Source organism: Sceloporus undulatus, chromosome 5 (assembly GCF_019175285.1).
Source record: "Sceloporus undulatus isolate JIND9_A2432 ecotype Alabama chromosome 5, SceUnd_v1.1, whole genome shotgun sequence".
In the NCBI taxonomy this organism is placed as follows: Eukaryota; Metazoa; Chordata; class Lepidosauria; order Squamata; family Phrynosomatidae; genus Sceloporus; species Sceloporus undulatus.
The window spans coordinates 150,628,078-150,755,993 of NC_056526.1; the positions used below are offsets into that span (position 1 = coordinate 150,628,078).

General features: G+C 39.9%; 4 protein-coding genes across 6 annotated transcripts in view; 2 read left to right on the plus strand and 2 right to left on the minus strand.

Annotated features, from left to right (window-relative positions):
• Positions 1–21,367: 21,367 nt before the first annotated feature.
• SETD7 (SET domain containing 7, histone lysine methyltransferase) lies at positions 21,368–56,465 on the plus strand. 2 transcript variants are annotated; one of them, XM_042468774.1, is made up of 8 exons: positions 21,368–21,596; positions 28,472–28,601; positions 29,983–30,184; positions 31,816–32,005; positions 35,598–35,679; positions 37,921–38,038; positions 43,225–43,382; positions 45,256–56,465. In XM_042468774.1, the coding sequence occupies exons 1-8, from the start codon at positions 21,557–21,559 to the stop codon at positions 45,434–45,436; spliced, it is 1,101 nt and encodes a 366-aa protein (XP_042324708.1). In that variant the 5' UTR covers positions 21,368–21,556; the 3' UTR covers positions 45,437–56,465. The 2 variants fall into 2 exon arrangements, 1 of the variants encoding a protein (XP_042324708.1); XR_006104104.1 differs by lacking the exons at positions 35,598–35,679; positions 45,256–56,465 and having other exon boundaries at positions 21,374–21,596; positions 43,225–43,361.
• A 726-nt stretch (positions 56,466–57,191) lies between these two features.
• LOC121930382 lies at positions 57,192–71,702 on the plus strand. Its single transcript, XM_042466612.1, has 7 exons — positions 57,192–57,309; positions 62,138–62,389; positions 63,523–63,582; positions 65,164–65,298; positions 68,949–69,095; positions 70,792–70,852; positions 71,492–71,702. Exons 2-7 carry the CDS (start codon positions 62,225–62,227, stop codon positions 71,593–71,595), a joined length of 672 nt encoding a protein of 223 aa, XP_042322546.1. The 5' UTR covers positions 57,192–57,309; positions 62,138–62,224; the 3' UTR covers positions 71,596–71,702.
• Positions 71,703–76,120: 4,418 nt separating this feature from the next.
• On the minus strand, positions 76,121–84,351 carry RAB33B (RAB33B, member RAS oncogene family). The gene is made up of 2 exons (XM_042469749.1): positions 83,952–84,351; positions 76,121–80,723 (listed from the first exon to the last, which is right to left on the minus strand). The coding sequence occupies exons 1-2, from the start codon at positions 84,195–84,197 to the stop codon at positions 80,283–80,285; spliced, it is 687 nt and encodes a 228-aa protein (XP_042325683.1). The 5' UTR covers positions 84,198–84,351; the 3' UTR covers positions 76,121–80,282.
• Positions 84,352–90,762: 6,411 nt separating this feature from the next.
• Positions 90,763–127,916, minus strand: part of NAA15 (N-alpha-acetyltransferase 15, NatA auxiliary subunit) — a 51,286-nt gene continuing 14,132 nt past the window's right edge. For both annotated transcript variants that reach the window (XM_042468650.1, XM_042468648.1), the window contains 19 exons: positions 124,241–124,325; positions 122,822–122,926; positions 121,884–122,041; positions 117,091–117,225; positions 115,455–115,608; positions 112,923–113,042; positions 111,652–111,747; positions 109,095–109,201; positions 108,538–108,610; positions 107,673–107,842; positions 105,999–106,151; positions 105,428–105,556; positions 104,151–104,364; positions 103,191–103,384; positions 100,774–100,882; positions 98,873–98,971; positions 96,977–97,120; positions 92,467–92,564; positions 90,763–92,179 (listed from right to left, as the gene is read on the minus strand). In XM_042468650.1, the coding sequence (XP_042324584.1) occupies positions 91,979–92,179; positions 92,467–92,564; positions 96,977–97,120; positions 98,873–98,971; positions 100,774–100,882; positions 103,191–103,384; positions 104,151–104,364; positions 105,428–105,556; positions 105,999–106,151; positions 107,673–107,842; positions 108,538–108,610; positions 109,095–109,201; positions 111,652–111,747; positions 112,923–113,042; positions 115,455–115,608; positions 117,091–117,225; positions 121,884–122,041; positions 122,822–122,926; positions 124,241–124,325 (2,544 nt within the window). In that variant the 3' untranslated portion in view covers positions 90,763–91,978. The remainder of the gene's footprint in view (positions 92,180–92,466; positions 92,565–96,976; positions 97,121–98,872; positions 98,972–100,773; positions 100,883–103,190; positions 103,385–104,150; positions 104,365–105,427; positions 105,557–105,998; positions 106,152–107,672; positions 107,843–108,537; positions 108,611–109,094; positions 109,202–111,651; positions 111,748–112,922; positions 113,043–115,454; positions 115,609–117,090; positions 117,226–121,883; positions 122,042–122,821; positions 122,927–124,240; positions 124,326–127,916) is intronic.

A 127,916-nucleotide genomic window follows, 5' to 3' on the forward strand; every position in this document is an offset into this window, starting at 1 on the left:
TCATTACTGTGAACCTTCAAGTCATTTCTGATGTTGGGTGATCCTAAGGCAAACCTATCTCAGGGTTTTCTGTGCAAAATTTATTTAGAGGGTTTTGCCCTTGCCTTCCTCTGAGGCTAAGAAAATGTAACTTGCCCAAGGTGACCCAGCAGGTTTCCATGGCTGAGCAGGGATTCAAAGCCTGGTATCTCGGTGTATACTAGTCCAACACACATACTAGTACTGTATGTCACATAGTTCTAGACTGTTTTTGAAGACATGTTCTTTCAAGTGGTAATGAATTCTGTCTATCATGGCACACGTCTTCATCTCTGTATCTTGCATTTAGCATACTTTGCTTTGGTTTGCATGAAAATAAACACCGGTTTAATTTACAATTCTGGTTGCTGATCTTTGAGGAAAAACCCAATGTAGGAAAGAAAGAGAGTCAATTGTAAGAAAATAGGCTTAATTGTAAGGAATGTGCATTCCCCTTAACAACTACTTTGACTCACTAGTTCTTATTAAACTATTAAACAAGTATTAAACTATTATATAAAGTGTAATTATTGCTGTATGGTGAGAACCAAGTTGTGTTATGCTGTCATAGTACTTTAAACCAGGTGTCAACAATGAACAACAAGCTAAGCCAGCCATAGTTTTGATACTCAGCAGATCTGGCTGTACTAAGTACCTCAAGTGATAGATGCAGGGGACAAGCAACTTTCTGGTTGTTATCTATGAGCTGATCTGCTGTTAACCTCTGACACAGAACAGAGCTGTGTATGCCACACAACACCCAACTCCCTCCCAAGCTAATCTGCTACCTCTACCTCAGGTGTGGTAGAGCAGTGTTACTGAAAGTGGTGGTTAGTGGACTGGGTCCACAAAGCCATCAGCCATGGAAAGTCTCCAGTTAAGAAAAGAAACAATTGTAGCCAACGGGCGCAAATATGATATTGGTCCTTGGAATATTGAAGGTCATGGGAGAATTTGCTGGTTCCTCACATCAGATGGCTTAAGGAGGACTGTGTTAGAAAATACTATCACAAGGGTAAAGTGACTCTAAAGCATTGCAAACCATATCAACCCCATTCCCCACCCATTGCATCCCCATGGGCCATAATCGTCCCTTTTCATGAAAGTTGGAAGTTACTGAAAATACATTTATTGTATTTCAAGGAGGATGCATGGGGGATACGGAAAAGTTTCTTTAGGCCAGAATCATGTACCATGGTGACTTGTTCTTTGGTGAATTGTTAATTTGGGACTAGAGGAGTCTGGCACTACCTAAATGGACTTGTAACAGTACCTCTGTCTAAGATGTAAAAGACAACTACCTGGCCCAAAGCAGAAAGAAATCTTGCAAAGGTGGGATGATTTTCAAATGCGTTTCTGCCAAACAGAAATAATGCAAAAATAAAGCGAGCGGAACTTCCCAAAAGTAAAAAGGTGTTGTTTTTGTCCACTTTCCATTCACTTTATTTCCACATTATTTCTGTTTGGGAGAAACATCATCTGAAAAACCTGGTTTTTTCTACTTTTAAATCCTGTTTCTGAGCTGGATTTGCCTAGTGTGATAAGATCCTTAGATTTCAGCATGGGTTCCTTACAGTCACACAGTTCCAAAGGTTTCCCTGTGAATATTATTCCTAGAGATCCAAATACTACAATAAAACAGGTAACATCTTCTTAGGGCATTAATATTTAATTAATGAAGACTTACCATGTTCATATCATGAGAGAACAAGACCCACTGGAAAAGACAATAAGGCAGTAGGTAAAGAGGTGAGACTACAATAAGATGGGCTGAGTCAGTCAAGGAAATCATGGTTCTGAGTTTGCAAGATGTGGGCAGGGCAGTGAATGACCACAGCTCTTATAGAGAGGGGTGTGTGTGTGTGTGTGTGTGTGTGTGTGTGTGTGTTTCTGTATGCTTTCAAATTGCCTGTCTCCTTACAACAACTCCATGAATTTCACAGGGCTGATGGAACCTGTAGTTCAAGCCTCTCCAATCCTGTAGAAGTCTAGGGTTTCCTCCTCACATACATACACACTCAGATTTCTCAGTGAATAAGCAAAGACACAACCATTCCAATTCTTAAGCAACTCTTTCTCATTAAGAAACATCACTATTTACTGAACTCCATAATGTCCCAAAAGGTATTTTGCATTACACAGAGCTGTACAGCATATTAGAAACTTCTTTTTAGAATATACCCTTCCAGAGGGAGTAGCTTTTGATAAGGACATTCCAAATATTGGCTGTTAATCAGCTCCATTGTGTGTACATTTATCCTGAAGGACATCCAAGAAGAACAGCACACAAGGAGAAGGGAAATGGAGAGAAAAGAACTAATGAAACAGTTCTTGAATAAAGTTCTGAACTGAAACTATGTGTGATGTCTTATCTTTGTAGTAGAAGCAATAGAAGAAGGATGAAAAGTAGAGGTCTAATTACAATGGGCAGCCAATGCTTTGTTAAGAAAATGGCTATGTCTAATAAGTTTGGAGCACCAATTCTCCTTTCATGTTTGGGATATGGGAGAGAGGTAGTGAATGCAAAGAAGGAAGAAAGAGAAAAGAGAACAAAATCTTGTGCAAGCTTAAAGGAACCTTGTGTTGTTTGTGTGCCATCAATTTTCCTGTTGACTTATGGTGATCCCATGAATTTTCATAGGATTTTCTTAGGCAAGGAATACTCAGGGGTAGTTTTCCCAGTTCCTTCCTCTGAAATATAGCCTCTGGTATTCATTGATAGTCTCCCATCCAAGTACTAACCAGGGCTGACCCTCCTTAGCTTCCAAAATCAGACAGGATCTGATTCCTTTATGATATTTAGATTTGTTAACTGGGGTCTGACTGTTCAACTCATATCATATCAGACACATCAAGAACTATTTTAAGGCAGTTGCCACTAGATGGAGCTCTTATACACTTTTCAAAAGTTTAAAAGATGACTGTAGAACTGGGTGCTGCTAACTTAAGGAAACTAACAGCATCCCACTCTTCCTACAATTACTCAAAATATAGAGCCAGAAGTATGTGGTCCTCCAGACAGTTTTTTTTAATTATATATATATATATATATATATATATATATCTCCTAAGAGAAGGTTCCAGTTGGAATTTAATTTTCAAAATGTCTCCAGTCAATTTATGAATTTGAGTCTGAATCTTTTTAGTTTTTTCACAAGTCTAGCACATATGGGGAAAAAATCATTCTTTCTTCAGACATTTCCTAAACAGATTCAAGGGTGCATTTTAGAAGTCAAACAGATAGGCAGCTTGGAGTGGTCTCTGGCTACTACAGCACCAGCCAAACCTTGAGTGGTTCAGGTCTGCAGCAACCAGATGTTGTGGTCCCAAGGCTGGCTGCTGCCATGGTCCAGAATGGACCATTGGCAAAAATCAGGTATTCCCCACTCCTTTTGCGACTGGGTTTGGGCTGCATTAGCCAACCTCAGTGCAGTTTCCAGCCAATCTGGGGGCATGCATCATCTGTATGCCATGCCACTGGATCAGTCCAAAGGTGGTGCTTTTTTGCCTGTCTGTTTTGGGCCTCAGAAATCTTTTCTGGAATTAAATACCATCATTTTATAAAAGTCTTCCTTAAGTTTATAACTCAAAGTAAATTTCAATCCTTTTTTCCATATCTTCCCCATTGATCTAAATGAATATTATGACCTGTGGTTTGCCCCCATTTAATCATACATTCTTTTACCAGTTCCTCCTCCATTTCCAGGCAGTTTGGACTACAACTCTTACAATCCCTTACCATTGGCCAGTGGTGTCCCCACATCTGGTATCACCCTGTGTGTGGGCAGGGCTTCTTGGGTTAGGACTTTTGGGGGGTGAGACTTCCAGGGGCAGGGCTTCTGGGGTGGCATGCACTCCCTCCCCTCATGCTGCCCTATTTTTTTCCTGATGCTGAAAAGGACAAGACAGCATGGGGATGGGGAGTGTGTGTGGTGACAGACTGGAGTATGAGATGGCACAGGGATGGGAGGTGGTGCTCTGGGATGGGGAGTAACCATAGGGACAGAGAGCGGTGCACAGGGAAAGCACGGAAATGGGGAGCATGTGCAAGAATGGTGAATGCATGCAGGACAGAGAGCAGCACAGGGGAACATCGAAGGTGGGAGGGCCTGACTGGGTGTCACCCCTCTTCTGGGGTGTTACTCTGTGGCAAGAAGGCAGAATAGGGCAAGCCAATCAAAGGCTAGAGAAGATAAATACTGTAGTCAGTTAGTGACAGTTGGAAGTCAGATAGGGTTTTAGTTAAGTCCACAGAGGGACAGTTGTAGTGAGGGTTCCAGTGTGAGACAGGGATGGTTATGGGTAGGTCCAAAAGTGAGGGACTCCCTACCAATACACATCCAGAACTCTGAGAGAGAGAAAGTTGCTGGAGTGGGATTCTCTGTGGAATTTAGTTAGCCTGGTTGGCTAGGATAGAGATAACCAGAGTGACAGGTTTATTAATTAGGTTCCAGGAAAGTAAGCCAAAAGAAGGATGATATGATGGTCCTTGGTAACAGTAACTCTTATTCTCTGAGGACACTGTCATTGTAACAAAATCGAAACTAAGAAAGTAAAACTCCCAAGTGAAACAAGTAACACAAATACATGAAGTAACAAATGTCTTATGTACACATAGCTAATTACCTATCCTTTGAAACATCTGCTAAATAGTTTTGGTGTTATTTTAGTGAAAGCTTGTCTGCAATTTGAATTTATATATCCACACTACTAATGTAAAGCATTTTAAAACAAAGTCTAGAGAGATTTTTAAAAGGGTATCTAAGAAATTGGTGTCAGCAAGGGAATAGGAAAAACTCCTTTGGGCTGCCACAATAGAAACAGTAAAAGTATTCTTGTCAATTTGTTGGCAGCGGTGGGATGATTGCTGCCACAACAGTTGGGTGAGTGAGACTCATTGTGACACAACCCTCTTCTGGGATGTCACCTGGTGCAGATTGCACCACTATGCATGCGCGTGCGCGCACACACACACACACACACACCAATGATGACTCTGCCATTGGCAAAACTGGGTGGAAGCTGCTGGCCACCACTTTCAAAATAGCTTCTGCATTAGATTTCAATTCCCCCCAGAATATTTCAACTCCATACACGCACCAACTCAAGAACATCTTGGCTCCTATTCCTAATATTATATCTCCCATTTTCAGAGACAATCGTTTGTTATATTCTGTCAAGTTGACTTTGGCTTATGGTGGCCCTGTCAATGAGAAACTTCCAAAATCCCTGGTCACTAACTGCCTGATGGTACAGTGGCTACATGCCAATACTGAAGCCACAACATTGTGAGTTCAATCCCAGGGCTCCAAGGTTGATTCAGTTTTCCATCCTCTAGTAGGTCAATAGGATGAATACCTAGCTTGTTGGGGGCAATTGGCTTACAGTAAATAACAACTGCTTAGAGAGTGCTGAGGTGTACTATGGGGCAGTATAGAAATGTAAATGATATTGCTATTGCTCAGTTCTTGCAAACCTAGGGCTGAGACATCCTTAACTGAATCAATGCACCTGCAATTCTGTAGGTTTCTTATTGCTGAAGCTAGTGCAAGATGGTGTAAAGTTAATGGACACTCCCACCTGAACAATGAACAACTTCTCATCTTCTTCTCTTAGTTCAGTTCTGGTTACTTTTGTCTGGACCCCTTCCTCTTTTAGGTCTTTTGCTAATATGATGCTGCCATTAGCAAAGAAAAGAAAGGCTACGTTGAAGAGTTTTAATGGCTCTGTGAGTTCCAGTAAGCCACAGGGTTACATTCTGGACTTCCTGAAAAAATGAATGAGAGTTCTAAGAATTATTATCATTTAGAATAGCTCCTTCTTTACATTTTGGGTATGAGTGGCAAAGTCATAAAGCCTGCAGTAAAATCAGTGGCCATTAAACTGATTCCCTTTTCTTCATTTCAACAGAGAAGTGATTGTCCAGCCTCTGCTTTAAAAAAAAAACACTGGTGCAGGAAAATCTAAAGCAGTCTGTTCCACTGTTCAACAACTTACACAACAAGGAAGTTTTAATCAAAATCTCCTTCCTTCAAATTTGAACCCATCTCTTCAGGTCCTGCTCTCTGAAGCAATAAAAAACAAAAGTGCTCCATCATTGACATGACAGCCTTTCCAGTATTTATAGACATTTTTACTATTACTTCTTAATAAATCTTTCTACTGCTTCTTAAGTCTTTCATCCTCAGCTCTTACCCAGCTCTTTCAGACTTTCCAAATAGGACTTAGTCTCAATTACTTGGTAATTAAAACCCTTTTACTTTATGAAAGGGGAGAGCTAGCATTGTGTAATGCAGGGGTAGGCAACCTGCGGCCCGGCGAGGCCTTGGGACTGGCCCCAGCCCAGTCCTGCCGCTGATTGCCGCCGGGGCCTTTGGGGAGCAATTGTCTATAGAAGCCTCAGAAACATGCATTTATATTAACATTTTTTAAAAAATCAGCAATTTTTTTCACGTGTCCTCCATTTTTTTTAAAAAAAGTGTCTTCCAGTTGAAAATTTTGTCCTACATTTGTCCTGGTTTATTTATATATTTAATTTTTAAAAAATTATTTACTTATTTATTTTTTTGCTTCGGCCCCCCAGTTGTCTGAGGGACAGCAACCCGGCCCCCAGCTCAAAAAGATTGCCTACCCCTGGTGTAATGGTTTGAGCATTGGACTACAACTCTGGAAAACAGGGTTCCAATCCTCTCTTAGCCATGGAAACCCACTGGGTGACCGTGGACAAGTCACACTCTCTCAACTTCAGAGGAAAGGAAAGGCAAACCCCCTCTGAACAAACCTTGCCAAGGAAACCCCATCATAGGATCACCTTAGGTTTGTCATAAGCCAGAAATGAATTGAAGGCATAAACAACAACAAACTTCACAAAAGACCTATTTCCAGTAGAGATGAAACCAGTTTCCTTCTTGGCATGTGAGTATAGTAACTGACATAGTAAGTTGAACACCTACTGTTTCTTCACTGCTGGTCACCTTACTAGTTTTCTTTAATCTGACATGCACCTGTAGGTTCTGGGAATGCCAGAGTACATAGGCCTAAGGAAAGCCTAAACACAGAAGAGACCAGATCCCATCTGATCTTGAAATCTAAGCAGGGTCGGGCTTGGTTAGTATTTGGATGGGAGACTGGCAATGAATGCCAGGTTAGTATCTGAATGGGGGTATGCCAAGGAATACCAAATTACCTCTGAGTATTTCTTGACTAATAAAAACTTATGACATTCACAAGGTTATTGTAAATCAGCATGTGGCTTGAAGGCACACAACTGCACACAAATGCTAAGGAAGGGGAGAAACCCTCTTCAAATATTGCCAGCCAATGTCAGCTAACTCCCATTACAGAAGGAAGAAACTCAAAATGAGCAGCAGTCTGTTGGTGTGATGGGAATGTTTGAGGCTTATTCGCTTTCCAACCAGTAATGAGAGTTAATCTCTTAGAAATGACTCTCTCTCCATAAACAGCCATTACAGTCAGTCATAGTCTTTCCAAGAATGCTTGATCAGTGACTCAGTAAAGAGTCTCAGCCATGCTCATCAGGTTGCCAGATGTCCCTGACAGAGCTGCACAAATTCTGGACTTGGATTTCCAAAATGGATTTCCATTTATTCCAAGTGAGAGGTTATTGATAGAAAGAGAGAGAATTAGTTTGGCTAGTGATGAACAGAGACTGTGGAAAAAGAAGGAAAGAATTAGCAATGATCCACAGCTGCTGAAAGAAGAGCTTAATTAGCAGTAAAAGGAAGGAATTTCAATCTGCTTTTCTCTGCACTTCCTATTTATATTTGGAATGAAAGCCACAGTGAATTGAGACTTCATGCCTGGACTTCAAAATTAATGGGTTTAACTTTGTTTTTTGTTTTTTAAAAAAGCTTCTGATGAGCTAAGGAAATGTCAACATTTTTAATGAAAAGAAATAACAGCATGTTCAGGCTGTGAGAATATGAACACTAAGAACCCCCATGATTAGAATGCTGGACTGGGGCTTGGGAGATTTGGCTTCAAGCCATCACTGAGCCATATAGGCCAGTGGGTGAACTTGGGACTGTCGTTCTGTCTTCACCTGGCCTTCCCCACAGGGCTGTTGTGGGGTGAAAATAGTGATGGGAGAGAGCTGCTTACCTCACCTTGACCAAGTGGACCATTGCTAGGTCTTTTAAAATTGCTATGCCCTTCTGTTAATCAAACTTATCCTCTTCCAGACCACAAGGAGATATGGGTATATCCACAGTACATAACCATCTTGATACCACTTTAATTGTCACTGCTCCATGCTTCAGAGTCCCTGGGATTTGTCATCTGGGACCCTTTTTCATTACACAATTACAGCAATATGATTCCACTTCAATTGCCATTGTGACAACCTATCGAATCTTGGGACCTGTCATTTAAGGTGGAGCATTTAAAATTCTCAGCCGGTAAGCTCTGTCTCACTATAATCCCCAGGATTCCAAAGGAAGTTGCCATGAGATTTCAAGTAGAATCATAGTGCTATAATTCTTTAGTGTGAAAGGACATTGGTGAGGTGTTTGGAATTCTCTGCTATAGAGCTCTAGTCCACTGCTCTGAAGTACAGCACAAGAGTTTCCTAGCAGAGAATTCCAAACACCTCACCAAACTACAAATCTCAGGATTCCATAGGACAGACCCAGTAATTTAAAGTGATATCAAAGTGCTAGAATTGTGCACTGTGCATATACCCTAGCAGTGGTACTGATGAAGTCCCAGTATTATCACAGCTTACTACCTACTGTGCTGTTACCCACAGTACACAATGCATTTCTCATTATCTTTTTTCAGGCCTACTTGTTAAATAGGTGGCTTCCTGGCCTCCTAACTAATCAGGGGGCCGCTGGGTGGGACTTCCAGCCACAAGGGGGGTTGCGGCCCAACAAAGGTTGGGAACCGCTGCCCTATACGCTATCTTTCATGTTCCTTTTGTTTCTCATTCATCTCAGAGCCAGCCCTGCTTTCAGGCAAAGTGAGGCTGCCATCTCAGGAAGGAGAAGTAGATGTTGGAGAACAGAGCTGTATGTATGTTCCACATGAACTGCCCTTTAGCTTCCCTGCTATACTTATGCCATGGAGGATCCTTTTCTGTCACCAGCCTTGTGGAAGAATTAAACTCCCAATCCAACCAGCTACTCTATGTAGGAACAGAGGGATCATGTCCTTTGTCTTGGACTGCCTTGATTCACTGAAGCTGGAAGCTGCCATTGCTCCCTTCAGAGTGCTACAGTTAGAGGTTTACTTGTGTATCCTTGCCACCTGATGTGCCTCCACTACCTTTTCTCTAAAGATATGAAGACCTGAGTGGGAAGAGGGACAGAGAAATGGAAGATGGGCCTCTGGTGCTTTTTTCACGCCATTACAATACCCCCCCCCCCCATTAATATCCACAGCAGCAAGTTAGTGACAAAAAGCTTGTCTATAAAAAGGTCTTACCTTTGGTGCAAAAAGAGCCAGTTTATCATCTCTCAGAAGGAGTTTCACAGCCTGAGAGCAGCACTAAGAAGATCTTTCTCAAGTCTTCACAGAACATATCTGTTAAGATGGTGGGATGAAGAGAAAGTGTTTGATGTAAGATCACAAAACTTGGTCAGGCTCATGTGGGTGAGATGGTGTCTTTCAGGCTGTCTCCACCAAATCAATAGATTCTTCATCTTTCCCACTCATTTCTACTATATACTGGAAGCCTTTTGTATTCTGTACACTACTTATCCCCAAAACAGCAAGTCATTTGGGCCTTGGGCCTTTGCTTTGATTCAGGAAATGCAAGCTTTCTCAGTATTTATTTCATTTCATCTTAGCTCTATATGGGAGCAAATAACGAGCCCATTCACACTACAAAATAATCCAGTGTGGAAATTGGGTTATTTGTGTGGCATTTATAGTTAACCCAACTGCACTCGGTGCAGTTTTCGGGGGAAACATGAAAAAACCCACTTAACCTGGTGCATTTTGCACCAGCTCCCTTACCACATCTTTTTTGACGCCACAACGATCCAGATCTTCAGAGGTGAGAATGAGCTATTTCACTTGGAAGCTTGGTAGGTCATACAAGTTGGGTCTCCCTTATCTGAAATGGTTGGGACCAGAAGTTCTTTGGATTTTTTTTTCAGATTTTGGAATATTTGCATATACATATCGACATATCTTGGAGATGGGACCCAAGTCATTTAGGTTTCCTATAGACCTTATACACATAGCCTGAAAGTAATTTTATACATAATATTTTTTAATATTTTTGTGCAGGAAACAAAGTTTGTGTACACTGAACCATCAGAAAGCAAAGGTGTCACTATCACAGCCACCCATGTGGACAATTTTGGAGTATTTTGGAATTCTGTCTAAAGGACATGCTGTCTCTGTCTTGAGGTTAAAAAGGCTCTCTCAGAATAGACTCTTTTTAACAGCACATGATGTGAGGTGGGCTTAGTGGAATGAAGAGAGTATGTTTGGAAAGCCAGGGTTATTCAGAAACTGGAAAGGTCTGCCATGCTAGCTGGTAGATTTTGGAAGAAGTATTTTAAAAAAAAAAAACTCTTCCTAGCTTTGCCTCTGCCCACACTAATACTGTTATGACAGATGCCAGCTATATTTCAAGGCACACCCAGTCTCTCATCTTACTTGTTTATATCCATCTGCCTACCTCTTAAAGTTGCAGAGAGAGATCTGCAGCTGAAATGGAAGCCTCATGGTAAAATGAAATGTCATAACTGACATGAGGTATAATGACAGGATTGTGCACAGTCCATAATCAAAGAAACCACCCTTCCAAAGCCCAGCAGCTCACTCAGCAGAAATGTCTGCTTCTTGCCAAAGACATAGGTGACAACTCTTCTGTAAGTGCTCCTTAACAATTTTGTCCAAGCAGAATGGGAATGGAGGGCACGTGTTTTCTTTTGCTTCTTAAAGTAATTTGTCACTGTCAACATCATAGCAGATCTGTGTGTCCGTGCATTTTAATAGAAAGTCTTCTGCTGAATCTTGGCTTTCTTCCTTTGCCACTACTCAAACTACTGACCTATCCAGCTATTGGCATAAAGGGCTGGTTTGTAATCTACTTGAGCTTCAGTGAAAAAAGAAGAATGCTTCAGCTGAACTTTGCCAAATCTAAACTTAACTTTGGATCAAAGTTGGAACTGAGAAGTTGTATTTGACAGGCTTTAAGCCAAGTTTTCAGGGCAAGGTTGTAAACTAGTTCTGAAGCATTCAAAGCATACTGGGGTGAGTGATAGCACTGACCATGGAGATTAGGGATTCTGGGAAGTATAACATGAAAAAGTAACTTTTCCAGACTCTAGTATTGGTACAGTCATCCAGCTTCTCTGAGTGACAAGGATTCGCAGAAGCGCACCTTGTAGAAGGAAGGGAAGAAGAGAGCTATCATGCAAGGTATTTAGCTGGTCCCCACAGCTGGTGTCACACAAGTCGTACAGTTCTTACATGGTGACAGAGGTGGACATCAGGGAAAGCCCTCGCTCTTGGTGATTGCAGTGAGCACTGTGGATCACTTCACACTGAGTAGGTTAAGGAGTAAAAACCTGAAATTTGGTCACAATGGTGGCATTTCCCGAGAGGAACCTCCACATATTCTGGCATAAGGGTTGGTAAACCCTACGTTTGGTGGCAGCTGCAGATTGTCTGAAAGAACCCCAATGGCTCTTTGTCTTTTTACATACTCAAGATTGTTGATAACCAACACCATGTCAATAGTCAAAGCAGCTGCAATTCAGCTGCACCACAGTACTATGTTGCCGTGAATACCTCCCTGTGGATTGATTTGGTTCCCAGTGCTTTAAAGAAAACAGCATTTGTCTCAAAGTTAGATCCTGTTTTTTCAGGGAGTTGTCTAATTTCCAATCTCATGGAAGGCTGGTGGCAGTGGTGGATGCCTCTGATTATCTGGATCTATTCCAGTCTGTTTTCAGGCCTGGCTATGGAATAGAAGCAGCTTTAGCCACTGAGGGACATGGCTTAGACTGCAGAGCAGATTTGGTCATTCTCCAGGATCACTCAGCAACTTTTTATAGCATCAACCACGGTTTTCTTCATGGTTTCTTAAGCCTAGGAGGTGCAGTGTTACAGTTCTTCCAGAATAATGGTGTCAGAAAATGGCAATGAGGTACTTCTGTTTCATTCATAAAAATTGGCTTACCATTGTGCTACAAATCTCCATCTTTTCCCTTATTAACAGGAAACCAGTGGGGCAGGACATGCAATTATTTAGTCTGAAGTATCATCAATATGCTACTCGTATTCTGCTTTTCATTTCATTTCTAGTTGCTTGTCCTAGGAAGGCTGTAGTAGATATTTTGAAGATTTATGGAGCTAGTTTTCAGAGGAATGGAACATGATGCAAGTTAATTTGAAAAAGAGAGCAATTCTATGACTGAAATACCCAAAACTATTCCAAATGATAAGGAGCTTATTGGACTCAGGCTCAGAGATGCCAAGAGTAGATCCCTCATTTGCCTTTTATGACAAATTTGCTAGGCACTTTAAAGAGAAAGTTGCCCATATTAGCTCAGAAATTGATACCAGAACTGCTACAAAGTCTGTCGAAGTATCCAATACTCCATCGTCTCAATTTTCCTAAAATCTGCTTCAGTTGGTAAAGTCTGACAATGTGCACAGGACACTTGAATGAATCCATCCCACCACATGTAAGATTGACATTTTTTCATGTGTTAAGATTTAGTAGAAAAGGCATGATCAGGTGAATTCATAGAGCAATAAATGCCCCAATTTTGGAGGGAAGGGGGTGCCTGCTATTTTGATCTCTGGGCTCAGAGGTATATGAGAACTACCACAAATATTCTTTTTTTGACAATATGCTTCAGCATATGGTGGCTGGACAATGTCAGAGGATGAAATGATTTGGTCCCATTTAATCTGATTCCAGACTGATGGCCTTGATTGCTGTCCAAGTGAAAGATGAGAAGTGCTTTCCTGTTGCTCTTCCTGGATCTCTCAGTGGATTTTGATACAATTGATCATAATATCCTAGTGGGCCAACTCTGAAGGATGGGATAAGGATATACTGTGTTACAGTTACACTCCTATCTGCAAGCCTGGTTCCAGAGAATGGGTGATTTATCACCATGGACACCGAGTTGTAAAATGTTATTATTCAATGCTGTTTTGTATCTATATAAAGTAGCTAGGTGAAGTCATTTGGGATTTGGGAATGGGCTGTCATCAGTATGTTGACAACACTCTCCTTCTCCTTGCATTAGGGTTGGGTGAGGTGCTGGACCAGTCCCTAGATACTGTAATGGGCTGTATGACAGTCAGTAAACCCAGTAAGAGAGGGCTGTTTGGACTGGTGGCTGGAACTGGATTGGTGACCTGACCTAAATGGGGTTTCACTCTCTGTGAAGGAGCAGGTCCATAGCTTGGGAGTACTATTGGATTAATTTCTGTCAGTGCACACACACACACACACACACACACCTACCTGGTAGACCCTGTGGCTCTGAATACCTGGGGACAGTTTTGACTGCTTCATAAACTACATCCTTTACTGGACAGGAAAAACCTGGACACAGTAGTCCATGCCCAGGTAGCTTCCCAGTTACACTATTACATTGCACTAGGCCCTTGAAAACAACTTGAATCATTAGACTGCAGTTAGGAAAACCATGTCACTGTAAAAATAATTGCATTGACTGGCAATATAATTCTGGTATAAATTCAAGGTGCAGTGAAAAGAAAGTATTTTAAATTAGTCTGTTTAGACATCGTTTTAACTGTTTAATTTGATTGTTTTGCACACTACCCTAATATCCTTAGTCAAAGGGTGTGATATGCATTTAAATTACTACTACTTTGGTTCAGGTTTTGCAACTAACCTGAGATGTGGTTGGACACTCATTGAAGGCCCAAGTAGATGGAGGTTCAGGTAGCAGCCATATTCAGGGGTACACGTTTCCCAGCTTAGACTGATTGTGTCCCTATCTTTCCTCAGTTTCATGCACTCATAAACACCATGCTAGACTACTGCAATATATGTTGTGTGGAGCTGCCTTTAAAAATGGTTGAAAACTGTGAGAATTATTATTTCCAAGTTTTAGGAGGAGCTTAGCAATGAGATCAGGTGATTCCAATAATCTACCTGTTGCATGAGTTACCTGTCCCCTTCCAAACTCAATTTAAAGTTCCGCTTCTAACCATTAAGCCTAAAACAGTTTGGAGGCAAGTTATTTCATCTATATCACACTGTTTACAACTAGAAAAATCAGTTGCAATCTTATATAAATCCTCTTCCTCAAGAACTAGCAGATTCATGAGCACAAGAGAGTGCCTTTTTGGCAGTAACACCCACATGTATGAAACTTATTGCCAGCTGGGGTGCAGCAGCATATTCTCCAACATCTCACAGATGAAAACTGGGACTATGTGGCCAAGCAGCCTCATTGTGTGGTCAAGATGCCAAGAGTTATTAATAAGGGAAAACACACAAACTAGGAGAGACTGCAGCAGTTGTTTTTGTCTGAGTCTATTGGGAAGGACAAGATTCCACATCACCCTCTCCCCTTACTGAGTGAATTGCATGCAAACAATCTTTGCACTTTTAAGTCACTTTGCACTAACTGAAGCAAGCTGCACTAATTGAAGCAAGTTAAAGAGGAAAGTGGAAGGATAAGACAGAAGGACAAGAGTTAAACTGGGACATTTTAAAAACAGCTGAAAATATGGGATGGCAGTGGATTAAACAGGATTGTCTCTGCAAAATAGGGACAGTTGGAGGTATGCAGCATGCCTTGTCCTTTCCTCACTTTCCTTTCTTACTCAATTGGGAAGGGAACAGGCTTTCTGGGAGAGTTTCTTTCCTATGAGCTCCAGGACAGGATTCTGTGTGAATCCAATGTCACATAAAAGTGTTTCTAAACAATTTTTATGTGACCAGAAGTACTCCCTAAGTAAAGGTAGGCAATGAATTTATCTCCTCTCATGAACTAAAGAGTCCTCTCTATACTGTGGTTGACAGTAACTGAACTTTATAGAGGCAGAGAGAAAACTAGGAATCTTAAACTCTTCTTCAGCTGCATTGTTCAGTTTTATTTTTGATGGGAACTTGGACTACCAGGAAAAGGAACAGTGAAGGGAAAGTGAAGCAATATTTGTAACTGGCACAGCACAGAGTTTTTCCATAAACCATGTGTCATATCTTCTTGGCTGTTGTAAAATGTACAATTGAAAACAGCTGGACTATGAAACTTAGTTTAAAAATTTAAAATAAAGATTGCTCATTTATGGGGGGGATTTAACAAACATATTTTGTTCTGTGTTGTTTTTAAGCTAGACATGTTTGTTTTGTTTGTTTCATTATTACAGAACCTTTCCTCGAATAGGATCCAGCACTGGGAGAGCACTTCAGTGGAAGAAGTGAAGAAAAAAAATGAGTGTGAGTTCAAAGGTTTTTAAGACTCATTCAGATAGCATCAAAGAATGGTTAACCCATGACCTCTTTGCCTGACCTCCTTTGCAGTGTTATCATAGTTAAAAATGTTACTTTAAAATCTTTGAAAGAAGAACAGGGTGCAAAAAAATACATTATACCTTTACTTTCCCTATTTGATTTCTCATAAAGAAAATGACTTTACATGTGTGGTGCTGCTCATTCATTAGGGAGGCTTATTCTTTTCTCTCTACGGTGTTCCCTGCTGTGCAAAGAAAAGCAAAGGCAAAGAAACTAGAAAGTTAAGATTTCAGAACTCCTTGGTGGTTTTTGCTGACCTTTTAAATGTTTCATCTCCTCTTCCCTTTGCTAGGATTTTTGTCACACTTAATAATAATACATTGTAACACATGACTTCAATAAGATTAAATGTGTCCATGGAGTGATCTGATCCAACATCAGTTTTTATATTGTTGCATTAGAAGTTTTCCAACATTTTCCAGCATCATTAAAATGCTCTGCTAGAATTACTGCCACTGAAATAAAGTGTGGAAGTGTTTGGCATTAACCTTTTAAGACTACAAATTACCTATTTACCCACTGAAGTCATGTGAGATTTACATCTGAATAGGCCCACAATCATAGAGCCAAGTAGTCCCAAAGAGTCACCTAGTCCAGTGATGGTGAACCTTTTAGAGGCCGAGTGCCCAAACTGTAACCCAAATCCCACTTATTTATTGCAAAGTGCCATGTCCCTCTTGTTTCTAGTAACAAACTCTGTGCTGGGGCAACGGCACATGTGCCCACAGAGAGGGATCTGAGTGCCACCTCTGGCATGCATGCCATAGGTTCACCATCACTGACGTAGTCCAACTCCTTGCCTCTGCAGAAATCCATTGCTAAAATACAACAGACAGGAAGTCATCCAACCAAGTCATCTAATGCATGTGAGTTTAAAACCCTTCAATTAAGGAGAGCCCCAACTTTTCAATGGAGTATATCTCAATGTCCAAGAGCTCCTACAATCAGGAATTTTTTCTTAGTGTTGAGTAATCTCCTTTCTTATAACTGAAATCAATTGGTTTGAGTCCCGCTGTCTACAGCTGGAGTCTATTTTCCATGTATCAGTTTCTCCAATAGTTAATGATGGCTATCATACCACCTCTCAAGCTTCTCTTCTTCAGGCTAAACATACTCAGCTCTCTCAATGGTTCCTCATGGAATTTGGCTTTCAGACCTTTTACCACCTTGGTGGCCCATCCTCTGGGCATAAAATATTCTTCTTAATACATTAATTATGCTCTGGGTGTCCTATGGTGATATGTACCCTCTCTATATTTGTTGTTAACCATCATCCAATAGACTTGGATTTATGGCAACCCTATGAAAGAGAGACTTCCAAGTTACCCTATTATCAACAGGACTGCTCAGGTGTTGCGGATTCTCTATAGCAACATGTACTTGCCACAACAGATTGTTGTGGCATGTGGGAAGTTGGGATGAACCAAGAAAATATTTGACCTTTATTTCCCAGCTATAAGTTTTGGATTTTACTATGAACCAAAGGGCACCATCTCATAGAATCATAAAGGAGAGGTGTGCAGGTCATTTAGTCTAAGCCTTGCTTGACAGAGAAAATACAGAATGTCTCCAACTAATAGCTGCCCAGCTCCTGCCTCCAGTGAGAGAGCTCAACAGCTTTCTAGGCAACTGATTCCATTACTGAATTTCTCTTACTATTATGTTCCTCCAAATTTTCAACAAAAACCTACCCACTTGTATCTGAAGCTCACTAGATCTAAACCTGTCCAGCAGAGAACAAGACTTTGACATCTTCTTCATACCAGCCCTTCACACTATTCAAAAGTTCAGTCATGTCTCTGTTCAGTCTTCTCTCTATAGTCTAAACATATCCAGACAAAGAAAATATATGACAGCACTCATCAAGTCTTATTATGTATTACCGCATATACTCATGTACAAGTCGACCTCATATATAAGTCGAGGGAAGGTTTTAGGATCAAAATCTTGGATTTTGATATGCCCCATGGATAAGTTGAGGGCAGAATTTAGATTTTAAGGTTGGCTTCAAAGTGGAAGTGGAGGGGGGGAAAGAGAAGCTTGGTTTTCAGAGAAAATGCAAGGAGGAGGAGGAGGAGGAGGAGAAGGAGCAAAGGTTTGGAGATCAGCTTGCAAGCAGTCTGAAATACAAAGAAGTGGCAAAGTTTGGAGATCAGCTTGCAAACGGAGGGAAAATGGGAAATGCAAAGAGGAGAAAAAAAAGTTTGGAGATAGGATTTAGAAGGGAATCACTACATGCACACTCACACTAGTGCCTCGCAGCTCTTTCAGCAAGCGCTGCCGAGGCATGGAGAGTGGGACATCAGGGCTACTTTTAAAAGGAGCTTTATGAGTATTATTACTGTTTGTTGTTGTTGTTGTTGTTAACTGTCCTCCAGTCAATCTCAAGCCATGGTAACCTTATTGACCCTTGTATAAATTCTACCCCAGATTTTAGGGTCAATATTTGGGCATAAATTTCTCAACTTATAGTTGAGTATATACGGTACTCATTGTGAGTATAATTATTTAGTTTGTTAATCTTCCCATAGATTAAATGGGAAGAAGAAATTCCTAGCATAAGCTTTCATAGGAGTTTATCACATGGGAGGGAAGCGCCCAAATCCCATGGATAAACAGGGTTTAAACTTGGGAATATCCCACAAGAGCGGGATTGTTTTCAAATGATGTCGCACAACTTGAACATTATCGTGACATTAACCCATGCAGAAAGCTGCAAAAATCACACCGCTTTTTAACTTCGGGAAAATCCCAAAGTTAAAAAGTGGCATGATTTTGCAGCTTTCTGCATGGGTTAATGTCGCGTTAATGTCAAAATCACCCAACATGTCTAAAAACAAATCCACTCTTGTGGGATATTCCCAGGATTTAAACCCCATTTTTACACAGGATTTGGTCACTTTGCCTCCTGTGTGATAAACTCCTTAGTCTTATCTACAACATTTTGGACCTATTGAAGTTTCTGACCAGTTTCTAAAGGCAGCTCCACATGGTTGTTGTTTGTTGTTGTGTGCCTTCAAGTTGTTTCCAACTTATGGCAATCCTAAGGTGAACCAATCATGGTGTTTTCTTGGCAAGGTTTGTTTAGAGGAGGAGGTTTGCCATTGCAAAATGTGTGACATGCCTCAGATCACCCAGTGGGTTTCATGGCCAAGCTGGGAACTGAATCCTGGTCTGCAGAGTCCTAGTCCAACACTCAAATCACTGTGCCAAGCTGGCTCTCTACTGCAGAAATAATGCAGTTTGACAGCACTTTAACTGCCCTAGCTCCATCCTATAGAAACCTGGGATTTGTAGAATCATAGAATCATAGAGAATTATAGAGTTGGAAGAGACCACGGAGTTTATCAAACGGCACAGGAGGCTCTCAATTTCGAAAGAGAAGATAGTGAGGTCAATTCAAAAATGCACGCAGTTATAATGTACTTGCTATTGCTATATTATTTCAGGTTAAAAAAAACAGTGGGTTTTTTTAATCTGCCAAAAGTTGTCCATAGAATTGAGCTGAAGGACCTACAAATGCTTATAGAAGTATTCTCTAGGAATAGCTACACTTGTTCCTCCACATTTGCTGCTTTGACTTTTGTGGTTTTGATTATTCATGGGTTTTATTAATATGTTTGCTCTAGGAATATCTAGGGCCTTCAGTACAACTCTCTGGTCAACTTTAACCAAAAGTCGCACTGAAGGACCTAGAGATTCCTAGAGAGAACACTCCACTAGGCATTTATAGCTCCTACGGTGCAATTCTATGATTAATATCTGGCAGATGTTGACCATAGAGTTGCCCTGGAGGACCTAGAGATCCCTAGAGAGGTGTTCTCTCAGATAAAAACATAGTGTTTTTGTTATTTGCAGTTTTTCCTTGTTCACAGAGGTACTGTGCCCCTGACCCCAGTGAATGTGGAGGGACAAGTGGAGGGCCTCCAGCATGATTTCTGCCCATAGAGTTGAACTGGAGGGCCCAGAGATTCCTAGAGGGAACATATTAATCAAGTCCCTGAATAATCAAATCCACACAAGTCAAAGCTGCAAATGTGGAGGGCATTTGTAGGTCCTCCAGCACAGTTCTATGGACAACTTTTAGCAGATGTTGATCCTATAAGAGTTGCATTGGTGGACCTACAAATACCTAAAGACCTAGATATTCTGAAGGACCTAGATATTCCTAGAAATGCTTCTTAGGCATTTGGAAGTCCCCCGGAGCAATTCTATGGACAACTTCTAGCAAATGTTGATCCTATAAGGGTTGCATTAGCGTAGCTGCAAATGCCTAGAGAAGTGTTATCTCAGGTAAAAAATAAAAAAATAGTGGTTTTTGGTGGGCTTTTTGGGCTCTGTGGCCATGTTTTAGAAGAGTTTATTCCTGATGTTTTGCCAGCATCTGTGGCTGGCATCTTCAGAGAATGCTGGCATGGAAGAGAGTGGGGTATACATGTACTGTGTGAGCCTGGGTTGGGAGCAGTGATTTCCATGTTAATCTGTGTATTGTTCTGTGGTTGAATGGCAAGGCCTCAGCAAAAAGGATATGCAAAAAGGATTAGTGTCTGTTTAATTAGTGATAGTTGTCTGCTGGGAAATCCCCCTCACCCTGGGTGGTTTCCCCTTTGCATTTTGCTGGGTCTTGATTTTGCTGTTTTTCAGGACTGGTAGCCAAACTTTGCTAACTTTAAGGGTTTCTTCTTTCCTGTTGAAGTTGTCCAAGTGCTTGTGGATTTCAATGGCTTCCCTGTGCATCCTGACCTAATAGCTGATAGTTCCCCTCCCCATCTACCCAGGATCACACAGTATATAGATATACACTCATCCCTCCTTATTTGAGGCTTTGATATTTGCAGCTTTGATTATTCACAGATTTGATGAATATGTTCTCTCTAGGAATATCTAGGTCCTCCAGCACAACTCTATGGTCAACTTTAACTACTGTAAAAGTTGCATTGAAAGACCTAGAGATTCCTAGAGAGGATACTCTACTTGGCCTATGTAGCTCCTCCAGTGCAGTTCTATGGTCAGTGTCTGTGCGATGTTGACACAGAGTTGTGCTGGAGGACCTAGAGATTCCTAAAGAGGTGTCCTCTCAGGTAAAAAACATGGTGTTTTGGTTATTTGCACTTTTTTTATATTCACAGGGGTCTTGTGCCCCTAACTCTAGTGAATATGGAGGGACAAGTATACATACACACTCCACTCACTTTCAGGCCAGCATTCTCTGAAGATGCCAGCCACAGATGCTGGTGAAATGTCAGGAAGAAAGTCTCCCAGAACATGGCTGCAGAGCCAGGAAAACCCACAAAAAGCAATGGATGCCAGCCATGAAAGCCTTCGACTTCACATTAAAAAACAGTGAAATTTTAATGTATTTATTTGTGTTTTTCTTTTCATTTTGGGGTGTGTGTGTGTGTGTGTCTTGTGCCCCTAACCCCTGGGAGGGGTTGCCCAAGAAAACGGGGAGCAGCTAAGCCCTTGGTGGACCTCCAGGCGTTTCTGTCTCTTTCATGTCAGGCATCCCTGAGGGGACATGCTAAAATACATGACAGTACTTGCCCATAGAGAACCATTGGAGAACACTTGCCTGTGGGGAAATATTGGGCAAGCAGTCAATGTTTCCCTATGGGCAAGTCTTCCCCAATGCTTCTTTCTGGGCAAGTTTTCCTGAATGCTTCCCTATGGGCCAGTACTATCCTGTATTTGATAGCCCCCCCCCCCCCCCTCCCTCCCTGCGCCGGGCTGGAAGGGCGCCCACCTTCCTCCTGACTAAAGCCGGGTGGAGAGTGGCGTTTGGGCCGGGCTCTGGCTTTACGGGGGGCTGCGCAAGGCGGGGGCTGTCAGTCAGGAGCGCAGCCCCAGCCCAGGGCTGATGATGTCAGTGGATCAGCTGCTCGGCTGGAACAAAGCGCCGAGGAGGAGCGCAGGAGAGAGCCAGGGAGGAGAGGGGAAAGGGTCTCCTGCCAGCTCCCTCCTCTCTGGGCTCCTGGAGGCTGCCCTCCCGAAGGGGAGAAGACCCTGGGAAGCCCTGGGAGACAGGGGCCGACCCCAGCCCCAGCCCCAGCCATGGACAGCGACGAGGAGACCCTGGAGGAGACTGTCGAGGGTAACGGCGTGGCTGGGGCCCGGGAGAGGGAGAGGGGAGGGGGCCCGGCTGGGGCTCTCGGGGCTGTCTCTGAATGGGTCCTCTCTCTGGAGCTTTGCCTGCACCCACACTGGAGCAAGAACCCGGTTTGGCACCGCTTTAACTGCCTCACTGGCTCAAGGCTATGGGATTCTGGGAGTTGGAGTTTGTTGTGGGGCCCAGAGCCTTGACTCAAAGCGGGTCCAAACCGGGTTACTCCTCCAGTGTGGATGCACTCCTGGTGCCTTTGGGGTACAAACGTGGTTCATGCTGGCTCCCCCTTCAACTGTTTTCTCTCCCAGACAAAACCCTCCCGCCCTCAGGCTCCTGTCTCCAGGGAAGCCTTCTGTGGGGCCTTATTATTTTAGGGGGGTTGCTTTGGGCTTCTTCTGCTTCTTCTTCTTCTGCACCTGATTGGTTCCCCTTCGGGAGCTGGGGAGCCAATGAGAGGCAGAAGGAGCCCAAGGCAAGCCCGCCTTCCCCCCCAATAAGGCCCAATAAAGAGGATGGAGTTGCCTCATCTCCCTGGCAAGCGCTGTTTGGCCCTTCTTCTTCTTGGCTCCCTGCCTTCCCTTGAGGCCAGGGCTTCTCCTCTGTGCTGCTTCTCTTGGGCTAAAGTGGCGCCCAGCAACACCCTCCTCTGGCTCTTCTAGGCCTGTCCCTAATGCCCTGCCCCTAGAATTGGAAGAGCTCTCCAGGGTTATCCAGTCCAACAAGGGCGCTTTGCCTTGGCAAGACTTCTTCCCCGCTTTGCCACTGAGGCTGAGAGCTTGTAACTCCACTGGGTTTCCATGGGCCAGCAGGGAATTGAACCCTGGTCTGCAGAGGGTAGTCATACCACATGCTGGCTCTCTGCTGTAGAAATATGCAGAGGGAGCTGTGTTATCCCTTTAACAAATACAAACAAAAATCCATCAATGATATCTGTATTGGCCAACCAAAATATTGGCATAATAAACTTGTTGCAAGCTTTCAAAACTCCATGGGCTTCTTCATCAGGCAAGGTGTTACAAACCAAATAGGAGGCAGGGAAATACAACTGGAGATGTTAAGATGCCTGAATGTTGTTTCAGTCCTTAGTAAAGATGTTATTTTGCAGGCAGGACCCTCCTCCTTCTGGCCGTGTGGCAATAGGGAGGTTTTCAAAGTCCAGGAAATTTAAAGTGTAGAAATAGTGCAGTTTGATGACACTTTAACTCCCCTGGGACCATCCTATGGAAACCTGAGGTTTGTAGAATCCTAGAGTTGGGAGAGACCTCAAAGGCCATCCAGTCCAGCCTCCTGCCATGCAGGAAGACAGAGTCAAAGCATCCCTGACAGATGGCCATCCAGGCTCTGTTTAAAAACCTCCAAAGAAGGAGACGCCACCATACTCCAAGGGAGTGTGTTCCACTGTGGGATGGCTCTTACTGTAAGGAAGTTCTTCCTAATGTTGAGGTGGAATCTCTTTTCTTGTAGTTTGAATTGGTCCAGGTCCTATTCTTTTGGAAGTGCACAAAACAAATTTGCTCCATCTTCAGTATCACATCCCTTCAGATAGTTAAACAGGGCTGTGATATCACCTCTTAGCCTTCTCTTCTACAGGCTAAATGTACCCAGCTCCCTAGGCGCTCCTCATAGGTTTCCATTTTGGTCACCCTCCTCTGGACACTGCATGTTAAACTTGTATGCAGAAAATGTCTTACAAAGAGCAAAGTTAGACTCAGAAGGAGGAGGAATGGAGCCAGGAAGAAGGATGATCTCAGATATGCAGATGAGACCATATTACTAGTGGAAAACATTGCCAACTTGAAACAATGACTAGGGAAGGTCAAAGAAAAAATGTAAAGGCAGGCTTACTGCTGAATATAAAGAAAACAATAATAAAGACCATGAAAGAGCTACATAAATTCAACCTAGGCAATGAAGAAATTGAAATAGTTGTCTTGCTTTATGCTAATAGTTTCAGAATTAGTTTCAGAAATAGTTAAAGAGTTCCCATGCCTTGGATCAAACATTGAGCAGAATGGAAACAGGAAATCAGAAGAAGACTAGGAATGGGAAGGGAAGCTATGAAGGAACTATACAAGATCATAAAGAATAAAGATGTACAGCTGAACACTAAAGTTAGAATCATCCAAGCCATTGTATTTCATATCACCATGTACGGGTGTCAGAGCTGGACAGTGAAGAAACAGACAAGAAGAAAATAAACTCACGTGAGATGTGGTGCTGGAGAAGAGTACTGAGGTTATCATGGAGAGACAAACAAACAATCCAATGGCTCCCTTGAGCCAATTAAGCCAAAAATCTCTCTGGAAGCTGTGATGATCAAATTGAGGCTATCATACTTTGGCCATATCATGAGAAGGCAAGACTCATTAGAAAAGACAATAATGCTAGGAATGGTGGAGGGTCGTACAAAGAAAGGAAGACTGCATGCTAGGTGGTTAGACTCAATCAAAGAAGTCATGAGTATGAAGTTACAGAAACCAAGCAGAGCAGTGGAGGACAAGAGGTCTTGGAGATGTCTCATCTACAGAGTAAACTCAAAATAGTTGGCTCAGTTAAATCACTGGGACTTCTAAATGCACACAGACACTCAGGGGCTGGTGAGGATTTTTAACAGGTTCTTAAAATTATTCTGAATGCTTACTTGCTCTCTTTCTCTGTCACTCTTCTTCTAAAGACCAGAAGATTCACACTGTCAAAAATATTTTCAACAACCTGAAAGCTGGAAGAAACTTAATGAAATCTATGGTTTTTGTGATCTTATCTTTGCTTGATTTATTGATCGGGAGTATTATGAAATGTGGAAAGAGGCATGACTAAAGTTGCAAGCTTTAGTATCCTGACTTCTTAATTTCCTGCCCCTTTTTGTCTGTGTTGATATTACTCCAAAAACATCTGACTGCAGCATCAATGCATATTTCTAATGGAAAATATTAAAATATGTCATACTCTGAAGCTGTTGGGAAAGGTAGTAACTTGTCTGAGCCTTTCCAGACAGAGAAATAGTTTCCAACTTGGAAAATATTTCCTTGAAAGGTGAAAAGAATACCATGTCATGTACATCCTTGAGTTTTGAGCCTGAAGCATCAGGCAGTTTAGTGGGGCATGGCAGATAGCTGCAATATATGATATACTGGTATGACTTGATATACTGGTATGACTATGTTTCATCTAGGTTTGTGTGGATGAGTTTGTTATGTTGCAAGTCTGACATTGTTTCACTTGGAAATATAAGTGTCAACAGCTGAACCTTTCCCCTTTGGCCTAGTATTAAGTATGCCTTTCTTCTAATTTAATTCATAAGGTGATTGTACTTAAAGTCTAGCTTGTCTGTGTAAATGCCATTGATTTGGCTAAGCGCAACTGCATTGTGAAGCATCTTAGATTTGTTTTTTCTTAAAAGCACGGAAAACATCAACACAAGATAAAATTTAAAATCAGTTATGTTTTTCAGCATAAAACAGGGCAAGGGTATATGAATAATAATACACTTTAGAGTCAGTTGAGTGTATCTATTCAGAGCTCACCAAAGCAGTCTCAGCCTTTAGTGAGTGGGCAAGATGGAATTTGGCAAGGGAAAGAAGGGCAAGATATTTATTCTCGATCTTTTTCACACTGCACAATTGTAGCACATTTTAACTGTCATGATTACATCTTACAGAATCTTTGCATTTGTAGCTTAGTGACGGACTACAGCTTTCTGGCTGAGAATTCTAAGTACCTCATGAAGCTGCTAAACACAGGATTCCATAGGATGAAGCCATTGCAATCAAAGGGCTATCAAAGGGCTATAATTGTGTCTTATGGAAAAGACCTAAGGCTAGAAAGATGGATATATATTAATAGGACTGGAAGCTAAATCTTGAGTTCTGCCTATCCATACTAGTCACATCACTCTGGTTTGCGAGATATGTTTATGAAAAGAAAGGGAAGACTTGGAGAAAAGTGTAAAATTTTAACACAGCATTGCCTATAAATGGTACCTGTCTTCACAGCATGTAACAGTTTAGGAATATATTGAGGAAATGCCTTCTCAGGCTTTCTAAATAAAATATGCCAGCTAAAAAGCAACAATCACCTCATGCCCCTTAATAGTGTTGTGGGTGCCAGGTGAACACTAAGTGAAAAAGATTTAGCAGTATGAAATTAAAATGTTTCAAACAGAGATTTCAAAGTAGAAATCTGGAATTATTTTGTTAACTAATCTAAAAACTTGATTAGGATTGCCTGTCTCTATCCAGGTGAAGTGAGATTTGTGACAGCCTGTTTGGTCCTGTTCAGTATGGAATCTTTCCCCATGACACATATACACAAACATTTTATGGCCCAACACTTCATTCTTAGAATTGCACTTTACAAGCAGGAAGGGGGGCTTCTCTAAGCGTGTGTATGTTCTGTTAGCTTTATAGTTGCTAATGCCTCAATGCATCTTGGACTACTTTGGCACAGACAATTTAGTGATGCAGATATAACTTTGGTGCAGGTATAACACTGTGGCAGTATCTGATCTTGGTTTTGCACTTTCACCTTAATTAAGAAGATCCATGTGAGGTTCTGGTTATACTTTCTCTGGCACCAAATGTGAAGACTTCCATCAATCTCATTTACTGCTATCAAATATGTGGGCTTTCCTTTATCCACACTTCTGCCACCAATGTAAGGACTTCCTCCTGTCCCACCAGTGTGTCTACCAACTGTGTGGACCTCCTAGATACCTTCATGGTACCTGTGTGAAATATTATTCATCTACTATCCCCATCAGACAGCACCTCTCTTTATTTGTTACTGCCACCAGAGACACCATGGAGTTTATCACACAGGAGGAATTTCTCTTAATTTCGAATGAAAAGAAAGTGGGCCAGATTTCCAGGAAGATCCAGAGCCCTCCTTTCCCATGCCATGATGGCTATCTGCATAGGCATCCTGCTGAGCTGAGGTCAAAACAAGGTGCCCAACTACAGGGGTACCCCGGGTTACGAAATTAATTCGTTCCGCCGCCGCTTTCGTAACCCGGAATACTTCGTAAGCCGAAAAACCCATAGGCGCTAATGGGGAAAAGCCGCGATTTCGTGTGAAATAGCGCCGAAAAGCACCAAAAAATTTTTCGTAACCCGAAATAACCTTCGTAACCCGGAACAGTTTTTTTGAATGGATTTTTTTCGTAACCCGGAAATTTCGTAAGGCGGCGCATTCGTATCCCGGGGTACCAGTGTATGTGACCATCCCTGGGCGCCTGGTTCTGACCTCAGAAGCAAGCAACCCAAGCCAGCAGCAGACACACCAGATGGCTCAGTGGGATACTCATGCAGACAGCCACCATGGCACAGGAATAGAGGACAGGAAATAGGAGGAGATCTGGGCAGCTACAAGGCCAGGATAGTCTGGGCTACCCTTGGAGTATCCTAGCCAGTGCAGAAAAGGCCTAAGCCACTGTTAAAATATGAACTTCCAGGTTCTAGGCTGAGTCCACAAGTACACTCAAACTGAAATCCTGGGTCTTCAGAAGGAGTGTAACATAGGTGTAACAGACCACAACACAAGCTGATACAGGTTGATTCCTGCTCCCTAATCTGCAGGTCAACTGACCAGGAGCACCTTGTCTGGATGAAGCCTGAATTTGTTTGTCTTCATCCCATCCTTTGCAGTTTACAAATACTGTTTTACAGCCAAAAATAGCTTCTTTGGATTGAGGTAGAAAGGAGAGATAGAGCTGAGTATTATCAACATACTGATGGCACTATATCTCAAATTTTCTAGACAGCCTTTCCCAGTGGTTTCATGTAGAAGTTGAGGGAACAACATCTACATGAAACTTCATGAAGTAATAGCATGAGGGAACAAAGCAGAGCCCTAAAGGCGTTAAACAGGAGCCCCCTATCCCCACTTTCTGTGTCTGATCTTTCAACGAGGTACAGAGCTATTATACCACACTGTCTCCAGGTCCAATCCCAGCAAGGCACCCAGGAGGATAGCATAGATTATAATGTTGAAAAATTGTTGTAAACACCAGAAGAGCCAACAGGGACACACTCTCCCTGTCTATTTCCTGGTGACAGTCAACCAAAGCCATTTCTGTCCTACAACTGGGCCTGAAGCCAGATTGAAATGGATCTAGATAATTTTACTCAGGGGCCTCTGGATGTGTGAGGACACCATATATGTTCTAGAAATGAAATGTTGGAGACTGGCTGGTAACTACCCAATACAGTGGCATTTAAAGAGGCCTTTTTTTTAACAGTGATCTTATAACTACCTCCTTTAGGCAACTGAAAACTTTGCCTTCCTCGATAGAGTCATTGACTCATCCAGGGGAATGCTGGAATCTGTAGTCCAGCAACATGTGGAGCACTGCATTATTCCCACTCAGATCTTAAATGGTAGATATTCATAAGACTTTTCGCTGCATGGAGATGTACCTAGCATGTTTAATAAGCATTATCTGCTCCTATTTGGAAAAAAGATACAAAATAGAAACTGAATTAAACTTGATAGAATCTGCTCTCCTTTTTTACTAAAAGAAGCTCTCTGTGCAGAATACCAGTTGTTTCCCCCCCCCCCCCAGCTATCACACATGAAGACTTCCACTCTCCATTCAGAATAGGGTTTCAGGCTAAGGGAGGGGAGAAAGAGGCTAGCTGTAATGTGGTCAAATGCACATTATCTGGAAGCAAGTTTAAAAAAAAAAACCAACACCCAGCAACAGCACAAAATCGTGAAGAATGGGAATCCTTACCTTATTATTGCCCATAGGGCAATAATGCACTGTAAGAGAATCTGAATCAGATCTTTCTGCCCATGATGGGCAGACAGATCCTTTTCTCATCTACTCCATAGATCTCACTGGTCTTTTAAAAATTATTTTTAAGGAACACTTGATGATGATGGGATGCCACATGGATTCTGTACAGTCACATATTCATCCACAGACAGATATGAAGGAAACTTTGTCCATGGAGAAAAGAATGGTCGTGGAAAATTCTTCTTCTTTGATGGAAGGTAGACATGTGTGTGGCTTCTTTCTTTTAATTTTTTGTTTGTTTATATGACACCTTGAGTACTTTTATAACTTTATTTTACTAAGGTATTTGCAACTCACTCAAGAGTGGAAATGTAGAGTTATAACCCACCTTCAGATCAATGCAACAATTATCACTCTAATCTTTTTGCAGCAATTACCTGTTATACAGAGATTATCTTGGTATTACATTATTTTGAGTTTTTGACCATCTCATTTCTTTACTTCTTCATGCTTTTTTGAAATAAAATTAAATGTCAATCTTTTAACAAAATGAAATGGTTGATAAACGATAGTTCTCCTCCCACTTTTCTAGAAAATTAGTTGCTGGGGCACATGAACAGCAGGCTGCAATATGTTCCAATATCCAGTGGTCTGTTTTATTGTCCTCACTTACAAGTAAAGCAGACCAGTGACCACTGGAATATATGAAGAGCCATGGTGGATTAGACCAAGGGTCTGTCTGGTCCAGCATTCTGTTTGTACAGTGGCTAACCAGTTGACTATGGGACGTCCATGAGTAAAAGGGAATGCAATTGCACCCTGCTTTTCCTGGGCCCTAGCAGTTCACTGTCTTAGTGCTGATTTTCTCATGTAAAGCAGTTTTTAAAAATAAAATCTCTTGAAGGCAAAAGACTAATTGTGCTAAAAGTGATAGCTATAATCAGCAATTTGTTCCATAAGCACATCCTCCACACCCTCCTAATCTTTCCAGTAGCTGCCCTGTCCTTTCAACAGAAAAGAAGGTAGCAATCATATGCCATGAGCATCCCCATCTCTACATCTCAGCATATCTGGTGGTTTCAAATGGGGCTCAAAAGACTTTATACTAAAATCTATTTAAAGTTGGCTATGTATAAATAATTTATTATTTGTATCCATCATTGCTACCTGTAGGGCATTCAGAATGGTTTCATAATATAAGAAGCACAAACACGCGTGTGCGCACACATACACACTAAATCAAAATGCAAAGTACATTTTTAAAACATTACTGTTAATAAAGAAAAATCACTAAAATAGGTGATCCATAATATATTTTAAAGCCAGCATCAGTAAAACCTGAGCCATTAAATGCTTGTCAAAAAAGAACATTTTCAATCTGCAATGAAATGAAGACAGCAGGATTCAGAAAAATTTCCATGAAGCAATGGTGCTACCAAGAAGGAACTGTGTCCATGATCAGTCACTTCTTGGTAGCAAAGATAACAAGGCCACTGAATCAGAAATATCTGCATGACAAGGAAACAGTCTTTATGTCAATTATGCCCTAAACCATTTAAATAAGCATTGAACAAAATCCATTAAAAATGGATCAAGTAATAATGTTCTTTGTGAAATATCTTTTTCCCCCTTTACCAGCACTCTTGAAGGCTATTATGTTGATGATGGTCTGCAAGGCCAGGGTATATACACTTATGAAGATGGGGTGGCTCTCCATGGCACATATGTAGATGGCGAACTAAATGGGCCAGCCCAGGAGTATGATGCTGATGGACGGTTGATATTCAAAGGACAATACAAGGATAATATTCGGCATGGAATTTGTTGGATATACTATCCAGTAAGTCTAGTTAATTATTAGCTCAAATATTATATGAGGAAGTGGCAGCATCAGAGAAGGCTGAATGATGATATGGCAGATAGAAAGAGAAAACTTGTGGCATTACAAAGAGAGGCAGCCACAACAACTGTCCTATGTACTGTGTACTGTGTAATGGCCATGTACAAAGGCTTTTGAGAGCATGCAATTATATCCCTTGGCAACCTTTTGACTTTAAAGGGCCTAGATGCTTTTCTGCCTCTGATGCTGTGGTAAGTTATTATTTGGATGCAGGTTACAGAGCACAGATAGAGTATTTTGACCTTGTGTTAGGTGGTGCTGTGTAGATATTGATACCATAGCATGGAGCTATTACTTTTCTAGACTATGACTTCCAGAATTCTCCAGCCAGCATGGAGAACTGAGAGATTTTAGGACTTGTAGTAAAAAAAAAAACCTTTTCCTAATTCTGCTTAAAGTATAAAGTATGTGTGAGTGTAAACTATGATGTGTATTTTTGCAGCCATGTTTATTTTTAGATGTAACTAACATGACAGAATATTCCTTTTTTTTAAACAGGCCTTTCATTCTCCAAAAAATACTTCTGATATATTTATTAAGCATAATTCTTTACTGTCTTTAATTTAGAACCATTATAGCCAAGTTGCTTCTTGTTTTCAGAAATGAATAGCTCTATTCAGGCCACTTAAGCTAGGGACACTCTGCCTAAATAAATACTGAATGGGTTCTATAGTGTCCATGTACATGTTTCAGAACATTCTGTTACAACGGACTGATGTCTCAGCCCCGAAGCAACAAAAACAAGTGTGCTGTTAAACTTCTACATTTTTCTTATATCTTCTGAAAAGTGCAATGTTAAAAGACTGACTATAAATACTTTCCATGGTGTGTTGCACTAATCTCTGGATATTCCTTAGGAACCCCTTTCTAAGCAACCAGAACTAGGAATGTAAAGAATCTTGTCATTCTTGTGACATTAGCAGGTTTTGTCATTAATGCTACTGTTACCTAGTCACTGAAATTATTATCAAAAATACACATGATTATTGTAATCTCCATAATAAACCAATAATGCATCTGAGAAATTGGCTTGGAAACAAACATAGATAGGTTTTATTTTGGATGCACAAACCAAGCACAAAATCCCTAAAGCTCCCATGCAAATTGATATCTATAGTGGTGGTGGTTGTGGTGTAGAGCAGCAGAAGTCAGTGTTAATTCATGTATCTGGTTTTCTGTATTTGGCATAAATATGTTTGGAAGTTTTTTCTCTTTCAGTACAAAAAGTATCGATCTATCCAGGGTTTTATATTAGTAGAAGTGAAGTGTATGAGAAGTGCTAAGGGGGAACAGATGGAGCAGGAAATGGAGAGTAAGAAAATAAAAGTGCAATTGGTACCTATAAAATTGATTCCCCCCATGTTAGCTTTTGCAACAAAAAACAACAGTCCTGTTGCACCTTAAAGATTAGCACATTTGTTGTAGCAAGAACCATTCTTCGGTTGCATGAAATGTAACCTATAAGTATATGAACAGTATTGATACTGTATAGATTGCATATTGTTTAGAACTTTTCCTCTAAAACACATTAAAAATTTCATAATTGTATCAATTTTATGCTTTGCTTTCAGGATGGGGGACACCTGGTTGGAGATGTTAATGAAGAAGGAGAGATGACTGGAGATAAAATAGCTTATGTATACCCTGATGGGAAGACAGCCTATTATGGACAATTTGTAGATGGTGAAATGTTAGAAGCAAAGTTGGCAACCCTTGTATCCATAGAAGAAGGAAAGCCAAAATTTGAAGTACTACCAGGCAGTAAGTTTTCCTCTTGACACACAGTACTGCTGCTTATGTCACGTGTGTATACCCTTCTTGAAGATAACACCAAATAAAAAATGATTTGCTGTTTCTTTGTTTCACTTCTTATGCCTAAAAAAGAAATTTGCAGAATAAAATTTCTTTTAAAAATAACACCATGAAAAACATGATGTCAGTATTGATGTTCATGAGGTGTGGAACATACTATAAAACCAATATAACACCTAGCAAATCAAGCTTGCTCCATCCTCTAGTGTCGCTTCATTTTATGTTTTTACCTGGAATGTGGAAAACAAAGAATGCAAATTTCCTGCATTGTGCAAACTGCGCACACTTCGGATGAGAACCTGTTGAGTGTAAACATAGCGTAACATTTCACCAGCTGTGGGCTTTTGGAGGGAAATGAGCCTGCCAAGTCAGTGGGGAAAGTGGGGTGGAACTGTACCCATACATTAGGGACATAATGGTTCATGTGGGACATAATTTGAATGGTTCAATCATCCATGGTGCACTTGCATGTAGAGATCTGGGAGACCTCCTCATGCCAGTTGGTAAAAGTACATCTATTTTTGGCAAGTGTAGAACCTCCATAGGATTCTGGCTCTTTGTGTCAGTTAAGATTCATTTTATTTACTAATTTTCTTGAAAATATTCATGGGGATGGACCATGATTCTTTCCTAGTTTGTTTGCATAGAGTACATATGTCATCTTTCAGGATAAAGCCCTTCCACTTGCTGACTTAGGGTGGGTAAAGAGCAGCTAGTAGGATATATGTGGTCTTGGGACCCCTCACTTTGGCCCCTGAATTTCCCTAAAGATCCCAATGCTTTTCATGCTGCTTTTTTTGGGGGGGGGTTATTTTATGCCCCCAGATTGAACAAATCAACCCAAAACTGGCCTCAAATATGTCAGCTTACTTCCCATACTGCTAGAGTCCTCCAGCTATTGTTGGTGTTATGTGCCGTCAAGTCATTTGTGGCTTATGGTTTTCTTGGGGGGATTAGTTCAGAGCGGAGCTGCCTTTGTCTTCCTCTGAGTTGCCCAGGAGTTAAAGTCCAATTTTCAAACCACTACTCCATACTGGCTCTGTCTGCCCCCCCCCCCCCCCCCCCCCCCCCCCCCCGAAAAGAAAAGAAAAGAAAAGAAAATTGGCCAAAATGGTGGCCAGAAGTGAAGTGAGGGAATTTCTGGCACTTCAAAATGCAATGATGTGGCTGGTTTGGGTAGTGTGGAGGGGATGTGGTTCCTCCGGCTCCACAGTTGCCCACTTTGACTGTTGATTTAGTTGAGAAAAGAATGATGTAAATGTACATGAAGGAGCCTTGGTGCGCAGTGGTTAAATGCCTGTACTGCAGCCACTCACTCAAAACCATAAAATTGCAAGTTCCATACCAGCGAAAGGGCTCAAGCTCGACTCAGGCTTGCATCCTTCCGAGGTCACTAAAATGAGTACCCAGATTGTTGGAGGCAAATTAGCTTACAGTTATAAACTGCTTAGACACTGCTTAGGCGGTATGAAGTGGTATATAAATGAAGCTTGTTACATGTACCATTCACAAGTGCTATGGGCTACATGTGTTTTGAACGTGGATATAAATATCCAAGAACAAAATGTAAACACAGCTGTAAGAGCCATCTTAGTCTGGGCTGATATCTCAAGTAATTGCTCCAACATTTCCTGTTTCAGCTTTGCTAATTTTAGAAATTTTATTATGGACAAAATACAAAATAAGTACAGACAGCAGAATCTACCTTGCATGTATATATCAAGACCATATATCACTATGTTTCAACGACTTCAACTTCTGGTCATCCTTCCAAACCTGGCCTACATTTTTATGTTCCTTTAACTCTGTTTTTAAAAATTGTGTAACTGTTACACAAAAAAAATTGTGTAGCACACAAGTGTGTATTTTCTTGAATATTTTCCCTTATTGCAACATTATACAGCTATAGGAATTGGGTCTACTGTTGCATAAGGGAAGGAGAACAGGGAGGAGAACAAACTTCTAAGGAAGGAGAAAGCCCCTTGGGCTGCTTGCTTCACCATTGCTTCTATTAATGCCTTTACTGCCAGAATCACTATAATTATGCCTTACAGCAAGTATGTTGCATGTCTTCACTCAAGAGAAAAGAACACTTGCCACTCCTAATTTCTAGATATAATTGTAGACAAAGTTCATTAAAGTCAGACTATGCAAATACAGTGGACCCTTGTATAACAAAATCCGTGTATACTCAAGTCCCATTAAATATAATAACATAGCAAAATGGTGTCCCTTATAAAAAATGGGAAATAAAGGTTTGATATCTGAAATTTATTCTTTTTTTAACATTTTCAAACCGTGTATGCTTGAATCCATGTCTAAAAAATCCGTGTATAAGAAGGGCCAACTGTAATCCCTTCATCTTTCAATCAGCATCCTTTTTCTCTGCTGCTAAGAATTTATTTCATGGAAAATCCTACTATGTGGACTAACTGGTCACTCCCTGTTGCTGTTTTTTAAAAAGGCTTCTCTTGGGCTCAAAAAGATCCAACAACACCCCCAAAACATGGTATATTACTCCTCCCCCCCCCCCCACTCTCTTAAGGGCATCTGGGAGCCCAACATTTATTTGTCTTTGTTTTGCAGGGGATATCCTTCAAAGTTTATTGGCAGGGTAGCCTCCTAACCTCCAAAATGCCCATCCCAGCTTAAACATATGACAAAATAAAAAGGGTGAGGGATATTTAAATTGTGTTTTTAAAAAACCTTTAGAGGTATGATACAACCAGTGGCATCACTAGGGGGGGCACAGAGGGAGCACCATGTGATATCCAAAAAGAGAGGTAACACCCAGTCAGGCCCTCCTCCCACTGCACCCCTCCCAGCTTGCCGAGGTGGCAGAGGGCTCCTCACAAGGATATTCCATTTGTAATTTTAACATTTATTGAAAAAAATAAGTAACTTGTTGTTTTAAAAAGAATATACAGACAAATATATAATAGCAATAACTCTCTCTGTTCGACCCCATTACATCATTTAAGAAATTCCTGTTTAAAGACAGAAATTCCTCCCCTTTCCCAGGCTTCTTTTTAAATAATGTAGTTTGGATTTCTGTGGGTAGGAGCATATGGCTTTTCTTTACTGCACTACTAGGGAAAGACTTGTGAAATGGTTCATAGCAACTGAGGGACTTGCACTTTACATGTTTGCAAAAAACCTTCTTGTCTGGCTTCACTGGCGTTTCAGATTTTGTAAATGTTGTTCAAAGCAAGGCTCTAATTGCATGTATACAGTACTTCTGTACAAAAGCTATTAAAATAAGTTGGGAAGCATTATTTTTAACTTATATGTATATGAATATATCTTTGTAATGAAAAATATGCTTGGAATTACATACAGTAGAGAAGAAAAATAAGAGTGAAATAATTATGTGTAAGCATTATTATATGCTTCTAACACAGGCTGAAATAAGAAAATTCTTTTCTGTCTTGTTTTGGATAGCTAAATTTCCTTACGGATGTGTACTGAATGTAAAACAGTAATAAAAGAGAAATTTGCCTTTTAATATTGTCCATTAATTCCTGTACTGGTTTATTTTTAGGCCCAGTATACAGTTTTGATAAATCTACTTCATCCTGCATTTCTACAAATGCACTTCTTCCTGATCCTTATGAATCAGAGAGGTAGAATATTTTTATGTATATAATTTCAGCCATATGCATAAAGATTTGCAAAGAAACTATTTGGTGCTTGTGCTTCACATTTTAGGATGCCATTCAGCAACACTTTATTCCTTGGAATGGCAATAAGGACCACATAAGAGATAAATTGCTGGATAAGTTACCTTTTTAATTTGATAATTGTCTTGCATATTCAGTTGAAATGTTTTTCTTAAAACACCTGGATTAGCATGAAAAATCTGTAACTATGAGAGACAGCTGTCTGGGAGTTAATTGTCCTTTTAACAGTGTTTTTAAAGGAACTTGCAAGTAGAAGAATGAAAAATCATGGCACAACTGAAATTAAGGGGTAGTAGTGTTCCCAGGTCAGGACTACTCTAGGCCCTGAAATTTCAGGGCCAAAATCTGAGACCTAGGAAATGGGCTCTACTGAGGTTTCAGGAGGTATCCCATAGCATTGCCATTAAACATGGCATTTTAAGCATCAACTACTGTTGCAGTATGTTATTCAAATAATTTAAAAACACATCTAACAAGTGGGAAAAATTTATATACACGATTTTTAAGGAAGCACTCTTTCCCTAAGATATTTCTCTTTTCCCTTGTGGACTGGAGAAAAAGGTCCAGGTCCAGGCCCTGAGACCTGTCAAGCCCAATGGGATGCAGGATAGCTACAAAGAAGTAGTTTTTCTTCCTCCCCCTCAAAACTAACCCTCTTCTTTGGTTGGATAGAGGACTTCAACATGTGGAGTCAAGACGGGGGGAAATACTTAAGGGAGCCCAGCCTCATGTAGAATAGGAGTGGAGAACTTCTTTCAGCCCAAGGTCTGCATTTAGTTTGAGAGAAGAATTTGTGGGAGGTGGTAAGCTGCACATTCCATTGGCAATTGGGACTAATGGCAAAAAGGTGGAACCAAAATTGCAGTAGAATTTATCTTAAATCTCTTACTAGCTAAGCCTTTGGAGGGGCATTTCATTCTTTAAGAATCGGGAAAACATACAAAAACTGGGAAGCTACTGCAAGCTACTGCATGGGAAAGGTGGCAGGGTCACTTAGATAAATCCAAAGGTTTTGTGCCACGGGTGTCCTTATCCCATCCAGAAAGTACAAGTAAAAGGGATCACGTGAAAGGCTTTCTCACTACATCACACTGATCCTGTCATGTCCTGTCAGTGAAGTGGAATTGCATTAACAAGATGTTCCGATAATACCAAATGATGGGAAATGAGGGGGAAATTCCACTTCATTCATGGGACAATTCCACTTCATTCATGGGATCAGTGTGCTGTAGAAAGCCTTTCACGTAGTCACTTTCACTCACACTCTCTGGACGGGATGCTGTCCAGATAAGCACGATTTAGTGTGAAAGCACTTGCCGCAATCGCACAAGAAGCACGGGATAGGGACAGGACAATGACGTCCCATCTCCATGTAATAAAGTCCTAAGCCTGTGTCTTACCCTTGTGGTAAGATAAAGTATTGACATCCTACTATTCCTTTATTGAGATGCAGAAGCTTTGTCACATTTGATATCTGTACTCACATATATTCCTATGGTCCAGTTCTGTTTCCCATTCTATTTTCTGTGGTCCATTTGTCTAATGAGCTGAATAAAAAAACTATAAATCCTGAGTCCTATGCTAGGAGTAAGGCATGATATAAATACAATAAATAAATGTTTTTATAACAGAATTCTATATTCTATAACAGTATACTAATACTATGCTGATACACTTAGATATCATGCTGATACATTAATATTTAGCTATATCCTAATTTTTAGAGCTTCTTCTTCTGAATAAAGTTGTTGACATCTATATTTATTCTTATCCTGTATTTAACATCCCATATTTTTCTGCTGCTGTTTTGGTTAATGACCAACCTAAAATATTAGTTATTGAATTGAAGAATCTTGCTTACTAACCTCTATATTCACATAATTTCCCTACTGAGTTTTAGACAGTGCTAACATTGATTTGATTATTTGTTTAAACAGGAGTTTGGAGTCCCAGTGCCTTTGATCATATCCTGGTGATGATGCTTGATGCTTGGGCTTCCATCTGGATAGTAAAATGTTCCTTTTCTATTAAACACTATCCCAAAATCAATATTTTTCAAACAGGATTTTGCTTGTGGATTCTCAGATGTACACAAATTGATATAACCTGTTTTAGAAATATCAGAGTGCATAGAAAGAGTAGCAGTTATAACACTGTTATTTATTTATTGTTCTCTTTTATTAGGGTATATGTTGATGTATCGCTCATTTCCAGTGCTGGAGAAGGGTTATTTTCTAAAATAGCAGCTGAAGCTGGCACAGTTATGTCCTTTTATAATGGTGTACGAATTACACACCAAGAGGTAACTATAACACTTCCTTATAGAAATGTTCCTGTTGTTTATTATTTCCACTATACTAGCATTAAGTTCACATTTTCTATTGTTTTACAAGGATTGGGTATAACTGGTGTAGCTATTTAGGAAACTCGCTAATATAAGGAACATACTGTATAAAGATGTCTAAATAACCACACACAGCTCTGGAATGAACAGGTCTTTTGTTTGCTGAATCACATATGGGGAGAAGATAGATCTTGATCTGCATTTGATCAGAAAGGATTTTTCACTCCTGAATATTTAATAAAATCATTCCCTGACACCTAAATTAAACTTCTGAAATGAGGAGAATCTGAATTTCTGGTCGTAGAAGTCATAAAAATAAGAGCAATTTTTTGTATAAGTCCTTATTGGGTCTCTCTAAGGTTTCTAGTAGTAAAATAAGAGGCTCAACAGACCACCCCTTTGGAGCAGCCTGCAGCCTTTCCTTGCCAGATCAGGGCCAGGGCAACTACATGCTGCAGCCCTGATCTGGCCATTCCACAGCACAAAAAGAAGTTGCAAAAACAGCTCCTTGTTGCACCATGGAAAGGGCACCTCTGCTGCTGTGGCAGCACTTTCCAGCACTGCTTTTGGCATGCATCATCTGGACGCAGCACCAAAGGAGCACCATGCACCAACTGCCATGAGGCTGGGCACACGGCGTGATGCTAGTGTAAGGACAGCATCAGGCTGTGCGTCATGCGGATGCCATGTCCCCACTCTTCCCCCAGGCCGGCATTTAATGCCAGTCTGTCAAGGCCCTTAGTAGCTTACAAAATCCTCAAGAGGTAAGAACACTCAATTTCACACAGAATTAGATTTGCCACAGATATGCTTCCAGCTAAATATCATATTCATTTTCAGAACTGTTTTGTTAAGTTTTTTTCCTTCTCATCCAGTGATAGTGAACTACTTTAGCAAATCTGCTACAAATGTGCTATGAAATTGACTTTCTGTTGTGTATATGTAATGAAGAAAGGGGAACACACACTTCCAAATGGACACTCTATGTGCTACCAGTGAAAAGACGTTCTGCAATTATTCGTTCCTTTCCTTCTTAACATTTTTGTGGAAAGAAAAAGGATGGAAAAATTGGTTGGAAAATATTGGAGGTTTAAGAAGAGGATTTCCTTACAATCCTTCATAAAATTACAACAAAAGCCTGGTATGGAAATACCATAGGGATGGGTGGATTAGGGGAGATTTTCCATTGTTAAAATTATTGAAGTGGCATAGCCTCTTCTCTGGGATCTGACTTTATTAATTTATTTAAATTATATTCCGCCTTCCTCCCAGTGAAGGGCCCAAGAACTTATTGTTACCCACACTTGCCAGATGGTTGAGTGTCACTCATAAACTCATAGAATCATAGAATCAGAGAGTTGGAAGAGACCACAAGGGCCATCCAGTCCAAACCCCTGTCATGCAGGAACTCTCAAAGCATCCTCGACAGATAGCCATCCAGCCTCTGTTTAAAGACTTCCAAGGAAGGAGACTCCACCACTCTCTGAGGGAGTGTGTTCCACTGTCAAACAGCTTACTGTCAGGAAGTTCCTCCTAATGTTGAGGTGGAATCCCTTTTCCTGCAGCTTGCATCCATTGTTCTGGGTCCTGTTTGTTCCCTCCTCAATATGACATCCCTCCAAATATTTAAACAGGGCTATCATATCACCTCTTAACCTTTTCTTCTCCAGGCTAAATATACCCAGCTCCCTAAGTCATTCCTCATGGCTTCCAGACCCTTCACCATTTTAGTTGCTCTCCTTTGGCCATGCTCCAGTTTCTCCACATCCTTTTTAAATTGTGGTGCCCAGAACTGGACACAATATTCCAGGTGAGGCCTGACCAAAGCAGAATACAGTGGCACTATTACTTCTCTTGATCTAAACACTATACTTCTATTGATGCAGCCTAAAATTGCATTAGCCTTTTTAGCTGCCGCATCACACTGTTGACTCATGTTCAAGTTGTGGTCTACTTGGACTCCCAGATCCCTTTCACACGTAGTCTCGTTCAGCCAGGTGTCCCCCATCCTATATCTGTGCATTTCATTTTTCCACCCTAAGTGTAGTACCGTACATTTCTCCATGTTGAATTTCATTTTGTTAGCTTTGGCTCAGCTTTCTAGTCTATTCAGGTCATTTTGAATTTTGATCCTGTCCTCTGGGGTATTAGCTATTCCTCCTAATTTGGTGTCATCTGCAAATTTGATAAGTATGCCCCCAATTCTGTCATCCAGGTCATTGATAAAGATGTTGAATAGCACTGGGCCCAGGACAAACCCCTGTGGGACCCCACTGGTCACTTCTCTCCAGGATGAAAAGGAGCCATTGTTGAGCACCCTTTGGGTTCAGACGGTCAACCAGTTACAAATCCATGTAACAGCTACCTTGTCTAGCCCACATTTCCCTATCTTGTTTGCAAGAATGTCATGGGAAACCCTGTCAAAAGCCTTACTGAAATCAAGATATACTATATCCACAGCATTCCCTTCAACTACCAAGCTGGTAATTTTATCAAAGAAAGAGATTAGATTTGTCTGGCATTACTTGTTTCTCTGAAACCAATGTCGACTTTTTGTGATTATGGAATTGCCTTCTAAATGTTCACAGACTCTCTCTTTAATGATCTGCTCTAGAATCTTTCCTGGTATTGATGTCAGACTAACTGGACGATAATTGTTGGGATCCTCCTTTTTTCCCTTTTTGAAGATGGGGACAACGTTTGCCCTCCTCCAGTCTGCTGGGACTTCTGTTCTCCAGGAGTTTTCAAAGATTATTGTCAATGGCTCCGATATTACATTTGCCAGTTCTTTTAATACTATTGGATGTAGTTCATCTGGTCCTGGAGACTTAGGCCTGTTACAAACGGACACCCTAGCACGGACTCAGTCTGTACTAGGGTTAGAAAGGGGCATCTCTTCCAGACGCCCCTAACCCTAGTACGGACTGAGTCTGTATGAAATGGCGGCGGCCGTTCCACACAGCCGCCGCCATCTTGACGTAGCGGATGCACTGCATCCGCACATCGCACCCCGGAAATGATGCCGCGAGTGTGCGCTTCGGCACTTGCGGCGTCTCTTCTCGGGTACAGGAAGGAGCGTGATTTTCGCGCTCCTTCTTTGCAGAGTCCGGGAACCACGCCGTTTGGCTGCTGCGGTTCCCGGACACTGCAACCGGCGGCAGCAGCAGGCCGCCGCTTTTCGGCGGTGTGTAACCCACCTTATATTCATTTAGATTAACAAGGCATTCCTGTACTATCTCTTTGCTTATTCTGTGCTGAAAATCCCGTTCTGTCCTCTGCTCCATTATCCTCAGGTTGAGTACCCTTTTCCTTTTCTGAGAACACAGAGGCAAAGAAGGTGTTGAGTAATTCTGCCTTTTCTCAGTCTTCTGTTAGCATTTTGCCATCTTCTCCACACAGTGGCCCTACCATTTCCTTTTTCTTTCTTTTGCTGCAGACATATCCAAAAAAGCCCTTTTTATTGTTCTTAACCTCTCTAGCAAGCCTGAGTTCATTCTGCACTTTAGCTTTTCTGACTTTACCCCTACTCGTGCTCACTATTTGTTTGAATTCCTCTTTGGTGATTTGCCCATTTTTCCATTTCTTATACATGTTCTGTTTAAAACGTAGCTCAGTTGAAAGTTCCTTAGTCATCCATCCTGGTTTCTTGAGACATCTCCCATTTTTCTTTCTCACTGGAACTGTTTGAAATTGTGCCTTCAGTATCTCCCTTTTGAGAAATTCCCACCCATCCTGAACTCCCTTCTCTTTTAGTATTCCTGACCATGGGATCACCTCCAGTATTTCTCTAAGTTTACTAAAATCCGCTCTCCTAAAGTCTAGAATGCGTGTCTGACTGTGCCTGGCTTCTCCTTTCCACTATATAACATACTCCAGGAGAACATGGTCACTTCCACCTAATGATTCCACCACTTGCACCCCATTAACCAAGTCATCCTTGTTGGTTAGGATCAGATCTAAAATAGCTGACCCCCACGTTGCCTCTTCCACCTTTTGTACAATGAATTTTCTCCGAGGTAAGTGAGGAATTTGCTAGACCTTGAGGATTTGGCTGAGTTTGAATACCAGCAAATATCAGGATAGTTGTAGTCCCCTATCACTACTACATCTTTCCTTTCTGAGTGTGTAGTCATCTGTTCTAGAAAGGCGTAATCAAATTCCTCTGTCTCACTGGGGGGTCTTTAGTAGACTCCCACCATAACATCCTTGTTTACCCTCCCCTTTAATTTTTATCCAGATGCTCTCCACCTTGCTGCCAGTATTGATGTCTTGGATCTCTTCACTGGTATAAATATCTCTGACACATAGTGCTATTCCTCCTCCTTTCCTGTTTGGCCTGTTTCTCTTAAAAAGGTTATACCCCTCTATTTCCACATTCCAATCATGAGACTCATCTCACCAGGTTTCAGTTATGCCTATTATATCATATTTGCTTTGTTGTACTAGGAGTTCGAGTTCATCTTGCTTATTTCCCATGCTTTGTGCATTAGTGTAGAGCCATTGCAGACCATGGGACCTCTTTACTTGCTGCCTGTGCAAGTTTTTTTGCCTCCCACTGTTGGGTACTTACACTATTTGTTTTGTTTTCTCTATGTCAGTTTGACTATTTTCTCCATCCCTTTTGTCTTCCATAATATTGTCTCCCTCCCCCACGGAACTCAGTTTAAAGCCCTCCTGATCAAATTCTTGAGACTGTTGGCAAAAACATTTCTTCCAACTGGTGTGAGATGCAACCCGTCCGTTGTCAGACCCCCCCCCCCATGGAACCGCAGCCTATGATCAAAGAATCCAAATTATTCTCAGCGGCACCATCTGCGGAGCCAGTTGTTTACATCTGCTATTTTCCTCTCCCTTCCTGGACTATGCCCTTCATCTGGCAGAAAAGACGAGATGACAACTTGTGCATCCATTTCTTTCAAGAGCCTCGTAATGATGTTCTGAAGGCTGTGTCTTGCAGTATCATTGGTTCCCACATGGACCAAAAGGAAGGGGTATTGGTCAGTAGGCTTGACCAGTCTTGTCAGCCTGTCTGTCATTGCTTTATAATATCTTTCAGAATATGTAATATAAGAAATACATGTAACATTTTATATTTGACAGAAATACAAAGCTAATGCTGCAGTACCTTTTATTTTGAATGTCAGGTGGACAGCAGGGATTGGGCGTTGAATGGAAACACAATATCCCTTGATGATGAAACAGTCATAGATGTACCAGAGCCCTACAACCATGTATCCAAATACTGTGCCTCCTTGGGGCACAAAGCAAACCACTCTTTCACACCAAACTGTGTTTATGACTCGTAAGTATTGAGCTTTTATTTGATACCAGGTGCCACATTTGAAATGTCAGAATTGTGCCCAGCAATGCACAGGTTTAATCTAGTGTACAGCTGAAAACAAGGAAAGCATTTTTGGAGGAAGACATTGTCTTTGGAAAGATAACTCATGCTTTTTTCTTTCTTTCTTTCTTTCTTTCTTTTTTTTTTGAAACCCAATGTTTTTGCTGTGTTGTGCAATCTAAGAGAAGGACTTCTTTTGCAGAAGATGCTAAAATGAACTTATATGTAAAAAAAATTAACCGTGGCCCAAAACAAATGGGCCAAAAGCACCACCTTCAGGCCAGTCTGGGGGCATGATGTTCACATGGTGCGTGCACCCAGACTGAGCTGGAGCTGTGCTGTGGCTGCCTAAAGCGGCCCAAACTCAGCCACTAAAGCAGCATGAAGAAAATGCCCCTTGCAGGCAGTCCGTTGTGGCAAGTAAGTGCTTTGAGGCCTTCTTTTTGTGTCCCGGAAAAGGCGCCATAGGTGTGCTCACACGCCATGATGATGCTCCTTGTGCACAGCACCATTTAGTCACACACAATGCATCATGGTGTACACCGTGTAGACAGGTGCGCACCAAGATGTCGCCTGGGCAGTGCAGTGAGGCCCTCACTGTGCCTAAAGGCTAGCACAAAGTGCCCGTCTGTAAAGCCCCATAAAGAGCTTTTTACAATTTAGACTTTTGGGAACACTGTTGAATAATAGTACTGGTAAAAGATATGTAGGGAGGGGGAAGGTATGAAGAGACTTACGAATAGTGTGCAAAATGGCATGAGTTATCCACTTCAGTAATGTAACACTTACAATGCAAGAGTTATTTCTTAGGAACACTTAAGAAGTAATTGCCTCCAAGGCTAGTCACTTTGCACATCCTCTGCAGTTCTATTGTTAAAAAGCTGTTTATATCAAGCAAATATTTTACTCTTTATAAATTATCTGCTGTTCTATAAACCTCATGAACATTGTGGAACTGTGCTTCTATAGCATGTTATTCTGAATTTCTATACTCAGGTGTCAAGTGGAGAAAGTCATATATATATATATATATATATATATGAAAAGAAGGCAAGATGATTCTACTCTACCCCAAAAAGTTAATTGTTGTTAGCTGAAATCCAACGAATTGCAGAACTTGTGTGTCTGTATAGAGAGTCTAAAACTTGTACTTCTTAAACAGCAATTTCCCACTGAAATTTCTATGGGGGAAAAATGCTTCCACTTGTGAAACAAATTAGACTTTCAAGATCAGGTTATGATTTGTCAACGGGATCATCATTTTTAAAAGAATAAAACCTCCCACTGGACATGTCTAAAGTTCTAGCTCTTTCAGTCTTATCTCATGTATACATATTTAAAAAGCATTGGAGTAAATGGAACATTTTCATGACACCATAAATTTCTTTTAAGCTGTTCTGGATTCAAACTCTTTTAGTCACATGCCTTGCTAGTACATGCTGACATGGTTGCCCCTTTGCAATTTAATACTTTGATTTAGAACATCCACTATGTCTGGAAGAATCAGATTCAACTTGGATAAGGTTGCAGTGGCCCTAAAGAGAAATGTGAGCCTTGGTTAGAATTTGAAAAATTACTTTTTTGCAGTACAAGTTTTAGAATCTCCCAATCACCATTCTGGTTGGGGATGGTGAGAACTGTATTACAAAAAAAGTAACCTTTCCAAGCTCTTGGGTTGGAAAAACAAAGTTAACAGTTAGTATTCTATTTTTTTACTGGATCAAGATGTTTCTGAAGACATACATAGGGAAAATGTATAACTTTTATGAGAACAGTTAAATAATTTGGGCCCCTGCCCTTTGATAATAATACTGTATGCCTCCTTATTTTCTAGAATTATTCATCCTCGATTTGGCCTGATTAAGTGCATTCGCACAATTAGAGCTGTGGAGAAAGATGAAGAATTAACAGTGGCGTATGGATATGATCATAATTCCACTGGACAAAATGGGCCGGAAGCACCTGAGTGGTACTTAGTAGAACTGAAAGTTTTCCAGGCATCCCAGAAAAAGTGAAATGCAAAACAGCTTCCATGTTCAGAATACTGGATCTATGCACTACCCTTGTTAACTGGAATCAGGACCGCCAGGGATTGTTCTGGAACCCTTCACTCTGTGTCAGAGAGAGGTGGCTTGTTTTTTTAGCATACTAACAGTTTGAACTGTTACCCTAGAACAATTTTTAAAACATTAGCCTGTGTTGTGAAATAACTATTTAATACGCTATAGAAAAGTGTAATTTTCTTTGGCAACCATTCTGTATCACTTGCAAACTTGTTGAAATCTAGAAGGGTATAAAAAGGCTGGGGATTTTGCCTACACCCACAGTCTAGTTGTAACTGTGCAACTGTATTTTGTATACTTGCCATTTTGTGATGGTAATAGAATTGTGATGTTTTTAATATTCTAGAAAAGTAGCATCATTTTTGCTCTTAAAACTTTTGAGATGAATGTTTTAGAGCAGTTTCTGTTGTGGTGCACAGGAGGCGGGCCTTTGCAACTCCGCCCTATCTCTAACACTGTCATTTTCTTAAGAAAACATACACCGCACAAAAGGTTTAAGCAACAATGTTACATGTAGGTTTTTATGGCTCAGTGGATAAATTAATTTTAGAAATGTGCCTAAGGAAATGGTAGCCGGTGGAACTTTAATTATGATAATCACACTCAAATAACTTCTTCTTGTGTGGTAGGTGTGTGTATGTGTGTGTATGTGTGTGTGTGTTGGTGTGTTTGTTTTTTGTTTTTAATTAAAAACTTAAAAGCAAGAGAGAGGGTAAATATAATCAGTGTAGATACAAGCATGTAAGATTACAACAAGAGATTTCTTGCTTGCTAAATGTTCCTTCTATGATTCTGTGATCCTTCTCCTTTCTTGCCTTGAAGTGGCAGGTTGATGGGATCTGAGAGAGAGGAATGCTAAACAGGGCTAGATTTGATGGACTTCAACAGATTACTAACCAGAGAAATTGCACATTGGAGCCCTGTTTATTTTATGTTATATAATATAAAATGTTAATTTAAGAGGGATTTAAAAGGTTAAAGGTTTAAAAAAAACTTGAATGTAAAGCTAATTACATTTATGTATGTGTCAAATACTTTATTCTTAACTAGCTTTTATTTGTTATCAGCAAAACCATATGGGAAGTAAGATTTCAAAGATCTGCAGGTCAGTTATAATGTTGGCATTTAAAAATATATATTTCTAAATATTTGCAATAGATTAACAAATCATGCGCTTGCTACTGCTGATACTATCTGGAATGTGTTCACTTGATCACCTGCCATGAGGGGGAAATGGCTTTTAGACTGTAATGCTGTACACAGTTATCTTACAAATAAGGCCATTGAGCTCAAGGGGAGTGATTTCTGAGGACATGTGCGTAATTGTATTGTCAGTTCTCCTGCAAAGGGGGAAAATACTGTTACATATGTTCTTTACCAAAAGCGGGGTGGGTAAAGTGAGGAGCAAAGTACAGAATTAAATACAAAAGAACATAAGATAAAAACAAAGGCTTTTCAGAGAGTATTGAAAAGGCATATAGGTTGACAAATTGAATTCTTTTGTCCCTATAATAGATTTCCAGAGAAACATGTTTGCAATTTACAATTTTATTAAAGTTTACTAATTTATTTATTTTTGTTACATTTGATACTTGTGCTTGCTTTCTTTTCCTCTCACTTTATGTCATTCACTATTCCTTAACTAACATTTTAGTACATAATAAATTTAGAACTTAAAAATAAATGCAAAAGGATTAGGCGTTCAACATAGAAATTGCATAGGGATCAGTGAAAAAGAGGAAATAGTGATGGCAAGCGATGTCTTCCCTACCAATGAAATGGAGAAGCTGCTCTGAGTTTGGTCCAAACATTGAAATTAACTATTTGGAGTGCTGAACCTTATCCAAAAATAGGATCAGCACTTTTGATAACTCTTTTAAGGTATGGTCTAGATCCCAGAGTGGATTTCTTACACTACTGACATAGAAACCACCAGCCAGTATTCGAAGGCAGTGGTTTCAAACTGGAAAGTAAATCACTGTGACTCACTTGCAGAGGAAACTTTATTTTTTTATCACCTTTAATTCAAATGAATTTAAATACAGGGTCTTCCCAGTTGTGATGTTTAGACTCACAAAATGAATTAGCTTTAGAAAAATGTTTTTAAATGTCTGTCTAATATTTCACAGCAAAAAGACTGTGAGCGAAAGTTTTGTCAGTTTTCCAGCTTTTCCCTTAAAACTCAGCCTCAGAGGATGGCAATGGCAAATCCCCTCTGAAGAGATTTGCCAAGAAAATCCCATGATAGGATCACCTTAGGGTTGCCATAAGTTAGAAATGACTTAAAAGCACACAACAACAACTTCAGCCATTTGTTTCATTAGCTAAGCTGGGCCTTCAGAAGCTGACCTGACCCTCACTCATTGAAGGCTGAAATTCTAATGCTGCTTTTACAAACTAGTACAAAACCAAGATGGAAAGTGGATTGATGATTTTTAAATACAAGCACTAAAAAAATAGCTATTTCTGTTTGTTTATGAAAATATTTGCAGATGAGTATTACTAATTTTAAAAGCCCACTTTCTGGATTTTAGTTCAGTGAGATTATTCAGTAGCCAGGGAAGAGAGATTCCTTCAGTGATCATGATGTTCCATTAGACATAAAACTTCATATTCTGTGTTTGTAGTCCTAAACCCACTTATTGGTGAGCAAGTCTTATTTAATTCTTTAGGACTTATTTCTGAATAAACCTGTATAGGACTATATATAGTATTACAGGTGCAGTCTGTGCATATTGAGACCCCTGTTAAGATACAGAAATACTAGCCTAATTGTAAAGTCGAAGGCTTTCATGGCTGGCATCCATAGTTTTTTGTGGGTTTTTTGGGCTATGTGGCCATGTTCTAGCAGAGTTTCTTTCTGACGTTTCACCAGCCTCTGTGGCTGGCATCTTCAGAGATGCCCCTCCCCTCATAGTAGAATATGTAATATGTATCATGTTTTCCGCATGAAAATCCAACCCCTGTACCTTCACATTACTATAGTACACTTTGTAGTCTATCCTAACCATTGGGATGTGCCCTGAGCTAGACATTTCTCTATTTTTTTAAAAAAAAACTTTTAAATATCTAGTGTCACATACTATTCTTTTTCAAATTTCTTCTGTTGCTTTCTAGAGACTGACAGTTCTCTGTTGAGTCTGTTAATATGTAATTGTTAAAAAGTACAGTATGTTCACAAGGTATGTGGCCTTTGCTGGAATATGGGCAAGATGATCTGTTTTACCGCTTACATTTTATGTTCTGATAGGGACACTTCTAGATTGCAGATCTCTTGTGAATCCATCAGACAAATGTTCATCAGTATATTTTAAAAAAAAAAACTTCCAGGAAAAGAAAATGCTGAAGTTGCCTTTCCAACCTGTCTCATAGCCTGTTTTCAGAAGTAGAAAGTGCTTAGACTACCTACCGGTAAATCTGCTTTGCAGAAAGTTGAATCAACATTGTTCTGTGTACATTTTTCTCTTTTTGCTTTATAGCTGCTTTCTGGATATTTGACAATTGCAGTGGAGTTTCCTTTCCACTACCACCAGCTTTAATATCTTCTATAATGCAATACTAATCAAGTAGTACCATATCATATTCTTGTTCTTTGGTATGTGCAGTTTAACCTTGGTTTCAGCAAAATGATGGGTTTCCTGCAAAACAGCAAAACCTGCATAATTATACTGTGTGTTAGTGATATTCTTTTGAAGCAGGGGAAAACAAGAGTGGCTTAATGGGGACAGATGTTGGTTCTTATGAATGTTTGCCGTCTATATTGCAGGGCAGAGCAGAGCATTCTCTAGTATTTTCATGTAACTTTGATGCTGACATCCTGTATTGGGAAACATGGTACTTCCCTAAATAGGACATACAAGACTAATCAATTAAAAGTTGATAGTTGCTTTGATTTTCCAATAAGAATTGCTTTGCCAGATCAGATCAAGATCCATCTTATTTGGCATTGTACTCTCCATTAGTGGGCAGCTAGGGATCTCTGACAAGTCATTTGGGAATGATGGCCATTCTCAAGATCTCTTTGACTTCTAAATATGGAGGTTCTGTCCAACTGAGATTTTGACTTCCATAAAGAAGCATTTACTTTTAGGATCAGTTATAGCCAATGTCAATGCATGGCCAATGCCTGTTGGTATTTAAAAACACACAAGTTGTAATTAAGTATGGTAGGAACTCTGTGTGTGCAATGGCCCATTTCAGAAAGAAGCTCCTTCTTACTTTCATCCAGATTTATTTATGAAGCAGCTTGTGAGATGGAAAACTGGATGGCATTGTCTATTTGAAATCCCAAGAAGATGATTCTTGTACATATGCTCTGTTTGACTTTCAGTAAGCTTTTATTTGCAAAATTGGGGGCAGTGACTTTTTCTCTTCAGTGAATGTACAATTTCCAGTAACAATTAGTTATGTAAGTGGCAGGTGCTATAAAATCCTTACCTGAGAAGAAATAAGTCTGTAGAAGCAAAACTGGCAAAAGTCAGCCAACATGAAAAATACAATAATGGAAACTTAAAGGGGTATAATATACAGTACAATCACCCTCCCCTCTCACTCTATTCTGCAGACATTTCCCCCTGTAAATAAACAGTATCTTGGTAAGCTCTTTTAAAGGCCACTACAGATCTTTTTCTTTTTCAAGCAAGTTCTACCTCCATGTTCTGGGAAGCTGAGCTCAGAATTAGTAGAGTCTTTAATAATTTCTAAATCATTTTAGTTTGTAATGTTGTAGCACTGTATGCACACAGTACTTTTTAAAATAATTTCTGCACAAGACCAGAGTAGACATAGTTAGGGTTTGGCAGTGAGTCTAAATAGTATAAAGTAGATGAGAAAATAATAAAATGCACTTGTTTTTAAGCACAAAGTATCCCCCCCCAATATAGTGATGGCTCTTTATCTCTGCTTAAGTTCAGCTGCTGTAAGCTCTTTCCTTGGTTTACATGGAGAAAGTACTAAGGTGGTTTCATCTCTTTCCTTAACATTTTGTGTTAATGACTGTAAAACTGAAGCAGTCTGTGTTCTCTTTTTCTGCCCAGGGATTCTGTGACTCTCGTTTGTGTGTGTGTGTGTGTGTGTGTGTGTGTGTGTGTATTATTTTGTACTATTTAGATTCACTGCCAAAACCTAACTATATCTACTCCATATAAACCAATATATATATAAAAATGCCTTCCAGTTTATGTAAAAGATTGATCTTAGAAGGTTCCTGCCATCCCACTAATGGAATTGTATATGTTTTTAAGGCCCTTGGGGTACAGTATGTTTAGCTGTACCCAGACAAACCCTCAGGTAGCAGGTGCTCCCAATCTGCCTTTAAGGCTGTTGTCATTTGTCTGAAAAATGTTACTAGTATCTAAGATAATGGCATGACCTTTACTTCTAAATATCCATGGGGAGTACAGTCGCCCCTCCTAACTTGTGGATCTGGGATCCGCGCCCTCGAATATCTGCAAAAGGCCGACCTCTGCTATTTCCAATGGCACACACACCTGGCATGCACCCAGGGGCACGCCCCATTCAACCCTATGAAGCTTGAATATGCACAAGCCTCCATTTTCACTCCATGAAAATGGAGGACCAACTGTACTAACATAGCAACTTTTCTTGTGCTAAACTTAGGGGCTGTACAAACAGCTCTGAAGGGGCGTTCTCTAGCCACCCATTTTTCAGCTGGATCGGGGCTGCAGCAACCTCATGCCGCAGCCCCGATCTGGCCTTCTGAGGGTACAATAGCCACAGTGGCACAACTATATGATGCCCCTTTGGTTCTGCGTCATCTGACCACAGAACTGGAGGCGCATCATAGCACTGCACGCCATCTGGAGCAGCGCATGGCATCAAGGTGCCCTGGGGGCGGTGTTGGGTGTGCATCATTAGGACACTGCATCCCGACTCTGCCTCCAGGCCGGCCTTTCAGACCAGTCTGTACAGGGCCTTAATCTAGGACAGAAATAAGCACACAGGCCATATTTGATAGACACATTTTCTATCACATTCCCAAGCATTTACCATGTGATGACTGTATGAAAATATGATCTTTCTGGATATATGGGTGAAGAGTAGATGTGTGGAAAGGCCCTGGCAAGCCAAACTTAATCAATGGTTCATTGATTGTTGCCTGTCAGTATCTGGTGCAGTTACTACTTGGTGAAGGGTTAATGTTCCCTAGTTGTTTCATCATTGTCTGAATTATGGGACTGAATTATTTTTGCAAACATTTTTTCCACAAAACTAAAATATTTGCAAAGCATCTGTAACAGAGCATTGCAGACTGATGGCCAATGTCATCAAAGTAGGTTTGATTGTGTAATAATATTCTAATATAATTTAATCTGTCGGAGGTAAATTAGTTCTAATGTCATAGTTGCAACAGAGCTGCTGTTTAGGCATGCTAAGTTATTATCTCATGGGTAGGTCAGTTGCTAGATGCTTGCATTGGTCAGAGGTTTTAAATGTAATCATTTCTTATTGTCATTTCTCTCTGCAGCAAGATGGTCTTGTGCTTCCTAACAATTTTTTTCTACTGAAAATTTACCAGACTGGGGTGGGTTGGGGACACACAGGACTACAGTACTGCATATTTAAATACAATTAAATATGCAAGCCATAAGATTATGGACAAGAGGCAGGGTTTATTTTACAAGACTTTTGAGTGCGTATGCATGTGTATAAGAGTTGTATGGAAAATATTTTTATGAAAGACTGTATATATAAAATATTACTTAGCCTATAATTGCATCTGTAAATGTTTTTATTAAGAAAAATATGGAAGTCCAACCAGAAAGAAAATCTCTTAAAGTACAGAAATTAATAAGTAATATAGTTGGAGAGAGTGTTTTATATAACTTCTGGATTTTTAATGCCATCTTTGACATTTCAAAACTTTGCTTCCTGCTGTTTCATATTCAGTGAAAACAGTAGGCCATATGTTAAAAGTAGTGTTAATTGATAGTTAAAAATAAGAAAACTGTTATTTAAAATGTTCACTTTTTCAGGATTGTAGATAGTTTTGCAGTCTACATCAGATATGGAGCCAGTTTGGAAATGCATGAATTCTAATAAGGCAGACTTATAAAAAGAAGTAGAAGACGCCGTTTGCTTTGATTCAAAGCTTAGATACCTTAATATAATATATGAGAGTACATATAGCACTTTGATTTTGGGGTCACTGAATCTATTTGTAGCATTAAATTTAATTTTTAAATGTTTTATTAGTCAATAACATGCTGTTGACATCATGCTCATCTGAAGAGAGAAATGCATGTGATGTGAAATTATTTTAAACAAGTTAATTAACTCCTTCTGGTAATGGTAGTAAGAAATAAGTTAAAATTACAGGTAGCTTTAGGGGTAAAGAATGATGTTTTATTATACTTGATAATGAAATTACCTCTAATCAGTAAAACATGATTGAAAAATCTAATATGATTTCTATATAGTAGAAAGATATGGTGAGAGATATGATGAGAATTGGTATAGGCAGGAATTTATATCAAACCTTCAACCATTTTCAACCTGTTTTTGTATTATTTAAAAACAACACTGCAATAACATATATTTATAGATCATTGAGTGTTGCCTAGGAAGCGTCATCTGATTTTCATTTGTTCTCCTGGAATGTACCTGGTTGATGAAGGTCATATAATCTGGAGTTTCTAGATGTTTACTCCAAATTTGATGTGGGCTTTCTGTGGGAGATATGGATGTGCAATTACAAGAATCCTGATACAACTTGTTATTCCCAGCTAAATCATCTCTATATGATTCCCCTGGAGTACTGGCTGTATTTATTTTATATTGTTCAGTTTTGAATGTCAGTTCTTTGTGACTGCTTTATGGATGTTTGGTATAAACACATGTGAATTTGGATTTTTTAAAGGTTTGTCTGGAAGTAAGGGCCAGAACAGATGGCCCTTTAAAGCTGCTGTCCAGGCATCTTGGGAGGGCAGCATTTATACGCTCCCACACTGCCTGGAAGTCAGGCAGCCACCCAGAAGTGGGCGGCTTCAAGACACTGTTGTGGCATGGCATTTACGTGCAACATGCCGCCAGAGCATCTTGAAGTCAGCTTCAGGCTGTGGCAGGGCCAGGAAAGGCACCTCTTTCCTGACCAAAAAGGAATTGATCTTTTCCATTAATTTTTGGGCCACATACAAGACAGATTGGGGCTGCGACATGTGTTTGCCGCAGCCCCAATCCATCTTCAGTGGGAGTGGCTTCAAGCCACCCCTTCTTGCTGGTCTGTTCCGGCTTATTTTATGACAAGGACTTAATTCTGGGAGGACTTCCATATGATTGTACTGTTAATGGCATCGGTCCCTCCAGAATCTCAGTGTCATGTTTATAGTGTCATGCTTATAGGACAATTTGAATCTTTTATTGGAATTTTAGAAACAGATTACCTACATATGACAATTGTGCAGCCTATGTTAAAGTCCAAATCATAACAATTTGTGCTCACTTACAAATATTGCAAATGAGGTAACCTGTACTAAAAATCATTATTTAAGCTAGTCATATCTCAGAATTAAAAAATATTGAAGTTTTGCTTTTGACAAAAATGGTACAAAAATACATACAACCTTAAGTTGGCATGAAGAAGTAATCACAGAGGATAAAATAATTTTACTACAGATGTTAAGCTCTACCTCATGAGTATGTTATCATTTTAAAAATTAATAAAAATGGAAGTGTTCACTGTGCAGTTGAACAATAAACAAGCAAACTTTAATGCAAATGAGCAAAGCAATGCTATAATCATTACACAGGCCTTTTCAGACTGTGAAGTTCTAAAGAACTTGCAATATTTTAAAGAAGAGGAGCTATTTCAGTCACTTGGTATCTTTATTGCACTGCCTTACACATGTTCATGTAGTAACTTGCTGTGGTGATTGTGTCACACAGACCTGCCTGCTAAAAGTAACTTGGACATGAAGAAGCAGATATGAGAAGAACAATAATTCTTTATCTGAGGACCGTGAATAGATTTCAAAAATACTGCAGAAGATAGAGGGCACATTGATGTAGTTTTATCAATTAGCTATTTTCTAGTATCAGTAAATAAAAAAATAGAATGACTAAAACTATTTAAAGAGATAAAAGGGTTTGGCAACATGCTATGCACTCACAAGACATGATGAAGTATTTCTGCGTTCACTGTAAAGAATATTCTCATGCAAAAGACTATTGATTAAGCTGCAGCTATGTTTACATCACTGTCAGACATATAAAGTTCAGATTGAAGTGACACCTTATTTAACCTGCAGAAGTTTTGGTTTGCATTTCTCAAGTGACCTGGACAATATGGATGAGGCATGGTAATTTAAGCACAGAAACTCTGACTTCAATTTCTGTCACCCAGAAAGTTGTTTTAATACAATATTTGCCATGTGCTGCTTCTCAGAAGGCCATGTTGATGGTTGTGGTGGTGGTGGGGAGATAACTGTGGTCTATATATCCACTCTGCTACTTAATGGTGGCTTGCTCTGTCACAGGGATTGTAATAGTTAGAAATAAGACCAGTCTCTCAAGGTTCATTGAAGTATGTTTGCAAGAGAATACAGCAAAAACCTGTAGAAGCAACAAACCAAGATTGCATTGGGTAACCTGCGAGTTGCAAATAAGACTGTTGAATGTGATCTGTCTATCCTTTTCTGTCTTGTAAAACATTAGACTTTGCTAAGGATTAAATGTTTGGAAGCATAATTCTATTGATCTGAACTCTTCAGTGTAAATAGTAAGCTCTGTACTTTATTTATGAACTGTGGTATACTAACTGAGAAAGTTATGTATCTCAATGCCTTTGCTTATATATTTTATTGCAACTTTAAATGCTTTCTTTATTCATATATTTTTGTTTCCATTTTTCCCTTGTAAATTGAAACTAACTGTATGCAATTTGGGTATAGAAACAGTTGTTTTGTTGCAGTGTGGTATATATAAATCAATTTGTATTATTTGTCTGGGTTGGATCCAGAATTTGAATTCTGCTTTTCTTGTAGAAGGTTCTACCACCCAATTGGGGAGATCTCCCCAAAATTTCCTGCACTCACCCTCACAACTGGCTCCATTCAATTGGGTCCCCAGGCCATCTATCAGTTGCTCTAATGTTACGGTCTGGCAGAATTGCTGTGAGAAAGAGAGGCAGGGAAGGGTGGTTGCACCAGTCCATTTTAACACAACTACATCTGAATCCAACCCAATAGGTTTTTAAGTCTGCAAATAAATTCCTTAAACAATAACTGCGGAAATTACTGATTTCAGAAATTCCTGTAACAGCATATGAAAAATTATCTATGAAATATGAAAGGGCTCCCATTTCTTCATAGCGGCCACAATGAAATCTGTGCATTTTCCAAAGTGGTTCCATGTCTGTAACTGAAAGTTTAAAGAATACTGACAATCCTGAAAATAATCTTACTACAATTTGCAGTTTGCTTTATAAATAACTGCATGTAAAATTCCATCTAGAAGTCTCTACTTAAGTATGTATTCTATCAACTATTTCTCTCTCTCTCTCTCTCTTTTCTATTCTCTATGAAATTTTATTTTGGAAGATAGCTCTAGCTGACTTTAAGCTTTTTGCAAAAAGGAATTTTTCAGTGTGTATGGGATTTGCCCAATGAATAAATCTAGTTATTTCTTGGCCTTGTGGGGTGACACTTTTACCCCTCGGATAAGACTGCATTTCATTGTAGTTACAGGCAATTCCACAATAACAAGTACTTGATTACTAAAAAATATTATTTTATGAGAACAATGAGCCTTATTGACATCCATAGCTTTTACTTATAACTTCTAAAACTATGGAAAACTATAAAGAAAAGTTTACATGAACGACAGTTGCACTTTTTGTTTACGAATGAGGGTTGCTTTTTTAATATCTAGTGAATGCATGTATGAGGAAGGGGAGAAAATATTTCTGGGGCAAAATGTTCTTGCTTTAAATTACATTATGAAAATAAAAATTACATGAATGACACTGTTTGTCTCTGAATGTTGTTTCATTTTTTAAAGCTGCTGCTGATATTAAATGTCTCCCCCTACTACTCTGGATCTCTCTGAAACCAAACACCTATTTCTGCCCTTGGCTGTCCAGGGTAACCTCCGCATTCTTCTCCAGCACCACAGCTCAAATGCATTACACTTGTCCTTCCATATTCATTAGGGCTAGGGGCACAAGATCCCTGTGAATACCATGTTTTTACCTGAGAGGTACCAGCTCTAGGAATCTCTAGGTCCTCCACTGCAACTCTGTGGTCAACATCCGACAGACACAGACCATAGAACTGCGCTGGAGAAGCTACAAAGGCCTAGTGGAGTATTCTCTCTAGGAATCTCTAGGTTTTTCAGTGCAGGTTGACCATAAAGTTGCGCTGGAGGACCTAGATATTCCCAGAGGGAACATATTCATCAAATCCATGAATAATCAAAGTTGCAAATATGGAGGGATGAATGTACAGTAATACTCTTCCTATCCGCTTTCTTAACTGTACATTTGCATCTCCTTTTTGTGTGTGTGGATGAGGATGTCTATTGATGGTTTCCAACCTGTTTGGCCCTAACTTACCTGTCTCCAAAGCCGGAAGAGAAAGCTCGGCTGGGGCTTGTTGTGAGCCTGCCCTCTTGCTTGCCTGGCACAGACTGGGTTAAGTAAGCCCGGCGAGAAGGGTGCCACCTTGGAGGGATGGGCCACACACTTGGGCGAGGCATGCCCCGGGGGAGGGAGGCAGGGATGGGGCTTCAGAGGCAGAGCCACCCCCGGGTGACTCAGACCCATCCCTGCCTGAGGGCACCTGGCTCAGAAGGTACAACACCTGGCACAGGTGAGTCAGTCAGGGAAGAGGGAGTGCCCCCCAAGCCCCTGGGCTCCCTTTGGGGTGGCTGCTCCCTTCCCTCCATCTACCCCCATGGACCCTTCTCCCCAAAGAGAGGGAGAAGAAGGGAGGCACCTGGTCCAGTACATTGCTCCTGCCCTAGTGGTCAGAGTCCAAGCTGAAGGGTGAGAGCGGATGTGGCTGCACCCCTGAGGCTCATTTGCTCCCCACATCCACACTGGAGGGATAACCCGGTTTGGCCCCGCTTTAACTCTTTTTCTGGCTCAAGGCTATGGAATTCTGGGAGTTGGAGTTTGTTGTGGGGCCCAGTTTCTCCCCCACCTCCATCCCTCGCTTTGTCCCTCACCTGCAGAGCTTCCTCTTCCCTCGGCGTTTTCCCCTCCCTCTCTGCATCCCATAAACCTGGGGCTGCTCACTTAGGTAAACACACCCAGAACAAAGGTTCCTCAGGCACAACTATTGCTGCTCTATAAGGATCCTTTTGTTGTTGTGTGCCCTCTAGGCATCATATGAGGACCCTAAGCCGGCAAACCTGCCATGGGGTTTTCTTTTTGGCAACTTTCTTCAGAGGGGCTTGGCCCTTGCCGCTCTCTCAGGCTGAGAGATTGTGACTTATGGCAACCCTAAGAAGATCCTATGACGGGGTACCTTGGTATGTTTCTTTACAGGGGTTTTGCTTGTAGTTTCCCTTGGGATTTAGAGAGTGTGACTTACGGTGACTCTAAGGAGATCCTATCACAGGGTTTTCTTGGTATGTTTCTTTAGAGAGGTTTTGCTTTTGGTTTTCTTTGAGGCTGAGAGAGTGTCACCCAAGGTCACCCAGTGGGTTTCCATGGCCAAGCCAGGATTCAAACTCTGGGCTCCAGTGCTCAATCCACTAAACCACACTGTTTCATAATCACATTTATATCCTGCCTTTTGACTTAAGGCAGCCCAGAGGACTCTCTTCCTTTCCAACTACATCCTGACAACACTGCTGTGAGGGAAGCTGAGAAAGTGTAACTCACACAGGGTCACCCAGTGAGTCTCATGATTCAGTGGGGAATAAAACCTCGGTCTTCCAAACCCTTGTCCAACCCTTTGACCACTAGACCACACTTAAAAAGCCTAATGCCTGGAGATGCATGCTAGGAAAACAGAAAAAAAGCAGGCTAAAGGGTTATCAAGGCTGCATCCATAAAATAGAATCCGGTTTGACCCCTCTTGAACTGCCATGACTCGATGCTATGGAATTCTGGGAACTGATCTGGTTCCACAACAAACTACAGTTCCCAGAACTCCATAGCATTGAACCATGGCAGTTAAAATGGGATCAAATTGGATTATCTCTGTCCAGCAGATGCTGCCCTAGTCCAACCTTCTGTTAACAGCATAGTCAATCCTAGGTAAAGCCCACCAGCAAGATATTTGTGAAATTCCCTCTGTTTTGTGCTCCCCATATGGCATACTGCCTCTGTTGCTGAAGGATAGCCATCCTGACTGACAGCAATGGATGGTCCCTTCCTCCAGTCCTCCTTTAAAATCATCCAGACTGGCAGCCATAGCTATATCCTGAGGCACTGAATTCCACAATTTAACTATGTGCAAGAGCCAGTGTGGCTTAGTGGTTTGAGCTTTGGACTAATGACCCTGGAGACCAGGGTCTGAGCCAGTGTTCAGCCATAAAACCTACTGGGTGACCTTGGGCAAGTCACACTCTCTCACCCTCAGGGGAACACAATGGCAAATGTCCTCTGAACAAATCTTGCCAAGAAAACCCCAGGATAGGTTGACCTTATGGTCACCATAAGACAGAAACAACTTGGAAGCACACAATAACAAAGTTCTTCCATTTGTTTGCTCCTCCTCCTGAGCCTTTCACCATTTAACATCACCGGCTGCTGCTGGATTCTAATACTGTGTGTCAGAGAGGAATTTTCTCCTTATCTACTTTCTTCCCACTCTGCGTACCTCTATCATATCTCCCATTCCTCACTTTTTTTAAAAAAGGCAAACAACCCAAAACATTATATTTCTGTTGCAGGGTAATCACTCCAGATCTTTTAGCACTCTGTTGCCCTTTTTGACATCTTTTCCCCCCTCAGTTATGCAATATCATTTTAAGTGTAGTAACCAGAGCATTGAAGATGTGAGAATTCCATGTATTTGTATATGAGCAGTGAAGGAGTGGCACTAGTTTCATTTTCAGTTCTGTTTCTCATTATTGCCTGACATAGAATTCCCCTTTCCTTTTTTTGGCTTCATTATTCACTTTCCAGTGCCAGTTTCATCCCTGGTATAGTGGGGCACAACTAATTTATTAATGCACCCTCTACTAACTGGTTACACCCAAGATGTGTTGGACTATAAATCTCACCATCACCGGGCCAAGTGGAGTGAGAAGAGTTTTAGTCTAACATATCTCAAGGGCACCCATTTAGGAACAGCTGCCTTATAATTGACCTTGCTTATTGCTCCTGCTTGCCTAAATGCTGAGAAGTCCCAAAGGCAATCAGCAGCGATTCCCATACTTTTGTCTCACAGGTATTTTGGACTCCAACTCCCAGAAGCCCTAGCCAGTTTGGCTAACATTCAGGAATTCTGGAGGCTGAAATCCAAAACAGCTGGAGGATCAAAGTTTGGGAACCACTGTACTAGAGGGAGAACCATGAGAACCGGTGTGGTGTAGTGGTTTGAGTACTGGACTACGATTCTGGAGATTTGGATTCAATTCCCTGCTCAAGCATATAAAACCTCTGGGGTCCCAGTCTCACAGCCTCAGAGGATAGCAATGGCAAAGCCCCTCTGAAGAAACCTTCCAAGAAAACCCTATGATAGGTTTGCCTTAGTGTCGTCATAAGTCAAAAATGACTTGGAGGCACACAACAAACAACAAAGAAACAAGCAGAAGGAGCCCTATGAAAACTAAAAGAATATTGCTTTTATTATAGTATGTGAGTTAGTAGATTATAGCCCTCTACAGCAGACACATGTCTACTCAGAACTTGAACCTACTAACTTCAATAAGTTTACCTTCAAAGGTGTACAGATCAATAGATCAATTGTGCCCTATTAGCCATATTATACAGTTTTTTCATAATTATTATCTAACAGCTTAATTCTCTCTTAAACATGAATATTGGGTTGGATTCAAACTAAACTAATCACACTTCAGTCCTGTTGAAAGAAGTGTGAAAAAGTAGTCATGGCTAATGTTAAGTGATACCCATTGCAATGGGACTTAAAAGTAACAGTCTAGATGTAGACAAATTGTATACTGATGTTGAATAATTTGGAAGGAGATGCTACTCTGAAACCCATCTGTATAACAAAATTATAACTGATATAACTGATTTTTATACTGATTAATTATTTGGGGAACATTTGCTCCTATTGTGATCAGAGGCCTAGTTGCAGACTAAAGGTGCAGTTCTTGATCATTTGCAACATGGTTGCATGGAGGTCCAATATATCTTTACTGAAGAGTCCAGCAAAGCAATAAAATTTAATTACTGGGGAAATTAGTTTTACCTCTTCTGCAAATTCACAGAAATTTTACTGAACACATTGAGAATTGTACAAGGTCACAATGCAAGTAATCCATAACTTTTCATATTGATTTCAATGCGACCTAAATGCAATTAACTTCATCACATTTAACCCATTGTAAAGGTTGTGTGTGACAGTGCATATATCACAGGTACTAATTGGACATCACCTATGACATTTTAAGAGGCACAGTTGTCTCAGTAACTCAGCCATGTTGTCTAAATTATGTCACTCAGAGATGGGCAAATTGTGACTATCCAGATACTGTCAGGCTACAATTCCCATGAGACCTAGCCAGCATAACCAGTAGTAAGGGATAATGGGAATTGCATTCCAACAACAACTGGAAGAGTACAGTTACATACCCTTGATGAAGAGTCTGAACACTACCTTACTGTACTATTATGGAATGCTCATGCAACCTTTCACTTCAGAAATGCAGAAAATACAAAGCATGACATTTTGGTTCGAATTGTACTCTAATCCCCAACAGATCCGCCATCCACACTTGATTATATGGGTTTAGTTGGAATTAACTAATAGGATTCACACTCCCCCGTCAACACTATTTTATAATGAGCTTTTTTCCCTCTACCCTCCAGTAACACATATCTTTCCTGACTGAGGTCCAATTTGCACTGCAGAAATAATGCAGTTTCATAAAACTTTAACTGCTGTGGCTTAATGCTATGGAATTCTGGGATTTGTAGTTTTGCAATATATTTCGTTTTCCCTGTCTGAGATGCCACAACAAACTACAAATACCAGAATTCCATAGCATTGAGCCATGACAGTTAAAACAGTAACTGCATTATTACTGCAGTACAGATTAGACCTGAGACAAACCCAAAGCAATAAGAAATGTGCATTAATCCCCAATTGTAATTTCTCCTAATCTCATACAGTGCAATAAATAATAAATACTAGTGTTAAAGGAGAAATCTGATTCACTGAATTTTTGTTTCCTTATGTTTTGTTTGCAAATAGTCATACACATTTTTACTTGATTTTGCATCGTACACCCTTGAGTGTGTTCTTAAATTGAAAGCTCCAAATTTTCTTTATCCAAAGCAAAACAAAACATCCAGCCAACTTGCTGTTGATATTTTCCTACCACATTCTGTTAAAATGGATAGTCAGGTTCTCCATATATGCAATAAATCTTATCTTTAACACTACAAGACTATATCAGGTCCTCCTTTTAATAGAATGGCATGTGAACCATTTGTCAGATGATGCTTGTTGAAGTGCTAATGAGATGTGTGAACTTTTTGCATCTTCTATTCAGAATATATGACAAGGGCTGCCTTTTCTTGAACAATTCTTGCACTTCATCCCAAACTGGACAAACTATTTAAAGTGAGCATTTACCGAAATGGATCGCTACAGATATTTCATCTTCAACCAGAAAAGTATGGTTATTTTGGGACTCTTCCAAATAGCTTGTGCCACAATTTGCATCGTCAGTGGAATAATAGATGGTGCAAACAGAAAGGAATCAGCACTGAGTAAATCTAGGATACCTATCTGGGCTGGAGTGGTAAGCTATTTTACCTACCCCCTCTTTTTTCTTTATATTAGATACAGTTAGAAAATTATGTATAATGCATTTTCCTCTTGCTCCCTGTTCCAGAGAACTTACTACTACTTACTTCACAAGGAGGCGTATGTGTTGTAAAAAGGTATACAGCTGGAAGAACTTTTGGGTCTTGATATAGTGCATGGTGCACTCAGCCACAATCCTAAGGGGGAAAATTCAAATGTTAAAAATGTTATTGGTTTGGAGTACAGTCCCCAGAATCCTTGGGGTTGTGGGATTCTGGAAGTTGTAGATGAAAAAAGTATCTCTTTGAAGCTTTGGTTGTAACACCTTCACTTTTGGGATGAACTAACTTCATTGAGTTTGCAATGAGCAGTGGTCCCTAAACTGACAATATTCATATCATTATGTGCCAATTTATTTTCCACAAATAAAAAATAAAAATGAATTTATGTAGTTGACCAAGAATCTCGATCCCAGAATTTGTAGCTAATAGAGCCAATGTGGTATAATAATTTGGGTGCTGGACTAGTACTCTGGAGACCAGAGTTCAAATCCCTGCTCAGCCATGGAAACCACTGAGTGACTTTGGGCAAGCCACGTTTTCTCAGACTCAGAGAAAGGCAAAGCCAAACCTATGAACAAATCTTGTCAGCAGAATCCCATGATATGTCAGAAATGCACTTGAAAGCACACAACAATGTGAATATTATTCCCTCTCCCAATTTCAAAATGCCTTTCCTTGAAATCATCCCAGAACACCAAAAAAAGTATGAGTAAACCATGTGTACATATGGTGGAACAAAACCTTGCTCTGTATTTGCACTTTATAGACCTGCTGTCTCTTATTCTAGAACTGGTTGCCTAGAGTGGAAACTACGTAAAAAAATGTAGCTTCTATGCAGCCTTTCAATAGCAGAGCACTGAAATGTCACACAAACACTATTACAACAAATGGAGATTGCACATCTTAGTGTCCAGAGTCATAGCATAGTATAAGATATCTTGGAGTACCTTGATCTGTTTTGACCATTGTGAAACCAAACAACTTTACACCTTTTTCTGTGCAAAGATTAATCATAGTATATCTTTACATGCAAGGTTTTTAAATGAATCTATTTTCTATTCTGCAGTTCATGAGTGTTCCTGGAATTATGGCTTTGTTTTCTTCTCAGAAAAAGAATCCAGTTCTGGTGCGTTCCTATTTAATTTTCTCTGTTTGTTTAAAGTAGGATTTCATATTCAACTTTTGACAAGATTTGGGAAAACTCTCGTGGTCTGGGGGTAGAGTTTTGGCTGCTAGTACTTGATGTGGGCTTCACTAACCCTTGAAAATAAAAACTCCTACTCCATCTAAACCTAAATCTAGATTTATGGTATTGTAAAATCTATAATTTAATGTTACTAGCATATCAGATCAAGTATATAATGAACAAAGAGACAGTGATACTTTTGAAGCTACTTAGGATGAGATCTTGCATCAGAAGGTATAGCTAAAATGGCAGAGCTCTGTCACCATGGCTATGCCTCTTGACACAACTCCCCAAAACCTACCCTATAAGCTAGGCAGCCCCACCAATGGAGGGATCTCCAAGGTGCTGTTGGAGCAGGATAGAGAGTGAAGTCTCTACTCCCTCCCTTCAGGGTTCTGTCACAACTGCTTATCACAAAGTGTTTTGTTTCTGGGAGAAGTCTGGATGCTTTCACTACCCTACTTCCTAGCACCTTGGAAATCCCTCTGTTGACATGGCAACCTGGCTTCTGTGATAGCTTTGGGGGAGCTTTGGTCATTGCAATAGTACAATGATCATAAAAGTGAATTCCAAAATTTACCATGTTGTAAATATTGTAAGTCAGTTTTGTGAGCCAGCATGGCATAGTGCTTAGAGCACTGGACTAAAACTCTAGAGAACAGTTTGAGTTCCTGCTTGGGCCACGGAAACCCACTAGGTGATCTTGGGTGAGTCACACACTCTCAATCCCAGAAAACCCACTGGTAGGGTCACTTTAAGATCACCCTAAATCGGAAATAGCTTGAAGATACTGAACACAAACAGTCAGTCTCATAACATCTTAAATACTAAACAGGATGCCAACCTTAGTTTATTAACTTTATAAATCATGCAAAGGATGGTAGAATTACTCCATTGACATGTCACAGGAACTTCTGGAGAGGATTCATTAAAGGAAACTCAGCAATCATTTTTTGATCAAATTTTCTTGCAATGAAATTTGTTTTGTATCCCGAGAAGATCTTCAAATGTTGTAACTTGTTTTCAGGTAATGATGTAGAATTGTGTTTAGCATTTTTTTACATTTTTAATTTGTAATATTTAAACTTAATTATTTTTTTAATTCAAAAGAAAATGAAACTGGGAGTGCCCAGAAGTCCGTTGCTGGTTTTGTAAAATCCCTGTGCGGAAGTTGGGGGTCATAATAAGGCACCAAGTAACTTGTACTGGAGAACTGCCACTCCTTGAAGTTTCCAGGAGTATCAGTTATCTCTTTTCTTCACCCAAAATATTTTGGCGAGAGCATCAGGACTGTGTTTGTGTACAGGAGGTCATAATCACATCGAGACACTGCATTATGAAGACAAATCTTGCTCAGGATGGTTCCTTTCTTTTGAAAACAGTGTGTGTGTGTGTGTGTGTGTGTGTGTGTGTAGGGCATAAAATATGTCTGTTTATTTTCACTCTTCATTTTGATGTACAAACTGATATATTATTTCCTGTTTCAAGTTTGTGTTCTCTATCCCCTTGTCTTTTGTACAGGTGTATGCAATGATAATTGCTTCTGTGTTTTCCTGTCTCACAACTCTAATTGTAATTATCTATGCCGCCATAACATTAGAATATGGTGAAAAATATAAGAGCTTTGATAGTGTACCCACCAATCATCCAGTTTTAGTAAGTATCAAATATGCTCAGAAATATGCCTTATTACCTTCCTACACTTTTTGAAAACATAGCACACTGTTTAGAACAAGCCATTATAGTGTTATAATGTGGATGCTCTATTTTTATTTCTATTCTGCCAGTTTCAGGACCTGGGTGGAGAATAAAATGGTGTTAATATGAAAGTGAGTGTACACTGGTTTTTAAAAGTGCAGTTTAAGTTTAATATGTGCCTGAGTTAAAAGATAGTGAAAGTGTAAAATACTTGGTGTGAAATTTTGGAAGCTGACTAAAAGGTAAATGAAAGGTAATGTGAAAATTAAAAAAGACCAAGAACATCTGGGAGATACGACCACACTGTGAAAGTACACAGATTTAACAAATCAGGAAACCTAGGCTGACAGCCAGAATTTGTGAGCCTAATATTTTGCCTCTTTTAGGTGCACTATGATTACTGGCTAAGATAGAACAGTTGGCCCTCCTTATCCACCGATTTTTTTCCCACAGATTCAAGCATCCATGGTTTGACAGTATTAAAAAAAAGTGTAAATTCCAAATAGCAAACCTTGATTTTCCATTTGATATAAGAGACACCATTTTGCTATGCCATTGTATTTAATGGGACTTGAGCATCCACGGATCTTGTTTTCCATGGGGGATCCTGGAACCAAACTCCAGTGGATAACAAGGGCCCACTTTATAAGCAAAACCTTATATGAGAGAAAAAACAGCAAAATGGGGGCCAATATCTGAGTGCACCAAAGAAGGTGGCAGCATGCAAAAGGCTGAATGGAAAACCCGGAATGGGGGAGAACGCTGTATTTATGCCAGTCCGAATAGGGAGAACATTAACTTTCTATTACAAGTAGCTATGTTGAGTTAATGAAATACATTGAGAATGCCTGCATGTGATGTGAAATTTCCTCAACAGATAAATACAGCTTTTGATACTGTCTAAGATGTTGTTCCCTTACTAATGCTGTGTACTATGAGTACTATGTCCTTTGTAAATTTGAGAGAAGTTTCTTATAAGTGATAATACTGCATACCTTGCATTTGATATCTATCTAAGCAAGATGATAAGAGCTATAAGGCTAGACTATCCATGTCTATATGATACGACAATCTTCCACCAAAAGTATATACTATACGAAGTACCTAGACTAAGTAATGTATAATGTAAGTGATATGGTTGTTGTTGTTGTTGTTGTTGTGTACCTTCAAGTCATTCCCAACTTAAGGGAAGGTGGCCTTATCCTTGGGTTTTCTTGGAAAGTTTTGTTCAAAAGAGGTTTGCTTTGGATTTTCTCTGAGGCTGAGAAGGTGTGACTTGCCCAAGGCTACTTAGTAGGTTTTCATGACCAAGTGGGGAAACCTTGGTCACCAGAGTCATAATCCAATGCTCAAACCACTACACTATACTGGCTCTGATATTAATGATATGTAATAATACTGTATTTGGTATCTACAATGGACCCTTGATATCCGCTGTGATTTGGTTCCAGGATCCTATGGATCCCAAAATCCATGGATGCTGAAGTCCCATTATATACAATGTAGTAGTAAAATGTATCCCTTATATGAAATGGCAAAATCATGGTTTGCTATTTGGATTTTTTTAAAATAACATTTTCAAACTGTGGATGGTTGAATCTATGGATGTAGAATCTGTGGATATGGAGGGTTGACTGTATATCTGTAGCAAAGCCAGTGCAGTATGAGCTTGTGGTAGAAACAAGAAAAAAATTCGGGATGCTCTTGTAAGGTAAAAAAAAAAGATAAAAGAAAATCTTACACTTATTGTATCAGGAAATTCATTTTGGGATAGGAAAGATTACATTTTAAAAATTACCTAAATGACAACAGAAGAGCCTTTGAGGCTGGCTCTCATATGTGGTTGTTGGCTAGCATCCATCCTGAGGTGGGAGCCTCATGGACACTCCCAGATGAAGGAAGGAGACACAGAAATATCTTAAATAAATAAATGGTACCCACTTTCCTAATATAGGTCAGCTAAGCAATATACAACAAAATAAAAAGTGTTGCATTCCACTATATCTAGTTTTTTTGTCAGTATTTCCTTTTTCTTCATGAACCAGAAACTCTCATTTTCATTGTCATGATTTTAAAATGTAATTAAGATCAAGTTTTAATATGAAAATCTATCATATTAAAATATGATATCATTGTGAACGTTGTTAACTCAGGATAGAAACCAAATGAGCAATTTTAAATGAAAGAAGTCTGACTAATTAAGATTTGCATTCAAATTAGAGACACAAGAAGATGGTGGGGAAGGAGCCTAAGTAGCACCATCATACTTTTTCATAGTTGAGACGTGAAATATTGGCATAACTGTGTTGTCATTGTATTGTTTTTTAGTGCAGTCATTTTACAAGTTCTTCTAACTTGTAACTAAGGGTGGCATCTCTCCTCTTGATGCCTGCTTGGCGTCGGTAATGGGCTGGATGAGGGAGAACAAACTCAGTGTGAATCCAGGGAAAACGGAAGTACTGGTGATAGGTCCCTTGGTTCCGGGTGGTGAGATCTGTCAGCCTGTCCTGAATGGGGTCACGCTCCCCTTGAAGGACTTGGTGCGCAGCTTGGGAGTACTCCTTGATTCGTCGCTCCAGTTAACATCCCAGGTGGATGCGACGGTCAGGACTGCTTGCTATCAGCTTTGGCTGATACGCCAGCTGTGCCCCTACCTGGACCGACGGGACCTTGAAACTGTAGTACATGCTTTAGTAACCTCTCGGTTGGATTTCTGCAATGCGCTCTACATGGGGCAACCCTCGTACCAAACCCGGAAGCTACAACTGGTGCAGAATATGCCAGCCAGACTGGTCACTGGTAGTTCCAGGACGGACCACATAACACCTATTTTAAAAGATCTCCACTGGCTACCTGTTCGCTTCCGAGCTCAATACAAGGTGTTGGTTTTGACCTATAAAGCCGTAAATGGCTTGGGTCCAGGGTACTTGGAGGACCATCTCTCCCCATATAATCCACCCCGCACACTCAGAACATCTGGGACAAATCTGTTGGAGGTCCCTAAATCCCATCTGGCGAGGACCTCACAGAGGGCTTTTACTATTGTCGCCCCCTCATCGTGGAATAAGCTTCCTGTAGAGCTCCGTTCCTCTGCATCATTAGTTTCTTTTAAGAAACAATTAAAAACACATCTATTCCAGCTGGCTTTTTCACTCTAGTTAATAGTGTTTCTTCTCTGCCCCTTGTTTCTTTGTTTTCTTTGACCCCAGACTAGTGCAAATATTGTTTTTCTTCTTGCCCCTGGTGAATGTGATTTGTATAGATTCCCGTTCATACCCCTTGTAATGATGTTTTTAAATTTTTATATTGTGATGTTTTTAACTGTATTTTATTATTCTTCATCTTGTAAGTCGCCTTCATCATGCCTTTGGAAAGGCGGGGTAAAAATAAAAATTATTATTATTATTATTATTATTATATAGTTCATTTACAGACAAGGAGTAGGCAAGCACATCATAATCTGAAAAGTGGTTTGCTCATTCTTTAATTCTAATTTTTAAAACTTTGCAACAGTAAAGACTTTTGCTCTTCAAAATAACAACTTGAATTAATTTCATTTTGATTATACACACTCACTAGTTGGCTTTGCTTTGTTTTATACATTACAGTTATTTGTGCTTGATAAACTTGTGGAAGGAGCCAACATCACACTCCTGATTGCATCTATTGCTAGTGCCTTTATTGTGCTAATTATTGCCTATGTTAGTAGCCGAAGTCTGCCATGTTGTTCCTGCTATGACAGCATAACTGGATTTGTAAGTAGAATCATCATCATAAGTAAGCAGTGTACAGTATTCAATTAGCTTGTACTGTGAAGAGAAGGCATTTGGAGTAGGGCCTCAGCAGATTTTAGGGCATACATGAGCGGATATGATTTAATAGTTTCTTTTTATTAAATTGTATGAACGTATTGAACTGTAAATTCAACCTAGACAATGAAGCAATAGAAATAGTAAAAGAGTTCTCATACCTGGGATCAAACATTGATAGGAATGGAGACTGAAACCAGGAAATCAAAAGAAGATTAAGAATGGAGAGAGTGGCTATGAAAGAACTAGAAAAGATCCTAAATGCAAAGATATACAACTGAGTGCAAAAGTTAGAATCATAGAAGCCACTGTATTCCCTATTACCATTTATGGATGTGAGAGCAGGACAGTTAAGAAAGACGATAGGAAGAAAATCAATTCATTCAAGATGTGGTGCTGGAGAAGAGTGCTGAGGATTCCATGGACAGCCAAAAAGACAAGCAAATGGGTCCTAGAGCGGATCAAGCCATAAATCTCCCTGGAAGTCAAGATGACAAAACTGAGGCTGTCTTACTTCGCATACATTATGAGAAGGCATAACTCATGAGAAAAAACAATAATAGGAAAGGTGGAGGGAAGTAGAAACAGAAGAAGGGCACATGCTAGAAAGTTGGACGCTATTGAAGTCATAGATATAATTTTGCAGGAACTAAGCAGAGCAGTGGACGACAGGGAATCTTGGAGACGTCTCATCCACAGGGTCACCATGGGTTGAGATTGACTTGAGGGTTACGTAACAACAAAAATTGAACTGTACAGGCTTTTATTTTATTTTTTTATTGTATGTAGTGATTTTTTAGCTAAAGAAACAGTGAAATTACACATAAATATTAGAGCTAGAATTCTACATGGGCTACTTAGCCACATTTTCACAACTAAGGCCTACCTACCCAAACCATCAACCACACTTGGAGAAGGAAGGACATTCTGTGGGCAATGAGGCACAAATAAGTGATGATTCCAACCGCCTCGTTCCTGAGTGAGGCTGCAAGCTTCCTACATCTGAATGTCTAAGCCTAGCTCACTGGTAGAACGGGATGGAAACATAATCTATCTCCTGCCTTGATCACCAACAGAACAGACACCCTTCTCTTGGTGCAGCTGATGCCTTGTAAAGTAGATTTAGAGGAGCAATTTTTATTGTGGCAGTAGTACCATGATTGTGACTACATAGGAGGTGTAAATATGGAATTGTCATATGTGTGGTATCAATTTCCAGCCTAGATTTGCATCTACACTCATCCCTCTATATTTGTGGCTTTGACTTTTGCGGCTTTGATTATTTGTGGATTTGATTAATATGCTCTCTCCCTAGGAATCTCTAGGTCCTCCAAAGAACGTCTGCTGGAAGTTGACCATACAAGTTGCACTGGAGGACCTAAAACACTTCTCTAAGCATTTTTAGGTCCTGCAACATGATTCTATGGTCAAATTCTGGCAGATGTTGACCACAGATTTCTGCTGGAGGACCTAGAAATTCCTAGAGGTGTTCTCTCAGGTTAAAAAAGTGCTGTTTATTTATTTGCAGTTTTTTCACTTTCACAGGGGTCCTGTGCCCCTAACCCCAGCAAATTTAGAGAGAGAAGTGTATTTTATAACATTTTCATGAAAGCCTATTTTAGTATTCTCATCCTCTTTATAGGAATGGTTACATTCCAACGAAGACCAGCTCCAAACTTCAGAATTAGTTTGCATTTCATCTGGTATGTAGTCACTCTTTCCTTTTTAATGTTACTGTTCAGATTGCTAATATCCTCATTATATGCGTTAAAGTCAACTCTGTTGTACGGTGACTCCATCATAGGCAAGAGTTATTTGGGGGTAGTGGGGTGCTATTGCTTTCGTCTTAGGCTGAATGTGATTTTCCCAAGTTCCCCCAGTGGGTTTTTGTGGCTGAGTAGGGATTCAAATCTTGGTCTGCTAGAGACCTAATCCAACCATCAAATAAATACAGGCACAGTGCGCCCTTGTTTTATGCAGGGGATCCATTCCAGACCCTCCCCCTCCCTCATTAAACAAAAAGGGCATATGCTCGAGCGCCATTACAAGTAATGGGGCTTGTGCGTGTGGTGGCGTATGTACCATTGTTTCTTCTGGCGCTCAGTGCCGGAAGAAGCAATACTGCTTTCAGAATATGCTGAAAGCAGCATATAATGCACCCGTGTATGACGCGGGTGCACTGTATATCACACTGGCTGCTTTGGGAGTTACTAAATTAGTAAGTCAGGTCATGAATACATGAGGGCTTTGGTGTAAGTGACAGGTTCATCACACTCAGGCACACATGTACAATGATAAATGCTTACACCATTATTTATATATTTCTTTATGTTGTGTTCTAGGTCAAACAGACAGAATTTTTAATTCTCCAGTAAAACTTCCAGATGTAAATGTGGAAGATGATGATGAAATGACCAAACCTCCTCCATACATTCGACTCACTTAAAAAAATCAACAAGGATTTGTTTAAGAGACTCTTTATAATTTAAGGATATGTCTGGAAATTCTGTGAAATTCTTTCAGAGATAACTGAAAAACTACTGGCATTCTTGAACAAAGTAGCTTGAAAATTCAGAAGTGGTGTTTCCCATACAGCCAAGACACTTCACCCCACCTTCCTATATATTTAAATTTAGTCCCAGGTTTTTTTTTTTATAAAATTACTGTAATCCCCTTCTTCCTCCAATGGCAATAGCACCTGAAGTAAAATGGGACCTGTATACAGAAAATTTCCATATGTAAATTTCTTTGCTATACAGGGAATTGTGAATAGGTTTTGTACAAAGATGAATTCTATACTGTAATTACAGAAAGGGGAAAACAGTAATATGTAGTGTGAACATTAGCTAGTTCCTGAATAGAACTACTTCAGAGAGACATTAGCCTCTCAATTCCCTCAATTCATCTAGAGAAATTCACTAAAATGTACCTCTTCATGTGTTTTGGGGGCACTGTGTTCAAACAACACATGCCCCCAAAGCAGCTGGAAGCTGCTCTGATTCTGTGCTCTGGTCCAAATGAACAGAGCTAAAAGGAGTGGAAAAATCCTGTTCCTGGCTGCATGGTTTCAAGAGTGGGCCGTGAGGTTGCTGAAGTCCTGGCCTGATAGTTCCTTTCCAGCTGTCTGCTCTGCACCAGTCATGAAGGTGCAAACATCAGGCTCCATACAAGTAAGAGGCTTGAGGTTTCCAGCTGGTTTAGGGCGTGATACCAGGGGACCGCCTTAACTTCTGGTTTTATTCCCTGCTGGAATTACAGATCCTACTTTTCCTCACACCAACATGCCTCATAAGTATTCTTACATATATCTATTGTTATTTGTTACCTTTCCGTTTAGGCTGAAACACTAACATTCACCTGCCAGTTGTTATGCTATAGACAGATCCACAGTGTAAAAGCCCTAATGATGAAGTACAGTGGACCCTTGTTATATGCTGGAATTTGGTTCCAAGATCCCCCGTGGGTTAACTAAATTCCTGCATGCTCAAGTCCCATTAAATATAATGATATAGCAAAATGATGTTCCTTATAAAAAATGGGGAATCAAGGTTTGATATTTGAAATTTATACTTTTTTGAATATTTTCAAACCATGTAGCTTGAATCCATGTATAAAAAATCCGTGTATAAGGGCCAACTGTACAGGGAAAATATCTACAGGCGCTGTTTCCATCTTCATGTGCTACATTACATTATCTGAATTTTTCTGCCACACAGTTGGAAAAAAGACTAACCCGCTGCCCCTAACAAGGCCCCTCCATCATGCCTGGAGCCCTGGCTTTAAACGGGTGGGGAAGTGTTCCCCCAAACACTTTTTGAAGCTCTCAAAACCCCCCCCCCCCAAATTCCAAAATTCTAGATCCCCAGATTTAATCCAAAATTGGGCAAGTCCCCCAAATTGCCAACATGTCACCAAAATATTCCTGGAGTGACAGTTCCTTTCAAACTCCTCCTTAACCCTTCAACACACACACTCATCTGAAAATGCATATTTGTGGTCCAATCCAAAGGCAAAAATTGCTCTTTTCCCTCAGTTGCCAACCCTAACAGCTGAGTGGAGCTTCTCTAGCACTAAAGATGGATTGCATTAATTCAATTCAGACTGTCACACAGCTGGAGTATAGGCAGAATATTGACAGATACTACATCAATCCACAAGGGAGGCTTTCTCCATAAACAACTTTCTACCTATGCAGGAAATTAAATATTTGGATTGTTTCTACTGTCACTCCCCCCAAACATTTACACTTGAGAGGGGTATTAAAATTTTTTTAAGTATGTACCCTTACGGTGCTGTGTACACCCACACCTAAGAATCCACCATGCTACATGATTTATTGTATGGATTGGTAGGATTTATTATCTGTCTCTGTACGCACTTCTTCCTCTAAGACTAGACCTCAGCCCTGGCTTACCCCCAACATTAAGTTTCTCCGGTCCTGCTCTAGAGCGGCTGAACGTCTTTGGAGAAAATCCAAAGAGTGGGCTGATTTTATCCATTTCAAATTTGTTCTTTCTTCCTTCTCACAAGCGCTCTCTATGGCTAAACAGAATTATTACAAATCATTGATCTCCGCCAATGAGAGGCGCCCGCAGCGTTTGTTCTCCACCTTCAACACTTTGCTTAAACCTCCCTCTCCTCCTGTCTCTTCATCATTGACTTTGCTAATTATTTCATCTCTAAGATCTCCACTATTCGTTCTGAGATAGTCCCCCCCCCCAAATTCTTCTTCTGCTCTTAATCTTCTATCACCCTCGCCTGACAAATTTTCTGTGTTTCCTCCTGCCTCTTTGGATGAACTCTCTACACTTCTGAACTCTTCCAAACCTGCAACTTGCTCTCTTGATCCAATTCCTACTCGTCTTCTAATCTCTATAGCTCCCTCCTTTCTGCCCTCGCTTCTCCATATCTTCAATCTCTCTCTCTCTACAGGCTCCTTCCCGTCGGACTTCAAACATGCTCTCATTTCCCCAATTCTGAAAAAACCTTCTCTTGACCCCTCCTCCTTGTCTAGCTATCGTCCGATTTCTCTTCTTCCCTTTCTTTCTAAGGTTTTGGAACGGGTTGTCTATTTGCGCTGTCTTGAGTTTCTTGAAGCCAATTCCATCCTCGATCCCTTTCAGTCTGGCTTCCGCCCAAGGCATTCTACAGAGACAGCTCTCACCAAGATCTCGAATGACCTTTTACAGGCCAAGGCTAATGGCCTTTACTCTGTTCTCATCCTTCTTGATCTGTCTGCAGCCTTTGACACCGTTGATCACTGTCTTCTAGTTGATATAATCTCTGACCTTGGGTTCTCAGACTCTGTTCTCGACTGGTTTAGATCTTACTTGTCTGGCAGATCTTTTGCAGTGGTTGCAGGAGGTCAGACTTCATCTCCTGTTCCCTTATCTGTTGGAGTTCCCCAGGGCTCTGTTCTGGGTCCCCTTCTGTTTTCTCTCTACACACTGTCCTTAGGAAAACTCATGAGCTCTTTTGGCTTTTCCTACCATCTGTATGCCGATGACACCCAGCTGTATCTTTCCGCCCCTGACCTTTCTCCAAGGCTTGAACAGCAAGTTTCCTCCTGCCTTACAGCTGTCTCGCAGTGGATGTGCCATCGGCGTTTGAAGCTCAACATGTCCAAGACGGAGCTTCTTGTCTTTACTCCTAAGCCCACCCTTCAACACTCCTTTTCTGTCTCTGTGGACAACATTTCTATTCAACCAGTCCAGCAAGCCCGCAGTCTTGGTTTTGACTCTTCTCTGTCGTGTATCCCTCAGATCCAGACCACAGCCAAGGCTTGTAGACTCTTTTTGTACAATATTGCCAAAATCCGACCATATCTCTCCGCCTCTACTGCCAAGATCCTGGTCCATGCCCTAGTGATCTCACGACTTGATTACTGTAATGTCCTCCTGGCTGGGCTTCCTCTTTCTCACCTCCGTCCTTTAATCTCTGTTCAGCATTCAGCTGCACGCATTATCATTTCCACCCACCGCTCTGACCACATCTCTCCTGTGTTGGCATCCCTTCACTGGCTCCCCCTCCCTTTCCGCATTCAGTATAAGCTCCTGCTGTCCACATTTAAAGCCCTCCATGGACTGGCCCCTCCCTACTTATCAGACCTTCTTTCTCCTCACCTTCCCACTCGGGCCCTCCATTCTGGTAGTCAAGGTCTGCTGTCTCAGCCCAGGATTTCCTCTGCCCCATCCTGGATTCGCCCCTTTTCACTCGCTGCTCCTCACTCCTGGAACCTTCTTCCCCCACAAGCAAGAGCCATCACTTCTTTAACCAGCTTCAAAACGGAGTTGAAAACCATCCTGTTCAGAGAAGCCTTCCCAGGCATTGCATAATTGTCGCTTACTATTTGATGTTCTTGTGGTGCCTGTTTATTGAACCATTTCCTGTATTGCTATGTACTGTATATGCATTATCCTACTTGAGAGTATGTATTTTCCCTGGAAAATGATTAACCATCCATTATGAAGCCTCGCCCTCCCTCCAGTCCATCTGCCTTGGTCCAGGCCTTGGAGGTAGAGAGGAACTGCTGGACCTCTTACCCTTTCCTTCCACCACCCCCTTCTCCTTCTGTGTCTTGTCTTTTTAGATTGTAAGCCCGAGGGCAGGGAATCGTCTAACTAAAAGATTGTATGTACAGCGCTGTGTAAATTTACAGCGCTTCATAAATAAAGGTTAATAATAATAATAATAGACTAGTGGTCCCCAAACTGTGCCCTTTAAGAGATTTTGGACTTTCTCCCAGAAGCCTCAGCTATGTTGGCCAATAGTCTGGGATTTTGGGAGCTGAAGTCCAAAATCCCTTAAAGAGCACAATTTGGGGACTACTGATCTAGACTATACTGAACAGGTTCATTACAAGGAATTCAGCCCCCCCCCCCAACTTCTGAACTACCAATATAAATGTGCAATGTAACATATCAGCTAGCAGTCAACCAGAGTGGGGGAAAAGAGCACCCAAAAGCTTTTCATTAGCTAGTATTTATTTATTTAAGACAGTGGCACATCGTGATCGTTTTGAGACATACAAAAATCCTTCATTTTATTTTGGACAAAACAAACATGACATTTTGGAGTAAAGCATTATTAAATTCAGAAATATTTTAGATCACTGATATTCTGTATGTTATAATACTATCAAAATAATTGGTGCTAAAATAGTAAAGCTGAGTGTTACATTATATGTCAGAATAATTATATAACCATTTCAAAGGTTGTTGCCATTAGGAACAAAGGAAGCCTTGATATGTTGAGTTTACATGCATTATTCTGTAACTTTCCACTCAGTGTGCTTACAGAACTTTGTATTTTTGTGCTTGCTTTGAGATGGTAAAATTTAGACATGAAATGATTTGGTTTGCATTCAAATCAATCCTTTCACAGAAATGGATTAAACATGTGAAATAAACGGGTAAATCCTCTATAGAGGAATGTAAACCATATTTGAATAATTGTATAATTAAAAATCACTAAAGATATGTAGCATTAAAAAATGATTATTCCTGGAAAGTATGTAAAATAAAATAAAATAAAATTCATGTTTAGAGCAGATTTTAAAAAAAAATCCCTTTTTAAGTGTTATAAAAAAAGCTAAACAATAAAACTCTTTCACAGCTGCAGTGATAAGATGCTCTGCCTCCAAAAAAAAAAAAAAAAAAAAAAAAAAAAAAAAAAAAAGGGGGGGTTTAAAGAAAGAAGAGACTATCTAAAAATATTGGACACAATCCACTCACATATCTGTCCCACAATTCAGGCAGATTGTGCTCCCTGCATTTTATGCTGCTTAAGATGCAATACATCTATTTTCCTAAATCTAAAATGCAGTAACCTTTTAAATTGCACCGGTAACAGAATATTGCCTATCTTCACATTATTTGGCAATTAAATTGAACTTTTACCATAACATGATTGAAGACAATCTTGAAGACAAGCTTAAGCTTCACTGTGCACTCAAATTTAGTTGTTGCAATAGCAGCACACAGACGAAACAGAGTAAGCAAACTACATTTAGCAAATTGTTCTTCAGTTGTTCACATACAATACTGATATTCCATTTCCTCTGAATAAAATCCAATAGTGAGCTCAGTTTCATGCCTTCTTTTTCCTTTTTATATAACCAAAAGGTTGTGCACAGCCTAGGACAACATGTAAAATTAAGGGCATGTAAAATATATCCCATAAATGAAGAATGAGGAGGATCAGGAGAATTGCAACAATCCCTTATTGATATTGAAATAAAAATTTAAGACTAAGACCACTGCAATATATTTATACTTCAGTAAATAATGTGTAGCTAATCTAATAGAGCAATAAAAATCTTACATTAAAAAGATACCTTCAATTATTGGACAGCTGATTTTTAATACATCAACATGTTACAAAAGAGCTGGAAGCTAGCACTTCTTAGAAGACGCATTCCAGACTATTACTGTTAGCTACATTTGTGAAAGAAAAAGCAGTATACGCATACATGAAATAAAAAAGAATCTCCATTCTCATTCATGCACGTGACAATGTCATGCCTGTGATAGCACCAAGAGCAATGGGTATGTGCATGCATCATCTGAAAACAAAGGAAGTACAGTCGGACCTTTGTATTCGTGGGGGATCCATTCACACCCACCACTACCCGGCGAATACAGAAAAATGCAGGACCTCACCCCTTTGTTCTTAATGGTGGTTAAACGTGCATGCGGCTGCATGCATGCACCACCATTGGGGACAACGAGGCTCGCCATCTGCCAGATGCTTAAATCTTCAGATGACAAGCCTATGGATAGCAAGGCCCCACTATATACTTCTTTTCTTCAAAACTGTTGTAATTCTGCAGATGGATTCATGTTTAAGTCAATATTGCTAGTAACTTAAAACTCATATAAATAAATATTTTTGAATGGAGTGGTTGCCATCCTTAGCAAGAACTAACATGAAACTCTGTAGCGTTATTCTTGAAAACAGGCACCATAACATTCATTTGCTGACAGTACAGTGACGGAAGGCCTTTATCTGGTCACTTGTGCCACTAATGCATATTACAAAATGAACACAGTATGGCCAACCCCCCCCACCACCACCTTGAATTTCTTAAGTGGTGTGGGAAGGATAAGAAACAAGGATAGGTATAATGGCCGAAAGACATCCACGCAAAATTATCAAGGCAGCCCTGTCATATAGGTTGCCTATACTGCAAACAGATCTGAAGAGGCCTTTCAACAGTTATTAGAATCTCATTAACTTTTCTTATGGAACACTGCTGTCTTTATTCTGGTTTATATATCATGGTGCAGAATACTCTGCATATTTTAATAGCTAAGGTTTTCAAGTAGTGATTTTATTACCTACTATAGATGCTGAAGGCTTTGTTTCAAACTATTTCAAAAATAAAATACAGTATGATTCCCATATCTGCGGAGACTGGTTTAATTTACCCATGTCCGGGGGGGAAATTAATCACTCTAGGCATCTAAAAATCCTCCAGTGGGACCCTATGGTCAATTTCTGCTGGAAATACAAGGTTCAATATTATCCACAACAAATCAACTTGACTACCATTTGTTCTTCTGATGCAGCTATTCACATGGCTCTACATTTGTCTCCCTCATTGTTTTAGTACTACTAACTCTGTGATCTCAAACCCTACATTTGGATGCACCCTGATCCTAAATCTGTGTTTGGAATAAAAATTTACGTTTTGCCTAGTTTGAAAGCTGTACAGAAGGTAACTACCACTACACTATTACAAATCTAGCAATACACCATTGTTGTTGTTCCTATTGTGTGCCTTCAAGTCGTTTTTTTAGGATATTAATAATATAGCCTTCAGGCTCATCTTAACTTGCAAAATGTGTACATGGCTGAAATCCAACTTCACACTACTGCTCAAGTGCTAACACATAGAAATTACTTTGCCTCCTTCTTGCAGTACTGTGTACTGCCCTAGAACTGGTTCAAGAAGGTTTCTCAGAACCTTAGAGCAGATTTTCAGAGTGCATTGGGGGGGGGGACTTCATGGAGGCTTGCCTTTCCCTTCTCTCCAAATTTCTCACAGCAATGGTATCTCCAACAGAAGAATTCTGCTGGACTCTGGGCAGTATCTTTAAATATTCCAAAGATATGATGTAAGTAATCTGCCTTTTCCTTTCACTTTGTTGAAGTGAGCCCACAGTGAGTCAGGGATAGAGAAACTAAGGACCCCGTGATGAAGGAAGTGGGATATACATGGATCTGTCCTCTTCTGGAACTTTTAAAGTTATATGTATGTTTTCATCAACAATACTTTGCAATCTTATTGATGAATGCATCTCTGAAGCAATGCTACCACTGAAACGACACAATTCCTGTGGTTACAGTAGCAATATATATTAATATAGCTAAGTTTTAGTTTTGTTTTCAATAATCCATTAAATGTTCATGTTATTCTTGAAAAAAACATAATTGAGTTAAACAATGTTTCAATATTGTTAAATTATTTTTACAAAGCTGTTCCTATCCCTTGTTCTCTCATAGTTAAAGAAAAGTGCAAAGCTATGAAAATATGCCACGAAGGCAAGAAAACCACAACTTAAGGCAGAAAAACATACTATATGAATCATTATTTGTGTAACCAATAAAGCTACAGAGTTTATAATAAAGTAGAAAGAGATGAAAGGCAAGTGGCACTTCTATTTAGCACTCATGTCTTTCCTCTACTGTACAATTAAAATATGAAAGATAAGTGTAAATTTCTCCCATTTGACAAATACATTAGATTATAACTTCATATTAGTCTTTGGATCTCTACAGAATGGTGGTATACACAAACTGAACACTAAAGGCATCAGTGATTTGACCTAACACACATATTTATCTTTGTTTAGAGTGTGTGTGTGTGTGGGGGGGGATTCTCAAAACTATGCTCTTTGGAATCAGAGGTTAAACTTCACTTGAAAAATCTACTTTCCAGATAAATATTAATTCAGATGCCACAGTTTACGAAGTGCAAATATAAGAGTGGAATACATTTATATGTGAGGACATACAATAAAGTGCTCAGCAGATTCCACATAATTCCCTACTAAGCCTGAACTTCATCAACACCACACAGTTACAGCACTGGTAAACAGACTAAAGGGATGACTGTAAAAATACTGTGAGCTAACACCAACATGTTATGGCAGGTTTTGATACAGGTTCTAAGTGAACAGTGTTATCAGGTGGCTGGCTAAGCATGAGTGGCTTATGGCTCTTAAGCTTATGAGCCAGTGTCATAAATATAGCTTCCACGTGATCATTGTCATTAGGATTTTTAGCAGACGTTTCAAACAGCGGCATGCTATGGGTGTCAGCAAATTTTTGAGCCACGTCCGTAGGCACCTGAATTGCGCTCCTCAGATCACATTTGTTTCCAACCAAAATCCGAGGTATATCATTGGTGAGTAAGTGTTGTTTGCACTCCTCGATCCATAATGGCAAACTATGAAAACTGGCAAGATTTGTCATATCATATACAAACACAACTGCATGTACATTCCTGTAGTAGTGCTGTACCATACTTTTCCTGAATCGCTCCTGCCCTGCTGTATCCCAGAGCTGGATCTAGAAAGAAAAAAAAGAACAGACACAATTGATTTCTATGTCAGCAAGACAGCACTTTTCCATAGATGTGAACTTTCTTCATCAGGGTCTTCTAGGGAGGGATGATTTGTAATTACCACTTATGGAGCCACGGAGGAGAAACGCTAGTAGGATGGAAATAAATGCACATCTCCACAAGAAAGTTTTCTCTGAACTTCAAATGTATAAAGGAAACCAAGTTTTCATTCGGGGGGGTCGATTTCAGAATAATTTTCCTAATATCATCAGCATGTGGCAGCTAGCTATACAGCTTAAACCTCAAAACTGCCATCACTCTTCTAAACTTGTAATGATAAAATCTTAAGTATCATTCCGGCTTGGCCATGCAAACCCAATGGGTAACTCTGGGCAAGTCACACTCTCTCATCCTCAGAGGATGGCAATGCCAAACCCCCTCTGACGAAACCTGCCAAGAAAAGCCCATGATAAGAAATGAATTGAAGGCAAACAACAACAACAAACTTTGCTTAATTTAAAACTTTACAAGTATGGGGAGAAGGAGAAAAAAAAGGATACAACAGATCCAAAAGGTTACCAAAATATCAAAACATATTTAGAAATGCTTCAGGTCATTTAGTAGGGCATAATGAATAAAATGTATAGTTTAGAAAAGGAGTTTGAGGGACATCTGTAGCATCAGCTCCTGTCGTGGCAAAAAAACCCAATGTTTCCTGCAAGATGGATCAGTGGGATGAAGAGAGAGCAAGTTACGTAATGACAGTGGCTCCTTGGCAACCACCGGGGTTTGGTTTCAGGACCCCCGTTCCCCTGTAGATACCAATATCCATGGATTCTCAAATCCTATTATGTAAAATTATCTAATAGAATGGCAAAATCAATGGCAAAATCAAGGTTTGCTTTTTTTGGGGGGGGGGGGGGAATTGGAATAAGTAAAAGCCAGCTTAGTGTAGAGATTTGAGCTTTGGACGATGACTCTGGAGACCAAGGTTTGAATTCCTGCTCAGTCATAAACCTACTGGGAGGCCTGGGGCAAGTCACACACTCTCAGCCTCAGAGGAAAGCAAAAGCAAACCCCCTCTGAAAAACTTGCCAAGAAAACTCTGTGACAGAGTCACCTTAGGGTCACAATAAGCTGGAAATGACTTGAAGACACACACCACACAGATACACTCACAGGTCCACTAGGTGGATTCAGTCCTCACCTTCCTTAGCAGGAAACCTGCCTGAGCTGTGCAAAGGGGACATTTGGAAGGGAAATCATGCTCTCCAAAGGAACCGAAGAACTCCCAGGTCTCTTTAAAGACAGAAAGGGAGAACTATTATCCTAATGGATCCAGTAGTATGGTTGCTTTCTCACTTTCTCTCCATGGCTTTCTCTCTATGGTGACTTCCAGGCACTATAAACCACCCTGAGGTTGTTCTTGTGATTGTTGTGTGTGTTGGCAAGTTGACTCCAACACTATGGACTTTATCACATGGAGGAAAATTGGAAATTTAAATGGGGTTTATCCCATGAAAATCGTGCAATTACTGTTAAATTGCAATTAAGATTTTGAGACACAGTGCGATAAAAGAGCCATTATCCTGGGAATAGCCAGGCAATAAACAGCAAGAAAGCATTTTTGGGATTTCCCAGGAATAATTTTGTTGCTGTTTATTTTGGCTGGTTATTCACGGGTTAATGGCACTTTAATCACTTTTCAATGCGACGTCGTGGGAAAACCTTTATTGCAACTGCGCAATATTCACAGGATATTGGCCATTTAATTGCAATGTCATGTGAAAATCTTAATTGTGAATGAACAGTTTTAACAAGCTAATCCCTGTTTATATGTCCAATTGTTCCCATGTGATAAAGTCCTATGTTTTTACCTGAGAGAACACCTCTCTAGGAATCTCTAGATCCTCCAGTGAAACTCTTTGGTCAACATCTGCCAGACATTGACCATAGAACTGCACTGGAGGAGCCACAAATGCCTAGTGGAGTGTTCTCTCTAGGGATCTCAAGGTCCTTCAATGCGACTTTTGGTTCAAGTTGACCACAGAGTTGCTCTGGAGGACCTAGATATTCCTAGAGAACGTATTAATCAAGCCTGTTGAATAACCAAAGCTGCAAATGTGGAGGGATGAGTGTGTGTGTGTGTGTGTATGTGTGTGTATATATATATATATATATATATATGTGTGTGTATGTGTGTATGTATATATGTGTGTACATATGTGTGTATATGTGTGCATATATATATATGTGTGTGTGTGTGTATCTATGTGTGTATCTGTGTGTGTGTGTGTATCTATGTGTGTGTGCCCAGACATCTGTGTGTGTATCTATGTATCTGTTTGTGTGTATATCTGTCTATGTGTCCATAACTGACATCTTTTGGCTGGTGAGGGGGAGAACAGGCTGGTTCAGTGTCATCAGAGGCCAGCCTGAAGGAAGGAGACTCTGCCCTCCATAACTGCCACCCACCGGCCTGAGAGGGAGTTCATCAGGCAGGTCCAGCTCCATCAGGACTAGCCTGGAAGAAGGAAGAGCCTTCCCTCCAATCCATCTGCCTTGGTCCAGGCCTCAGAAGGAGAGAAGAACCACTGGATCTCATCCCCTTTCCCTCCATCATTCCCTTCTCCTTTTGTTTCGTGTCTTTTAGATTGTAAGCCTGAGGGCAGGGAACTGTCTGATTAAAATAATATTGTAAGCCGCCCTGAGAGCCATTAGGGCTGAAGGGCCGGATAGAAATACCTAAATAAATAAATGTGTGCATATATATATATATATATATGTGTGTACAGATCTCTGTGTGAGTATATCTATGTGTGTGTGTATCTGTATGTGCATATATATATATATATACACGTGTGTGTGTGTATCTCTGTATGTATATCTGTGTGTGGGTATATCTGTGTGTGTATCTGTGTGTGTGTATATATCTATATATATATATATATCTATGTGTGTGCATATCTAGGTGTGTGCATGTGCGCACACACATATATATACACAACATAGGAAACCAACACAGAAAGGCCATAGGCGTCCACAGCCAGAGCAGTTGCCATGGCCCTAGAGGAAGGCAAGGCGCCTCAAAACATAGGGCCCTGAAGGGAAACGTCAGCCGTGAGAAGGCTTTCAAAACCCTCCCGTCAACAGAGGCCCGCGCTAAGTTCCCGCTCTGGCTCCAAAGAAGGCTGCGGTGGCGGAGGGCGAAGGGGGTCCTGGCGGCGTCGCACCTTGATCCTCTCGGCGTCGATGTCGACGGCGCGCTCGCGGAAGTCCACTCCGATGGTGGCCTCGGTGCGCTCCGGAAAGCGTCCGGCGCAGAAGCGGTACGTCAGGCAGGTCTTGCCCACGTTCGAGTCCCCGATGACGATGATCTTGAAGATGCGGGAGCGCGCCGGGGGAAGGGCCCCAGGAGGAGCGCCGCTGCTGCTGCTCGACAGACTCAGCTCCAGAGAGGACTCCACCTCGGCCGCCATCTCGGCCTCTGGCGCGCACGCGCAGTGGCTTCCCCAGCTGGCTAGTCAGGCAGGCGCGCGCCGCTTCCAACCGCCAATTGAAATTCAACTCCCCCGCCGCCGGCCCAAGCGCCTGAGGCGGCCATGTTGACCGTACGTACGTGACGCCACGCAGGACGCATTGGCTCCGCCCATCTCCTGGCAAGTTGCCCTCTTCTTCTTCTTCTTCTTCTACTTCTTCTCACGGGGACACTAGTATCCTCCTCCTCCTCCTCCTCCTCCGTCCTGGCTGTTAACTAGCAAAAGCTGGGGGGCGGGGAAATCTCGCGAGAAGTGAAGTACAGCACAAATGCAGGCCTCTTCTTGCTGTGGGGAGCCTTCAAGTCATTACCGACTTATGGCGACCCTAAGCTATTAATAATAGTAATATACAATATATATATATATCACCTTTCCAAAGGATCAAGGCGGTTTACAAATTAGATAAATACATAAAGCCCATAAACAGTTTACATAAGCAAATACACAAAAACATGAATAAACACCTAACATACACAAACTAAAATCCCATCCCTTATCCCTTAACTAAAAACAATCATCAAATTACAATTTAAATTAATTAAATGTTTAAAATAGATAACATTAAAATAAGTTAAAATTTTTAAAGTTTAAAATTATCATAATCATATTTATTATTATTATTATTATTATTATTATTATTGGCAAGGTTTTTTCAGCAGAGTTGTGCCCTTGCCTTTGAGGCTGAGAGAGTGTGACTTGCTCAAGGCCACTCGGTGGGTTTCATAGCCAGAGCTGTAGTCCAACACTCAAACCACTATTATTATCATTGTTATTACTATTAACCTTTATTTATATGCCAAACATAGGCAGTTTTGTTTCAGCATTCAAAGGACATTTCTAAATTTATGCATAGTCCAGATACAAAGAATGGACAGGGGTTTTTTTTCTTTCCTATTATATTAGAATTTGTCAAACTGCACTGCCGAAATAATGCGGTTTGGTACCGCTTCAACCGCCAGGGTTCAGTGCTATGGAAATCTGGGATTTGAAGTTTCGGGAGAATTTTAGCCATCTCTTGTCAGAGAGCCCTGGGGCCACAACAAACTAGAAAGCCCAGGACTCCATAGCATATCGCCACGGCCGTTAAACTGGAGTCAAACCATACAATTTCTGCAGTCTGAGACAACTCAGACAACATGATTCAAACAACAAATCGAGGAACATGAGAGACACTGCAAGACTGCAACATGTTATGAGCCATCCTGGGCATAAATAAAATGCTGTTTGAAAACACTGAAATTCTGGACCATGCCACCAACTATCAGGTCAGGATGCACAGGGAAGCCATTGAAATCCACAAACACCTGGACAATTTCAACATGAAAAAGGAAACCCTTAAAGTGAACAAAGTTTGGCTACCAGTCCTGAAAAACACCAAAATCAAGACCCAGTAAATGCAAATGAAAGCCTCCCAGGGTGAGGGGGGTTCCCAGGAGACAATGGATCATTAAGTAAATGGACTCCCTGTAGGCCTTGCCATTCAACAACAAAACAATACACAGATTAGCATGGAACTCAATTCCTCTCAACCAACAGTATATATACCCCACTCACTTCCATGCCAGCATTCTCTGAAGATGCCAGTCACAGCTGCTGGGGAAACATTAGGAATAAACTCTTCTAGAACATGGCCTCATAGCCCCAAAACCCCACAAAAATATGCTAGTAAATTGTTAATTTATCTCCAATCCCATGCAGACAGTGCAATAAATAATAAATGCTATCGCTCAAGGAGAAATCTGAATCACTAATTTTTTGTTTATGTTTTGTTTGCAAGTAGTCTTACAAATACCCCAATACCCAAAATTTATGGTGTAAATGATGTTTATTCCATGATTTTTTGTGGGTCTTTTGGGCTATGTGGCCATGTTCTAGAAGATTTTCTTCCTGACGTTTCGCCAGCATCTGCAGCTGGCATCTTCAGAGAAATCCCAGTTGGCTTCAATTTGAGGAGGTTGAAAAAGAGGTGAGGCTTTAGTACCCTGCCCTGCTCAAGACTACAAGGAGCAAAACAATTAAGCAAAATAGGCAATTACGTAACAAGTTGCTGAATGTCCACAAAATGGATTTGGGGAAAAGATGTTTTTCATAAATAGGATTCCCACACACTTGACAAAGGCGTTAATAATATATTAATCTTTTTCTTAGGATGCAGTCCCTGACCTAGGATATTTGTGCATTCTCAGCGGGTGACAACCATCCAAGTCTGTACTGTATATGAAATTTCCACTTTCTGTAGAGGTTCCTGGTAAGGACATAGGACCTACCATTTGTAGTTGGTATGTATAATAAATGTTTAGAATTTGATGATTTGGGGGAGTTACTACTAAGATTTGACTGGATATGTGAGTTGGTCAGCTTGTATGGTCAGCTTGTATTTGAGGGAGGAGGAAATCCCCCTTTCTGAAATCTCTTTTCTTGTATCATGCATCCATTTATACGGGTCCTATTCGCTGGAGCAGCAGAAAACAGCTTGCTCCATCCTCGATGTGACATCCCTTCAAATATTTAAACAAGGCTATCATATCACATCTTAACCTTCTCTTCTCCAGGTTAAACATACCCAGCTCCCTAAATTTCTCCTCATAAGGCATGGTTTCCAGGCCCTTCACCATTTTACTGGCCCTCCTTTGGACATGCTCCAGTTTCACAACATTTTTTTTTTTTTTGAATTGTGGTGCCCAGGACTGGGCACAGTATTCTAAGTGAGGCCTGACCAAGGCAGAATAGAGTGGCACTATTACTTCCCTTGATCTAGACACTATACTTCTATTGATGAGCTCATTCTGCATTTAGCTTTTCTGACCTACATGTGCTCACTATTTGTTTGAATTCTTCTTTGGTGATTACCTCCCTTTTCCACTTCTTATACATGCCCCGTTTAAACCTTAGCTCCATTGAAAGTTCTTTAGTCATCCATTCTGGTTTCTTGAGACATCTCCCATTTTTCCTCCTAATTGGAACTGTTTGAAATTGTGCCTTCAAATATTTCCCTTTTGAGAAATTCCTGTCCGTCCTGAACTCCCTTCTCTCTTAGTATTCCTGACCACGGGATCACCCACAGTATTTCTCTAAGTTTACTGAAATCAGCTTTCCTAAAAGTCTAGAATGCATGTCTGACTATGCCTGGCTTCTCCTTCCCACTGTATAACAAATTTCAGGAGAACATGACCACTCCCACCTAATGGCATCCTTACTAGATTATCCCTGTTGGTTAGGATCAGATCTAAAATAGCTGACCCCCTAGATGCCTCTTCCACCTTTTGAGCAATGAAATTGTCTTCCAGGCAAGCAAGCAAGTAAGGCTTTGTGTGGGCAAGAAGCTAAAGTTCAATTCAGATCCAACATTCTGTTTCCCACAGATGCTTACCTATACATAGAACATTAAAGTAACAGCTCTTGGCCTCTGAAGCTTGATGTTCCACTTAGCTTTAAAATGGATAGACATTCATGAGGAATGAGGCCATCTAAACTAGCGGGCCCCACATAAAAAGGATGTGGTGGTTGGTTATTATGCCAATTCTGACTATTAGAAGGTTGGAAGGTTGGCAGTTCAGGGCCCAAGCACCACATGATGGGGTGAGCTCCCATCATTAGTCCCAGCTTCTGCCAACCTAGCAGCTCGAAAGCATGCAAATGCTAGTAAATAGGTACCACTTTGGTAGGAAGGTAACAACATTTAGTGTAGTCATGCTGGCCACATGTACGCAGGAGTCTCTTCAGACAACACTGGCTTTTCAGCTTAGTAACGGAGATGCAGTCGGTTACGACTAGACATTCATGTCAAGGGAAACCCTTACCTTTACCTTTTACCTCACATCATGCCAGAAATCCCACGTAATGTGTGAAAAGTTTCCTTTTTCTCTTCTAGATTACCAGTTGTGTGCCTTCAGATCATTTCCAATTTATGACAATCTTAAAGCGACCGTATCACGACCCTTGTTTTTGTTGGCAAGATTTGTGCAGAGGGCATTTGCCTTTGCCTTCCTCTGAGACTGAGAGGTTGTGACTGACCCAAGGTCACCCAGTGGGTTTCCATGGCTGAGTAGGGATTTGAACCCAGGTCTCCAGAGTCCCATACTGAACCACTACACCATGCTGTCTCACCAGTTATACACCCATTAACAAATTCCTTAGTTACCTGATGTATGCAAAGAATATATATAGCAATGCGCATATAGCAATTCACATTAAGAGCTGCCCCCCAGTAACAACATGGCTCCTTGTCAGAGATTGAATGTACACAGGCAAAATAATGTATCCATACCTCGATCTGAGTCCTGTGGAACACATGTGTTCCTCTGATATGAAAACTATTTTTGGAGTTTTAAAAAAACAAACATGTGGTTTGACCCCTGAATTGGGATCAAGGAGGAATCAGGAGCTGGGAGGCATGGAGTCATTGGAAGTGTGTTGCCCAGGCTTTTGCTCATTTACGAAGGGCTAAAGGGTCTGCACCATTTCTCCCACCTTGGCATGCTGGACACGGATCTTTGAATCTTTGCTCACCTTTTGAGTAGGCAATGGGGTTTGTGTGTCTCATGAGGCCAGCACATAAAACACCTTCCTGGGAGAAAGCACTAATGAATTAAATAGGAATTACATCTGACTTAAGATTTTTCCACATTATCATATTGGTAATGTGTTGCTACACCCTATTTCCTAGGAATTAAGTTTAAAAAATGAGGCAAAGAGTTAGGGGGAGTGGAGGCAACACATGTAAGAGCTGACATTACTGCTCTATTTGCCCAATCCAATGGAAGTGAAGGTGGGTGGTCAGAATGATAGAAAAGGTGTAAATGTGTCCATGTGGGGGGAGATTGCTGCTACAGACATGTGAAAGGACATAAACTAATATGGGGAACACATGCACACAGCAGAAACGCCTCCTTCTACCAGTATGACAACGTGATTGTGGTCCTGTGTGGACACTGCAGTATAGCCGGGATACAGTCCTTGTGTAATTTCAGTCCAAAACGCAATTGATGTACTAGTGTAGTTTCCATGGGTCATCATGACTACAGAAAGCTTTTACTGGACTGCTGGTACAACAGCTGTATGGCCAAGTTAGGAAAAACATACACAACCAAAAGTAATTACTTTTGTCACTAAGATTTGTAAATGGCTTCACATAGTTGCAGAGTATGCTTAAGCTTTAACTCTCAGTTTGAATATAATAAAATTGGCACAATATATACTAGTCAACTGTAAAAAATTTCTCTAACATACTAATTCATTAAAATTACGGAGTATAGCTGCTGCAAAATCACAACAATGTATATTTTTAAGAGATGTACAGATGACCAAAAGCAAAATTCCAGATTAATGACAGCTTGCTACTTTTCTTTAAATTCTTTTCACAGAAAGAGCAATAGTCTCTCTAAAGAGATGTACAATGAAAACCAGTGTCAACTGTCCAGTTAGCAACCTTTTTAACCATTTCTTACGTTATACTTTACTTTAGATCTTACTGAATCTTCTACTGATGCAGCCTAAAACTGCAATAACCTTTTAAGCTGCCGCATCGCACTGTTGACTCATATTCAACTTGTAGACTACAAGTTGAACTTGAGTCAACAGTGCAATGCAGCAGCTAAAAAGGCCAATGCAGTTTTAGGCTGCATCAATAGTAGTGTCTAGATCAAAGGAAATAATAGTTTCACTCTATTCTGCTTTGGTCAGACCCCACCTGGTGTCCAGTTCTGGGCACCACAATTCAAAAAGGACATTGAGAAGCTGGAGTGTGTCCAAAGGAGGGCAACTAAAATGGTGAATGGTCCTGAAACCATGCCCTATGAGGAACGACTTAGGAAGCTGGGGATGTTTAGCCTGGAGCAGAGAGAGTTAAGAGGTGATATGATAGCCCTGTTTAAATATTTGAAGGGATGTCATATAGAGGAGGGAGCAAGCTTGTTTTCTGCTGCTCCAGCAAACAGGACACGGAACAATGGATGCAAGCTGCAGGAAAAGATTCCGCCTCAACATTAGGAGGAACTTCCTGACAGTAAGGGCTGTTCGACAGTGGAACACACTTCCTCGGAGTGTAGTGGAGTCTCCCTCCTTGGAGGTCTTTAAACAGAGGCTGAATGGCCATCTGTCAGGTATGCTTTGACTGAGAGTTCCTGCATGGCAGGGTGTTGGACTGGATGGCCCTTGTGGTCTCTTCCAACTCTGTGATTCTGTGAATCACAATAGACAATGTAAATTCCCATGGAATTTGTAATCCTCACAGGGGGATTGTATTTTGCAGAGTTATTTACTAATAACTCTAGAAGCTATTATTGCCAAGTTGCAAATTACAGTCTGTAACAGCAGCTGTTATGGTTACTTTATTGGAGAAAGAAGACAGGAAAGGGAAGTAGTGTCTCCAAGCACTGCTGCATTATGCATTGTGTGATTTCACCAACACTGTAACTATTTATACAAATTGTTATTTAAACTGGTCTTCCACTACATACATACATTCTCTCCTGATAAGTGTTTTCACATTATACAGTCAGACAACTCTTTTTCAAAACATTTTATTGCATTATATTTGGTACCTTATGTTTGACAAAGGAAAGTACATCTTTAACTGCAGGAATAAGAAGCTGGTCTGTTATCGAAAAAAAATCTTGGGCCCGTTAAAAGTTACAAAGTCATGGGCTTGCCTGAAACAACTGAGCAAGAAATATATTCTTAGAAATGTAGGGCTTCAAGTATTACAAACCTGTGACACTGTGGAAAAGTTCCAGAGGTATCTAAACTGCAGCACTTTTTCTGCATAACGTGAACAAGGCCTGCTGAGGTTTTGAACAATTAAGTCTCTCGATCAGTCACAAATTGGTAGCCAGGAGTTCCTCTTTGAAATTTCAAGCCATAGTTATGTTCGTTCATATTTTCACTGTACGTGAAAAAATCATGCTGTCTTTCTAAAGAGTTGGTGCCACATCACAGTGCATAATTTCATTTGGTTCTTGCATTACAGTTTTAAAAAGTTTAGCCAAATGATACTATCATGCTCATTTCCTAAACAGCAATGTTGATTTCTTTTCAAATTTTTAATTAAAACAAAGAGGATGTTCTAACCCATTCCTTCATTTAAAAACTGTGGTGCAAGAACACCAAACTGATCACGTGCAGTAAATTTCGGAGACACAACAAGCTTATTGAACACCTTATGTTTTGTTATTTTGTTTCACACATTAAGTCCCAGTCTCTACAACAACATTATATATGTGTTGCAGGTTTGTTTGCAAATATTGATTCACATTGCATACTTCCAAAGGGTAGATCATCTCTGTATCAAAACCAGTCAGATGCTAAAGCCCCAACAACTCTTTGTGCTCAGTGAAAAGATCCAGTGCTAAAACAGCGTTTTTGCTGTCTGAGATAGTCATCTCAACAAGACATATTTAAAGTAATATTTCTGCCACACACCTGCTCCAATGGGTGTTGAGCCTTCAGATTCCATATAAATTAGTTTAAAAATGGGGTATGTAGATAAGGATACTTTTCAATTTTAGCAGTGCTTAGTTTTTCTTTAACTGAGCCACCTATATCCAGTAATACGTTACTTTATATTATATACTTCGTCAGCAGGATAAAAAAAGTAAAACTTTGAAGGCAACCATTTTTACTCCTTCCATTCTCTGTGTAGTTAGAACAATTCAGCAGGTGCGTGACAAAAATATTATACACCAGATACGGTCCAAAATCATTCCACTCCTTTAAAAAAAAGTTCATATTTCATTGGCCAGTTCTTCGGTTTCCGCAGATATATCTCCATTAACTGTGATCTTCATATCCTCTTCATATCCAGGGGGCATAAAAGCCAAAGCATAAGGAAAAAGCTTATGACAATTTGCTCTGTACATTTCAGCTGCTTCTTTACAGTTTCCAAGGCTACCATCATTCAATGCTTCCAATACCTCCATACAAGTCTAAAGGAGAAAAAAAATAGTATTACTGCTTTGAAGAGAAGCTGTGTGGCAGTAATTTGCAGTTCCAATAGTCTGTTTTCAGAGAGATATCCTGCATACACATCAATGTCCATAGTGAGCAGAACATAAAAAAGGACTTCGTCATACATATTATCAGTCAGATGCTAAAGCTCCAACAATTTTTTGTGCTCAGTGAAAAGATAAGTTAATTAAATTAAATAACTGAGACTGGATTAGAAGAGCAACACTAGGGGCCAAGGAGAATAAATAATTTATTCAAAATTTACCTGAAGATTTCTGTTTATAAGGGATTCATCAAGGCAAGTTGCCAATTCCACAGCTCTTTTCTGACTAGCTGGATCCAAATAATACACCATTTTGGCAGCTAAGAGAGAGGGGGGGAAATCACCTTTAATTAAGAGTAATTAGATTCAAACAAGCAAAAACCCACACACAGCAATGACCTGAATTTACTTTTTAGATATATCCTTTTTTCCTTCTAGAAAAATCACAAATAGGTATTTCCACAACATATATAACAATTTCTTTTCATACAGTACAAACTTGGAGTATGTTGGACACTGCATCAAGTCCAGTGTGTCAGAATAGAAGTCACATCCCTCATCCTTACACAAGGGGAAAATAATGACAGGGCTCAAGTACTAAGTGTTCCCTTCTGCAAATGGAAATGCTTCCACCTCTCACTGGTGAAAAAGGGGTCAGTTAATTCTCATATATTCACCTTGTCATCTCTCCCCAACTGTTGCAGACCTTTTCAAACCAAGTCAGGTCAAATGGGACTGCATGGGTGAAGAGAACTATTTCTTTCTTCTGCTAGCAGGACTATCCCAAGTGCAGAAATCTACTCACAGGTACTCAAGTTCCAAGTCTTAATCTTTAAATACCCAGTCTGTCACGTAATGCACATGCAGCCACATGAACTTACAGCCTGGAACTAATTATATTTAAAGCAGAGGAATCAGTACATTTTATTACAGGACAGTAAGGAAAATACTAATTTTATTTCTGAACAGAAAATCTTCATGGAAGCAAAGGCACAATTGCAAATTCCATCTTATTGTTGCAAGGAAAATGTATAACCACTGCCAATTGCAGTGCCTGGGGCTAAGTGGCATAAGTTATGGAACATTTCTAATAGTAACACTTTTGCTATCTGATTACTCTACATAATATGCTTTAAAGCTTCCTTCATCTAATCATCTCTTTCATAAAACAAACATTGTAATGACAATAATTCCAGAGCTGAAATTTCATATTACTTCAGACAGGAGTTTGATACAGTACTCACTTGATTTACTATATGTCTCTCATCATTGAACTATGTTGTAACTGTTAAAGCACCTCCTGACGTTTCAGTTGCAAGAGCCACAAGTGACGTTTGTTGAAGGGCTATTGGGCTGGCCAGGCTCTCACACATAGCAATCCTAACACAGATCACTCTTGCCTTACTGCTAGCAGTAGCAGAGAAAGAGCCAACTTTTAAATATTATTTTGTCACTGCAATTGACAACAATGGTTTATAAAACGCTACATATACAGAAAATAAAATTTGCTACAACTATAATGTTTGCAGGAGAGAGGTAAATGAGGAAAGTTGAAATGGACTGTTTTGAGCAGTGCTGAACTGAGTGTATCTTTTCTAGAGCCCTGTTTTGTGTCACCTCAGCCTTCCCTATTTTATAAAACCAATAAAGGGAAGTGAAATAGCTCCAAATCTGTCTTTGCTTGTCCTTTGGCTATGCAACCTTGGTTGTTTAGTTTCTCTAATAATGCAGGATTCCAGACCCTCTAATTCTTATCTTTCAATCTTAAAACTGATCTTCCTTTGAAATTATGTGCCTGGCTGCTAGAAGGAAAGCAATTAACTCTTTGTGAGCCAGCTTCTTGGCTTGGCCTCCAGAGATACCATGACTGGGTCTAGAACTCTAGCTTATTCCACTATGTTGGTAATTTCTGGCTGTAGCTTGTGCCAGAATTGGTGGGAGATTTCAATCCTTCCATTATCATGAGCTGTTACCAGATACATGAGCAAGCCTTACTGGGGCGATATATGGCAAGTGTCGCAGCATTTTCAGTGCATACCCATGAGTGTGTACTGAAACGATTTTTAACAGGATAGAGTCACCTTAGGGTCACCTAAGATGGAAACGACTTGAAGACATGCAACAACAACAACAACAAGACCCATATGTGACACCATTCTCTATCCTCCAGTGTGAAGCCCAGGTCATGTTCCCGAGTTTGAGACACTGGATGTCTTTATTAGATGTTTTAAAAGAAAGCTTTAGAATGTGTGAATTTGCATCTTTATGTTTTCCATTTTTCAGTCTTATCAACATTTTGTGAGTTTACTAGCAGTTTGCTGCCGAACTTGTTGCAGATCTAGAAAATGGGAGGGTGTTGGCTTGTCATTAATTTTTGCTCTCCCACCAGGAGGGAATCTAACAGACTGTATGACCACTCCTGATCTGTGGGATTGTGCACTGTTGTAGTTTTTAAAAAGCAGAGTATATTAACAGAGGTGTTAAGGGAGAGATTGGGAGCACAAAGCATTTAAACCATTTGAGCCAGAACTCCAGGGTCTAGTCAAAGATAAAACTTGTTTACACAATTCGGTGGAAAGAAAACTTCCAGAAAAATAAAATAATAAAAGTACGCAGATTTCTGATACATGTTTGGCTATTCTTGATGTCCTGCCATTATGGAAGAGGAGGAGGAAAGAAAAACAACAACAAAAACACAAATCTTTGCAGGCAAATTGTCAGATATTCATGTGATAATAAAAAAAGGGCAGAGTATGAAAAAGTAAATTAATTTTGGGCAACTCCATCATTTGTGTGGCAGCAATTCTGCCTAACTATGGCCCGTTCCGCCGGCCACAACGTACGCGCCAAGCGCGTACTAGGGTTAGAAAGGGGCGTCCTTTCTGGACGCCCCTAACCCTAGTACGCGCTCGTGCATACAAATGGCGGTGGCGCTCTACACAGGCGTTGCCATCTTGACGTTGCGGACGCCTAGCTTCATACGTCGCCGGTGGAAGTGACGCCATGAGGCGCAACTAGCGATTTGTGTTGCCACTTCCGGGGCGCAAAAAGAAGCTGCTTTTTGCAGCTTCTTTTTGTTGCGTCCAGGAATCATGCTGTTTGTCCGCTGTTCCTGGACGCAGCAACCAGCGGTGCCGGCAGAGCGCCATTTTTGGGTGCTCTGTAACGTGCCCATGTTAAATTTAGCTTTGAATTCAGACAAGTCGTTTTTTTTTTATCTATGACACAACTGCAATGTGACTGATTTTTCTCAGAAGGTTCATGGTTTTAGGAATGTAGTTTCCCAGATACTTGAAGGACTTGTTCTCTCTCCTCTCATTTATGTTAGCAAGGACTGCTTTTGGTATCAGATGAGTCTCACACAAAGTGCTTCTGATTAAGGGGCTGTGCATAAAGGCAGGAAAAGCTGGGTTGGGGCAGGGTTGGGGTATGGTATCCATATAACACATGCCCTGGTTTTGCCCCCAGGCCGATGTGATGCCATGTGCTGCATCAAATGGCACACAGAGTTAACGGTGCTCCTCTGGCGCTGCATCAGCATGACACAGTGCTGAAGGAGTGACATAAAACCACAGTGCCACGGCCACTGCACACTTTGCTGGGGTCAAAAAGGAGCCACTTGCGCCCTGCAAAGGCCAGACTGGGGCTGCAGCATATGGTTGCCATGGCCCCGATCCAGTGCAGCAGGAGGTGGCTGGAGGCGGTCTGCACAGCCTCTTAGTAACATTTATTGGCAGTCCTACCACTGATTTAAATAGTCTGTGCATACAGCTATTGAATAACATTGAAGTTTCGTAAACGTCTGTAAGTGACACCCTTCGTGTTCTTGCTGGTCCAGAGATTTGGTGGTAGCAGCAGGGAGATAGAAGAATGTGTGTTAAAGCTAGAATATTGATTGCAAACTCAGAATTAACTGGTTTCTTGCTACTTTTGCTCAATCTTGTGACAGCAATTAAAGTAACTTCTCTGCATGTTCTCCTTTGGCTATTTCACTATAAAAATAGTTCCAGTTTCAGAGTTTATATCATGATTTTGTCTTATATTTTAAGGAAAACAGTATCACAGACATTTCAATTTTTAACATGGCAATCGATAATCAACAGTCTTATGCCAGGAATTCAAATATCTGACCTTGTTAAAAAACAAACTTGGCTAGTTTCATTTTCATATGGACGTTCTTTCTTTCTTTCTGAGAGTAATTGAACATTTGATTCCTTGCCTGAAGTCTGTGGTACACCCAAGAAACATACACTAGGAGAGATTGCTGACCATGTAGTTTAGCCTTAACACACCCTTGACAAAAAGCATCTTGGCATCAACACAAGTGACATGTTGGACTAGACTACTGTGTAAATTCAAAAGTGACATAGAGTGGGCCCTTCCCATCCATGGTGGTTTTGTTCTGGGACCCCTCATGAATGGCAAAAAAATAGATGGTTTTGCTCCATATTATTCAGTGGTGGTGACATGGACACATCAAGATATCTGTATTCTCATGCCACCACTGAATATATGGGGCATGGCAATCTTGTTTGTTGTTGTATGCATTCAAGTTGTTTCTGACTTATGATGACCATCTCATGGGGCTTTCTTGGCAAATTTCTTCAGGAGGGTATCTGCAGGCAGTCCAATCCAGATTGCCAGCCTGCTATTATGAAGGGTCCACTATATTAATAGAGATTAACATTAAAAATGCCTCAGGAAAAATTGAAATACAAAGCAAATTACATACCAGATAATCTGTGCGGTAGTGAATTATAGTTCTGTTTAAGGAAAGTTTCATTGAAGTTCTTTGGATTAGTTGCTCCAAAAAGCCGATTAATTTCTTGATTCAACACTGTTCTTACCGTTTCTTGTAAATCTTTGCTTTCTGAAACTACATAATTAAAAATAAGCAATTAACTGCATTACACTCTATTAATCCCCACCCCAACCCCATGTTACAGTTGCTCTTCTTATTATATTAAGGCATCTTTCAGGCCCATCAAGGTTTTCAAACTCCCTGTACCAGCCCTTTTTTTCTGGTCAAAAAACTTCAATTACCTCTTCTGGAGGCTTCCAGAAGCAGTGCTTACTTTTAAAATAGTTCTACTATTTCTCTGGTTATCATTTTAAAAAATACCTATTTTTCAAAACCAAAAATGTGCTTTCAGCCACCTCTGTTTGTTTTTTGTTTTGTCTTGGGGGGCATTTTTGGCAGTCTGTGCAATCCCTGAACTCAGTGCAGTTGTCCATCCTGGCACATCCAAACAAGTAGCTGTTCTCTGAATTTACTCCACAAAGTAGTCCATCTACGTATTTTACAACTAAGAATTTTTATTTGTCTCTATTCTCTCTCTCATATATATGTGTGTGTGTGTGTGTGTGTGTGTGTGTGTGTGTGTGTATATATATAATCTCCTTACAATGAGCTGAATTATTCATCCATCCAGCCCAACCTTATTTATTCTGACAGGATGCTGTTCACCAGCGTCATGTCTATTCCAGCTACCCATGAATCCTAAAAACAAGAGGTACCAAGGATCGATCCTGCAATTTTTAAAATACTGAACACATAGAGTACCACTGATCTCTAATTTTCCCCATTAAGATATGGGAATTTATCTGTGTAACTGTATTTCAAATCACTATAGAAATTGCAATAGCTTTCAATATGGTAGGGTCTAGAAAGAAGCTGATACATAGACTGATCATATCATGCAACATAGAAACTGGACTACCAGAGAACGAAGTTGGAAGGAAATCTGGAATCACAAAGCCTCTGCTTTAATGAAAAAGGGCAGTAGATACAACTGTCTTGTCTTCCCATTCATGTATTTGGTCAAAGCACTCCAGTATGACAAACCTCTAATATACTGCTCAATTTGCTCCCTCCCGGGTTTATTTCTTCAAAAAATAAAACATCAATATAGTCAACTAGCCATTTAAAATCTTAATATACAATATTTCATATGAAAGGCTCATTTGGGAAAGGAAGACAGACAACAAGAAGTTTTTGTTTTCCTTTTTAGGGGCTAGATATAGATAAAGGAAGTCACAAAGCAAACTATAATGTCATTTTTAACATACAGTGGTGCCTTGGGTTACGAAATTAATTCGTTCCGCGGCTAATTTCGTAACCCGAAAAGCCTTCGTAAGCCGAAAACCCATAGGCGCTAATGGGGAAAAAAGCCGCGGCTCTGCCGCGGCTCCATTTAAAACAGCGCCGGAGTTTTTTCGTAACCCGAAAAAACTTTCGTAACCCGAAACAATAAATCCCTATGGGATTTATTCGTATCCCGAAAAATTCGTAACCTGGGTATTTCGTATCCCGAGGTACCACTGTAGTTTCATTATAGCACATACATTAAATAAATCCTACTGGTAATTTTAAGGCAAGGATGTAATGTTTTGCCCTCCAGATGTTGGACTGCAATTCCCATCAGCCTTGGCATGGGAGCTGTAGCCTAAAAACATCTGGAGGATTACAGTTGCCCATCATTGTTCTACAGAAATCTCATAACCACTACAAAGTATACACACGATTTTTTAATTAAATAACCGAGAGTGTAATCAGCTTCAAATTATGAGTACATATTATAGTTTCTGCAAGCATGATTACTAGGTCACATAGTAATCAGGTCCATACCACTGCTGAATAGGTGTATCATACACTCGTGAAGCCATGGATGACTGGGGTCAATAGCAAATGCTCTTTTCACAGACTGCAGCATAAGAAGAAATTTTTCTGTTTGAGGCAAAATAGATTGGCAGTGGATTACAAAATGTTCTCATTTACTAGGGAAGTAAAACCAAGCGAAAAAATGAAATATAATGCTCAATTATGCTTCTTCAGATATTATAATCAAGATGATTACATTTGAAATTATAATGCCTTGAATAAAAGAGATAAAGATCATTAATCTATGTTTTTATGTCTTCAGCAAACAGAAATCCTCATAAACCCAACCAGCCAATACAAGAAGTTAAAATTATTGTTTTACTCACATACAATTGTTTGGGATACTTGATAATGAAAGAATTGTGCATAATCCTACTAGCAAAAGCGTAACACTTTATGAATGGGGCCTTTTCTAGCAGCTTACCTGTCCCTGCCCTAAATTTTTTTCTCCTGGGGGTTGCAAGACTTGAACAATGTGTCATAATTAACATAATTAACCAAGAGTAAACTTGGAGTAACTTGCACACAGTGGCTGGAATCCTGTTGGTGAGCTACATTAGCATAATGGTCCATTACACCACTGGTTGTCCTGTCTATCTTCTTGTGCAAGGCAGTGGCAGTAGTGGCCACAGGAAAAGGGAGCTGCTGGCTATGAGAAGCCTGTTTCCAAATGACTAGCTGGAGGGACTCAGAACTGAAGCAGTGTAAGAGGAACAGTTTAAACATTTGTGCCATGGGACAGGTGACTGTCTAAACCACTCCTCCAAGAATCCTTGGCTCAAAGCTCTCTCACCTTTGGAAGCCAAACATATGGAAATAAGCCACTGAAGAACTGACTGCCTCCTTGTCCTGTCTTTGCAGCTTTTTCCTCACTGCTATGTGAGGCTCTCACAGTATCTGCCACTCTTGCTGCATTTGCTTCCACTGGCTCTCGTTTTAACACTATAACAATTCCAGTTAATCTCTCCAACAAGTCTTAATATGGTGATAAAATTTAGTGTTTGTAATGTGGCATTCACATTACTTGGGCACTAGGATATCTTAAGGTTTCTCATCACAAGGGGATGGCAAGTGATAATTACTTGTAACAGGCAGTTTGGGCAACTAAAGCCTGAAATACACAGGCCAAATAAAGTGACTTCTAGTCACTGTGGGGGCATGGCATTCAAATGGTGCATGCTCCCAACCCTGCCACAAATAGGAGCTGGGATAATCTGGTTCCTGGTGGCAGATGGCTTGGGACCGTGTGAGGGCGAGTCATGTGGTTAATGCAGTTCTGGTCCGATCGCAGTCAGAGGCCACTTGTGGCCACCCATCTGCTTTGCCCCTAAACCAGTGAGGCATATCATTTTGCTACCACTGAATAGGATCTTACCCGCTGTATTTTTTATTTGAACCATTTATTATTACTATATTGGAAATAAAAGGTTCAGTTAACCAGGAGAGACTGTTTAAAGAACTGTTCTTCAAATTCTATGAAGTTACTTAATAGCTAGGCAGACTCACATCAGAGTATTTTGCTTTTAAATGAAGATTAACAACATTTTTTCTGACAACGTTTCAGTAAAGTTTCAGTACTCTAAATATCAAATAATAGATAAGAAAAAGATAGATATGGTTTGCAGGTCAACTGTAGCAGCACCAATGCATATCTATGGCATCCTGAATGTATTACAAATAGCCATTGTTTATAGAATTTTTCTACATCTTGTGCACATATTTAAGGCCCAACCATGATCCTCAATGTTCAGAATATGCCTTGAATGAAAGAAACTAGAAAGACATACAGAGGTGTCTCATTAGAAACCTAACTTTACACTTTCATTTGCTTGTTAGTGCATTTCCACTTTAAAGTGTCTTTCATTTACCTTTCCTGAAGTAAATTTCAAAGGCAAAAAGATGGGTTTCTATTTTGTTCTTCACCAAATTCTTCAATGGAGTTAAAAATTTAATAGCTTCTTCCAAAGGTGCCTCAACCTAAAGTACAAAAACAAATTACCAAATAAAAAAAAGGCTGAAAGGATTAAAATACTTATAATATCACATAAGAGAAAGAGGCTCTCTTTAGAATTGTTAGTGTCTAGAGCAGGGGGGTTGGTAGGGCAACATTTTGCAGCTGGGGCGCGGGTTTTTGCTGTCCCTCAGACAACTGGTGGTGCGCTTTTTTTTTTTTTTTTGGAAGCCAACAAAATAAATATAATTAATAATTTCACAAATTTTACTATAAGTAAATTTAAACGGGATACTGTAGGACACCATTCTTCAAATGGTGGGACTTTTTTTTTTAAAAAAGTGGAGGACACGCAAAAATTTGCTGCTTTTAAAAAAATTTTACTTATATGAATGTTTCTGATCTAGACAATTGCCCCCCTTGCCCCTGCGCGTGAGAGGCCAAAGGCCCCGGCGGCAATCGGCGGCAGGACCGGGCTGGGGCCAGTCCCAAGGCCTCGCTGGGCCGCATCTGGCCCGCGGGCCGCAGGTTGCCTACCCCTGGTCTAGAGTCACCTAGGGGCAAGGAACAGATTAAACTCAGTTTCCAATTCTAGTCTTTTCTCCTTATAAATACACGGTTGCTATTCACTCCTATTGCAAAAAATAAGAAAGGCACACCTCCATTCTTTTGTGAGCAAGACCTTGGATCCCTTTACTGGAAGGGTATCCACTAAGAGGAATTATGGCGCGTTACAGAGTGGCAGCCGCTGAGGCCCCGATCCGCCGTTTTCCGGGCCGCGAGGAAGGGGCAAAAGGCCACTTCCCCGTGGCCTGGAAAGGGGTGTCCTTGGCCCCTTTCTCCTCTGCGTCGCTAGGCGCAGCCATCTAAAGGCTGCGCCCAACGACGCAAACCTGGAAGGAGCTCTGAAACGGAGCTCCTTCCAGGGCCGCGGAAAGGGCGCACTAAGCACCCTCACGCGGCCCCACTACGTAACAACCGCACCGCCTCCAAATGTCATGACATAGTCACGGCGGCGGCCATGTGGAAAGGCCGCCGCCATTTTGTACGTGCTGAGCACGTACTAGGGTTGGGGGGGTGCGGAAGCACCGCCACTTCCTAACCCTAGTACGTGCTCAGCAAGTACTTTAAGGCCCTATAAGGGGAACTATGACATCTCTATACAGGGCTCTTTGCAATATGTAAGATTTTCCTTCAATTTGTTGTCAGATAGACTAATGTCAAATACTGATAATCTGAATAACTACTGCTGAATATACTCACAATTTTTTTTTTGGGGGGGGATTAGTTTATAACACACATTTCTTACATATTATATCAACAAATTGAAAAATACTGATAAATTCTGGGAACATCCTGACACAAATGAAAATGTCCAACTAGAAGATCAATAGACAGCAACAAAGGCATGAGTGAACCATACTGAACTATGTTTCGTTACAGATTTATTCTTGACGTCAGTTTTTAAGAGGAGCTGCTTACTTAAAATAATTAGCTTGGCTGTAGCTATGTACTATCTCAAAACTGATTTTGTCACAGTCTTTACGCAATTATTTGCGACTCATCATGCATTAGTACCAAGACACACATTACTAATGCAATCACTTCTTGTTTTGAAGATCGTCATGGTCCTCTGTTATCATTACAGTTGGGCCTTCTTATACATGGATTTTTTATACACGGATCAAGCATACAGTTTGAAAATGTTAACAAAAAGTATAAATTTCAAATATTGGGACACCATTTTACTATGTCATTATATTTAATGGGACTTGAGCATCCACGGATTTTGTTATCCATGGGGGATCTTGGAAGCAAACCCAGCATATAACAAGGGTCCACTGTATTTGTTAGATCCATGTTCATAAAGATATAAGGAGTACCAAAGGACACACATCAGGGATCTATTACTGCACTGGCTTAAAACTGTATTGGTGTGTTACAAAGAATTAGTGCTTTCATATTTAAGTTGAATTAAATACATATTTTGCTTAACATATCAGATATGGCAGAAAACAGTATTTACAGACATTAAAAATGCTATTCACATTGCAGTTCAAGCTGAAATCAGATCTTTTGTAAATAAGAATGGAAATGTGATGTATGCATCTGTGTTGAGTCCTCGTTCAAAATAATTTAACATGTACAGTAACACATGCACAGTACAGTTATTTGTTTCCACTTTAATATTTAATGCAACTGAATAACTCACTATGCCCTGACTAATGATTGTGGAAAATCAATTCTTAAGTGGTGCACTATGAAAAGAAATTATTTAGCAGTTCCGTGGACTGCATGCTCAAATACAATCTACACTATATGGTCACTGAATACCTTAGCTAGTTTCTCAGGAATAAGCTCTTCCTTTGGGCCACCAATTTCTTCATCGTCATCATCTTTCTTCTTTTTCTGGTTCCGCTGCTGCTTCTCTTTTTCTGCATTCTTTTTCTCTTCTTCTAGCTGAGCCTTTTTCTGAGCTCTCCTCTGCTTATTGCGTAGCTTCTTTAGCTCCTTATCAGACATATTTGCTATTTATGGGGGGAAAATCTATAATTATGTATAGAAAATTCAGTTGCCATCAAGGTAGCTTCACAAAGGTAAAATTATTCATCTATTGATTTAATTTTCTAGCCAAAGTTTTCTCAGACTCCTAATCATGGCTCAAAATCAGTTGGTTTCAAAGGGAATATAGGGGCTAAACAGACAGGCAAAAAGAGGTGCTTCCAGGCTGACTTGAAGGTGTGGCATTTAGACGACATGCCTTGAAACCAGCAGGAAAGTGCCCTCTAGGAACCTTATGCAGAGAAAAGCCATTTCAAAAAGAAGCAGCTTTTTTCCCACTTCTTCCTGTCTTGAAACCATAGCATGTGGTCATGACATGAGCACTCCAGCTGTCTTGGGAGCCGGCGGTGCGGTTGGTGGGGTTTCAATATGGCTTCAGAAAAGGCAGCTTCAAACCACTTTTTCCTGTCCATCTGTTTCGCCCCATAGTAACCCATTTAACTCAACTGCACTTGAACAATTCAAAATTTTGAATACGCTCCAATGCTTTAAAAGGACAAACATATCTGTAGTATCCTTAATTCTGCCATTAATTTCTGTATTTCCAGATCAACTTTGATGAAATTTATCTCTCTGAAGTTGTGAATTTTTAAACAGTGAATAGTATGCAGTGCAACTATTTTGTCTCATAGGGTAGCAAAGGTAGCACAAGAAAGAAATTTGCTACTGAGCAGATCCACAAAGCTAGGACTGACTATGCTGCATATAACAAGTACTGAGAATATATTATACCTGTATCAGCTTCGTGCTCTTTGTTCTCATCTGTGAGAGGGTTATCATGAAGCTTCAAGTAAATTTCTATGGCAATTCTTGCAGCTTTAAAATAAAATGGGTGTTGTCGAAGTACATCTTCTAGTTTCAGCAAGTCCACATATGATCGAAGTGTAATTTTCCTCATACAGTATGTGTGGAAATCAAATTGGTCATCTGTGATTTCTACAAAATGCTAACACAAAATCATGTTATTTAGCAAACATCAGAAATCACAGTAACACATATGTATTAAATGAAATCTCATTATGTATATGCAAGTACTCAAAAAGAAAAAAAAAGTCCCAACTATGGTGCATATGAAGGTGATAATACAAAGGATGATTTTCTCAAAGCCATCCAATAGGTTTCCATAGCAGAGTGGATACTTACTTGTAGTAATAACTAAGATTACAGAGACATCAGAAGTACATTGATCACACCAAAACTGGTATGTAATGTTATTGTAATCTAAAAGTGTTTTTAATAATAATAAAAAGGATGTAAAATGTGTTACAAGCATTTCAGACTTTATTTTTGTGTGTGGTAGGGAGCATCATACATATTAGATACCACAGATAGTCTTTAGTACAGTAGTAAGTGGTAGTAAATCCATTTCTCGTAATGCCTTCACAATATATTACAAAACACAGCTTTTAAGCAGAAGAAATGGCAGGTATAAAAACAGCAGGAACATGTTTTCAACAAAACAAAATCCTAGAGTCAATTCAGAGGTAATATTAAATACTTTTGGCAGTGAGGAACAACCTGGCAGACTATGTTCTCTCCTCTAAACTCTCAGCTTCTCCTCTGTTGAAATCATAAACTACTGTTAATGTCTTGCTTTTAAGCCTAGCTGAAGTGAGTCTGCAAACTATTGTTCAAAAACTAAGCACAGTTTGCCAATTTATAAAGCATGGCAAACGATGTTATCTAAAAACCACAGATAGTGAAGATAAAAAAGGGGGAGCCACCTAGCCAACAGCTGTGTATCTCAATGACATAAATTTCATAATAACTCACACTCTTCTGATGACTTTAAATGATAGAAGACACAGGCAGTTTAGGTTGATTGCAAAATTATGGCATTAAATAATACAGTGCAAAACTGAGCACAGCCTGTGACTAGGCCCACCCTGCAATGTGTTAAAACATATTCATTACTTAACATATACATATTCTTATGGACCAGAACCTAAAACCTGTTCAGATTGGATCCTGAAAATGGTTAAATTAAGCTGAAATAATTAGATACATACTCTCTCAATTTCATGGCATTTTTTAAGTGCTTCTCCAAATTTATTCATTGCTTTATAAGCTTGGGCACATTCTGTCTGGAACCACATGCACTGCATTTCATTCAAGTTTTCTACTGCTGATGTTCCTTCCTGGAAAGAAAAAAAAATACAGAAATATATCAGGACATGACAAGTTGCTATAAATATTTAGCTTATGGAAACATGCTATTAAAAACCAAGAGTATTACAGGATTGTTTTAACATACAATAAATCAATGTAGTATTCTAACTGCAAGAGAATCAAGAATTTAAATATGCTAAGAGGTTAAAAAAACCAAACCTCTAAACATGTCAGGTATATGCTGGAGTAGGGGTGGGAGAAGCCAAAAGAGTGACCAACAAACTGCAATGTTTATGGTCACTTTAGGCCCCATTAAAGAAGCATATTTCAGTTGCCTAAATACTTAAAAGAGTCCATATCCTTTGGCACCCAAGAGGACAACATCAGAATTATCAATAACTGAACAGCTAATATTTTCCAAAACTATGTGTGATACTCCTTAATGCAAAGAGCATAATAAAACAAACAAACCCTTGTAAACTTAGAACACATTTCTTCTGCTTCTTTTATCAAGTTTGCTTTCAACATGTACTTTGCACATTTGGAGTTGATAAACCTGTCTGCTGTGTCCAGTGCCTGTGCCTCATCCATCCACCTTGCAGCTTCTTTTATGTTTCCAGCATGCTTGAAAGACCAAAAACAAAAACAATAACTGCACTTAACTGTAGTATGCCATATAAATTATAAAAACATAGAACAATAAGCTAAGAAGAGTACAGGATATTAAATTAGGCTTACAAAAATAACACTACAATAATGCATACATTTCTAGTGAGCAACAAATCCCTCTATGTTTACTAGAGGCTTACTGTCATGTAAGCATGGACAAAGTTGCACGCAGTGCTATTTCCTTATTTGCTACATATATATATATTTTAAAAAGTTAACCCAAATCTTCTAAATGAGCTGTCTTGGAAAATGATTACAGTACAAAGAAATTGGGTATAGTTACTCAACAGAGCAGATCTGCAGAAGGAAGGAAAACAGTACAGAGTCGTACTTAAGGACCAACTGCAGAGAAATTCTCTTCTGATTAGAAATCTACCAGACACTTTCGTAGCAACCATGATGGCTACAAGTCTGGAACAGCTGTATTAGCAGCAGCTGTCAAAGCAGCAACAGAAACTGGAAATTTAAACATCCTGAGACATAATGTTGAACTAGATATGCCTTTTAGTTTGAGCTGTCTGGACTGTTACATTCTTAAGAATACACTTGCCCCTTGGAATTCATTCCAGACTCCCCCCACGGGTTCCAAAACTCACACATATTGAAGCCCACTGAGGTTAATAGTGGTCGCCCGTCTGCAGATTTTCAAGTCCGCAGACCTGGAGGGGCGACTGTAGTTTCATTTTAGTGAAAAAGCCCTGAGTGGGGAGTTTAAAAATTTGTGAATTCTTTAAATACAGTATATGAAACTACCTGGTTGAGTATTCTTTATCCAAAATAAATGGAACTAGAGGCATTTGGAGTTGAATTTTTAAAACATTATTTTTAAATGAAGTAGCACAGTACATACTTATAGTATGCTATATCTGTGAGGCTGAAGAGGGCAGCTGGAGAGAGCCGTGAGAATCTGTGAAATGGTAGGAACTCAAACACAGTGCTTGGTGTGAATCCATGCCTCTTACCATTTCACAGATCTGTGCATCTCTCTTCAGCTATCTCTCGAGCCTCAAATCATGGAACTAATGAATACAGACAGTGACAGCAACATCCTGCAGTTCAGTACCAAGAGCAAAAGAAGGAATGATTATGATAATGGGGGGCTCATTTTGGGACTGGCAATAACTTCCTCTATGGCAGGGATGGCAAGAAACGAGTGCACCAGTGCTGGCTATTGGTAGTGCTCTGGAATGGAGGTGCGATAAAGTAAGAAGGAATGGAAGTTAAGTGCAAGGGTGACTGGGTGTGGGAGCCAGGAGAGATAACATTTCTCACGTCTCTCTCTAGCCTCATGAATAAAGGTAAATCCTACACTCCTTTTTCATTCCCAAATCCAAAATATTCCAAAATCAAAGCCTCAAAGTATCATGTCAGTGCTTAAAAAAGTTTTGGGTTTTGGATTAGGGATGTTCAACCTGTAGTACAATCATTATGGGTAGGGCTGTATGTTGCAAGTCTGCTGCAATAATAAAAAGTTACCTTATAGATTTTAGCTTTCACAAGGAACAGTTCTATCAAGGTCGGTGTACTTTCTATTGCAGCATTTATATATTCCAAAGCTATGGATGGTTGCCCAATTTTATCATAGTGCTGTGCCAAGTAGTACTGGACCCAAAGTAAGGTTGTTGGAGGTTCTTCTTTGCCATCATCTGCTTGGAGGAAAGTGGAAATATTGTTGTTGTTTTTCATTTAACAATAGACTGCACAAAGAAAGGAGGCAAACACATTGCTTCATCTCTTATTAGCTATTTGGGGACTGGATGGATTTATTGGCAAAATGATTATACAACAGGCTAACAGTATGCTGTTTCACATATATGCGCTCAATTTTTTTTCTTTTAAGAACTATGCATGTAAGATACTCGCATACTACATGTCTTGAGAGATGCACGCTCCCATTAATGGTATTTCATAAACCATAAGTGGAAGCACATCTTAATACGAATTAGGAAGATGTTGAAAGAGAAGGTTTAAGGCTCAACTCCACCACTCATCCAAAGCTTGGGGGAAAAACTGCCAACTGTGCATCCATGTGAATGATGCAATTCTTCATGTAAATCTCAAGGAGGGAGCAGACTAGTCTTGGCAGCTGAAAACTGGCTCACCCAGATGATCTAAAAATATCAGAATAAAATTGATCCCAGAACTAGATACGTCTGCAGTAGAGGAACCAGTGGACACAGTACAGGAATAGGTAAAGGAAGGTGATGGGACAAAAGCCAGGGCACATATTCTATGGGTTACTTGCCAACTATTCACTATCCCTACCATTTTCTTTATGCAATTAAAACAAGCTAAATATTGTAATAACATAAATACTAATATAAAATACTGCAATACTCACCATTTGGGTTAAATAATCTGCAGCTTTTCAGAGATGTCTCATAACCTACCACCAGCTCTTCTATGATTGCTACCTATATAATGCAAAACAAATGTAGAACAGGCTGCTATTATTTTACTTCAACAGACAATAGAAACAGATGGTCCAATCTGTGTTCACAAAATCCTAAATCATAAGCTGACCAGCACATGCCAAAGGTAGAAACAGGAACAGCTGCAATTCTTATGTATACTTGCAAGGCCCTCTGGGAGAAGTTACAACCATGTTGGCATTCCAGGGAGTATAAAATGTCTCCCTGAGTCACCTGAGCCTCCCATGTTGCACCACGAGTTATGCATAGTCATCTCCATCCCCAGCAAAATTGACATCCTTATTCTAGCCCTACTGAAGTTAGTATTTTAAAAGACATCACTGTGAATCTGTCTACAAATGTCTGTAAGGCCCCAAATATGCTTTAAGAATTGTTTTAGGAAAACAACTGCACACGCTAAGAACATAATTGATAATGTTCTTATACAAAAAGCTCAAACTATTCAAAGTGCATATGTGTTAGTTACCTTTTCTTTATCTTTGTACAGTGATCGCAATGTATTAAAGACCGGGGGACATCCTTTACTAAAATTCATCCTCAGAAATTTGTCCAAACATTCCTTAAATTTCTCACCTACAAAGAAAAATGCTGTTGATTCTGTTGCAAACATTACTTTACATGTTGCCAGCACATTCAAAACTATATTAATCACTGCCCATTTGCTAGTCCAAAGGAGACACAATATATGATAAGACTCTCCTGCAGCTTTCAGTCTGAAAGGGCGTGCGTTTCCAGCTTTGCCTCTACCTTTTCGGGTAAAGACAAGAAGAAAGAAAAAGCTGTCAAACCACAACACAGAGCTGGAAAGTCCAGATTTCTCTACAGGTAGCTGTTAACGGTTTTTCTTGAGATTAATTTGGATGATTTTTTTTTAACAAAATGAATCTAATTTATAGTCAAAATAATAAACAAATATAAAGAACCTCGAGGAGAGATTTTAAAAAAGAGTGATAAAGGGAGAGGGGGGAGAAAGAAAGAAAAAAATAAAGGCATACAATTAATACACAGTAGGGCTCTAATCTCCCCTAATCCTGACTGTAATGAAAACAATTTTAAAAAAGAGAAAACAGTATCATTCTGCCATTACAGATCCAACTAAAATTGTTAACAATCACAGCGACGGATTATTGCACTATTAGATTTTGTATTGCTCAAAATATCCGTTAATGGTTTCCAGTCTTTCAAAAACTCTTCAATTGGTTTATCCTTTAGAACACATGTTAATTTGGCCATTTGGGCTAATTCAACAACTTTAACAATCCATGCTTCTTCCATCATCAGTGCTTCAGTTCATTTGTAAGTCTGAGCAAACAATACTCTTGCTGCTCTTGTTCCAAGCTGAAAAACTAATCCATATTTACTATCCAGTTCTTTATCAATAATGTTGTCTTTGTTAACTACCCTTCAAGTCAACTTTGACTCACAGCAAGCCCTTGGATGAGATATGTCCAAGACCCTCAGTCCTCAACTGCTATACACAGTTCCTTCAGGCTCATGGCTGTATCCTCCTTGACTCAGTTTATTTAGTCATCCTTGCTTCCAGTGATAGCTCCAGCTTGATCTGTTCCAGTACCCATTTATTTGTCTTTTTGGCTGTCCACAGTATCCTCATCACTCTTCTCCTGTACTACATCTCAAATCAGTTTATTTTTTTTCTGTTAGCATTCTTCACTGTCTGGCTCTTGCATTTGTGCATGGTGATGGCAAATATGTTGGTCTGAACAATCCTTAATTTAGTGTTATACCTCAGTCCAATATGTTTGTCCATAATGTCCAACAAAAACATTTTTGGTAACATGACAAATTCCAGATTTAAAATCTTTTGGATTAACATGCAAATCTTAAACCAGTCACTTTTCGCCTTCTTATAAATCCCCTACCAAAAAAAGGAGCCTTCCTTATCTTGACACATTCAACATTGATTTGAAACATTCTGGATAATTTTTGACAAGTTATTTGGCGTAAGATACCATCTATATGTCACAGATAGGTTTTCTTTATCTTAGGACTACATTTTCCCAATATATCCATAACAACATTATGACCCAAATTTTGGGCCCACCTTATCATGTACTTTTTTACAGTCTCATCTTTAGTTTCAGAAGCCATTTATACACTTTTGAATTATATGGTAGCTGTCTTTACACAACTCTAAATAAAACTCATTTTTCTAACCTCTGTGTCTCCATTTCTCTGCCTTGATTACATCTATCCTTAAGTTGAATATAAGCAAACCAATTAAGATATTTGCCTTCCTTAAGAATAATCTCTCTTGATTTAAGCTTCCAGCTACCTTGTTCAAAATAGAAAAAAGACTGCCATAACAACTAACTTCAATTTTAACCTATTCCTTCCTTTAAAAAAGGCTTCCTGTGGTGAGGTAGCTAACGTAATCTTAGGGGGAAAATATATGTTTATATTTATACCAAACATGTAGGAGAGTCTTTCTAATACAATGACTTTTAAATTTAGCAAGTGCCTTATTTTTGTTATACCAAACATAACCATGAAAACCAATATTATCAACTGCTTTCTTAGCATCTTAAAGTCCCAAAATAGCCTTTTTGATATTATGATGTTCCAAAAATTTTATTTTAATGAACACAGGATCATTTTTGTCTAGCCCAACTGGACATTTTTCAGGTGGTCGGGTTTATGTCATCATGTAAATCACACTCTGTTTAAATTCTGGCATCAGAGGCCATATTTATTTCCTCTTTTCTAAAACATGGCTTCCCTATAGACCTTTTAAATGTTTCGGTTTTGGATACACCAATTCATGCTACTAATGATTGGCCATCTTGGCCAGAGTCAACTTTTCTTGCTCTAGGATGAGACAAAGCATCAGAGGTAACCAACGAATCAGCTCAACAAACAGAAGAATTGTCAGTCTAACCCTTTATCATGTCTATACGTAGTGAAAAGACAAAATGTTGGTGTCATTTCTAAGCAACTGATAAGATTACATTTAAAGGATTCTAAAACTGCAAGTAATTTTACTCAGTACTAAAAAGGAAACTCACCAGATAAAAAATTTAATGGCAGTCTTCTAGGAACCAGCCCTCTTGGATATTTAGTCCAGGCTTCTTCGTATATCTTAAACCGTTCTATCATATTAGCTAGAAGAACAAAATCATGTTACTGAGAACAATTAATTCAGGAGTCAGATTGCCAATTGAACCTTAGCAATAACTGCTATATATTATAAACTCATTCATGCGTCACAGGACGAGATTGTCGTATTTACTGGCAGTATTGACAAAATGGGAACAACCCTCACAGTTGTTGGGAATAAGTAAAATGATACACTCCATTTATTTTTCTTCATACAGAATAGTGTGGCACATCGCTGAAAAGATTTCAATGAATTGAAATATATATATCTTTTTTGCAATTTGGTTTAAACCATATAAATAAGATTAGGTTTCTGTTGTGTTTCTCACCACATCCTGCATAACCAAATTTTCATCAAATTTGGAACAGATGTTTAGGATGGTCTGACTTAACATATATGCTATGTGACACACTCCAAGTATTTTTTCCCCATTCATACAAAGCAGTGTGTTTGGTGTATGATTAGGAAAGGCATGCTCTCTCAAGGGCAATAGAGACTATTGTGCAGTTGGGGGAATGTTTCAGCCAAAAGAAAGATAGGTGGTCATCCTCCAGAACAGCTGAAATAATGATTAACGAGTCTCCCAAACAACTCTAGGTACTACAGATAGCTACATATAAAAATGATTCTACTGTTTTATTATTTGCTGTCTAGTCAACTTTGATTTATGGTAACCATATGAGTATCTTCAAGAGATCCTGTTGTTACCAGCCCTGCTCAGGTGTTGAAAGCTCAGGATCATGGGTTCCTTTATTGAACTAACTCATCTCAACTATGGTGTTCCTCTTTTCCTGCTGCCCCCCATTTTCCCCAGCATTATTGTCATGTTACCTTATAATGTGGCCAAAGCATAGTACAGTGGACCCTTGTTATACGCTGGGGTTTGGTTCCAAGATCCCCCGTGTATAACAAAATCCGTGTATGCTCAAGTACCATTAAATGTAATGATATAGTAAAATGGTGTCCCTTATAAAAAATGGAAAATCAAGGTTTGATATTTGGAATTTATACTTTTTTGGAACATTTTCAAACCGTGTATGCTTGAATCCATGTATAAAAAATCCATGTATATGAAGGGCTGACTGTAGCTTCAGTTTAGTCATTTTGTCTCCTGATGAAAAATGACAAATGGGTTTCATATTTCATAAGTAGCAGCTTTAGTTTAAGCTATATTGTTACCTGGTTTAAGTGCTTTTTCTAAGCCTTTGTAATAAGCCCAGTTTTCAGGATTTCTTTCTTGTAATCCTCTGTATATCTCAGCTGCTTCTTCCAGCCTGCAGAGTTGTAACAGAAGTTCTCCTGTTAAAAATGCAGAGTTATAAATCAACTGTAACAGGACATTTAACATACATGTGCAGTGGATTAAACAAAAATTCACCCCCAAAACCATGTGCCTTGGGCTTCTCCATCCTTTCATTCTAACAAGTCTATTCATTTAATGAGTCTACTCCAGGAAAGGCTAAAACAATATTTATTTATTTATTTATTTGATTTGAAATTTAGCCCATTATGCTCAGCCAACACATAGCTGAAAGTTCATCATCATTCTTTCACTGAGATCAAAGGAATCCCCTTTCAAGAGAACTAATGCCAGAAATACAAATACAGTAGGCCCACCATATCTGAAGGCTTGCCATTCACAGATTCCAACATTCGCAGACAGCAAAGCCATGTGGGGAGAGGGCAGAGGAGAAGGAAGAAAAAGCGGCAGTGGCAGGGGGGGAGGAAAAAGAGGGAGTGGTGGCAGTAGCGAGGGGGAAGAGGAGGAAGCAAGAGACCACAGCAGTGAAGAAGAAGAGGAGGAGGAAGAAGACAAAGGTAGAGGCTGTGGCAGTGTAGAGGAGGAGGAAAGGAGAAAGGAAGAGGCTCTGGCAATGAAGAGGAGGAGGAGGGAGGAAGAGGAGGAGGAAGAGGAGGCAGGGGAGAGAGGAGGAGGAAGAGGAGGTGGAAGCGGCAGCAGGGAGAGGAAGAAAAAGGAAGCGGCAGTGAAAAGGCAGGAGGAAGGAAAAGGAAGGAGTGGTGGCAGTGGGAGGAAGAGGAGGAGGGAAGCGGTGGCAGGGGGAAAAGGAATATTGCTCACAAGTTGTATTTATGTTTCCTGAAGTGTAAATTATTGTGGATGAGTTTCATTTTAAGACCTACTATTAGGATCTAGCAAAAAATCCTAGAAGTCTCGTTTAAATGAAACTTATTTAATCATATTTAAAAAGTTAAATTTAACTACGTTGTTGTGTTTTTGTTCTCATTTAAAGACTACTACTAAATTGAAATCTAATTACGGTACATTCTTTGTATAATCCTTCTTGTGAGCACACACAAACAATGTAATATGTGACCAGTTTTGCAAACTGGCTATGAATTTATAAAAGTTTAAAATCATAGCAGCGGAACTAATTTAGCAGTTTTAAGGATATTAATAACTCTCCAGAAAGCAGTTCACATTTATATGCTTTGATAAATTACCAGAACATTAGTATGCGTTAGAAAACAGCTATACATACAAATTTCTACCTATCAAATTTTCCAAAAAAGTCAGAGCTGTTGAATATATTCTGCATTTAATAATAAAGACAAGATTAGGTATTTTGCACTATTGTAATGTGACTGGCTTCCATACAACAGGAAATACTGCCATCATTTCCAAAGAATTCTATGAATTCTTCATAGCAAAAAGAGTTAGAAATATTGTTCTATATTTTTAAGTACAATTCTCAGGACACTACAAACCCTACTACTTATCTAAAAGTAGAAGTTAACCTATATTGCACTATCCATTTATGTTTTGATCCAGCTCTAGGAAAGGCCTAACTCTGATACTACATCTACCTGGAATCCACTCAGAGAAATGAATGGGACGGCTATTACAACTAACTTGAGCTCTGCTCAATTCACTAGTCTACTCTAGAGAGGTATTATGTTTAACCAAAAGGAAGCAAGTGTAATTATGCATGGTGATAAAGAATTTTAGATAGCTCTTTCTATCAACTCACACTGTGTTTTAACTATGTTTCAACTGTCAGAAATCAGTTACCAGACTTGTGATCTATATTTAGATGATGATTTTAATCATGAACTATTCCAGTAGGTGCTGGTAAGTTAACATCAAGGCATTATCATAAACTATATCTGCCATAGCCATAACATCAATTTATTCAAACAGCTATTAAAATTTCAACCTGCCTAATGGTGCTAAAGTTAGAGGTTCAGTTTACCAGGGTCAGAATCACTGAAACGAGAATCCACTTTTAAGAGTTAAGAGGAAATGTAATGAACTTTGCTGCTGGTGTCAAGGCATGCCAAGGAACATGAGGAGAAGTAATGTGGATCATGGAGAGGGATCACAGCAGTTTCCGAGAGTTCAAACTGAAGCATCAGGAATGTTCCCTCTTCAGCTGTCCACACACACACACACACACACAGAGAGAAGTATTTCCAATATTATCCAGAAAAAATGTTCCTATTTCAAGTATTTTAGTTACATAATAAATTAAGATTGAGATTGAGGCCAGCCTGCCTCCAAATAATGTGCTTGTCTTATAGCTGCAACAATACTTGGCAGGTTACCTCAGAAGTATTTCTATTGGGAACAGAACATGTGGGAGAAAAACATGTCCAACACCACAATTAGAACCCACTGAGAATGTAGTTCTATATTTCACATTCTCATTATAAGATGATTGAGACACAAGAACATATTGATGGTTCATTTACCTTTAGTTTCTTCAACCGCTAATTTGTCACAGATCTGCTTTTCATAGGTACCAAGATGATCCAAAGCTTCTTTATAGAGACCTGCTTCCCGGAGGACTTGGTTTTGATACAAAAGTAGCTCACTATACTCATAGTCAACTTTATCAGGAGATGTCTGTTTAAACAGAAAATTATTAGAGACTTTTCCTTTTAATTTCAAAGCCACAATTTATCAAACACAAATTAATTAATTAATTCTAATCCCACAGGAGACAAACTAGGCTTGAATATATTTTATGTGTTTGGGCATGCCTTCAAGTCATTTCTGATTTATGGTGACCCTACAGCAAACTTATAATAGGGTTTTCCTGGCAGGTTTCTTCTGAGGGGATTTGCCATTGCCATCCTTTGAAGCTGAGTGTGCGACTCGCCCAAGGTCACCCAGTGGTTTTACATGGCCAGGACAGGATTCAAATCCTGGTTTAAAGATTCATAGTCCAATGACCAAGCCACTATACCATGCCAGCTTCTAGGCTTGAATATATTGATTGTCAATATGTGGGCTATGTTTTTATTTAAAAATAGCAAGGCCACATATTTAGAGAGATACAAATGAAGAATTCCTTCTGGAAAGGCTAGTACAGTGGGCCCTTCTTTTACGAGGGGGATCCATTCCAGAGCGCCCCCCCCCTCGCGTAAAAGAAAAGGCGCGTACGCTTGAGCCCTATTAGAAGTATTGGGGCTCGTACCTGCTGGGTGGTGCTGGGTAGCACCGTGCACATGCAACAGGCACATGCCCCATTACTTCATCCAGGGCACGCAAGCCTTTTTTTCGGCGCGACTTCTAGCATATGCTGGAAGCCAAGTATGATGTGCCTGCATATGACTCGGGCACACTGTATCCAACTACCAGAAACATGGATGGCACTATTTGTTAAGACAGAAACGATCATCTTTAGGGGGAAAAGAATGCTCAGTGTTCTTCCTTTTTTCTGAATGGGTGACTCAAAAAAGAGGGGAATCACCATAGTAAGATTCTGGTATGCAGAAGCATTTTTACACCAAGTACAGTTCACAAAATCTCTAAATTCCAATAGATTGCTTCCAGTGATAGCCATGCTTGTTAGCAGAAACCTACTGCAGTGACTGTCCACTCCAAATGCCAGGCACCCTCAAAACCTGCTCTGGAAGGGTGGGAAGCCTCTGGAACAGATTTTGGGTGAAACAGATGTCCATAGAGGAGCAAGGAGGGAAAGCCTAGTTGCACTAGCAACTGAATTTAAGATCATTATATTTACATTTATACATGTATGCATTCATATAATATAAATTTATAATTATATTTAAAATTATATTTAACATTTCTGGTTCTTATCATAAAATCAATTAGATGCATACAGTGGATCCTTGTTATACGCTGGGGTTTGGTTCCAAGATCCCCCGTGTATAACAAAATCCATGTATGCTCAAGTCCCATTAAGTATAATGACATAGCAAAATGGTGTCCCTAATAAAAAATGGAACATCAAGGTAAATTTATACTTTTTTGGAACATTTTCAAACTGTGTATGCTTAAATCCGTGTATAAAAAATCCGTGTATAAGAAGGACCGACTGTATTTATATACAAATATAAACTTGAAATTTCCTCATAATACCTGCTGAGTCTTCCTAAATTCCTCCAAAATTTTTGCTGCCATTTCATAATCTTCCAGCAGATGATAAGCTATAGCATAGCCAATCCATGATGCTCGTTGTGCAGGTCGAAGCTGAAGTAACTGATATCTAGTTTCCTGCATGAAAGTAAGCAAATGCCATTTATACATTCTAGTCTCCTCAATTCACTACTGAAATCAACAATATTTTCAGAAGATTTATGATGTAAAAACTCCCAATATGCTACTGGCAGAGATTTTTGTACAACAGTCTAATGAATTATCCACACCTGTGTCTTGGACTAAAGATGGCATGTTGCTGCTAGAAGGCTGTCTTTCTGTAACTGTGGTTCTTCAGCTAGTCATCTGTGAGCCCACACATAAGGGGGTCATATGGCTGCATGCATATGGAAATCTTTGAAAGCTTCTAGAACTGTGTTTTGTGGTAATCTCACATTACACCTTCACACATGTTATGGGTTCACGCTGAAACCTCATTCCAACTCCGCAACTGGGAGACGTGGAGAAAGAGATAGCATATAAAGGTAGGAGGGTGGGTTGTGTGAACTCAAAGATAATCACCTGAAGAGCCAGAGTTACAGGCTGGCAATCTATTCTTCTTTGTTATCTCTGTGAGTCATACATAAGGGAGAATAGCAAACAACAAATGCAGTATCAGCTCAGGACCAAGTATCCAGCTTGTAATGACACAGGAAGGTAGAGGGCTACGATCACTTAGCTGCTCAGCAGAGTTCTGGGAGAGGAATCCTTCAGACGTACACTGAGAGGTGGCCACTGCCCGAGTTGAGTGAGCCTTGACCTCCTGCAGAAGAGATTTTTCAGCAAGGTAGCAGACAAGTTGGATAGCATTCACTACCCAGTGGGGGATATGCTGAGACAAAATCATCTTCGCTTTCTTATACATGCCACAAAAGCTGAGGAAACTTCCTGAATGAAAACAGAACAAGAGTGCCTACATAATACATAGGGTGTGAAGAGCGAACCTGAGATCAGAAGATGGGAATTGCCTGAAGGTGGGAAGCACCAGCAGTAATTTGCTGTTCTGAGGGAAAGAGCTGCTGTACAATACAGTGCGCCCGTGGCGTATGCGGGTGCGCTATATGCGCCCATGGCACACGCGCTACCACGCCACCACAAACACAAGCCCCATTCACTTGAATAGCGCTTGAGCATGCACAGTATTTGGCTTACACGGGGGGGGGGGGGTTTCCGGAAGAGATCCCCCGCGTAAGCCAAGGGCGGACGGTACATCCTGTGGGCAATGGCCATCTTACACTTCTCCTTATTGGCCAGAGAAATATGGGTCTTCTTGTTAGATCTGAACAGTGTCGCTTTAACAATAGTCGAACTTGGCTGAGAGTGCTTAAAAAGCGCAAATAATCTTTTTCATGCATTCAGTACAGATTTTCAATCCTCTTCCAAGCAGAAGGAACTGAGGCTGGTCTGCCATGAGTAATATACCACCATTCAAAGTAATGGAATAATAAGTATAGCTGTCAGAGGCATATATTAAGGCTCAATTTTCTTAAGAGCAAGTCCTTGACAGGTGGCCTGGAGTTCTTAATTTTAAGATCTAGGTTCTTAGCCATTCTAGAGACCTGCTCCTCAAAAGTGGTTAAGTCGATCAAAGGGGAAATTGGAATTTGGTCTCCAATCAAGAGATCAAGGGAGGAGACAGAGAGATCTAGAGATATGCAACCTTATTCCTCAAGCCTGCTGACTCAGTGGAGTAGTCTCCATTGTCTCCACCAGGAGGCTGAGATGTATGTGTAACAGGGCATTAAGTAAAATGACTTTGCATTAGTGTCAAGATGAGGAAGGATGTGTTAAAAGTCATGACAATAGGAATCAGCAAGTTCCCTGGCAGCCACAGGGGATTATACTGGAGCTCTTGGAAAGAGCTGAAGTCCAGAAGTCATGGCTGCTGGACATCTCAACTCAGAGGCATGGGAGCAAGCAACAGACTGAGGCAGAGAATTATGGCTTCTACAGCCTACAATTCCCACAAGTCAAGTAATTGTCCCAGCCATAATGATGGGGGTGAAGCAAATACATTGGGTATCTGTTCCAATAAGAAGGTGAAGAACAAAAATAGTTCCAATGATAATGACGTCTCGAGTCTCTATGATAGGTTGAAGAGCGGGAACATTGGTATCAAGATCCAAGAATCAAGAATCTCCCCTTCTGAACAGGAATTTATGATTTCATTGGACGCCATATCCAAATCTCTTGTAATTATCTCCAAGACTGTCTCAAGGAACAATGAAGATACAGAGCAGATGAGGTGAGGTTAGGTGGGGCTCTTGAGTGGATGTACTTGACATAACTGTATCTTTGGAGAGGAGGTTTCTGGAAACTTGTCCTTATCCTGCTTCTTCTTCTTAGGTTCCACTGAAGCCGAAGAGGACAGACACTTCTCCTTTAGCAGTTGTTTCTCTAGAGGCATGCCCATGTAAGTATAATAACATCAGAACCAATGGCACCGACTTGTCCACTGAAGAACCAAGTGCTCCAGCAGTTGGCTCCATGGCTGAAGACAGGTGAGAACAGATAGCCACTGAAGCCATATGAAGCAGCTTATTTTGGGCTACAAGGGCCACAGTCTAGAGGGCTGCTTTCCACTGAAGAGCCTTAAGACAGGAAACTATCTTTTGCCTCACTTACCACATAAAAATATGACAAAATAAGCACGAGTCAATTGTGTGGTCCTTGAGCAAGCCGGGGAGACAAATATTCATGACTGTACAAAAATGCGATATTGACCCCATACCCTTGATACTTCTTGGAGAAAGTTTTCTGGAGCATAAACCCCAAAAGGTGAAAAGAATAAAAACGTGAACTGAGAAAATCCAAAATGGCGAAACTTTATAATGATCTTACCACTACAATGGATGAAAAAGAGCTGTGTTTTGCTGGAAACACATGACTTATATGCATGCAGCTAAGAGGGCAGGGTTACTACCTAAACGTAGCTCTAGAAGCTACCAAAGATTTCCACGTATACAAAGAATGAACTTATATGTGTGGGTCACAGAGACAGCAAAGAAGAATTTTTTTACTGTTGTAAATTCTGAACACCATCAACCATGACACCAAGACAGTTAGAAAATATTAGTCTCCTACCAAAAGCAATGTGCCATTAAGAAAAGGGGAATTAATCATAACTAATTTTACCAGGACTGAAGCTGATGGCTGCAGCAAGCGTTTTCCTACCCTAGAAGAAATGAACAGAACCAACTACGAATATAGGTAGCACCTGTAGTCTTTAACTACAGTACAAGCATACTTGCAGTGATCTCATCAAGACATTTTTTTTAAAAAATACCAAATTTTCAAAGCCAAAAAGTGGATGTCAGTCTAGCCACTTTCAGTTATGTTTTGTTACTTTCAGAGGTTTGTGCATCTGCTGGAGAATCCAACAAGCAGAAAATTGGATCCTGGACTTACTACACTCACCTTTCTCAATGTACTTCTGTGTTTAGCCTAATGAATTAGTTATAAATTTATTATATAAAATGAGATTCAATGAACTGGAGATAATTAAAACATACCTCAGCTTGATTATGATGTATGCTTGTGATTACCATGCTTTTAGCAAATAAATCTGACTAACTTATATTGTTTCTACCTGTAATTACTGTCTGCCTAACATTTGCAGCCTGTTTAAAAGGCAAATTGCTGCTCTGAGAGGCAATAAACCCTTTCTTTTTTGGCCATAAAAAGGCTGTCCAGCAAGTCTGGAGGAGTGAAGAACTGCAAACACAGTCCATCCTTTCCCCAACTGTACCCAATACATATGCAATATACGTAACCAATAAGTAACACATATCCTAGAGGGGGATAATACTGATAACAATACAACTCATAATGCATAGCATCTTCCACCTCCCCGGGCCGCAAATGGTTGAACAGTTTGCAGGTATTCCAAAATTCCAATTTCTTCATTATACCAAGTGACAATTCAAAAATGTAATCTGGAAGACTATAATTCAAATTAACCATGTATTAAAGCAATGAATATTGCATAGTCAGGAAATAGCAACAAGTTAACAAAAAGTTCTCTTTCATTTTATTCTTAATACACTGTTCTGTAGTTCTAATAAGAACAGCCTTGAGGGTATCTGAAATGTATACATTCTGGTGAATAATGTTTTCACATTTATTAACCACACTTTGCTCGTATTAGTACTAGATATTAATATTTCACAATTTCATTAATTATATCAAAATTAAAAGGGGGGAAAGGCATTTAGAACAGCCTCTAAACAAAAGACATGAATCAATCTCATAAAGAGCTTAAAGAAATAAATAATTATTAGAAAAAAAAACAGATTATGGAGAAAAAAAATTAAACATCGAACTAGTCAGTCATCACAAGACCAGAACGGATTTGGGACTTCATGATAAAGAAAAACAGTGTACATTTCTCTGTGCAGAACCACTGAGATCATATTATTATTTGAAATAGCATTTAATTGTTTTTTTTTTTTACACTTCTACTAGAACAGTGAAGGGAGTGTATGGTCATTAAGATGCTGTTGGATTGCAACACCCACCATTTCTCACTATAAGATATATTGGCTAGGGAGTTGCAGTTCAACATCTGAAAGGGTGGATCTTCCTCACCTCTACAGTAGAATGAGAAAATTCAAGCACTTCTGAAACACATCACTTCTAGGACAGCATTTCTGTGAAATAATCATGCACTGAATAAATCTCTATCTAATACTATTAATGCTTAATGTAAAGTGGAAAAAATGGTGAAAGTGACTCACCCTGTAACCTTCCAGATCCCTCATTTGAATTTGTAGTAGGGAGAGGTCTCTTAAGATCTGGAGATTGTCTTTATCCCATTTTAGTGCATTCCTGTAACATTTGATGGCTTCATCATACTTCTTGTCTGATCTCTGGAGGAGACCATAGACATGCCAGCCTGGAAACTTTAGTTAAGGACATTAGTTCTGCAGCCATTGACAACTAATATGACTGTGTAACAATTCCACTACAGACTACTGAAAACATTTTTCCCCCAATGAGAAGCCCCTGGTATACCAAAATGAAGTATCACCATATGTATGCCTATGTGCCTTCAAGTCACCTGTTGACTAATGAACCTAATAGGGTTTTCTTAGGCACGGAATACTTATAGGTGGTTTTGCTAGTTTCTTCCTCTGAAATATAGCCTACATCACCTGGTATTCATTGGCAGTCTTCCATCCAAGGACTAAACATATCTGACCCTATTTAGCTTCACCATACTTACAATAAAATTGAGAGCCATTAGGGCTGAAGGGCGGGATATAAATACCTAAATAAATAAATAAATAAATAAAATGGGTTTAAGGCACCTCAAGGTATTACCAATGCACACTGAAGCCAAAACATAAAGATGAACAAGTATATACACTATATTTTAGGACCCTAGAAAGAGCCAAATAACTAGGCACTCATCTGAGTTTACTTGTAATGATAATTGCAAAGCTGTGATAAAGATTAGAAAGGTGCACATTACTGATTTTTAAAAATTATCAAGTTGGTTCTCAAAGAATAGTAATATGACTGCTCAAACATTTCATTACATTGAACACCCTTTAGAGAATACATAAGAAGTGTCCTAGCTTTTTCCTTAAGAAAAAATAAAGACAACACTGACAATATAATAGTTATAAACTGATTGATAAATTTAATCTGAAGTACAATTCAAAAAGGATACAGACATGACTCCTCAAATCATTTCTTAGTCCCCTACGCACCAATTCATATGCCTCTTCTTTTTTACCTAAGCAGTTTAAAGTTAGTCCTTTCATAGCCAGGGTTTCTAAAAAGAAAAGCGAACAGTAGCTCAAGTCAAGGCACTATCATAAATGAGTTGACATTTGATTTTGGGTTAACATAATGACCTGTTTCTTTTCTAGCAATACCTTGTAAAAGCCAGTAACCACAGGCCAAGATCTAACACACTATTCATATAGTGTAAATGTACACTGTTTTCTGGATCTGACAGTTGTTCAACTAACTGTACAATGGACATCACAGCCTTGAACTCACCTGCTGTGCAATGGGTGTTCAACTCCACACCCACCAAACCTAAAATGCAAGGGTTGTGTATATAGAGTAATATGGCAACATGCTTCTGGCCACAGTTTCTTGGTTTGGACAAAATGGGAATCTATGGTCAATCTGACATTTCTTACTATGTTTGATGCCTCACTAACAGGTTCTACATGAATAGCTTCCTCAAATCTTGGCTTATCAGACCTAGGGATCTTCATACTAATGTGCTCATAAAGTAATGATATTACAATCTGCTTGTCATAAATACATCTCAGCAGCATCTTACTAAAAGTTTAACACATTCAAAAGTCTAAGCAGAAATATGAATAGTTTCCTCAAGCTATTCAGTGCCCTTCATCACTCTGTATTAAGCAAACAGGGCAGTCTCTGCATCAGAGGATAAATGGACATAAATTAGATATTAGGAATGGGAATACACAAAAACTGGTTGCAGAATACTTCAATCTTCCTGGGCATTCCATCTCAGACCTCAAAACAATCTTTGAACAAAACAAAACAAAACAAAACAAAAACTACAAAGGAAGACTGGATAAACAAACTGCAGCATTGGAATTTTATCCACACAATCCAGTCCATCAACAGTGGGTTGAACAGAGACAATGGTTTCCTGGAACATTACACACATTGTAACAGTAAACACCTCAGCCTCATGAGGGTTTTCTTGGCCAGTTCATCACATTTCCTTTCTGGTACACAGCCAGCATCACACATTTCAATAACTCTCACCACCATTCATATGGCTATCTACTCACCTTGGCTTTAGGCAACATCCTCCCTCTTGCCTTTTCCTCTCTTTTCCTTCCCCTTCCTTCTACCTTTTTATTTTGCAAAAATCAGAATCTGACAATTCCTCAGAAAAGTATAAGCCCCTTTTCTTTTGGCTATATTTCAATGGCTGACACAGAAGTCTACTTTCAATGGATTATAACAGTTTATTCAATTTCATAATTCAATTTTAATTGTGCTAAAATAATGTGACCTTTCTTGAACCTACAGGATGAGCAAGTATATAAAAGCAACTCAATTTCAGAACTTAATTTTTAGAGACAATACTCACCTCCATGTTCTGCAAACTTGGGATTGGAAAGAATTTGTTTGCAAAATTTCAAACCATTTCTGTATTGTTTGTGTTCATAACACCTCTGAAATGAAATAAAAATTCAAACATTGTTAGTTTCACAACTGCAACAAATGCCATAGACACAAATTATATACATGCTTACCACATTCAATCTATCCAATTACACATGTATAAAGCTAAATGTAGTCCCTTGGCATTGTCTAGTCATGAACAACTGTAGGAGGTGTGCTCATCTCCGTTACTAAGCCAGCATTGTCCAAGGACTACTCTGGTTGTCATGTGGCCAGCATGACCACACCAAATTCTGTTACCTTCCCACCGAAGTGGTACCTTTCTATCTACTTGCATTTGCATACTTTTGAACTGCTAGGTTGGCAGAAGCTGGAACTATTGACAGCTCACCCCATCATGCAGCACTTGGACCTCGAACTGCCAACCTTCCAATCATCAGAATTAGCAATTTAACCACTAAGCCACTGCACAAGTTTTTTCTATTCTTATTGTATTCTATACACAGTTAAACATCAGGAGCATCAGGGGACAAAGTTTCCACAAAGTATTCTACAAAAGGATAAAACTGAACAGTTATATGTAGAAAAAAAAGTTAACTGCTTTTCTGTGAAAACTATTTCCCCCATTGCAATTCACCATCCATGTGCAACCATGTATTGAACAGGTAGAGCCCTACAGAATAGATGGATAAATAAACAAGGCCTGGTCATAAATTCTTTATTACATAATTTGATGGAAGCTTTCATCTTCTCAAACATTAATCTTACCTTACAAAGTATCTAGTATTTACTAATGGCAAGGTAGCCAAAATTTAAATTAAGAACAGTGGTACCTCGGGATACGAATTACCCAGCTTACGAATTTTTCGGGATACGAATAAATCCCATAGGGATTTATTGTTTCGGGTTACGAACGTTTTTTCGGGTTACGAAAAAACGCCGGCGCTGTTTTAAATGGAGCCGCGGCAGAGCCGCGGCTTTTTTTCCCATTAGCGCCTATGGCAATTCGGGTTACGAAGGTTTTCGGGTTACGAAATTAGCCGCGGAACGAATTAATTTCGTAACCCGAGGGAGCACTGTAAAAGGAGAGGAGAAAGAGATCAACCACTGTTGAACTCTTAAACTGATCCTGCTGATGTCACCTTTGCATTCTTGCACATTTAATCTCTTATACACAAAGCTCTATACAGTGTTCAGAAGGAAACTGGGTGATAATCTAAGAATTCTGAGGCAGCATTCTCATCCAAGATCAATGAATGGAAAATGGAACAGATTAAAATGAAATGATATCTCTTTTAAACCCCTTCATTAATTTTAAGTGATTTCAAGAGCATATATAAGTGCTACTAAAAATCAGTAGCTCTTAGAAGTGTTTGGATGTGCATTATTTCATTAAGGAAAAGTGTTGTCACTACTGTTCACCAAATCAACATTTTTTCCAGAAGTAAAACATTTCTTTTATTTCTTAATAGTCATGGTAGCTGACTTAAAACACCACTAAAACATTCCTATTAATCTGAAAGCAAACTTGATCTTCTTCTGACAAAGCATAGTAAATATAAATCTAGGCTTAGCAACTGATCATAATGGGGCAGGGCCATCTGCAGATGCTCCAATCTATAGATGGCTAGCCTGCTGATATGGAGAACCAATTGTACAAGAATGCTGTGGATCCAGCCCATAATTTCTATTTTTGTTCAGCAATCTACAGTCAGATGATTGGCTCATAAAGTGTGGTAATGTCTACTCAAAAAGGCCAGGCTAACTAGAGGTAGCTAGGAACATTATCCTCAGTACAAGCTAGGTAACTAGGAACATTATCCGCAGTACAAGCTACTTCAGATTCAGTAACTAGAGATGCTACAACTCACTCTATATACATTTTGTACTTCAAATAGTGGCAAACTTTTTGAATGCAAGAGAAAATATTTTTTTTTCTAGGGAGCAAGGTTGCTTTAACACCCTTCAATCAGAATTTTACATTTTAAAAGCATAAAATCAACATTTTAATAAAGTTAAAGTTAAGGGGAAAAGAACAATAATTCGTCAAGAAATTTCACCTGTCTGTAAGTCTGTTGTTAATAAACAAACTGTGGAATAATCATTTATTCTTCTTACATCAAGATTAAGGAGGTCCAATGGCTGATCTTGTAACTTAACTGGATTGTCTATACAATCAAAATGCAAAACGTCACTAAACCACCTTATATTCTTCCAACAGAGACCTTTGGATGTAGCAGCACAAGTCATCCTATTTCCAACACATGAGTAAACTGGCAAAGCAAGGGGCAAAGATAATGAAGAGCCATATAGTACGTTTTAAAACAAGCAAGTTTATTATGTTGCCCATGAAATTGTAAGACACAACAAGATCTCTCTGGGAGCCACCTTGGGTCACAACCTAAGAGAAAGGTATCATACAAATGAAATGGAATATATAAAATAAATACAGTGTAGCCGCTCCATACGCGGGCATGCCATACGCGGCATCTGGTTTATGTGGAAGCCGTGCTGTAATACTTTCAATAGTGTGTGTGGCCGCTGTGTGCGCACAGTGCACCACTACATGCATGAGCCCCATTCATTATAATGGGGCTTGATCATAGGCGAAATTCATCTTACGCAGGGGTGTGTGTGTGTGTCCAGAACGGATCCCCCACATAAGGTGAGGTTCGACTGCATTTTGCTTTTAAAATGCCACAAGACTTTTGGCTGGTTCTACTGCGACAGGCTAAAAATGCTTCCTCCTTTGAAAATATAAACCTGCTGCAAATGAAATCCATTTCTCTCATTCTTAGTGAAATTTGCCACATAATTATGTTCATCAATATCTATAGCTCATTTATAATTGATCTTGTACAGCCAAAACAATAGTTGTCCCAAAGACTATCAGTGGCTCTCCAGGGTGTGCCCTAAAGTGTCAAGCTCAGCTGGAGTAGCAGCAGCATGATTCCAAATCTGTACTCAATGTAATAAATACATAGAGTGAAGAGTGACCTGTGGACTGGGACCTCCAACCAAGGTAAAACAATGTTTTTCTTCTTAAATTTGGACGGAATTTGCATGTTTTACCTCTACCCCAACAAAATATCCCTGATGCAAAAACATGGAGACTTCTTGAGGAATCCATTGTTCTCTGCCTACAAAAAGACCTGTGACCTCACTGCAATGGAGACATACTGGATTGCAAAAGATGGGTTCCTGTTTAGATGCAAATGGACTTTAAATTTCCTGGACGTGAAAATCTCCCTACTGCTGCATGGCCAGAAGGAGGAGGAGCCTGCCTGCATAAAATATATCTTCCCAGTATACTATCTATACTAAAGACTGAAACAACATGCAGGCATCTAACATCTCCAATTGTTTTCCTTTCTCCTGTTTGGTTTGTAACATCTTGCCTGATGAAGAAGCCCATGGAGCTTCGAATGCTTCCAACAAGTATATTCTGTATTTCGGTTGGCCAATAAAGGTATCACTGATGGATTTTTGTTTGCATTTGTTAAATGGCCAACACAGCTACCCCTGAATGTTTTCTAAATACATAGAGTGTTTTTCTCTTGAGCAGACATACCATGGAACAAGAAAAAACACATGGGGGGGGCGCCCTAGTAAAAAGCACCAAGTGGTTCCTCTGTGTGTGT

Bases quoted from the DNA above. Each gene is read 5' to 3' on its own strand.
- SETD7 (XM_042468774.1), top strand. From the start codon at position 21,557: ATGGACAGCGACGAGGAGACCCTGGAGGAGACTGTCGAGG. The intron at 30,185-31,815 runs GTAAGTCTAGTT...CTTTGCTTTCAG, and splicing joins TTTGTTGGATATACTATCCA to GATGGGGGACACCTGGTTGG. The intron at 32,006-35,597 runs GTAAGTTTTCCT...GTTTATTTTTAG, and splicing joins ATTTGAAGTACTACCAGGCA to GCCCAGTATACAGTTTTGAT.
- LOC121930382 (XM_042466612.1), top strand. From the start codon at position 62,225: ATGGATCGCTACAGATATTTCATCTTCAACCAGAAAAGTATGGTTATT. The intron at 63,583-65,163 runs GTGCGTTCCTAT...TCTTTTGTACAG, and splicing joins AGAAAAAGAATCCAGTTCTG to GTGTATGCAATGATAATTGC. The intron at 69,096-70,791 runs GTAAGTAGAATC...TCCTCTTTATAG, and splicing joins ATGACAGCATAACTGGATTT to GAATGGTTACATTCCAACGA.
- RAB33B (XM_042469749.1), bottom strand. From the start codon at position 84,197: ATGGCGGCCGAGGTGGAGTCCTCTCTGGAGCTGAGTCTGTCGAGCAGC. The intron at 80,724-83,951 runs GTGCGACGCCGC...TTTTCTTTCTAG, and splicing joins TCGACGCCGAGAGGATCAAG to ATCCAGCTCTGGGATACAGC.